Below are 121,896 nucleotides of genomic sequence, written 5' to 3' on the forward strand. Positions count from 1 at the left end.
GCGCACATGGTGCCCCCGGCGCATATGCGCACAAGACGCCCCATCGGCGCGCATGTGCGTCGGGAAGATCGCTTTTAAAAAAGAAAACAAAACAAAAAACGAGCAACAGGAGAGGGGGGTCTGGCCCGGCGGGGGCCCATGTGGGTCGGGGCCCACCGGGTTTTTTCCCGGTGTCCCGCCGGGCCAGTCCGACACTGATTGTGAGAGGGTCCCTAAGCTCAGTGACAGCAGCACAGAGCATGAGGAGCTATTGGGGCATCTTTGGAGACATAGATCTTTACTGCTAAAGGGTTGTGGTTGCCTTGGGCTGGTACAGAAACCTAAAACATAACGCACAACTAGGGTTGCCACCTGGCCGGTATTTTACCGGCCTGGCCAGTAAAAATGATGGTTGATCCCAATGTTATTAATAGGGAAAAAACACATAAATATAAAATATATAGGAAGGCCGGTATTTTTTTCCAGAAATGGTGGCAACCCTACATACAACATTTCTATGCTTATTTCTATGGTTAAGCTTTTGTTCTCCTTTAATGGTGTAGTATATGACAGAAAGCTGTTTTCTCTGATCCTGTGAAGAACTTTGGCTGTAATATAAATAATATATGCTTCCATGGAAACAGGACGTGGGTGACGTGGGTCAAGGGCCCTCTGTGGCAGCTGTTTGGGCAGGGCCTCTCCTGTTTCTACAAATTAATACCCCTGTTTACTTAGTCCAGTGTTGGCAGCTGTTATCAGTCCATGTAAAGCAGCTTAACTGCTGTATCTACTGATACAAAAGAAAATATTTCTTGTCTCGTTTGCCTTTTAGGATGTCCTACTGCATTCAACCTTCTGAGGGCACTAGAAGACCATCAATTAATCCATTTTGCACTAACTCTGCCAAACAAAAATAATCGTTTCACTACTAACTACTGCTTTATTACATACATTCCCATTTCAGGTATGACTCAAATACACATTTATGCAGGGGTAGGATATAAACTCCAGCAGCAGAATACAATACAGACTGAGGACCTAGTTACAGGGGCATCGATCACATTTGGATTGTTGTGGGAACTGGCAGATTTTGAGAAATAGAAATGATACAGTAGCTGCTGTGATACTACAGCTCTCACACTATAACTATAACGCCCATCTAGCAATCCCAGTCAGGCCTAATATAGAGCTTGCAATATGAAAAATTTGCCAATACCGTTGGATGCTGCAAACGGGGGTGATCCCAAATGTATTCTATGGTGCTATCATCACTGAGCAAGTGCTAATTCACACATTGTTTATACCTAGCTCCTTACTGGGTCCTGCCATTCTGAAGGTTTTACTTTTCTTGAGTTCAATCCTATGTTACAGGGACACCTCTTAACGTTCCCTTTCTTTTACTCCTTCCTTTACATGTCTTCAAACTAAGTTGATGTACTTGTGCAAAATGACAGCACATATGCTCACGCGGGTTTTCTTCTTTCAGTATTGCACAGCCATTTCCTACTGAATGAATTGCACATGCCCAAACTGCCCAGAACCCTCCATGGACCGTTACTGTTCATGTTTGTCAATGAATGGCGAGTCATCAAACATAGCCTTTACATTGATAGTTTAAATTCTTTTTAAAGGATAAGTAAATCTATAAAATAAGTGAATGTAAAATTGATGAGATCTGTAATTTGGGCCCTAGTTACCAGATTGCTTAAAATGCAAATTGAAGAGCTGCTGGATAAAAAGCTAAATAACTCAAAAACCTTCAATAATAAAAAATTATATATAATAATTGCAAATTATCTCAGAATATCACTCTCTACATCATACTAAAAGTTATTTCAAAGGTGAACAACCCCGTTAATATGAATGAATTTTGCTACAGCACCTCCTGCTGGTAATTTTGTGCCCATTTTGACCACCAAGTAGTCAAGAAGGTTGTTCTCCTGGTTAGGAAAAAAATTAGAAACCTTTCTCAAATCTTTCCTAACCAGAAGAAAATCAGAGCAGCCTCTTTCTTTCTCCTGACAACTTCCTTGACTACTTGGCGGTCAGAATATTTGGAAAATGACCAACAGGTGGTGCTGTTGTCACAAAATGCATTCATATTAACAGAACATGTGTCCTTTAATGTCTTGGAATTAAAAAATAAATAATGAATGTACATTGCAAAAGTGCTTGAAATAGCACCCTCATCAATTTTACAGTTATTTATTTTAAAGGTTTACTTATCCTTCAAATAAAATCTAGTTAAAACTTTTTTCTTCTATGGGGGGAAGCCATACCGCTAACATACATTATTCTAGCGTAGTCTGTCCCCTATATAAAAAAAAATTATATATATATATATATATATATATATATATATATATAAATAATCCTTAGGGGGTGCCCTAACATTTAGCACCCTACATGGATTGGACCTTTCCTTCTCCTTTTATACCTACAAAATCTTCATGCTAGGGATTTTTTTAACATTTTTCCAGCTGGCTGTTGGTTGCAATAAGACAGTTAAAGTTCAAACGAATGAATAAATAGCGATATTTATCATTGTTTAGCCTTCAGAATTCCTTATCCCAAAGCAGTAATTTGGCACATCTAACCCAAAAAAAGGCTATAGGCAATGTTCTTTTTCTGTGTATAGTGTTTGGCACAGGACATACTATTATTGCTGGCAAAGTCTTCCAAAGTTTTGCCATAAATAAAAAAGAAGCAAGTGTTAAATAGGCAAGGGACATGCCGATCAGATATTTCCAGTGATATTAATGTTTTTGCAATAAACAGAAAGCCCAAAGCATTGAGATGTTAACTTGGATCAGTAACATCTTATTCTTATTTCTTGCTTTCTGTGGCACTTGTGAAAGTCTGTATTTATCTGACTTTATTATTACTGTCTCCTGAACTATGGGGTATGACAAGAGATCTAGCTGAGGGTTGTGGGAGTTTTCTAGCTATTGCATACCTCCCAACATTTTGGAAGTAAAAAGAGGGACAAAACATTTTTTCCCGCACGTAGCACAGCAATTTTTTGACCACACCCCTTTCTGTGGCCACACCCCCTAATTACCATGTTTGTTTTACAAAATTTGGCAGGTCATGAAAGTTTGAAAATATTTCTCCTCATCTAAACTGTGTTTTTGTGTCTCAAAATTGTTACAAAGTATCTTATTTGCACCTGTTAGCTGTTCTGGGCTCTCTGCTAAAAGCCAATTAAGTGAGAAACTTTGTTTCTTTTTCTGGCTGTTCAGTGCATAGAAAATAGGGACTTTCCATTACAAATGAGGGACTGCGGGTTGAGCTGTCAAAAGAGGGACTGTCCCTCCGAAAAAGGGACAGTTGGGAGGTATGGCTATTGCCTTATGGTAGGAGCTGCTGTTCCCAGAGGCTGTAAGGTCACATGCACACTAGTGATTTTACAGTCTTATGATGTGTAGCACTAATATACACTAACATTTAAGGGGTTATTTACTAAACCTCGATTTTTTTCTGGTCGAGTTTTTTTAGGGCAAAAACTAACATTTTTAGAGGAAAAAAAACTTGAACTTTTTGAGATTTATTATAGCCCGAAGCCGCAAAAAGTCAGAATCTGCAAATCCGCCATCTCAAACCTGTCGAGGTTTAAGTCAGTGGGAGATGTCCCTTTTACAATTTGAAGATATCATGGTCTGTGCTGGGTTTCGTCCAATAATCCGAAACATTTAGGATTTTCGTGGCTATAATTGAGTGATTCGGGCATCAAATGCGAAAAATTTGTACAATTCTGGTTTTTGCTCAGTTTTATTGAGTTTTTTCCTGACCAGACTTTTTCAAGGTATTTTATTGTTAAATAAGATAAAATTGTGAATGGGAGTTTTGTCGAGCTTGGTTTAATAAAAAGATGAGATAAAGACAATATTTATTGAATGACCCCCTAAATGTTTTCTGTGAGCACTGGCCAGTCACAGCAAAGTTTTGTTTAATAAGATAATCATGTGATCCAACTAAGAACTGGTATGTAACTATAAGTCTGATCCCACTCACATATCTGTCAGGAACACTCTCTTAGGGGCAAATTTATCAAGGGTCGAAGTGAATTTGAGGGAACTTTCGAAGTAAAAAAAATTCGAAATTCGAAGTAATTTTTTGGATACTTCGACCATTGAATCGGATACCTATACTTCGAATTTACTTTGACTTCGATTCAAAGTAAAAATCGTTAGGCTATTCGACCATTCGATAATCGAAGTACTGTCTTTTTAAAAAAACTTCGAACTTCAATACTTCGCCAACTTAACGAAGAAAAAACGTTCGATAAAATTGTTTGAAACGTATGATTCAAAGTATGATCGGAGTACGATCGTACGATCATACGATGAATAAAATTCGAATGTCAGAGGATTCTATTCGATGGTCGAATTTAGAAGTATTTTCCACTTCGAAATTTGACCCTTGATAAATCTTTCCCTATATGTCATTAAAAAGAAACTCAGATTGTGCCTTTTGGAGCATTAGAACATTATCTTATCTTGTCCAGTCCTGGCACTAAAGGGCCAATGCCCAAACCTTTGTGCACTTTTGGGCTTGTGCCTGTATGTTATCAACCCATTTAGACTGTAAGCTCTGTTAGGCATCCTTCCTACTGTGTCTGGCAGGCCCAGACTGGCAATCTGTGGGTTCTATAAGCTGCTATAAGGTGCCATAGAAAGTCAGTATTTAGTGGGCTGGTGGGGGCTGTTTGGGCCTCTGTGTAACTGAAATGCCAGGGCCTATTTAAATTCTCAGCGCAGACCTAGGGGCAGATTCATTAAGGGTCGAATTTCGAAGTTAAAAATACTTCGAAATTCGACCCTCGAATTAAAATCCTTCGACTTCGAATATCGAAGTCGAAGGATTTAGCGCTAATCCTGCGATCGATCGATCGAAGGATTTTTCGTTCGATCGAACGATTAAATCCTTCGAATCGAACGATTCGAAGGATTTTAATCCAACGATCGAAGGAAAATCCTTCGATCAAAAAATCACAGGCAAGCCTATGGGGACCTTCCCCATAGGCTAACATTGACTTCGGTAGGTTTTACCTGCCGAAGTAGAGGGTCGAAGTTTTTTTTAAAGGGGAAGTACTTCGACTATCGAATGGTCGAATAGTCGAACGATTTTTCGTTCGATTCGTTCGATTTCGTTCGAATTCGAACGAATTTAACCAATTCGATGGTCGAAGTACCAAAAAAATACTTCGAAATTCGAATTTTTTTCATTCGAATCCTTCACTCGAGCTTCATGAATCGGCCCCCTAGTGTCTGGCCACATGAAACTGGGGGCCTATTTATTAAAGGTCGAATTTTAGTGGTATTAGAGCTTTTTTAAACCACAATTACACTTTATTTCTCTAAAACCAAGAATGAAAGTTGTTAAAAGATCAGTACAAATGGAAAAAAGTGCTGAACAATCTGGAAAAAAATTGAACATTTGGGACAATTACTGTACACGAATAAAAATATCAAAAAACCTCTAAAAGTTTCAATTGTTAAAAAAAAGGTCCAATAGGTCAAAAAGGTCAGTGCAGCTCCCACTGACTTCTATGGGACCTCGACTATTTTTACTTGGATACGTTTCTTGGTTTTACTTCATAAAATCAGATTTTTAGAGGTTTAGAGATATTTAAAAAAAATTACAATTGTAGAAAAAAAATTATAATTTCTTAAAAAAAAGGAAAGAGGCCCCTAAGGCCTCTTAGAGAATTTTTTCTCTAAAAGTTAATTTTATTTTTATACAATTTCTCTAAAACCACAAAAAAAATCTAATACAAAACTTTGGCAAGTAAAAGTAGTCCTGGTCCTATAGAAGCCGATGTTCTTTAGAGGTTTTCTGATTTTTTTTTTCCCCTAGTAATTGCCCGAAAACTCGTAATTTTAGAGGTGTTAGGGGTTTTCGTATCATTGGATCATTAGGCATTTTTTTAAATTCATTCATTCATTTTAAATTCATTTTAAATTCATTCTTGCTCTTTATATCCTGATCTTTTAATAAATGACATTGCATTTGTGATTTTAGAGAAAATGAGTTTATTTCTGGTTTCAAAAACCTCTAAAAAACTAAAATGATGATGTATGGGCCTCCCCATAACTTTGTTTATACTTATTTATTTTATTATGATAATTGTCAATATAATAAAATAAATAAGCTGGACTTTCATGCTCATAAGGTCAGGCAGTATGATGAAACTCATGCATGTTCATGTATGTGCCTGTATGTAGATACATGATGGAGCAGATGGGAGTGGATCAGCTGTTTCTGCACCTGCATATAAAAAGCCCCCAGGTGGCAGTTGCATAACTTCCCTTTTCTTAAAGTAATATTCTGGCCTATTACTTAATAAATCTGCCCCTTGGTATTGTGTTGTGTCAGTGCCAGTGCTATAAGCCTTGAACACATATGCAAACTCTGCCTATTGCAAAAGGCTCATTGGACCCTGTATAGATCTGCACAGTGGAGTATAGGCAGAAAATATAAAGCATATAGCTCAATTTATATCAGTTTCAACCAACCCATGGTCCTTCATTTATCAGAATTGTTGTCTTGTCTTTCCATTCCTTACAAAGCATTGCACTCTTTATAGCTAATCAGTATGCATGTCTTTCAGAGAAACATCTGACTTCTGACATTTGTACCATGTGACCAGCAGCTGACTGCATGTGTGCACCTTTTCAGCAGGGCCAGTCACATGATGAAAACATTCCACAGCATTTTAGTCTGATGTGCTTGGGCTGGAATTTCACTCATTAAAGATCCAGTAGCACCATGAAAGGGGTTTGTATTCATGTCAATAGATCATAATCATACTGTCAGGAGGTAAGGAGAGGTAAAGTTGCTGTACCGTGTTAGCCAGGAAAAATGTTACAGGGCAACCCTTTTGAAATAAAAAAATAACAATAGTGGTATAAAGGTGGCTAACTAATATAATCATAGCAAGCTTTCAGAACATTTTAGTAAGGAGATAAATAGGGGTCACGTGTATTTATATAAATATAAAATAGAATTATTGGTGTTACTGGTCACTTATGCCGGCAAACTGCTTTCCAATTAGGGAACACACTCAGATTCGGGGAGATTAGATTGCCCGGTGACAAATCTCCTCTTCTTCGGGGCGACTAATCTCCCCGAACTGCCTCCTGCCGCTAGAATGTAAATTGCTGGCGGGATGGCACTTGGATCGCTTTATTTTTCAAATTTGGCCGAAGTTTCCTCACGAGGCAACTTTGGAAAACAAAGCGCTCCGAGTGCCATCCCGCCAGCATCCCGATTTACATTCTAGCCGGCGGGAGGCAGTTCGGGGAGATTAGTCGCCCCGAACAGGGCCGGATTTACATATTGGGTGCCCCTAGGCCCACTGCCATTCGTCGCCCCTGTCCCCCCCTTTATTCATGCAAATTTTCATCATCAATGGGGATTGGCGCATGGGAAATTTAAAAAATGATTGTATCTCCAGCGCATCCCCAGTGTTTTTGAACCAATGTGGGTGTGGTTGGGCAGCATGCCCCCTAAAATCCTGCCACCCTAGGCCCGGGCCTAGGTGGCCTTTCCACAAATCCGGGCCTGGCCCCGAAGAAGAGATTTGATGCCAGGCAACTAATCTCCCCGAATCTGAGCGTGTGCCCTGACCATTAATGTAACAGCCCTTTACATTGACTTGGATATGAGGCTAGGGTACCAGGAAAGCTAGTTATTAAGGAGCAAAAATATAAAAAGGAACCAGAAGAGAAATCTGTGCAGTAAGAGGGGGAAAAAAACACTTGCGAGGGGACATGATTACACTTTACAAGTACATAAGACGGCATTGTACACAAATAGCAGGGATCTTTTTTCCCATAAAAAAGATCAACACACCCCTTTAGACTAGAGCAGGGATCACCTTTTTTACCCATAAGCCACAGGTAAAAAATAATTTTGTTATTGTTACATTTTATTGCATATCTTTTTATTTGGGCCCCCTCCTATTAAAGGACCGGTAACATAAAACATTTTTTAAAAAATTAGTTTGTACTTAACGGAAAAAAAAACACCAAGACACTTTTAACTTTAAATTCGCAAAAGAGAGCTCATCCCTTGGCTCCCATACACCTTAATAAGATTCTCCGGGAAGAGCAGGTGGAAGAACTTTTGGGCCTATGGGTAGGACTACACGGATGTTTTTGGCGCGATCCGATGCGCTGTGACAAAACGCCAGCGTCAAACCGCATGCAAGTTCAACGTCTGCATCCAACAGTCGGGTCGTGTCGGATCAACGCTGCGACTTCATTCGACAATGCATTCACTTACCTTATTTCCGTCGCATTCGATTTGACGTGTAGTCTGTGTAGTCCTACTCTAAAACACTCAGGGGCAGATTTATCAAGGGTCGAAAACTCATATTAATTCAAAATTCAACCAATCTAAATTTTTCAAACTCAGGTGCATTCAATCGACATGAAAACTCTAATCAAATTCGAAGGCTACGAACAACTCCAAATTGATCCCTGGACATCTCCCATTGACTTCAACAGCAATTCGCCAGGGTTTTAGGTTAAAGGGCCAGAGTATGATAAATCTCGAATTCAAATTTTTTGAAAAACACGAATCGAACTCCCTAGTCGAATTTGACAGTTTTGACCATAAAAAAAACGTAAAAATTTTTATATTTAATTCGACCCTTGATAAATCTGCCCCTCAATGATTAGTAAAACACCTGCCAAGGCCGGGGCCGGTATTACAAATTTAGTTGCCGGTAAATTTGTAATACCCTTTAAAAAAAAGCCCTTGGCCCTCCCCCAATTCACTCAGAACTTACCTTTCTTTCGGCCTTCTGACCATCTCGCGATATTGCTCCGCCCCTTTTTGCCAGAGTGTGTGGCTCCCATCGCGAACTTGGTAAAGCCTTTCAGAAAACGTGGCAACCCTACTCTGAACGTGGTGCCACTTGCATACACCCTTGCTACATACAGATGTGGGTGGCACATGGGCATCCCCCTAGCTTGAATATTATTTAGATGTGCCTGCACTTTGCACCTGTGCCAGATTCTTAATAAAGTGCAAAATGCCTACACAAACCATTGACTGAGGTGCAATAGCTTGATCCAAAAATAGAGGGTTTTTTAATATATAATATATCTCCTTTTTTTTGTCCGACTTTTCTCTTTTTGTCCGACTGTAGAACTGAAAACTGAATAGGTTAATATACAAAGGTTACGTGTTCCTAAGCTCCAGTCCCCAGTGCAAATGCAAGGTTCACTTGCAGAGATTTTCTTCCTTGAGCCAGATGTGCTTACAATCATTTCTCCACTCGAGACTGAACCACCTGCATTGCAACTGTGAGTTGCCTATGGTAAACAGTGTATGATATATCTTTCCTGAACCCCAGGTGAATAATATACAGAGTAACTTTCCTGCCAATGAGCTGTCTCCTGGTTGGCTCTAATCGCTTCTGAGCTTTCAGCGCAATGATTTGCTTTCCCCTTGTTACACTTCTTAAATCCAGTCATACTTTAAAGCTGTCTTTCCCTTATCTCATTATTTGATATTACACAAGTCTAAGCCAGTAGGAAATATTTGCTATCTACTAACTTAATTTATTATCCTGCAATTGACTCTGTAACATAGGTAACCAAGTCTAATTAAGCAATAACATTTTTGTTAATGCACTGAATAACAGCTAAAAGATTAGATTAGTTGAGACGCGCCTACGGGTTGGGGCAGACAGGCAGATTCGGGGAGATTTAGTCGCCTGGTGACGAATCGCCTCTTCTGCGGGGCAACAATCTCCTGGAACTGCCTTGCGCCTGCTCGAATGAAGAATCGCCCGCGCTAATGCACTCGCGGCACTTTGATTTCCGAAGTCACCCGAAGTTGCCTCACACTTCGGACGTCTTTGGAAATCGAAGCATTGCGAGTGCATTAGCGCAGGCGATTCTTCATTCAAGCAGGCGGAAGGCAGTTCGGGGAGATTGTCGCCCCGCAGAAGAGGCGATTAGTCGTCAGGAGACTAAATCTCCCCGAATCTGCCCTTCTGCCCAACCCTAAACTGTAGGCCTGGCCCACAAAGGGGCCAGATTTCTGTCCAGTTTTCTCAGTGTTTAAGGATAGAGACAACTTCGGAAAACGAAGCACTCCGAGTGCCATCCCACCGCCGATTTAAATTCTAGCTAGCGGGAAGGCAGTTCGGGGAGATTAGTCACCTGAAAAAGAGGCGATTTTTCGCCGGCCGACAAATCTCCCCGAATCTCCACGTGTGTCTCTGCCCTTAAACTGGACAGAACGTTTTGAACAGACAGCCCTTTAAAAAACTGAGATGTCCAGTTCAAAACCACATGGTTGGCAACCCAATCTCTATCTATATCCCGCCTGATGAATAATTCCAGGTATGAGATCTATTATACAGAAATCAGTTATCCAGAAAGCTCTGAAATACAGCAATGCTAATTTAGAAAAAACTATTTCTTATTTTTTGATTGATTTGCTTTTTTGGTTCTGTAATAATAAGATATGAACTGCACCTGATAATAACTAAGCCATGTTCCTGTAAGTATCTTAGTATTTCAATGTTTTTTTCATTTATTGGCCAGATTATTGTTCAGGTTTCATAAGGCTGAAACCCGAACAGAAAGTTGAGACCCAAACAGGCCTTAGAAAAACGGACCTGTTTGGGTCAAAACCGAACAGGTGTCAACCCTATGAGCAAACATTGGACTGCTAAGAGGGGCTTGAATTCATTACATAGGTAAGATACTTTCTATATACCAGCAACATTAATGCTTCCTGCTGCATCACTGGAAAACTCATTGGGGGTCATATATCAACGCTGGGCAAATTTGCCCATGGGCAGTAACTCATGGCAACCAGTGTAATAACTAGATATTACTGGGCCCCACAGCAAATAATTTTTCAGGCATCCAAAATGTTTAGAGGTTGACCTGTTTTACCAATATTTATTGAAACTGTAAATGAATTAGGTCCTCATGGGGCCCCTATACCTCCTGAGCCCCCAGCAGCCGCAGGGTCTGCTTCTTCTATAGTTACGCCCCTGATGGCAACCAATCAAATTGTTGCATTCAACTGCAGCTGGCTTTTAAAAGCCAATAACTGATTGGTTTGCCCAGTGTTGATAAATGAGCCCCACTGTCTGGAGTCTGGCTGGGCAGGAAGTGTTCTTCTGCAATAAAACCAGGTAAGCATTTCCATTGCTTGAACCTTATAATCTTGAATGTATGTTTGGGACAGAATAAAAAAAAGTATTATGGTTATTAATATAATGGTATATCCCTTTCACTTCTAGATACTCGCCAGTCAAGCTATCTATGCTATAATGCACCCCCGACAGCTTGCTGCTTTCCAGCTGTTAACTACACATTGATGGGCTCTGATCAGCAGGCAGCAGCCCCTGAAACGCGCCTGGCTATGCTTCTTCATGTGAGTAGGGCTTTGAAGTCTACTGCATAGCCTTGTATCCTCCTCATCTCAATAAGCTCTATTCAGTAGAGCAAACATCACATGCCACGCTATCTTCTTTTGTCATCTCAGTTTCTTGTTGAAATAAGCCTCCTTTATCTGCTGTCCATTGATCACATTTAAAGATGGGTGTGGGAAGCTTGCCAACAGCAATCCTATTTGTTTTATGTATACCAGCTTGCTCCAACAATGCTCCATTGTGGCATTAAAGTCAAGCACTGTCCTATTACAACCTTCATAAAGCACCAATTTATAGGGACAAGTTCAGATTCGGGGAGATTTAGCCACCCGGCGAACTGCCAGTTGGCACTCAGAGCGCTTTGTTTTCCGAAGTCACCCGAAATTTCCTCGTGAGGCAGCTTCAGGCAACTTCAAAAATGAACCGCACCGATTGCCATCCTGCTGGCGATTTACATAAAGAAGAGGAGATTTGTCAATGGGCGACTAATCTCCCCAAATCTGAGCGTGTGTCTCTGCCCTTAAACTGGCCATAGATGCAAAGATCCAATCGTTCGAGGATCAACGATCGGACTTCCCCATCTCCCGACCTGCCACTAACTGTGAGAACGCATGCTTGCGTCCTGTCCGGCGCGGACGCGCTAATGCGCATCGGCGTCTGACGCGGGACGCCGGCGACGGTCGCGGACGCGGAGGCGCCGGCAGAAACACAACCCGTCCATCAACTGGACTACCGGTGAAGTGAACTTTCTCTCAAATTTTTGTTCTTCCCAATGCATTTTCTCTTTCAATAGAGTCTGTTCGTTGTCTCCTGCTTCCGAATTTCACAATCTTCTTCCTCAAGCTTACTGGGAATTCACGGACGTTTTCAATAAGAAAGGGGCAGATAAGTTGCCTCCTCATCGTATTTATGATTGTCCTATTAACCTTCTTCCAGGGGCCCAGATTCCTTTTGGACGAGTTTATCCGTTGTCCGAGTCTGAACTATCGGAACTACGTTCTTACTTAGATGAAAATTTAGCCAAAGGCTTTATTCGTCAATCTTCTTCTCCAGCAGGGGCTGGGATCTTCTTTGTTGAAAAAAAAGATCATTCCTTAAGGCCGTGTATTGATTACCGGGATCTGAACAAGATTACTGTGAAGAATCGTTATCCACTTCCTCTTATTCCTGAACTTTTTCAACGTTTGGCGGAGGCTAAGATCTTTTCTAAACTGGATCTCCGTGGCGCATACAATCTCGTCAGAATAAGAGAAGGTGATGAGTGGAAGACGGCTTTTCGTACACGTTATGGGCATTTTGAATACCTAGTCATGCCCTTTGGCCTTTGCAACGCTCCTGCAACGTTTCAACATTTCGTCAATGATGTTTTCAGAGACTTCCTAGACATATTCGTTATCATATATTTGGATGATATCCTTGTTTTTTCTAATTCCTTGGAGGAACACAGATCACATTTAAAGAAGGTGCTGGCTCGTCTACGTATTCATCAGCTTTATGCCAAGATTGAGAAATGTGTCTTTGAACAAACATCTGTGGACTTTTTAGGTTTTCTCCTTTCTCCGCAGGGAATTCAGATGGACTCCAGAAAAATCTCCGCAATTCTTGATTGGCCAATTCCTTCTTCCAAGAAAGCTGTCCAACGTTTTATTGGTTTTGCCAATTTTTACAGGAAATTTATAAAGAATTTTTCCCAGGTTATTCTGCCAATCACGAGTTGACTCGTAACAATCAAAAGTTTTGTTGGTCACCACAAGCTCAGGCGGCCTTTGAGAAATTGAAGGCACTCTTCACTTCAGGCCCAATTCTTCATCATCCTGACGTTTCCCTTCCTTTCATCCTGGAAGTTGACGCTTCGGAGCTTGCGGTGGGTGCTGTGTTATCACAAAGAGCGGGGTTTCAGGAGGATCTGCATCCTGTTGCTTTTTTTTCCCATAAACTGGCCAAGAGCGAATGTAACTATGATGTTGCTGATCGTGAACTACTTGCCATCAAGTTAGCACTTGAAGAGTGGAGATATCTCCTTGAAGGATCTAAACATCCAATCCTCATCTTTACAGATCATAGGAATCTAGAGTACTTACGTTCGGCCAAGAGGTTGAGACCCAGACAAGCAAGGTGGGCTTTATTCTTCATGAGATTCAATTTTCATCTTACATATCGACCTGGGTCTAAGAATGTTAAAGCAGATGCCTTGTCCCGTATGTTTTCTTCTGAAGACGAACCGTCCTTGGTTCCAGAAACAATTTTAAACTCTAATAATTTTCTCCTGCTACAGTCTACCCTGGTTGATGGAATTAAAGACGCTTCCTCAAATCTCTCTGAACCATCGTTAGTTTCCAAGGAGGGTCTTCTTCTTCATCAAGGTAAAATTTTTGTTCCTGAACCTATGCGCTTAGAGGTCCTCAAGAATGTTCATGATTCTAAATTGGCAGGTCATCCAGGTATCAAGAAAACTATTATCCTGGCTAAGAGACTATTTTGGTGGCCTGGGTTGGCTAAGGACTGTTTTCAATTTGTTTCATCTTGTGAAGTCTGCTCCAGGTCCAAGGACTCTCATTCTCGGCCTATTGGTCTTCTTCAACCTCTGCCGGTGCCTTCTCGTCCTTGGGGTTCGGTTTCTTTGGATTTCATTTCTGATTTACCGTTGTCTTGTGATTGTTCCACGATTGTCGTTTTTGTGGATCGCTTAACGAAGATGGCTCATTTCAAGTCGTTACCCAGACTTCCTTCTGCTTCTGAGACTGCTGATACCTTCATTAAGGAAGTGGTAAGGCTCCATGGTCTTCCGGATGAGGTGGTGTCGGATCGAGGACCACAATTCACTTCTCAGTTTTGGAGATCGTTGTGTGGAGCACTCAAGATTTCGGTGTCCCTTTCCTCTGCCTTTCATCCCCAGTCCAATGGTCAGACCGAACGAACTAATCAGACCCTCGAGCAATATCTGAGATGCTATTCTTCATACCTCCAAGATGACTGGGTGAATCTTCTTCCCTTAGCCGAGTTCGCTTATAATAATTCCCATCATTCTTCAATCAATCAGTCCCCCTTCTTCGCAAACTATGGTTTTCATCCAGTAACTTTTCCCTCTGCCATTGCTTCTGACATTTTAGTTCCTGCTGTCAAAGACCGATTAACCTTCTTATCCGATAATCTTCAAAAGATCCAGGAAAACATGAAGCAAGCCCAACAAAATTTCAAGATGTATGCCGATCGGAGACGGAGAGGGGACCCAGAGTTCAAGGTGGGTGACCGTGTTTGGTTATCAACTGTTAACCTTAAGCTTTCTTGTCCCAGTAGGAAGTTGGGTCAGCGTTTCCTGGGTCCCTTCCCTATTATTCGCCAAGTCAATTCTGTGGCTTTTCAACTCAAACTTCCAGCTTCCTGGCACATCCATCCAGTGTTTCATGCTGCTCTTCTAAAACCAGCCTCAACATTCCGATTCCCTGGGCGTTCGACTCCTCCTCCGCTACCTGTGGTGGTCAACGGACAGGAAGAATTTGAGGTTGAGGAGATCCTGGATTCCAGACTAAGAGGCAAGCGGCTCCAGTACCTGGTGAGATGGATGGGTTACGGTCCGGAAGAAAATTCCTGGGAACCAACGTTAAATATCCACGCTCCTGAGTTGCTGGAGAAATTCCATAGAACTCATCCTGGTAAGCCTTCTGGTGGTCGCGTCCTGAGGCCGCTCCTTGATGGGGGGCAATGTGAGAACGCATGCTTGCGTCCTGTCCGGCGCAGGCGCGGACGCGCTAATGCGCGTCGGCGTCTGACGCGGGACGCCGGCGACGGACGCGGAGGCGCCGGTCGCGGGCGCAAGGACGTAGGCGGAAACGCCTGTGACGGACGTGCTGGCGTCAGCTCCGCGACGTCAGCGCAATGACGCCAGTTTGGCGCCAAAACTCCTGTATTTAAACCCAAACCAGATTAACATGCATTGCCTGGTTATTAGGTTATTTGACTGAAACCCTAGCGACTCTGAATTTTGGATTCCTGATTATTGACCCTTGCCTGAACCCGGACTTTGATTACTGCCGCCTGTCTCGACCTTCTTGCCTGTTTACCGATTACGAATATTGCTGCCTGCCTTTTGACCTCGGATCTCCTGACTACGCCTTTGCCTAATCCCTTGTACTTCGCTGAACGTCTCACTGGCTACTCTCCACAACCCTGCTCCCTGTTCCACTCCAGGTGGGTAGCGGTTGTGTGAGGCGCTTGTGGGTTCATTATCTTCTGCTCCAACCTCTTCTACGTCTGGATTATACTGGTAAGTCCTGACACTAACCATTTCAATCAAATAAAGTAGTAAAAGAACTGATGTAAATGATGTTCTGCCCCTGACAGCAATCATACGATAGTTATGTCTGACAAAGCTAGTGACAGTCTCCCTCTGAAAATCGTACGATCGGCAATGCAGAGATATTATCGGCAGCCAACAGAAATCTTTAACCTGTCCGATCGACCAAACGACTGATCTCCGCCGGACAAAAAATGTCGGGACTCTCCACACACGGTCCGAAAATCATCTGAATCCTCGCAGTTGCATCTGCAGTGATTGCATCACTTCCTATACACCGATATTACAACTAAAAAAAATACACCTGTTGGTTCAGGAATTAAATTTTATATGGTAGAGTGAATTATTTTCAGTGTAAACAGTTTAATTTAGAAATAATAACTACACCATAAAAATCATGAGAGAATCTCTTTTAATGATCTGTGTCCACTGTGTTCATTTTAGAAAACTAAAATATATTGTAAATGACACCTAGGGGGTTATTTATCAAAGGTCGAAGTTTAATTAAAGTAATGTGAATCTTTATTCACAGTTGATGGGATAGTCCCGACCCGAAAACTTGAATCGAATTTGAATCGCGTTTCCTCCAAAAGAAAACTCAAATTCTGTATGTATTTTTTTTCCATTTTTTTCCTCCCATTGGAGTTAATGGGCCTCATTTTTGAAGCGTAACTTGCCAAAAATTTGGCTCATCACTACTATTTACATCTTGAAATAGTTCAAGGGACCTCTGTCATTGACTTCTACATGAACTCGGCAGGTTTTAGTTGAATAGTTGAATAGAAGAGTTGAATTACAACTGTTTCCAGGGAAAAAAGTGCGATAAATCTCACGTTCGAATTCAAATTAGAGTTGGTGGGTTTAAATTAGAATGAGTTTTAGGGATGCACTAAATCCAGGAATCCTTCTGCCTGGCCGAACCGAATCCTAATTTGCATATGCATATACAAATTATGGACGGGGAGGGAAATCGTGTGACTTTTTATCACAAAACAAGTAAAAAAAATTTCCCTTCCCACCACTAATTTGCATATGTAAATTAGGATTTGAAATAGGTTCGGCCAAATCTTTCAGGAAGGATTCGGGGGTTCAGTTGAATCCAAAATAGTGGATTCAGAGCATCCCTAGTATAAAAAAATATTTTTTAGTATGGTATAGTTATAGTATGGCTAATTATAAACTACTTTTCAATTGGCCTTCATTTTTTCTTTTTTATAGTTTTTGAATTACTTTCCTTCTTCTTCTGACTGTTTTCAGCTTTCAGTTGGGTCACTGACCCCATCTCAAAATAAATGCTCTGCAAGGCTACAAATATATAGTTATTGCTACTTTTTATTTCCCATCTTTCTATTCAGGCATCTGCTATTCATATTCTAGTCTCAAATCAGTGCATGGTTGTTAGGGTAATTTAGCAACCCAATTGCAGAAATTGAAAACTGGAGAGCTGCTGAATAAAAACGAAATAACAAAAACCACAAATAATAAAAAATGTAAACCAGTTACCTTAGTCTTAGCATATCACTCTCTACATCATACTAAAAGATAATTTGAAGGTGAACAACTCCTTTAAGCTTGGATGTACAAGATGTTGGTAGCAGGTAGACCTAAAAGTAGAGCACAATAGGGGGCATATTTCGAATTGAAAAAAAAAACTTCAAAATTCGAATTGAAAAAGACCAACCGAAATTAAGTCGAAGTTTTTTTTGGTTGAATAGGTAAGTTTTCAGCCGAATACGAATTGAATGAATAGCGCATTTGATCGAATTTGATTCAAAGTTTTTCCCCGAAAAAAACTTTTTTTCAAAGTCCACCAATTGACTCCAAATTGGTTCTAGGAGGTCCCCCATAGGCTAAAACAGCAATTCGGTAGGTTTTAGATGGCGAAGTCTAATTTTTAAAGAGACAGTACATGATAAATTTCGATATTCAAATTTTTTTCAAATTCTAATCGAATTTGGACTATTTGAAGTACACAAAAATAGCTCGAAATTCAAATTTTTTCATTCGAAAGTTCACCTCGACCTTTGATAAATCTGCCCCTAGGGATATGAGTGGAGACAACGGGAATTTAGCATATGGCCACACTATATATTATACCTATATGTTATCTATATATATATATATATATATATATATATATATATATATATATATATATATATATATATATATATATATATACTGTATCTATACTATATGTTATATCTACACACTTGTGTAGATATAACGATTTCCAGAGATGAAAATCAGCTGACAAGCCAAAAATATAGGTGGTTTTGAGTTAGGTTTTCACAACCTAACTCAAGTTATTGCATAAGTGAGCAGAACAATTGGGCTTGTAACCCTTTAACTAAACATCTGTGCCATTAATAACACCTTGTACTTTGTAATCATTCTGCCTTTCAACTACAGGCAATAAATATGTAAATATATATATTATTTCCCATTAGTGAACCCGCTATCAGTCATTAGGATCCATTACTGTTACAGCGAGTTAACTAAAGTATAAGTACAATAATAATGTCCGGACTAATTTAAGGGTCTCAGACCTGGCTGGAATGTTACAATTTTGGAACCTTTTATTAGCGGTTATTCAAAGGGGGGGGGGGTTAAAGGGCCACTTGTGAAAAAATGTTTAAATTATTTATAAATATTTATTATGTAAGTATAATTATATAATGTCTGCATCATGCAAAAAGTTTATGTAAAGAGGAACTACCCCTCTGGATCAGTGGTTTTTGTCATACAACGCAGTTCCTACAGCTGCTCTGCTATAAAGTAATGTATTTATACAAATGTATTAGGGCTTCTCGAGCAGTCTTATGAAAACAGAAGTTACTCTCATGCCTCGTGCTACATACAAAGCACTGGTGTGAGGCTTCATCTCCCATTTAAGAAATCTGGACAGGCAAACCCTTTTTAACATAGTCTACATTTCATGTTTAAATGAACAGTATATGAATCTCTTTCGTGACATGATGTTACTGACCCCTTTAGTAATACAATTGTTCCATATAAATGTAAATTTAAGAGGACATTTGCCCTGTTGATGAGATTCACATTAGGGTTGTTTTTCTCTTTATAGAAACATATTGGCACAGCTTAGCTCTGCCCAAATATTTGCATTTCTTCACATTCATAAATGCTGTTCCTTGCCAGAGAAACCAGCAGATTGTTGACAGTATACTTGCATGTGCCTAAAAAGAATGTGATGGTTTTTGATTGGTAGCAAAGTTCTATGTGAAATGTCTGCTGAAATGTAACTCCGCTTTTTACACCACCTTTACAAATATGCCTCACTTAGGATTTCAATATCATACCTTCCAACTGTCCCGTTTTTCACAGGACAGTCACGATTTTGACAGCTAAACCAGCTAAAAATTCCCAACTTTCTCTTTGATCTCCTGCACTGAACAGCTTGAAAAAGATATACTGGGGCAAATTCACTAACCTGCAGAGTTGCGCTAGTGCAGGCTTCACCACACTTCGCCGCACTTCGCCAGGGCGCCGCTAATTCACTAAAATATTTTTATTTCTATTTCCAAAATGTTGGGAGGTATGGTGTATGGCGTCCCTTAGTTTTCCAAACTGGGCTGCTCCATCCAGGGAAATCTGAATTCTTTGCATTTGACAGATGCAAGTATGTGATTAAAATGTTCCAGGGCTTCAGCACTTGCTGTTTTTGGCCACAGAGGAAGAGTACAGGTACCTATACACAGGCAGATATTGGATACTGTGTTGACGCATTGATTGGACTATTCAGAAAGTTGTGTCGGTGGAGAACCAAGCTTCAAATGTTGTCTTCTGCCAGATGCCAACCTCTCCCATCAGGTCCCCACTAGTGATGTGTGGGTCGGGTTTTTCCCGACCCTATCCCACCCTCCCTCAGCCCGCTCGCATCCGACTTCTGGGTTCCTTTTATAGACCGGCGCTGCCCCAAAGATTACATCACAAAAGTGGCGTGGCGAGCAGGCGCGCGGCTATAAAGCCGGAGGTTGGAATTTGAAGGTGGTGGGCAGGAAGAGCAGGAGAAGAGCTCAACCCACACCCACCCGCCACCAGCAAAGAGGAGTGCGAGGTCGGCCCCAACCCACAGGTCCCGGGCCGGCCAGCAAATCACTAATTCCCACCTTCCTCACATGCTTTAATTGTCCAGTTGGAAAGGTGAATGGTACCAATAAATTTAGTCTTGTTGCCTTGCTGTCCTTGCTGGAATGGTGATGATAAGATGCGCCAATGTCAGTAATATTTTTGTGAGTCAAACCATGAAAAGGAAGTTTAAAAAGGATAGTTGATGAGTGACTTGGGCGTAAGTGGAATTAAAAACTGTATAATGTCCAAGAGCAATATTTCTGTTTTTTAAAATACATTCCACATAATTGAACCCTTTCACAATAGCCTCGTTGATATGCAAATGTACAATTCCTTTCCCAGATAGTAAATAGCTGCACATGCTGCTGAGCAAATGACCCCCTCACTGACATGTATGGAAATGGACTCACCAAACAAGGACACTATGTGGCAGATTTATTAAGGGCTGAAGTGAAAATTCATTTTTTTTTTTTTTTTTGGCAAAACTCTCAAATTTGAATTGTGAATTATCCAAACTCGATTTGAGTTTTAATTTGAATGAGAATTTGAGATTTATCATACTCTGGCACCTAAAACCTGCCAAATTACTGTATAAGTCAATGGGAGAGATCCAGGGATCAATTTGGTGAGGTTTGAAGTTGAATTTCGAATTTGTGGGAGTTTAAAAAAACTCACATGAATTTGATAAATGTGCCTTTACATGTGCCATAAGCCTTAAGGCCCCCATACAGACAAACCGAGTTGGCAGCTTATTGGCTCGTGTGTGGTGCCATCCGACGGGCTTTCCCAATCAATATCTGGCCAAAAGTCGGCCAGATCTCGGGCAGGTTAAAAAATCCCGTCTGATCACGGCTGCATCTGTCTGTTTATGTGGTCCTGCAATCCGACCTCCCATACTGGATGCATTATGATCCAATAATTGGACCCTAGGGCCCACGATCGGATCAGCCCGATATCGCCCACTTCAATGTGGGCATATCGGGGAGAGATCTGCTCGTTTGGCGATACGTCTATGGCCACCTTTAGGTGACAGAGCTGCACAGATAATGTCATATTATTTTAAAGGCTGCCATATTCCGGGACTGGTTCTTTTAGGTTGGGCAAGACCTGTGGGTTAGCCCAGTCACATATTAGTTGTCCACAGGTTACCCATAAAAAAGGGGGAATTTAGGGATAGGATTTGCAGATGCAGATAGGGAATGCGGAGTTGTGAGGCAGCGGATTTTTGAGGCAACGGGTTGCCAGTCTCAATATTTTACTTGTTTACTCCTGTTTTTATCACATTACCCATCTCCTGAAAATGTCACTTGTTTATGAGTACGTCAGTGCTCCCGACCTGATGATGAAAATTTGTGCACAAATGAAGGGGAGGGGATGGGGTGATGAACGGCAGTGGGTTTAGGTGCGCCCGCTATGTAAATCCAGCCCTGGTCACTTCCAGTATTATGCTGGGCAGCAGATAAAGGCTTGAGTTGTGGATAAGGCAGTTACAGGTTGAATTGGGTGGGGGGTTCAAGCAGGTAAAAATGCAAGTTGCAGGTCCAGCTTAGGTTTCCAAATTTTGACCTGTGCAAGACTTACATAATGATGGAGTGCTTGAACCTCATGGGAGAATCCCTTAGGATCAGGTGCTTGAGAAGTAATTAATCCAAACTGCCACGGGTCAGGAAAATCATATAAAAAGTCCAATCTACTGCAGCACACTGTTGAGTGAATAGCGTTTCAGCAAGGTGATCTTATTGGCTAAAAACATATGAGCAGACAAAGGGGCAAATTCCCTAAGCGGTGTAAATTCACCAGCGACGGCTTCGCAACCATCGCAACACTTCGTCAGACGTAAATTCAACTACGCCATTTCCCTAAAATGCAATGTTGCGTCCAGTGCGCCGAATGCTGGCGAGTTTTCGTTAGCGTTACTTTGGCAATCAAAGCAAAGATGCGCTACTGTTGCCTAATTTGCATACAGCGGTACTTGAAAGTTGAATGGAATGTATATGTTGCAGCAAATACATTACCAGGGAACCTTAAAAAAAAATAAAATAGAGTTGTTATATTGCCCTACACATGAGCCCAGTGTATAGTTTATGTGCCATATGTTAGGAAATGTAGGGGGAACCCGGTTACGGTCTTTTGCAGGCTATCACTCTGAAAAAAGGAAAAGACGCCAGTGTTTTTTGGGGAAGTCTGACTTTTTGTCACAAAACAAGTAAGTAAAAAATGTTTTCCCCTTTCCACTCCTAATTTGCATATGCAAATTGGGATTTGGTTCGGTATTCCTTTCGCAAAGGATTCCGGGGTTTGGCCGAATCCAAAATAGTGGATCCTTAATTATGTCACCAACTAATTTTTGATCCCAACTAATTTTAATACTATATAAAATTGGCAATTACCTGCAATTGCAGTTTCACTCACGTGCCAGGGGAATGAAGCACGAAAATGCTGTCTGATGGGTAGTCAAAATGCCAGCTCCTTGGGCCACCAACCACTATTACTTAACTTTGTAAGACTTCCAACATCTCCTCAGCCATTGCTGCTGCACTGGGAACTGGTCTCAATAGGGAATATTTTCTGCATCTAGCAGAGGCATGTGTCTTCATGTTACATGTATCTCAGTTATTCATTTTGGAACCCAGTAAGCATTCCCACTGCGCTTCAGGCTAACCAAACTGATGCATTTTAATTTGTATATACTATATTAAAGCTGCTGTTGTGTGGTGCACTTCCGTTATTATCCAGTCTACAGAATACAATGCTCATCCTTGTCATTGTGTGTATCTTTCTGAGGTTTGTATCCTTGGCCTGTACAGCAGAACGTGCTCCCATACTGTGGTTTGTGAATTGTTTTTTTATTTTGTTCTGCCTCTTTTTACTTGGATCATACCTATAATTATTGTCCCCATTGTATTCTTCAAATGGAGTTGAATTGTAAGCTGTATTGAGCAGGGCCCTATTTACCTCCTCTACCGATCAGGATTTGTATCCTCTGCACAATATGTAGGCACTTACTAAATTTGTGTTACAGGAGAACTGATTTTAACAAAAAAAAATTTCTTTTTGCAGTTAAGATATGTGTGCCAGACTATGGGTGTAACTACAGAGCAAGCTCACCCTGAAGTATCAAAGGGCCCCAGGCGTCTAATGGGCCCAGTGAGACCCTTATTAACGAGCAATTTTAATCCAGGATTCGGCTAAATCCTTTGGCCTGGCCGAACAAAATCCGAATTTGCGTATGCAAATTAGGGGCGGGGAGGGAAATCGCGTGACTTTTTGTCACAAAACAAGGAAGTAAAAAATGTTTTCCCCTTCCCACCCCTAATTTGCATATGCAAATTAGGATTCGGTTCGGCCGAATCTTTCGCAAAGGATTCGGGGGTTAGGCCGAATCCAAAATAGTGGATTCGGTGCATCCCCAATTTTTCTTAGTAGAATAGGCCAACTTAATATTTTGGGGCCCTAAATTAGCTGTGGGGCCCAGTAATATGTAGTTGCACCACTTTGCCAGACGGTGTCCCCAATAGCTCCCCATCTTGTTTCTGCTGATCAAACTGAATGTGTCAGCGACACTCAATAGGTGGCCTAACTAGATGGAGAGATATCCTTGACAGCTATGAAGACATGGATCATTACTGTTACAGGTATGGGATCCATTATCCAGAACACTCGGAATTACAGAAAGACTGTCTCCCATAAACCTCATTTCATTCAAATAATCCAAGTATTTCCTTTTTCTCTGTTATAATAAAACTGACATATAATTAATAGTTATTGGAAGTAAAACAAGTATTGGGTTAACTTAATTTTATTACATGATTTTCTAGTAGACTTCCTGTCATCCTGTTATCGGAAAACATGTGAACATCTGTTAATAGTGCTACTCCAGCAGAATTCTGCACTGAAGTCCATTCCTCAAAAGAGCAAACATGATTTTTTTATATTCAATTTTGAAATCTGACACAGGGCTAGACATTTTGTCAATTTCCCAGCTGCCCCTGGTCATGTGACTGGTGCCTGCACTTTAGGAGATAAATGCTTTCTGGCAGGCTGCTGTTTTTCCTTCTCAATGTAACTGAATGTGTCTCAGTGGGACATGGGTTTTTACTATTGAGTGTTGTCTTAGATCTACCAGGCAGCTGTTATCTTGTGTTAGGGAGCTGTTATGTGGTTACCTTCTCATTGTTCTTTTGTTTGGCTGCTGGGGGGAAAAGGGAGGGGGTGATATTACTCCAACTTGCAGTACAGCAGTAAAGAGTGATTGAAGTTTATCAGAGCACAAGTCACATGACTTGGGGCAGCTGGGAAAGGCCCCATGTCAGATTTCAAAATTATATATAAAAAATCTGTTTGCTCTTTTGAAAAACAGATTTCAGTGCAGAAGTCTGCTGGAGCAGTACTATTAGCTGAAAAAAAATGTTTCCCATGACAGTATCCATTTAAGGTATGAAGATCCAAATTACAGAAAGATCCATCATACAGAAAACCCCAAGTCCCGAGCATTTTGGATAACAATCCATACATATTTACAGTTGGTGAAGATACAGACTTGTATGGTAAGTATATAAAATACAGCATGTGTAGCCACATTCTATTTTAAGGGTTTAGTTCTCCTTCATTATTGTTAATAATAATAATAATATTCATCATAGCTTATATTTAAGTACAGGTTGAATGAAGACTAAACTACATTGCAGCAGGAGCATGGCCTGGTCACCAAGAGGCACAGGGGTTATTTGTTAAGGTTTGAGTTGTGTTTTCCACGAAAATTTGAGCTTTCAAGGTTATTTTTTGGTCAAAAATCACATTTTTAGTTAAAAAAAAAAAAACTAGAATTTTTTGAGATTTATTATACTCCGACCCTGGAAATAGCTCAAATACAAAAATACAGCATCTAAAACCTGTCGAGGTCTAGTAGGAGTCAATGGCAGAGGTCCCTTGAACCATCTGAAGTGGTTTTGCCCAAAAACTCGATCAATTTGAGTGATTTGAGGGGGGTTTTCGCCGAAAACTTGATTCATTTGAGTTTTCGGGTTCCACAACTCGAACTCGTTGAATTAAGTTTTTTTCCATTCGAGTTTTTACTCTACTGATTAGACAGTGTGTTTATCTTGGATAGCAGAACCCTTGCCTGGCTTTACTCCACAATACATTCTGAGCATCTCACAGACACAGCAGTTCTTCTGTTTTACTTTATTATTATGTTAATCCAATACTGTCAGTATAATTTACCCTTAAAGTGATGGATCTAGGCTTTAACTAGCTTACATAAATACTCAGTGAGCAGCCAATCTGAGCAGGACGCGGCTGACATCAGTTCTGATTCTGTGGAAAGTGAACCCATTTATATATTAAATATTCATCCAGTGGTGACTGCACGTTACATATTTTTCCCAGGTCTGGAGAAGGGCTACAAACACTGATATATTGCTTTTATTTCTCTAGAATTCTGTGACATGCACTTGGGTTACTACAGGCTTGGAGCAGAACCCTTATCTCACTCAGCAATTGGGAGAAAACCACCGCTTTTAAAGGGGTGGTTCACCTTTAAGTTAAACTTTTATATATTTTATAATGGCCAATTATAAGCAACTTTTCAATTGGTCTTATTTATTTTTTTATAGTTTTTGAATTATGTGCCTTCTTCTTCTGACTCTTTCCAGCTTTCAGTTTGGGGGGTCACTGATCACCCCACCCCATGTAATAAACAAATGCTCTGTAAGTCTACAAATGGATTGTTATTGCTACTTTATATTACCCATCTTTCTATTCAGACCCTCTCCTATGTATATTCCAGTCTTTTATTCCAATCAATGCATTTGGACCCTAGCAAACAGACTGCAAACTGGAGAGCTGCCGGATAAAAAGCTGAATAACTCAAAAAACACAAATGATAAAACATGAAAACCAATTGCAAATGGTCTCGGAAATATCACTCTCTACATCATACTAAGCTAAAAGTTAGCTCAAAGGTGAACAACCCCTTTAAAGGGCAGGAGAGGGAAAGAATTGTCAATATGTATATACAGTATACAGTAAAGAAAGTTCATTAGATTGTTCTTCTGTATTCAAGGCTATAGACATTTTCTTTCTAGCACGAACTTCAAGACTGAAACCAATTATCCAGAAAGCTCTGAATGGCCACCATTTTATAAATGATTTCCTTTTTCTCTGTAGTAATAAAACAGTACCTTGTACTTGATCCTTAGTAGGTTTAAATAATGTTTAAATGATATTTTAGGCGTTTCAAATTACAAAAAGATCCCTTTCTCGAACACCCCAGGTTCCGTGCATTCTTGATAACAGGTCCCACACCTGTACTAGTGTCAACTTGTAGAACTCCGTTGAGAGTTGTGAGATTTTAAGTGCATACCAGCATATTAAAGAGGACAGTATGGCAATACATATAATTTTATTAAACTAGCAATTGGTTGATTTCTGTTGTTTACTTTAATGCGTTACAATGTATAATTGTCCCGGTTTATATCTAAAGTTTCTTTGACTTTTCCAGAAGTTACATTACATTATGTTTTCCTTAGAGATGTACTAGGGCATGTCTCTTTCAGTAATTATTATTTATTTCATGATATTTATATATAGATAAGTTATAGATGATTCACTGCCCCATCGGAGCTTACAGTCTAAGGTCACAGTAGGGCTAATTTTAGAAGAAACCATTTAAGCTTTCTGTATGTTTTTGGCTTGTGGGAGGAAACTAGAACAAAACCACACAGACATGAGGAGAACATCCAAACAAAAGAGAGTACAGGCTAGAATCAAACACAGGGCCCTAGTGCTGTAAGACAGCTGGAAAGAGTCAGAAGAAAACGGCAAATAATTTAAAAAAATATATACATAAATTATAAATAATGAAGTCCAATTGTAAAATTGCTTAGAATTGGTCATTCTATAACATACTAAATGTAAAGTAAAAGGTGAACCACTCCTTTAATGACAAGTGACAAAGCAAGGAAGCTCATCCAAGACCACAAACCTCATTTATAAAGTGCAAGGCAGGGTACAAAGTGCAAAAAAAATGTGTAGAAACTGCTGTGGGTTCTGTACATCTGCACTGTCCCCCTAATAAAATTGCTCATTAATTAGGGCAGGAGTCCCCAACCTTTTTTTGGACCGGGGACCGGTTTAAAATTGTTTTTTCTTTTTTGCAAGGGCCGTGGGTTGGGGTCGTTTTTGTGCTCTGGGCTCGGCGGCCCAGTGCAGGAGTGTCCGCGACCTGGTGGTTGTGGACCCCTGAATTAGGGCATTGGTGGACCCTCTACAGGCCTCCCTGCAACCACAGGGTCTGCAGTTAAACCCTTGGTCTGCCCCATGAATACCCTCCTGTGTTCAGCACTTTTATACTATGGCACAGGCATATATATGTGGAACAAATAAGCAATTCCCTGGCACAGAGCGGTAGTGCTGGCAGGGCAAGGCCTTGCTTACTTATTGCATGGTACAATGTTTGCCAGTGAATTGCTTCTTTGTTCCACTTTGGTTGAGAGGTTGCCAATTTCTCATTAGCTGTGCACCGAGTAATCAATTTAATTGGAGTGCCAGGGTGTGCGAGTGGGACCATATACAGGAAGGGTGAAGGTATGTGGCAAATGCTGGGCTGGGCATGGGTCTTGCAACACTGATAAGCGTCATTAATTCAGGTATACACACTGACACCGTTGTGTAAAGCAACCCAGCAGCTCAACAATGTAATATGAGGTTATGTAATTTAAAGGGATTGACATTTTGGGGCACCATATATCAGGCCTGGACTGAGAGTCAAAATAGTCCCTGGCACTCCAAGTACACAGAGGTCCAAATAGTCTTCCACCTGCCCACTAAATAGTGGCTGTCTATGGGACCTTACAGCAGCCCCTCAGAACCCACAGATTTCCAGTCCCAGCCTGCCATATACGCTTGCCCAGCCAGCCACACTTGACTTGCAAAACCCCCACACTGTCACAGTAAATGCTGCCCCTTTCTCTGCACCTGTATTCCCCAATGGAGGCCCTTTTTATACCCCACCTCTCATGTTAGTATTATATAGGGCCCAAACTTTACTTATAAAAATTTGCAAAATGTTTAAATAAGAATGTCTAACTGCCCATACCCTATAAAACCGAAACCCTGTAAGCTGAGCTGGCATCTTAAGAGGGCCAATTCCAAAGCCTAAACTGACTACAAAAATGTAGTCGCTGAGTAGATGTGCAAACATCTGCTGGCCACCAAAATGTGTAGAGGTTGAGCTGTTTTGCCAATATTTATTTAAATTGTATATTTATTAGGGACTTATAGGGCCCCTATACCTTCTGTAGTTACAGCTTTTGGTGCCCGGTGAATATGTCCCATTTTTCTTCATGGGAAAATTTGTGAAAAATTTAAAAAAGGCGTATTTTCACATAAATTCATTTATTTTTTCGATTTTTTTTTGTTCACTGGACATATTGGCACTACTAGTTTTGTAGTAATTAGGAGAGCTCGAACATCATTAAAACCTATGTAGCTTTCAGGTGCTAAACTGGAAGACCCTTGCCTGCTTTTTGGGTCAAGTGATACATCCAAGGAAAGAAATCCAGTAGCACACTTGAATTGATGCAAATTCCGTAGTGATTTATTTAGCCAAGTGGTGACCAGAGGGCCAGATTTGGTGAGGTGGAAATGTGCGGGGGCCGACCATTCAGAATGCGCACAATATTTCGGGGTTAGTAACCCTTCCCGGGGTGAAAAAAGGAACAAGTTTCCAACATAATGGGTAATAAGCATGCTTTTATTATGCAGTTATATGGAACACTTGGCAATAATTATCTTTTAATTCCACCCATTATGTTGGAAACAGTCACTTGTACCTTTTTTCACGCCAGGAAGGGTTACTACCCCCCAAACATTGTGCGGTTTCCTTTTTCTACAATAGATGTGGCTATATAAGCCTTGCACCTTCCTTCTCTGGGTTGTCCCATTCTACTTTTGTTGATGCCAAAGTAGCATTCCCACTTCTACATGCTTGGTAGCCATGGTCACCTATCTCTTGTTTACAAAGAACAGGGTAAATCAAAACCGTTTGGGGTTAATAAGCAATAGCACAGTTTTACTAATGAAGGTGAATTGCTCTTTAAGCTGTGAGTCTAACTTCTCCCAACAGACAAAACTGTTACACATGTATCTTAAGTATCTATTCTGGGCTCTCTGCCAAGAGACAATTAAGTTAGAAACATGGTATCTTTTTTGGCTGTTCAGTGCAGAGAAATCGGGACTTTCAAGTACAAATGCAGGAGGGAATGTCCCGCTCAAATTGGGACAGTTGGGAGGTATGATTCAATCATTATAACAGTCAGTAAGTAGCAGAAACCTAATTATCGTTACCATATTATATTCTGTTGTAGTAGTCGGCCTAATCCAGTGACGTCATGCGAACATGCAATTATGTCAATGCGCACAGCAAGAAGATAAATGGCTCTGCTCAGCGGCTGACTCCTGGCTCAGCCTGGCCAATTGTGTGCCAATTTTTATCCGTGCCTGTCCTTGAATGGGCGAATATTTCACCCATTCATGTGACTTGTGCTCTGATAAACTTCAATCACTATTTAGTGCTGTATTGCAAGTTAGAGTGATATCATCCCCCTCCCTTTCCCCCCCCCCAGCAGCCAAACAAAAGAACAATGGGAAGGTAACCAGATAGCAGCTCCCTAACACAAGATAAAACATCAGCCTGCCAGGAAGCATTTCTCTCCTAAAGTGCAGGCACAAGTCACATGACTGGGGGCAGCTGGGAAATTGACAATATGTCTAGCCCCATGTCAGATTTCAAAATTGAATATAAAAAAAAATCTGTTTGCTCTTTTGAAAAATGGATTTCAGTGCAGAATTCTGCTGGGGCAGCATTATTAACCAATGTGTTTTGAAAAAAAAACATGTTTTCCCTTTAACAATGACTAGTTTTGGGCTGGTTTTGTAGCTGACTTTGGCTGGTTTTGAGAATTAGATCAGGCCCGGACTGGCAATCTGTGGGTTCTGGCAAATGCCAGAGGGGCTGCTATAAGATGCCATAGAAAGTCGGTATTTAGAGGGCTGTTAGGGGCTGATTGGGCCTCTGTGTATCTGAAATGCCAGGGCCTATTTTGACTCTTAGTCAACCCTGGCTGGCAGGCCCGGACTGGCAATCTGTGGGTTCTGGCAGATGCCAGAAGGGCTGCAGTAAGCTGCCACATACAGACACTATTTAATGGGCAGGTGGGGGTCTGTTTGGGCCTCTGTGTATGTTTAATGACAGGGCCTATTTTGATTCTCAGTCCAGACTTGGCAACCCAGGGAGGCAGGCGTTATACACAGCGCCGCTAAGCAGCCATTCCCACGTACCGAGCAGGGGGAGGGGGATCCGAGGGCACAGCTAGTACTATATCTATGGCTACATACATGGGATAGCCACAATCAGTGGACTAGTACCCTGGCACATCCTCAGTCCATAACCCTCACCTCCCCCATCCCAGCCCCCCGCACATACACAGACTCACACACTGTGCACACGCAGGCGCCTCCCCCCGCCCCTGGGATCCCGTAGCCCAGAGCCGCTCTCACACAGCTGCGCTAGCGGATACAGCTTCCATGGAATAAAGGCCACAGCTACACAAGTAAGTCGTGCGCGCTGCATAGAGAGAGAGAGAGAGACAAAGCGAGGCGCCCGCTACGTGCCCTGTGCCACTGCCAGTCTGCTATGCCCGTTCCAAAGTCGGTGGAAGTGCCCTGCTCTGTGCCCAGAGCCTCCCGCTGACTCGCCTAAGGTGTGGGGCTGCTGACTGGCTGGGCTTATTGCTTCACTGGCTACAGTTATTTCCTCTGTGCCGCTGTATTTAGTGGGGGAGGATCAGGCAGGGCCGACTAGTCTGCGACCCGCACACACTGTTAAGGGAGAGCGAGCTGTTACTTGTGCAGACAGGGGCTCAATACACATGAGGGGAGAGAGACTTTATACATCACTCCTGCCCTGAGACTAATCAGTTGGTATCAAACAACTCCCTGCACCCAAGGACTGCTTTTAAGTGCTGGGAGTAGTAGAATAACAGAATTATCTCATTCTCTGATGTTTCTGGCTGCCCTGCTATGATGTACTCTTATACATGTCTGCGAGTATGTTGCCCTTTAACAGCTGCTCAACTACAACTCCCAGTAGCAAATGCCTGAGAGCTCTAGCTGAGGGCCACAGCCTTAGAGCACTCCTTCGTTCCTGAAACGCATGGATGAGCCTCGGATCTAGTTGGAAAACTTGCTATCTGTGTCTGTAATGGGAGGCTAACCAAAATGGGGGGCAGGTGAAAATAAATTGGCACTGTGATATCATGGTACTTATTAACACTGGTTGCAAGGGGAAGAATGTTAACGACATGTTTATTGTTGTTGCCGGTAAAGTTAGCGTTCTAATGGATTTATTATACAGCCGTGACCTTGCCTTGTAGCTTGTGTCCGGTTTGTGCCAGGAGGAATGAATATGGAACGCTTGCTTGTTGTGGCCATTTATGTGACTAAAAGTGGTGCAGATTTACCTTCACATCGGACTAATGATCGTTCCGTGCCATCTCCCGACCTGCCACTAACCATTCACATCAAATAAAGTAGTAAAAGAACAGATCAGACTAAGTTCTGCCCCTGACAGCAATCGTACAAAAGTTATGTCCGACAAAAGTCTCCCTCTGATACATGCAGAGATATTATCGGTAGCCGACAGAAATGTTCTAACCTGTCCTTTCATCTGAACAACCAATCGGCATCTCAAAAAATATTGTGACGCTCCTCACACGGCCTTAAAATCGTACAAAACAGAGACTCGTAAGATCGGACCTTTGCGTCTATGTCCAGCTTAAGGAATACATACGAACTGTGCATGAGCTACAACTCCCATCATCCAGTCAAAGCCTTAACTGAAACATGCCTGACTTACCTGCTACGTGTTATTTATATTAAAGGGGTCGTTCACCTTTTAGTTAACTTTTAGTATGATGTAGACTAGAGGGTGATAATCTGAGACAATTTGCAATTGGTTTTCATTTTCTATTATTTGTGTTTTTTGAGTTATTTAAAAAACTTTTTATTCAGCAGCTCTCCAGTTTGCAGTTACAGTAATCTGGTTGCGAGGGTCCAAATTACCCTAGCAACCATGCACCGATTTAAACAAGAGACTGGAATATAGATAGGAGAGGCGTGAGTAGAAAGATGAGTAATAAAAAAAAAAATAGCAATAACAATAAATGTGTAGCCTTACAGAGCATTCGTTTTTTTTAGATGAGGCCAGTGACCCCTATTTGAAAACTGAAAAGAGTCAGAAGAAGACAATTCATTAAAAAATTTTATAATGAAGACAAATTGAAAAGTTGCTTAGAATTGGCCATTCTATAATATACTAAAAGTAAACCTAAAGGTGAACCACCCCTTTAGGGGTGTCCTTATGAATACAATGTAGGATTAATGTAAATGGGAGTTCCATGACTTGTATAAAAGTTTGTTGCCTTTGGCCTTGCACCTCTATATAGTCCCAATATACATCTATGGCTTCTATCCTCGCTGTGCTTTATATTAATTTGCATTGCTGCCCACGTCCCAGCTGCCTGGTGATTTGCAGGAGGATTATGATTTGCTTGTGGCAAAGGGGGCAATATAGTGGTCTGCAATGAGGCTTAGGTGCACTATTGTTAAATTCAACAATGGCTGTTATGTGGCCAAAACAAAAGGAGGCAGTATGAGCTAGGCACAATATTAGTGACACTTAAAATTTAGTGTGGTTATTTATTAAACTCGAATTTAAACAGCTTTTTATTAAACCAAGCTGAACCAAACTCCCATCCACAATTTTAAATTGTTTATTAATAAAATAAAATTGTTTGCGAGAAAAGACTCAAATCGAGCGAAAACTCAAATCGTACAAATTTTATGTATTTGATGCTAGAATCGCTAAACTCCAAAGTTTCGGATTATCGGATGAAAACCGGTGCAAATCACAATATCTTCAAATTGTAAAAGGGACATCTGCCATTGACTTCTACACGACTGTGGCGGATTTTCGGTTTCCAACTTTTAGTATCTTAAGTTTTTTTTGAGTTTTCACCCCCAAAAAACCCAGACGAGAAAAAAATGGAGGTTTGATAAATAACCCCTTAGTTTTCACTAATATTGTTCTCACTTCTAAGTATGATACAAGCAATGGTTTTCTTCTTCTATTTGCAAATCAATTTTCTGTGGGGCTTTTTGAACCTTTTGCTCTGCAGTTTGTAATGTTACCTGTGTTTAGAGTTGCCACCCGGCCGGTATTTTACCGGCCTAGCCGGTAAAACACCTGCCAAGGCCTGGCCGGTACTACAAATTTACCGGCAATGCAGTTGCCGGTAATTTGTAATACCCTTTCAAAAAAGCCCCTGGCCTGCCCCCAATTCGCACAGAACTTACCGTTTTTTCCAGCGCTGTGGAGATCTCTGCGATGTTGCTCCACCCCTTTTGTGGCACACCATGTAGCCCCGCCCCTGTTGCAACACAGACCGCCCCCTTTTGGTGCCCGCCCCCCACTGGCCCTTCCTGTGTTCCATTTAAAAAAATGGGGGGGAGAGGGGTCTCCTCAGAAAGATACATGATAAAATATATTAATATTGAAACTCTAGCATTTGGATTAAAGGGATGGTTCACCTTAAAGTTAACCATTAGTATGTTATAGAATGGCCAATTCTAAGCAACTTTTCCTTTGATCTTCATTATTTATTTATTTTTATTGTTTTTGAGTCGTTTTCTTCTGCTGACTCTTTCTAACATTCGAATGGTGGTCACTGACCCTATCTAAAAATCAAATGCTTTGTAAGGCTACAGATGTAGTGTTATTGCTATTTTTTTCTCTTTCTATTCAGACCATCTACTGTTTATGTTCCAGTCTATTACTCAAAACAATGCAAGGTTACAAGGGTTGGGCTCGCGGTTTGCTCGGAAACAGCTTTGAGGATGTCGGTGCTCAGAAGAATATACCCTTGCCAGTTTTTATTTTAAGAAGAGCTCTGGCCTGCGGTTTTTATTTTAAGAAGAGCTCTGGCCTGCGGTTTTTATTTTAAGAAGAGCTCTGGCCTGCGGTACCATGTTAACGATTTGAATCAGTGGGGATGCCTAACATATTGGACCCCCCCCCAGTGATTTTATGTTTACTTAATTTATCAATATTGCATTTTTTAATATGTCATTTAAGCCTGCACTGGTAAAATAGTGCCTTTGGGTTGTCCATTAGAGTAACAGACTAGAATATCACTGTTTTACTACATAGATGGGGATAAACAGGGGGTCAGGTGTCATCTACTGCCTTCTACACACCAAGGGGATCAGAGCTATTTTCAGATCAAATTTTGAAATGTTTTATTTACAGGTGCTGGACAAACATATAACATCAAAGTAGAATTATATAGCAAAAAGCATGGGTGGCGTTTCTGCAGATTAAGCTTGTCCTTGCTCTCTGCCAGATCTGTATGTTGATGGCCAAATTGCACAACATTTGTGTGTTTTTTCGTTTCCAGTCTGATTCGTGTAGGTCAGCCAGTATATGGCCACCCTAAGTGACCTCTCGTGAGAGAAGCATTTTAGCTGTTACAGGGGCTTTCTAAAAAGTACTAACGTTTAAATATGTAGGTTGGAAATGTTTATAGTTTGGTTGAAGACGTCACAGTGGTTTTACTAAATAACAGAAATGTTAATGGAGGCTGGATAGACTTCTATTCAAACCTTTTTCTAAGTGAATATGCCTTTGGGTTGCTGTCAGTCGCCGACCCTAGCAACCAGACAGAATAGCAGAATCGAAAGTCAGGGTTTCTTTCACAGCTTCAGCAGTGGCTCTCTAAATACTGTGAGAGTCTGGATTTGAGATTGTTAAATGCTGTCAATCTCAATTACCATAGACGTGTTACTTACTTGGAAGTTGAACGAGAAGACGCCATAGACTTCACACGTTATGTGGCAGTGAGTTTTCTGGCTTTTTGTGTAGGGAATAAAAAGGTTATAAATATATATATAAATATATATATATATATATATATATATATATATATATATATATATATATATATATATATATATATATATATATATATATATATATATATAAAAACAATAGAGCAATTAAATAGTCTGTCCTTATTCTTATCCATTCCCTCCCTCCCCAAGATGCCAGATCTGAAGTGTTTGTGCCTTTTGTTCTTTTTTGTATCCTTAGAGGGTTAATAAAACACAAACTCACCAGAGGCACCCTGAAACGCTGCCTTATAGGCAAACAGTGGGTGGTGTTTTCATCCATTTTAGTTATCCAAACTAGGCTTTTCATGCTGGAGGCCAAGAAACCTGAAGTGACATACATAAAGTCACAGCAGCCTTTTTCAGCAGAACTGAAGTCTCCCCAGCCTCAAGTAACATTTGTGACTACTGTGACAGGAGGGAGGGAATCCTCCTTCTCACTTGTTTGTTGCCAGGTCAACCTGTTGCTTTTTCCACAGGAAACAGAGGCCTCCATTTCCTGCTGGAAATACAACGGCTTCTTTTCAGTGCGCTTCAGAGTAACACGGGCAGCCGTGTAACGGGATGGAACTTGGAATGCGCCTCCCTCCATTTGTCTTGATATTTACACATTGTGTAAAGACAGGGCAGGTGTTCGGCCTATATGTATGACTACGTTTCTATAAAACAAATTTCTACTCTAGTATTCTAGGTGACTGTTATTACATTCTCCCTGTTTGTGCCTTAAAGGAGAAGGAAAGTCTAAAAACAACATTATCTCAAAAACCTAGCCTTAATATAGCCAGAAACATGTTTCCCTAACTCACCGTCCTGTTGCTTAGTTTGCCTATGAAATGGCAAAGTCATGTCACTGAATGCAGTACCTGTTCCAAGCCTGTGCAGCTTCCTTTTCTCCCTGAACAGAGATTTCCCCGGGCAAAGACATGCGCACTTCACAGCAGAGAGCTCCATTCTTCTCATTCTTCATTTGCATATTGAGCTTGAACGTGCAGAAATGCTTGACGCCGTTAGCCCCACCCACTTAATCCACGTTTGCATCGTAACTTTTTCCATTGAAGCTAACCTCCCCTCTATGTTTCAAGTGGTTTGCTGTGTAGTAAGCGCAGACATGTGGGAGTTATTTAATAGCAGGAGCCTAAAATGAAAGGTAGATTTACGATCTCCACACTGTTAGTGTATACACAATGCGCAGCAGCTTTGATGGTGTGTCAACCGAAGTGAAAAAAAAAAATGAACGCATGCGCAATGTGGAGGAGCTGCGGAGGGGAAGTGACATCACCGATTTGAAAATGGCACCGGCAATATCCTGCATAAAGAAGACACTTATAAGACGCGTAACTTCTAAATAGATCTGAATAGAGAAGCGCTAATACAGCGACTCAGGAGGCACATGTATGTTAAATCTTTTAGTGCCATTTTTGTTGAGAACCTTTCCTTCTCCTTTAAAGGAAAACTATACCCCCAAAATGAACACTTAAGCAACAGATAGTTCATATCATATTAAGTGGCATATTAAAGAATCTTACCAAACTGGAATATATATTTAAGTAAATATTGCCCTTTTACATCTCTTGCCTTGAGCCACCATTTTGTGATGGTCTGTGTGCTGTCTCAGAGATCACCTGACCAGAAATACTACAACTCGAATAACTGTAACAGGAAGAAGTGAGGAAGCAAAAGACACAACTCTGTCTGTTAATTGGCTCATGTGACCTAACATGTATGGTTTGTTGGTATGTTTGTGAGTACAGTGAATCCTACGATCCCAGTGGGCGGCCCTTATTTTTTAAAATGGCAATTTTCTATTTGATTACCCAATGGCACATACTACTAGAAAAGTATATTATTATGAAAATGGTTTATTTACATGAAGCAGGATTTTACATATGTGCTGTTTTATGCAATATCTTTTTATAGAGACCTACATTGTTTGGGGGGTATAGTTTTCCTTTAAATAGGCAGTTCCACCATGTTGATCTGAGAGTGAACAGTTTTATTATATCTCCGGGGTGAAATGTAGATCAGTTATTGCCCGGGTTTGTTTTAATCCCCTTGCTGAATTACATCAATATAGGTGTCTCACAGGCCTGCCACATGGGAGCATGCTGCCACTGAGCTTTTAGTTTGCTGGATGATATGTAATTATATACTCCCGTCAGGTATATTAACAGGCTGCTTTCTCTGCTTGGAGCTCTGGTGTATTAATCGGGTATAGGTACTGTAAGTTATCCTCATTGTACTAAATCAGTCCTCTTAGACTTATTATATGTATTACTCATACATCATATATGAGAGACAGAGTGTATAAAAAGTTGATGTCATAAAATAAGTTCATGGAGTCCTGGAGCAGACTAGGGGCCATAAAAACCCTTGGGAGGGCTACATCAGGCTGATGGGCCTTCTATTAGTCTGCCCAGTAATAAATTACTCGGTCTTCTCCATCAACATTTTTCTGCCATCAGAAAGGGCAAGGGCAGATGGAGCATAGAGATAGGGCATGGAATAGATCCACTTGTCTCTGCCTGCAAAAAATCTGTTCCATGCCCCATATCTATTAATTTCAATAAGATACTCTTGTGTGCAGTCACATGCAGTGGAACAATGCAGGAGTCAACCTGCCTCTGCTTTGTTAAAGCCTGGATTTGTGGCAAGGCCACAAAGGCCCGGCCTAGTGCGGCACAAGTTAAGGGGAGGCATGCTGCCCAGCCTCACTTTGCTGCATGTCCCGCCTCGAGGCAAATTGAAGGTTGCACATGTGCACGATGGGGTTGGGGGATAGTCATCGACGCAGGACGCTCTCTGGGCGCTGTAACCAAAAATCCGGCCCTGGCTGTAACCAGAAATCCGGCCCTGGCTTGTGTGACTGCACACAAGCTGATATTATTAAAACTCAATCTAGATGTGGCACAGAGCAGATCTGCCATTGCCCTAAAGCTGGCCATAGATGCAAAGATCTGATCGTACGAATCGAGGATTCGTACGATTTTCGGACCGTGTGTGGAGAGTCCCGACCTTTTTTCATCCGGCGGAGATTGGTCGATCGGACAGGTTAAAAGATTTCTGTCGGCCGCAGGTAATATCTCTGCATGTATTGCTGATCGTACGATTTTCAGAGGGAGACTGTCACTAGCTTTGGTCGGGCATAACTTTCGTACGATTGTTGTCAGGGGCAGAACATAAGCTGATCTGTTTTTTTCTACTTTATTTGATCGGAATGTTTAGTGGCAGGTCGGAAGATGGGGAAGTACAATCGTACGTTGATTCGGATCTTTACGTCTGTGGCCAGCTTTAGTTGTGTGGACATTTCATTTTTCTCACTAGGAGCAACTGTATGTTGACTCTCCGTCCCATTCGATTTGGAAGCACAGCCCCAAACAGATACAAGGCACCTCAACCGCCTGGTCCATATAACAGAGGAACTTGCTAATGCAAGTCATGGTTTCTCAACCATGCAAGGCCGGCTTTTAAAAAAAATCCCCATTCGACTTCTAATTGACATTTGGTCTCCCAAAACAGGTGAGCAAATACTGCTGGTGTCCTCATTTAATGTTAATGTTGTAGTTTGAGGTATTATTCACAGTCTGTGTTTTACATAGGTAAAGAAATGGTTAATTACCCAGCTGTTTTATAATGATCTGTAATTAGCAACTTGCGCATGTGAAGAGGTGCCTCTGGCCACGCAGCACATTTGTTGATTCCTTCATTACGCTGTTTTTTTTTAGGGTTTTTTTTTAAGCATATTTATCTTGCCTTTGCCTGCTCTGTGCAGTGCGATATCACACAGCTGTCATATGGCTGCCTTTTTGAAGGCCAGTTGAGGCTGCTGATTTCACAAAAGGCTTTTATGTGTTTAAGGTGGTGAGGAGGATTAGCCAAAGTGTCTAAGGCTCTTACACACAAGTGCTTGGTCTTGCTTTCCACTGCAATACATACGTTAACGCTACCCGTTTTTGCAATCTGTTATCCAGAATGCTCAGGACCAGTAGTTTTGCCAAAGAGAAGTCTTTCTGTAATTTAAAAGTCTACTTTTAAGTCTATTACCTTAAGTCTACCTAAAAATAATTGAAAAAGTTATTTGGTTAAAATGGAATCTATGGGAGATTGCCTGTAAATTTGATCTTTCTGCATAGTGAACCAAAGTGTCCCAAAAAGTACTGGGGAGGTAGGTTCTTGTGATATAATGTGTGTTGTGCAGCTAATGTGCAGATGGGTATATCTTTTTATTTAGAGAGGTTAACAAATGAATGTATTTTTGCTCTATTGAGGCTGCTTAAAGGAGAAGGAAAGGTTAAAAATAAGTAAGCCTTATCAGAAAGGTCCACCTAAATATACCAGTTAACCCTCAAAGTAGTGCTGCTCTGAGTCCCCTGTCAAAAGAAACACCACATTTCTTTCCTTCTATTGTGTACACATGGGCTTCTGTATCAGACTTCCTGTTTTCATCTTAAACCTCATTGCCCTGGGCAAGAGCATGCTCAGTTTGCTCCTCTTCCCCCCTCCTCTGCTGTAATCTGAGCCCAGAGCAGGGAGAGACTCAGGCAGGAAGTGATGTCACACCACATTAATACTGCAGCTCCTAAACAAACAGAGAGTTTCTACAGCTTTTTACTCAGGTATAGTAAAACATTCTACAGAATAAATATAGCATTCTAGCTTGCACTATTGCAGCTAATCTATTGGCAATAAAATGCCTCCGTAGCTTTCCTTCTCCTTTAAGTGGTGACAGAATTGGTCTAATTCAAGCACAAGATCTTTTTGGACAGGACCACACGGTCCATTGTAGGCAAAATAGTCCAGCCTTATTGTTTGATACGGTATTTGGCCGAGCCCTTATCAAATATAAATCAGGAAGCCATTTATTTGGCTCCATCCATGGTCAAATAAACTGCCAGCTCAATCTGGAGCTGCTAATTCGGCAACCAATGTTGACCTATGCATTTGCATATAAAGCCTTCATTTTAAAGGGGTTGTCTCCCTTTTTTTGTTAACTTTTAGTATGTTTTAGAATAGGTAATTCTGAGCAGCATTTTTGAAATGTTTACCTTTTTCTTTTTGACTCTTAATGAAATTGCAAACTGGAGAGGCGCTGAATAAAAAGCTAAATAATGCAGAAGCCACAAATAATATTAAATGAAAAGCATTGCTATTGTCTTTGAATATCACTCTCTACGTCATATTAAAAGTTATCTCAAAGGTGAACAATGCTTTTAAGGGCAATTAAAAGTACTAAATATACCTTTACATTGCTAATCTTGTCTGTGCTGATTTTAGGGATACTTCCCCCGTGGAGCTTACGGTCTTAATTCCATGCATCATACACAAAACAAACACACGTATCTGAATCCAACACTGAGGGAAGCATATGAGTTTTTATTAGCTCTGAATCACCAGGGTCTGAGGTTTTATGGTTTGGTAGATTTAGGGTTTGGTTTTGAGGGAGGGGGCTAGGCTGCTACATAAACGTTTAGAAAGGAAAATATTATTTATCAATAGGGAAGCACAGGACGTAAATTGTTTTCAAGGTCTCGGTCAACAATAGGAGAATATGCATCTGCATCACTCATCCCATCCCCTTTTGGACTTCCCCATTACCTAGGTAAAGGCATGTGTCAGGGTTCTCCCATAGCTGTCTCTAGAAGACGTTATCATGTTTATTGTGCAAATAAAAATGGATGCAATTTACTAAAGAGTAAAAGTAGGCGTTATACAGTATATTTACCCCCAACTCATTAAATATACAGGCTTCGGTACACACAGCATATCTTAAGGGATAGATAAACAGAGACTTTCCAACTCTTACAAGGTTCGGTACTTCCTAAGTAACCCAAAGTGACCAGCCACCAGGTAACATTTACTGGTTAGCTAATTTGAAAACAAAACATCTCATTGGTTACTATGGGTTGCGAAAAACTTTTTTAATATATTATTCTGTGAGGGTATTAAATAGATCTCACAACTGCTGAGATGCAACACAGAAAATGCTTCAGCGTTTTAAAGGACCAGAAACATCAATTTTTTTAATAAAAAATTTGTTAGTGTAGAACGAAAAAAAACCCCAAAGAAATATAAAACTTTTAAATCGCTAAGTCTTTATTAAGATATAACTTACAGAAACTCCGTTTGCGCGCGTCTTCAGAAAAGGTGATTCGTCTATCCATCGGCTGGGGAAGAGGAAGTGATATCGCTCAAACTTGCAGTACAGGAGTAAAGAGTCACTGAAGTTTATCAGAGCACAAGTCACATGACTGGGCTCTCCTGGGAAACTGACAATATGTCTAGCCCCATGCCATATTTCAAAATAAAATGTAAAAAATCAGTTTGCTCTTTTGAAAAATCGATGTAAGTGCAGAAGTCTGCTGGAGCAGCTCCATTAACCGATGCGTCTTGGAAAAAAAAAGTTTTCCCCTGATAGTATACCTTTAAAGTGATACTGACACTAAAAATGTTCTTTTCAAAATATTAATCTACATCAAAAGTTGTGTATGGGTCATGTTGATTTTTTGCTAATCGTTCTGATTTTGTAAGTAATTGCAACTTGAAGTTCCTAAACCTGACTGTTTTGCCAACCTGACTGTCTCTTCTCAGCCAGTCTGTTTGTTTCTAATGCTAACGGACTATTGCTGCACAAATATGGCAGGCCCCTCCTAGAGCTATACGGTGGCAAGAAAGTTAATGTAAAAGCATCACACAAATACTTTTATGGCAAAATTATAAATAGCATTCAAAAATAATTATGACAAATACAAAAACATTTTATTTTCTGGTGTCTCTTTAAATTATCTTTTGGGAACTGCTTAAGGAACAAACTGCTACAACGCTATGTCATGTGATGCATGGCTCGTGCTTTATTAACATCCAGTGCTTTGTTCGCTTCAGTCACATGTTTAATGAACATTGCCATCTAGGATCTAACAAATTTCTTTGACAAACATGCTTTATTTAGATTTTTTCTTGCTGCATGTCGTATAGACTTTGATATATGTTTCTTCAATGATTAATAGTAGGCAACATATGGGCTGAGATTTTGCTGCAATTATTATTAGCGTTCTCATGTAGACTTTGCCGCTATGTGGATGGTGTGTTCTTCAGTAATATCAAATGTTGCTTATATTTATGGTATGGTGCATACTTATGGAGTTGTATAACTGTGAGATTATAGAATTAGATTTAGACTTGCTCACTTTGGGTCCAAGCTGTATGCCATTCAGGTATATGTCGAAGCAATTCAGTGCTTTTCAATGTTAATCTGTTTTGAACAGCAAAAAGAACTGCACAAACCATGTAAAGCTTCTGGTAGCTAAGTATACTCTAATATTCTTATTTCTTGACATCCTGCTGCTGTTACAAAAAACTATACTCCAACAATATTATATATATTTAAAGATAGAGAAGATACAAATGTGGTTTGGCAGGAAAATGCTTTCTGCATTAAAGTGGACCTGTCACCTACATATAAAAAACTGCATAATGAAAGTCCTTTCCAAATTAAATATGGAACCCCAAAATTTTTTTCATTAAAACATCCATACCTGTTATAAAGGTGTTTAAATATCTAAACTGTCAATCAAATATTACCTGCCCCGCCTCTATGCCCGAGGCATAGAGGAGGGGTAGTCAATTACTTTCACTTTCCATTCAGCACTTCCTACATGTCACTGCTCTCCTCACATTCCCCCTTCCCTCCTCAGGCTCTGTAATTGTGTATGGCACTGCACATGGACATTAGGTCCCTCATTCTGGTGCATACACAAGATTTTGGGGTGATACACAATTTCCCTTAATAACCGTGTCCACAAAATGGCAGCTGCCTGCTTGCTGTGATTGTATAATTCCAAAACAGAAGGAAACACAATTTAAATAATAAATACAGTGTAAGTAATATTTATTTTGCTCAACTAACATGATAGAAAAGAATTTGAAATTATTTCTTAGGGTGACAGGTCCCCTTTAAAGGGATTCTGTCATGATTTTTATGATGTCGTTTTTATTTCTAAATTACACTATTTACACTTAATAATTCACTCTACAATATAAAATTTAATTCCTGCACCAGCAAGTGTATTTTTTTTAAATTCATAATATTGGTGTGTAGGCAGCCGTCTTGGGTCATTTTGCCTGGTCATTTGCTTTCAGAAAAAGCCAGCAGTTTAGGATGGAACTGCATACTGGCAGGCTGTTGTTTCTCCTACTCAATGTACCTGAATGTGTCGCAGTGGGAACTGGATTTTACTATTGAGTGCTGTTCTTAGATCTACCAGGCAGCTGTTATCTTGTGTTAAGCTGGCCCTAGATGCAAAGATCCGATCGTTCGAATCCTTGAACGATCGGACTTTCCCACCTCCCGACCTGCCACTGACTATTCCGATCAAATAAAGTAGTAAAAGAACAGATCAGACGATGTTCTGCCCCTGACAGCAATCGTACGAAAGTCATGTCTAATTCAGTCTCCCACTGAAAATCGTACGATCGGCAATACACGCAGAGATATTATCGCCAGCCAACAGAAATCTTTTAACCTGTCCGATCGACCAAACGACCGATCTCCGCCGAACGAAAAATGTTGGGACTCTCCACAGGGTCGGATCTTTGCGTCTATGGCCAGCTTTAGGGAGCGGTTATTTGGTTACATTCCCATTGTTCTGTTGTTTGGCTGCTGAGGGTAAAGGGAGGGGTGATATCACTTCCAAGTTGCAGTACAGCAGTAAAGAGTGACTGAAGTATCTGAGCACAAGTCACATGACTGGGGGCTCCTGGGAAACTGACAATATGTCAAGCCCCATGCCATATTTCAAAATAAAATGTAAAAAATCAGTTTGCTCTTTTGGAAAATGGATTTCAGTGCAGAAGTCTGCTGGAGCAGCTCCATTAACCGATGCGTCTTGGAAAAAAAAAAGTTTTCCCCTGACGGTATACCTTTAATGCAGTAGTGAGCCCTCGCACTGCATGTGAAGGTACAGAGGAAAAGCTATTTTGTGGCGGTTTCCCTCTGGCAACAAAGTGTCCCATCTGCCATCACTTGTAAAGGTTACATGCAGGCGGTGCGTCTGGGAGGAATTGATTGTGTCTTGCCAAATTTAGGTCAGTCTTTTGCAAGACTTATATGTATGTATAAAGCTGGCATAGTCTTCCTGCAGGATCTGAGTTGCCAAATGTTCCCCGATTAGTGGTTTAGAGGCAACATCTATTTAAAGTAACCCAACGCCTTTTTTTTTTTCTTTTGTATTTTTCTTTTACTAAAAGGGAAGTATACACCTATACACACCTTTATCTAAACTCAATCCTAATAAATGTACTCCACGAGCCCCCTATAAACATGATGAGTTGCATAAAGGTTGCTAACGAGCTTATTATAAACAAACCCTACACTGCAGTCAATCAATGGACTGGTAATTTGTTTCACCAAATTCTCCTGCAGCTACTCGGCAGATGTCTTAAAGTGAAAGTGGCTTCAATTCCTTGCTAAGTGCAATACATTACAAAAAAAATATTTACAGGTATGGGATGCTTTATCAGGAAACCCAATATTCGTATTACGGATACCCATAGACTCCATTTTATCTCAATAATACAAATTTTTAAATAAATTATCTCCTTTTCCTTTGTAAGAGTAGACCAATACCTTGTACTTGATCCAAACTAAAGCTGGCCTTAGACGCAAAGATCTGATCGTACGAATCGAGGATTCGTACGATTTCGAATTGTGTGTGGAGAGTCCCGACATTTTTCGTCCAACGGAGATCGGTCGTTTGGTCGATCGGACAGGTTAGAAAATTTCTGTCGGCTGCCGATAATATCTCTGCGTGTATTGTCGATCGTACGATTTTCAGTGGGAGACTGTCACTAGCTTTGGTTGGACATACCGTATATACTCGAGTATAAGCCGATCCGAGTATAAGCCGAGGTACCTAATTTTACCTACGAAAACTGGGAAAACTTATTGACTCTAGTATAAGCCTAGACACAACTACAGCCCTGTCTCCCAGCAGCGCACCTTCCACCAAAGAGACTCCCCCAGCGATCGACCGGACTTCTTTGCAAAGTTGATGGTGACAGAGAATTGTGCAGAGAGTGCTGTGTGTCATAAAACCATCACTGATCTTTCGTATAACCAACAGATGGCGCTGTGTGATATTGCCATCACTGTTAATCCTTTATTCAACCAACAGATGGCGCTGTGTGATATTGCAGTTACTGTTATTCTTTCATATAACCAACAGATGGCGCTGTGTGATATTGCAGTCACTGTTATTCTTTGATACAACCAACAGATGGCGCTGTGTGATATTGCAGTCACTGTTATTCTTTGATACAACCAACAGATGGCGCTGTGTGATATTGCAGTCACTGTTATTCTTTGATACAACCAACAGATGGCGCTGTGTGATATTGCAGTTACTGTTATTCTTTGATATAACCAACAGATGGCGCTGTGTGATATTGCAGTCACTGTTATTCTTTGATACAACCAACAGATGGCGCTGTGTGATATTGCAGTCACTGTTATTCTTTGATATAACCAACAGAGGGCGCACTGTTATTCTTTCATAAAACCAACAGAGGGCATTGTGGGATATTGCAGTCTCTCCCCAAGTGAAGTTGGTATAGGAATGATTAAAAGTGACTGCAATATCTGCAACTGCCCGCTGACCCGAGTATAAGCCGAGGTAGACTTTTTCAGCACATTTTGGATGCTGAAAAACTCGGCTTATACTCGAGTATATACGGTAGATATTGTACGATTGCTGTCAGGGGCAGAACATTGCTGATCTGTTCTTTAACTAATCTGACTGGTAAGACTTTGATCTGAATGGTTAGTGGCGGGTCGGGAGATGGGAAAGTCCGATCGTACAATGATTCGGATCTTTGCATCTATGGCCAGCTTAAGATATAATTAATCCTTATTGGAAGCAGAACTAGCCTATTGGCAAGGTATGAAGTTACAGAAAAGATCTATTATCCAGAAAGCCCCTGGTCCAGAGCATTCTGAATAAGAGGTCTCATACCACTATGTATGTATGTATGTGTGTGTGTATATATATATATAGATAGATAGATTTATTTTCTTCCCCTAATTAAAATTTTTCCCCCTAAATAAAAAGGTTTTTTTCCCCTGATTAAAAAAGGTGAACAAGTTGGAGGTCATTTGTAAACACTGCCCCATGGCAGTTATCAATGGCAACCAATCAGATGTTTGCTTTCATTTTTCTCCTTGCAGCAGGCTGAAACAATCCAATCACTGATTGGTTACTGTCCAGGTACAAATTTTCCCAGTTTTTCATTCATCTCATGTTGAAAAAGAGGCCATACTGCTCCAATAAGAGGTGAATGTAAAATAATTTGGACATTTGTTTTTTTTTTGTTTTGTTTTTTTTTATACCATAAACCCATTATATGAAATCTGGGTGACTCCTGGATAATGTGGGGGGATTCCCATCTCTGCAGGAGTTGGTCGCACTCATTTACCGTATTGACCTCTCCAAATGAATGGATCAGCTAATGTATGACCAGCTTCACTGTGTATTAAGCCAGCGGGAGTTTTTGCCAAACAGTTCGATTGGAGCCTTTCCAAGATGCCAGGCCATGGGAAACTCTAGCTAGGAGATACACTGTAACACTCTTTAACATCTGCACACAGAGGAAATCATGTTGTTTAATAGTTATCACTGCAGGCTTTCATGGAGCTAATTAGGGGGGTGTTAAAGGGCTTACGAACATAAAAGAAGACTTTTTAACAAGGCATATGCTGCTGGCTATGTCTGTTTATGAGCCGTAGTGTACGACAGTATGTAAATAGCATCACTTTAGGGGTTGCCTTCAACTTTTAGTATGATGCAGATAGTGATATTCTGAGACAATATATAATTGGTTTTCATTTTTTATTTGTGGTTTCTGAATTATTTAGCTTTTTATTCAGCAGCTCTCCAGCTTGCAATCTCAGCAATCGGGTCCAAATTTCCTTAGGGTAGGGGGGTAGGTTTTTTTTTTGTTTTTTTTTAGTTAAGGGTTGAATTCTCCTTTAAGATCCAAATTACGGATAGATGCGTTATCCAGAAAACCACAGATCCCGAGCTTTCTGGATAATATTCTCAGAATGCAGCTGGTACAGTTCTACCAGGGAGGCAGCTTATCTGCAAGGGTTGCTTTATTTGTTTGTGGTGGGGGCACCCCTAAAATAGCAACAAAAAGCTTTATTGCTTTATGGACCTGCCATAAAACACAAACTGGCTGCTTTTTGTTCACAGGAAGCAGAGTCATGTGCTTATCTGCGCTACCAGGAAACCTGACTATCCATGTTACAGCAATTTATACTGCCTTGCTCAAGGTTCTTAGTCACACCATTGGCTCCTAGTGTGTATATACAGGCCTTGGCTGTTGACTAGAAACAGCTCTGCTGATTCCCACTGGCAAACAACAAGACGAGGCATGAAGAGCTCTGAGACGAGGCCATAGGGCTGTTTGTATATCCTATTACATGCAGCAGTCCTGTGTCGTCAACAGAAGAAATGCATAAAAAGATATTTTATCCTTTTTACTTTTTTTTTTTTTAACATTTTTAGATCTTGAGGGATTCAGTGCCTTGCCTTCTGATCTCTGAGAGGCAGTATATTCAATATTGGTGCAGTCTGAGTCGGCCAGAGCTGCACAGAGGCCCATTGTCTTAGCGACTGATCAATGCAGTTTGGGAGCCTTTATTTTTAAACCTCATCAAAGCTCATCAGCCCATTGTTTATTGTAAAGTCAAGTGATAGCTGCAGCAGTCACAATACTTCCTGCTCGTTTGCATGAAATACAACAGGTTTGTTTTGTTAATATTCGGTGTCTCATTAGAGACTTTAGTAAACAATAGGAACTGGGTAAAGGAAAGGGAAATGAGCAATGCTAGAAAAACATCTTTCCAGCTCAGCAATAGAACAGCCTGTGTTCTGCATATTGGCTGAGAAGTTCAGCAGTTTTATATTCATAAGAAATAAATTTTTTATGTATTTTGTGTGTTTGTCAACGTTACACCTTTAGGCACGTGAACAGTTTGAGTGAGGCAGGCTGAATATGTAACCTTTCACTCATAGCTACACTTTTTCAGCAAAGCTATTGACTTCAAATTGCTGAGAACTAGCAATAATTGCCTTAATGGAACTGTAACTTCAAAGAATGTGTTTTAAAATAATAAAAATATAATGCAGTGTTGCCCTGCACTGGTAAAACTGCTGTGTTTGCTTCAGAAACACTACTATTGTTTATATAAATAAGATGCTGTGTAGCAATGGGGGCAGCCATTCAAAGGAGTAAAGGTTCAGGTTACACAGCAGATAACAGATAAGCTCTGTAGAACATAATAGTGTTATCTGTTATCCACTATTTAACCTGTGCCATATAGCCTTATTTCAATTTCCACCATTGCTACACATCAGCTTGTTAATATGAACTATAGTAGTGTTTCTGAAGCAAACTGATCCGTTTTACCAGTGCAAGGCAACAGTACATGATATTTTCATTAGTTGAAAACACTTTCATTTGTTGGTGTTACTATTCCTTTAAGGGTGATGGCAAATGGGGAGATTTGTTGCCCACAGTAAATGTGGGGTATATGCAAAGGGAGACAATTTCCTGCCAGCAAGTAATGGGTTTTATTTGTGGCGGTCCTAATGTTATGCTATGGATAGTCTTTTTTATCAGATTTGTCGTCCACAGTAGCGAAGATATAACCACAGGTGACATATCTCATGTGCCATGAACCTAAAGGTTATTGATAAAGAGATAAATTTTAAATGCATAGTCACTTACCTGGATCAAACAGGTAGATTGTAAGGCAGATAAGATTTATTAAAAGTTGGCTGTAAACATGCCAGTAAAAAAATGTGCTCAGAAATGGGCAGGTTGCTAAACCAGCACATCTTGCATTGATATTCCCACCTTGAGTAAGAGATATTGGACTGATCAAATTGTGGGCCCTATGGCCAAACAATCGGATCACAAGGTCAGGAATGCAGGTGTCAGGATCGAGGACCGCCTCAATGAACCAATGGGGTCCTCGATCCAACGGGATTATTAAACCTGCCCTATAGGCCAGATATCAATCCCAGAAGACTGTAGAAGTGCCCCAGCCACCTTAACCTACTTCTGAAGCTGCACCCATCTTAAGTGCTCTTTTACTTTATTACCAACACCTGAACAGACTCGTTGATGATTCATCAGCCACCCTATAGGAGGGTCAGCACTATTATACCACTAAAGGGGACCCTTCCTGAAATTTGACCCAACTCCCCCATAACCGATATTTGGGGCTGACCTACTGGCCTCCAAACCAATTCAGCCCCTCCAAGCAACTTATCAGTATATGGGAAAATGGCTGCCATTAAAAATCACGGGGCCCCGTACAACAAAATTTTCAGGGCCCCGCCCACCCCAGATCCCGCCCTCTCCACATTACAGTTAAAAGACCACATAGACGTCAGTGCTAAAAAAGGTAACCCCCCCACACACACACGTTATAAAAAGATACTGATGGTCAGGCCCCCTTATAAGTTAAAAAAACTGTGGTGCCAAGGCCCCCCATAAAAAATGTTTTAAAAAATTGGTGGTCAGGGCCCTCCTACAAGTTAACAAAAAAATAATTTGTGGTCAGGGCTCCCCTACAAGTTAAAAAAAATAATTGGTGATCAGAGCCCCCCCTATAAGTTAAAAAATAAACATTTGCGACTATGGCCCCCCCATAAAAGTTTTTTTTTTAAAAAAAAAAAATTGGAGATCAGGGGCCCGCAAGTAAAAAAGAAATTGATGACCTGCCCCCCCCCCACAAGTTATAAAAAGCCATTGGTGATCAGGGGCCTCCCTGCAAATAAAAAAAGAAATTGGCCAGATCCCACCAAATTTTTAAAAAATTGCTTGCCAGGGTTTAGTGTCTAAGAGGGGCCCGGCCATGCTTCACTTACTTGATTATCCGGGGCCCCCTGCTTTCAGCATGCTGCACAGCAGCTCTGTGCACGGAAGATTTTCTCCTATTAAGATTTCCTGTACCCTCATGGTCTTTTAGGAATAAGTCCCGGTAAAGCTGTACAGGGATTGGATAAGGGGATCCAATGAGGTTACAGCAAATCTTAATAGGAGAAAATCTTCTGTGGTTCGGTAAATGAAGCATGGCTGGGCCCCACCTTAGACACTATAAACCCTGCGGGCCCGGGACAACTGTCATCCCTGTGACCCCCTGATGGCGGCCCTGTATGGGGACCTTTAAAAGGTTCCGCCCCAATCAATATGTGGCTGCATCTGTACATTGAAGTAGTTCTCCCCAATAGATCACCATACGCCCCCAAAGAAGTCAACACTAGAGCTGTTGACTTCTGTGTTCAACTGTCTGTTATTGGCAAAAATATGTCCCATTATCGGGCACAGAAAAAGAAAAACACCTAGTTGCTAGGCTTTCCAACCCTAACAGCTACCGTATTTAGCAATTGGAGATGAAGAGAAGAAATTCTACAATTGTCTGCTAAGCGATGTTGTGGCACAGATAAAAGCGAGAGCTGGAAATGTAGATGTGGTAGATTCTATGATATGAAGTGCTAAATGTTTGTGTGTGGTAGACGTTTCTAGATAAAGCAACGTTTTGTGCAACTCACCCACGCTGTGTGCTCAGGAACCTTTATGTGGGCAAACTTTTTGACTTAATGGTTTTCCGTCTGTTTATTACATGTGAAATAAACACAAGCAAACTCTGCGTCTCTGTTCTAATGAGCAAATGCCCAACATGAAGTCCAAAAATTTCAGCATTTTACATCTCCCTCAGCATCTCATTAGGGCTGGAAAGAATCCTGCGACTAAAACGAAATAAATCTCCCCAGTACTTTATACCAATCAGTTACATTTACTACCACTAACATGCTATATTTAAAGTGTATATAGGTCCTCTACCCTGGATCTCATTTTATGGAGCCAAACACTCGATCAGCTTGATTTGGCCCACATCCTAGGCACACCCTTGCCAAAGAGTTACTCTTTTGGTTTATTGACATCCTAATGCCCATAAACAAATAGAAACAAGACGTTATGCCCAGAACAAATGCCAAACTGTGAATCTAAGCTTGTAAAAATTTAATATATGTGACAGTTGTACAAATATCCTGTGAAGGTGTATGAGAGGGATTACAGGTGCTGATAGTGTTTTTGTGCCGGTTCACATGAAGCTACTTGGGGAGATAAGTCGCCCAGCGACAAATCACTTCTTCTTCGGGCAACTAATCTCTCCAAACTGCCTCCCCGCCGGCGGGATGCCAGTCGGATCACTTCTTTTTCCGAAGTTGCCTCACAAGGAAACTTCGGAAAACAAATTGCTCCGAGTGCCATCCCGCTGGCTATTTAGAATCTAGTTGACTGGAAGGCTTTTTGGGGAGATTAGTCGCCCGAAGAAAAGGTGATTTGTCACCGGGCGACTAAATCTCCCCGAATCTTAGCATGTGCCCTTACCCTGAGGGGTGTATTTATTAAGGTTCGAATGGTAAATTTGAATATTTGAAAACATTTTTTGGGTCAAAACTCACAAATTAGAATTTTAAACCACCTAAAACCTGCCGAGTTCATGTACAAGTCAATGACAGGGGTCCATTGACCCATTTGAAGACATTAATAGCCTCCCTATTTCCTCCTATTTTTGGAGGAAAACTCGATTTGATTCGTATTCGATTTAAATTTTCTGATCTTTTCTAACCTACCATTCAAGTTGTGACTACATTCAAATTTATTAGAATAAAAAAAATTTGGAAATTCAACCTTTGATAAATCTGCCCCTAAGTGTGTAGATTGTGTGGTTGTAGGGGGTCTGTATGTATAATATTATTCAGGTATTGGACCTGTTTTTCAGAATGCTCGGTACCTGGTCTTTTCCTGATAAGGGGTCTTTCTGTAATTTAGATCTCCGTACCTGAAATCTGCTAAAAATTATTTAAACATTATTTAACCCAAGCTTTAATTCAGTGGGTTGAACACAAAGTTTGCATACAAATGTGAGGAACTAGAGCCTTTTTTTTTTTTACACACTAGTTACACACTAGAAAATCATGTAAACATTAAATAAACCCAATAGGCTGGTTTTGCTTCCAATAAGGATTAATTATATCTTAGTTGGGATCAAATACAAGATTTTATTATTACAGAGAAAAAGGCAATTGTTTTTTTTTAAATGTGAATTTGATGGTTGTTTGCACCAAGGATCCGCGTTCTAGTAGGTTCTTGGGTTATTTATTGTTCCCATGATTTGGTTTAATTTATTTGTTTGTTTCTGATTTGGGAGTGTAACTCTATTTTCTGCTTAAATTTTGCATTGTTTTTCCTTGGCCAAACTAAAAAGCATGTTTTATATGAGTTATCAAGAAAATGTATTCATACAGGCATTTCATAATTATCCGTGTATTCTCTTTGTTAGCTTTTTAAGGACCTGTAATCAACTATTTTCATTTGATATCTGTTAATTCACTGACTCATTTATATGTTTATTAGTTAATTAGTCTCCATTATGGGCACAGGCCTTGTTATATATGCTGGCATCACACCTCACCATCTAGACTATATTATGGTGCCTATGATTAAAGGATTGTATCCCGAAACGTGTAGGGCGTTGGATCCTTCTAGGAGCCTGCATTTGAGCCTGTTTCCTTGAATGGAGTGCCGTCCATTTGTTTGGTTTGGAATTGACATGGATTGGTGGGGACGCTGCGGACTGAGCACCTAACGGAAAGAGAGGAGCAGCCAATGGGATGGTGAGCTTGGAGCGGTTTATTCGGTTTGAATGAGTATATTATGGTGCTGTTGCACTGATCTCCACTGTTCAGATCTTAATGGATAGATGGGCTTTATTTGATGTGGCAAAGCAATCATTTTGGCACTAGACTTGACTTCTGTAATCTACGCAACACCATTTAGGCGGAGTGTTAGCGATAATATGTGATAAATGTGTGATATAATATGTAAACTGCAGATTAGTCACCCAGCTCTGGCATACTTTTCTTTGTTTGTTGTTATTTTATTGCACTTTATTAACTTGAGGACACTATTAAATGACTATTTGTGTGATAATTAGTGTGCTTTAACCTAACTTTTTTCTGTTCTGGCTACACTGCTATGGGTTCAGCCATTCACCAATAGTACTAGCTGGAAAATGTGTTGGGTGAGGAACACGACGGCAATGTATGTGATCTCTCATGAAGATTCTGTGTGGGATCTGCTTGGTTCAAGACCTCACCAAATGGGTGCAGCCAAATAATAATAATAATTGAATTTTAAACCTTCAAAATATTTGTGTTTTTTTTAGGGATGCGCCAAATCCACTATTTTGGATTCGGCCGAACCCCTGAATCCTTCGCAAAAGATTCGGCCGAATCCTATGCAAATTCTGGTTCGGCCGGACAGAAGGATTCGGCCAAATCCTGCTGAAAAATGCAGAATACCGAACAGATTCGGTGCATCCCTATTTTTTTTAATCAAACTCGATATGATGAATATGTAATATGTGTGTATTTGTGGACAGCTGTTATTATTATGTATTTAGGGTTGCACCAAATCCACTATCTTTGTGAAAGATTTGGCCAAATACCAACCTGAACCCTAATTTGCATATGTAAATTTTGCCTTTCTCTGGATCAACTGGCAGTTAAAAAATTGGCAGTAAAAAAGTCAAAAGGTTGAACTTGATGGACGTGTGTCTTTTTTTTCAACCTAACTTACTATGTTACTATGAAATAAGGGGGGAAATAGAACTGTGCATACAGCGCACGGCTAAAGCAATTTGACTTTCTTGTTTGTGCGATGAAAAGTCATGTGATTTTTTTTAGTTTCAGTTCAGCCAGGCACTTGAATACTGGATTCCGTGCATCCCTATTATTTATATTATATATATATAATGTATATATATAGCATCAAAATTAGCCATTAAACAGCAAGGTCTTAGAAAGTGAAAAAGTTATTTATTAAAAAGAAGTGACGTTTGGCTAGCACTCTTATCCACTTAGATAAAGACTTGCTGGAGTGCTAGCTAAAACGTCAGTTCTTTTTAATAAATAACTTTTTCACTTGCTAAGACCTGAGAGTGCGTACATTGCTGTTCGTGAAAGATATGTGTGTGTGTGTATATATATATATATATATAAATGTATCTGCTCCTGTTGGAAACAAGCACACACGATCATCTGTCCCACATGTGAAAGCATGCTCCTTTTAAAGAAGGGATACTTTTTTTGATTTTTCTGTCATATTCTACCAACACAACAATATATTCTTGTCCTGCTTGTCGTGTCCTGCACAGATTGGAAAGCACATTTCATTCTGACTGACCCTATACAGAGTAAGCTCCCTCCTGCCGGATGAAGCTCCAAATCAGCTATTGGAGTGGCCAATATTAATGGATTGTTATTAGGTATTAACCATAAAAAGCCTTTATACTGCAATGTATAAAGAGCTTCTCTTCCTTAAAAACAGTGCAGTGGTGCTTAATTAGGCATCAAGGTATTGCCTGTAGCAGTACAAATACTGGTAGTCATGAAATGCATTATAAACCCATCTTCCACACGACTGGCACTTTTCTCAGGAAATTCACAAATACTGCGTTCGTTAACGTGTATCAGCAGACATTTGGCTTCCCTGCGGAGCTGTTTATTAATTTTGCATATGATTTATGCAGCGTTTTTTTTTTGCCAGGTTGCCTCACAATCTTACCTATAGGGCTGTTCCACAATCAGCAATGGTATGCTCCGCATTCACATGTTCCTTGTAGGAGCAAACCACTGCAATAGCCCTGGATAATGGTAGGGGGGTACCATCACGGGGGGTGATACTGTCATGGGAAAACATGTTTTATTTCAGTTAATAGTGCTGCTCCAGCAGAATTCTGCACTGAAATCCATGTCTCAATGGAGCAAACAGATTTTTTTTTTATATTCAATTTTGAAATCTGACATGGGCCTATACATATTGTAAGTTTCCCAGCTGCCCCAGTCATGTGACTTGTGCCTGCACTTTAGAATGGAACTACTTTCTGGCAGGCTGTTATTTCTCCTACTTAATGTAACTGAATCAGTCTCAGTGGGACTTGGCTTTTACTATTGAGTGCTGTTCTTAGATCTACCAGGCAGCTGTTATCTTGTGTTATGGATCTGTTATCTGGTTTTGTTCCCATTGTTCTGTTGTTAGGCTGCTGGGGGGGAGGGGGTGATATCACTCCAACTTGCAGTACAGCAGTATAGTTACTGAAGTTTATCAGAGCACAAGTCTCATGACTGAGGACAGCTGGGAAATTGACAATATGTCTAGCTAGCCCCATCTCAGATTTCAAAATTGAATATAACAAAATCTGTTTGCTCTTTTGAAAAATGGATTGCAGTGCAGAATTCTGCTGGAGCAGCACTATTAACGGATGCGTTTTGAAAAAAAACATGTTTTCCCATGACAGTATCCCTTTAAGTGCAATGACACGGGGATATTTGTCACCCGCCTTAGAAATTCACCACTGTGGGTAACACATCTCCCTGAAAATGCCCTGCCCTTCGCTAACATTGTAAATTCTCGAAATGATTAATTTAAAAATTGAGTTGCAGAAGTGCTCGTGGTTATACAGATGCATTTCATTTTTTTCAAGGCCTTTAGCCCTGTAACTGTTGGGCATAATAACTTGTATTTATGTTCAGCTATTAACTTTAATGCTTATATTTTGGCAGAAAAATGAGTCTGAGTCATTTAATATACTTGTTTTACTCTGCCCATATGTGAACAGCTTGGAACAAACTCGTAGCCACTCTTTAGAGCTTTAGAACATTTACAGCATTTGGTTGGCCGTCCTGTTCAGCGCCGCAGCCCTCATTCACTCCAATAAGGTACATATTCATTGGAGGCCGAGTGAATTTTTTTTTGGGGCTTGTTTTGTGCAGATGGTGTTTATGCAAAGCTTTTAATAAGGAGCTTTTTGTTTCTGGTCTCATGAACAGTGAGTGACTGAGCAAAATAAGTGCAATGTGCGTTGAAGTGAATGACATAACCCAAAAAAAAGACACTGGTTATATTGTCAAATATATGACTTGACATGGGCATGTGATATTTTCTCCTTATTTATGTATATAAATAGCAGTACGTAAGGGGCTCTGTTGCGTTTATTTTCACTTTCTTATCTTAGGGTTATACTTTATACAGAATTTATACTATATATTTTTTTATGGATCTATAAAACATTAAACCAGCTAATTACACATTGTACAAGTATGTGATCCATTATCTGGAAAGCTCTGAATTGAGCAAAGGCTGTCTCCCAAAGACTCCATTTTATCCAAATAATCCAAATTTTTAATAATGATTTTCATTTTCTCTGTAATAACAAAACTGTACTTTGTTTCTAAGATATAATGAATCCATATTGGAAGCAAAACCAGCCTATTGGGTTTATTTAATGTTTATATGATTGTCTAGTAGACTTGAAGTATGAAGATGCAAATTGCAGAAAGATCTGTTATCCGGAAAACCCCAGGTCCCGAGCATTCTGGATAACAGGTCCCATACCTGTATTGCTTAGGAATAGATAATGCATAATGCCATTATGTTATGTTAACACCCTTGGAATGTGGCATTGCTGCAAAGGCTTTATTTAAAATTGCAGTCCCAGCATCACAATAGTCTAGAAATTGGGATCTGTTATCCAGAATGGTCAGAATTTGGAGAGTTTTGTTGCTATAGAGATGGAACATGAAAACCTCAATCATCCCGTTTGCCCTTCGAGTGGTTGTTCACATTTATATTAGGTTTTAGTATGATGTAGAAAGGGATATTTGCAATTGGTTTTCATTTTTATTATTTGTGGTTTTTAAATTATTAAGCTCTTTATTCAGCAACTCTCCACTTTGCAATTTCAGGAAGTGTGTTTACTAGGGTGCAAATTTCCCTAGCAACCTTGCATTGCTTTGAATAAGAGACTGGAATAGGAAAGGGACTGAATAAAAAGTCGAGTAATAAGTAGCAATAACTAAATATGTGTAGCATTGCAGAGCATTTTCTAGATGGGTCATTTGAAAGCTGGAAAGTGTCTAAAGAAGAAGGCAATTTAAAAGCTATAAAAAATAATGAAAACCAATCAAAAAGTTGCTTAAAATTGGCTATTCTATAACATACTAGTTAATCACTCCTTTGAGCTACCGCCCAGACCACGCTAAAAAACCTGTAAACCTTCCCCCACACACAAGTTATAAAAAGCCATTGGTGGTCAGGACCCCATTATAAGTTAAAAAAAAAACATTGGTGGCCATGCCCTCCCCCTTACAAGTTAAAAAAAAAATCATTGCCGGCCAACTCCCCCTATAACTTAAAAAAAAAAAAACATTGGCACCATAAAAGTTTTTTTTTTTTAAAAAAAAACCAAAAAACATTGGTGGCCATGCTTCCCCCTTACAAGTTAAAAAGAAACATTGGTGGTCAGGGGACCCATAGAATATTTTAATAAAATCATTGGTGGCCAGGGGCCTAAATAGTAAGTCAGTGGCTTCAGGTCTTTAACTTTGGGTCTTTTTGCGGCTTCGGCTCCATTTGGGTCTTCGGGTGTTTGAGACTTTGTAGTTTGCTGCTGTAAAGGGGGGCTCAGCTAATTCAAAGAGTGCAGCACACCCAGACCCCCCTTTAGGCCTCGGCCCGGTACAAATGTACCTCCTGGTGCCAGGTTGCCTCTCACAACTGAATGGTATTATTTGAGGGGTTTAACCTGCAGGCATGTGTTGAACAAGGCAAGTTACTATTCAGTTACGTATGTGCATTAATACATTGAGGAAATAAGCGCATATCAGCCATAAGGCAATTAGCATAATTGATGTTTATCCCGGACTCAGAGGTTGCTCGCATTTTTCCATATAATGTTTATCTTTGGTTTCACTAACAAAACTTAACAAACCTGCAACTCTGTAGCTCCTTTCAACCATAGCTTATCTGGGGGTGGGGCACCATCTTGTCATTAAGTAAGTAACCGCAATCAAAACTGGTAATTTCCCACTAACTCCATGGAAAGTACCAAGCTGGCCAGACATCTGCTCATTTTGACGTTGAGTTAAATTTTTGGATTATCATATCTATTAATAACATTTATAAAAGGCAAACATATCCTGTAGCGTTCTACAATAAATGGGTGTATACATTACATATGCAAAAACATCCAATAACCAAGAGGTAAAGAGGGCCCTTCCCAGTACAGTCCTGCAGCTGGTTGGGTACCCACGGGTTACCCGCAAAAAAAGCAGGCACCCTGCGGAATGAGGGGAGGATTTTCAGGTGCGGGTATACCCACAGGTCGATTTGCAGGTCTCATCTAAATTTCTTATCTTATGTAATATTGTTTATGGCAAAAACTGTAAAATTCGATCAGGGAAATTTTAAAATTCCATTCGAGTTGTTTTAAAAATTTGAATTCAGTTTTCGAGATTTATGATACTCTGGCCTTTAAGGAACTTGAATTAGACTATTCGCCACCTATAACCTGCCGAATTGCTGTTTTAGTCCTGGGATCAATTCGGAGTTGTTTGCAGCCTTCCTGACATTCGAGTTTTTTTCAGAGAAAAAACTTGAATCGATTTCTTAAAACTTGAATTGAATTTGATCCGAGCCTCCGGGTCGATTAAATTCACCCAAGTTTAAGAAGTTTGATTTTTTACAATAAATTTCGATTGGTCGAATTTCGAGTTCATGTGTGTTTATGGGAGTCTTTAAAAACTCGCATGAATTCGAAATTCGACCCTTGATAAATCTGCCCCTATAAGTGTTGTTTAGAGTAGTGATATCCACTCCCTCTCATTACACTGTCAGTATCTTTTCTTTATTATAGATATTGTACATTTTTGTTTAAATCACGTCCAGACAGAGCTTCATAATAGGCCCAGTCATTGCAAGTACACAGAGGCCCAAGCCGTCCTCCTCCAGCTTAATAAATATTCACTTTGGCATCTTAAAGTAGCCTCTCTGGCATTTCAGAATCCACAGATGCATTTATGGGCCTGGTCTTGTGGCTAACATTTGATAAGGCCATAGCCTGGGGCATAGGGAGCTTTGCGTATATACCAGCTACATCTTGTCCAATTTGTTGCAAGTTTTAGAATGTGCTTTTAAAAAGTTGCTTCTGGTTACTTAATTGAAAATTTCTGCAAGAACCCTACTAGTCCCGCCCATCTGTTCCACTTCCTGCCTCCTTTCCCGGGCTGTGCAGGGGAGCCGGAAGCATATTTTTGAAGACCATATTAATTTTTGTTTTGAAGACCATATTAATTTTGGGCCAGAAGTAAAACCACCACCCTATTGTATACATCAGTGCTGTCCAAGTTCTGTGGTACCGAGGGCCAAAATTTTACTGCCCTATGTGGAGGAGGGCCGATAATGGAAGTCAGTGTTGGCCACTCCCCCTTTAAACCACACCCACTGTAAGCCACACCCATATTACCACAAGAACTTTTAAGATCGTATCCACATTAACGGTGGTAGCATATCAAAAAACCAAATGGTTGGTGCTCACTGCAGGGAAATCCCTCATCACTCATTTGTGAAAAAGTTGTCATGTTAAAAACATACCCTTAAATCCATATGCCTCATCCTCCCCTGTGGTTAATACAACAACCCCCAACACATGATTAAACACCTTAGGGACCCTTAACAACAATTTCCAAATGCTAACAAACCCCTAACAGGCTTACATCCCACAGGTAGAGTAGAGCAAGCAGCACTGGGCAAGCAGAGAATGGCACACACAGGGAGGCAGAGATGAGCCAAGGTATTTTTGCAACCTTGACAAAGGCTTCAATCAGTGCCCCCCACCCAGTCCTGCATTACCATTTCCCACCTTACCAGTCATATAGCCCCCTGTACCTGTGCCAGCACCTATCATATTGCCTCCATTTGTACCTATACCAATGGCAGTCAATCCCTCAGATTGCCCCCAGGCCCCAATCTGTACCTGTGCCAGCATAAGCCAAAACATCCATCATATTTTTACCCCCAATCTGTACCTATACCAGCAGCAACCAAAAGAATCCATCATATTGCCCCAATTTGCATCTTTTCGAGCAGTAGCCAAAAATCCATCATATTGCCCTCAAACATCTGTGTACCTGTGCCAGCAGCCACCATGCCCCATGTACCTGAGCCAGCAGCAGCCAATCCCTTATTGCCCCCAATCTGTACCTGTGCCAGCATCAGCCAAAAAATCCACACTATTGCCTCCATATATGTACTAGTGCCAGCAGCAGCCAAATATCCATCATATCATCTGTTTACTTGTGTAAGTAGCAGCCAAGATATTGCCCACAAATATGTACCTGTGCCAGCAGCTGCCAAAAGGGAGCTGGGAGTGATTCTGTCTGGAACAGGGGGTTTATAAAGTTGAAAAAATTTTAAAGGCCAAGCAAACCAGGGTTTAAAAAAGAAAGAAAGGAAATTCCCCTTAAAAGTGTGCCCCCCTCATGATTGCGTCCTAGGTGGGCGCCTACTCTGTCTGCCCCTAGTTCCAGCCCTGCAGGGAGGGAAGGCAGAACAGAGCAGGAGACAAGTAAAGCTCTAATATGTGCTACATACAGTGACAGTGCTGGTGCCCCATTAGCATTTTGAATAAGGTGTGAACAGGTGAACAATGTGGACAGTTTCAGTCTGGGTCTCCGGTGTGAACAGTACAGACCTTTAGGATATAAACAATAGAGGTGTCACAAGTGTGAACAATACAGGGGGATCACAGGTGTGATACAGGGGATTAGAGTCTGAATTTGAGGTTTAAACAATGCAGGGTGCAGTTTATCTCTACAGTGATACCTTTTAAATCTTACATATGGTAAACCGACACAGCATCTGGGGGGCCAAAGAAGGGGGGGGGTCAGTTGGACAGCCCTGGTATACATTATTGCCTACAAATTTAGGGGGGTGTATCTATCCTATATTTCCTTTTTAAAAGCCAAAGAAACTACTGCACAGAAGATCAGAATTGCTTCAGTCGCTTCCTTACTCACTGGGTTGCCAATGCTTTAAAATGCTATTTAAAAGTTCATGGTCCATGGGGCATATTCTCTGCTGGCGTCTTTCAGCTATCAGAAAAGCCCCTGACCTACTGGCCTGTCATTAGTTTTAAAGGAAACAACCGCTGTATGTCGAATTATTTCTGGTATACCATATCAACTTCCTTTTAGGTTCTAGCTGTCTCTGTGACAGAAAATGAAACCTGATCGGCAGTCTTATGTACATTACAAGCCATATTTTTCAGGCCATTATTTTTTTTAAGCAAAAAGACTGTATGTCTTGTAATCTGAATGTGTTGCTGTGACAGCAAAAGTCCCTTTTTGTTTTCTGCATTACACTTAAGGCACATTTGCTGTCTTGAAGGAGAAGGAAAGCTAACAAGGCAGTTTATTGCCAATAGATTAACCACAATAGTGCAAGCTAAAATGCTATATTTAGTCTGTAGAAGGCTTTACCATACCCGAGTAAACAGCTCTAGAAATTCTCTCTGTTTGTAGGATAGCAACTGCCATATAAGCTTGGTGTGACATCACTTCCTGCCTGAGTCTCTCCTTGCTCACTCATAGCTCTGGGCTCAGATTAAAGCAGGGAGGAGGAGGAGGGAAAAGGCAGGGGGAGAGAAGCAAACTGAGCATGCTCACGCCCCGGAAGTTTAAGATGAAAACAGGAAGTCTGATACAGAAGCCTATGTGTACACAATAAAAGGAAAGAAATGTGGTTTCTTTTAACAGAGGAGTCAGAGCAGCATTACTGGTGTATTTATATAGACCTATCTAATAAAGCTTACTTAGTTTTCTCCTTTAAGTGCTGGCATATTAAAAGCAGCTGATATTTACCCTATATTCCAGTATCCCCAGTTCAAGATGAGGTTCGAGACACCTGACACTTTACCCAGTCCCACGTGGCTAAGGATAAGACTTTAATTAGCACTAATAATTTACACAAACATCTTTATCTTCACATAAGAACAGCCATATGTTATTTGATTGATATCAAGGGTAACTACATCTGTGGTTTTAGCTCAGAGTTCTGTACTAAAATGCCATATTTGACCCTGTCTGTTAATGATTATTTAAAGATGGCTAGGCTCCTACCCTGCCCCATCCTGTCTGGAAACCTAAATGATATCACATGTCAACACTCTTATCAGTAACCAGTGCAAATTTATGACATAGGAAAAACCTATGTATAGTTTTTTATAGTGGGAACAGTCTGCTTTTCTAATTAGTATTAAGCTGGCCATAGATGTAAAGATTTTTAAAAGATCTTTTCGTTATCGTGAGCCCAAGCTTATCTTGAAACGATCGTTTAAATGTACGATTTGTCCATCAACTAAAAAGACCATTTCAAGCAATGTTGTCTAGTTGGAGCCAGGAAAACTGAGGGGAGCTGCCTGCTTGGCCCTGCAAACATAGTTAGATTTCACTGTGACTGATGAAAATTTTTTAACCGGCCGATCAATTTTCTGACAGATGGACGAAAAATTGTAAGTTGTACGATCGTTCGATTCCCACTAACTACACCATAATTTGAAGGATTGGTTGGATTGCTCTAAAATCTGTCGTTAACCAAAGAAAAATCTTTGCGGTTATGGGGACCTTTAGTCACCTATGTAGCAGCATATGCCGCAGTGAATTAATAATATAGAAAGCACAGTTTTAAATGGGAATATAAATTCCTACTTTTTTTTTTTTTTTTTTTTTTAACCAATGAGCCCTTCTTCACATGGTTGAAAAGCTGATCAGAGCAGATATCAGCCACCGTGGATATGAACACACGTTTGTTCATATCCACGGTGTGCTGCTGATATCTGCTCTGATTGGATAATTTGGCCCTGTAACAGGCGTGGGTCCTTCAGTACAGCACCTGGTACCGCAAAGGTATGTGTTCAAGGTCTTAAGCTCTCCACCTCAGTTTCTGCATATGGTTGAGAAGCTGGTGACAGGATCTTATTGCCACCTCAATATTGGTGGTTCATGGTTTCTTGAATTCCAAAAGCATGGTAGGTCTGTTGTTCTTAGAGCAGGGGTCCCCAACCTTTTATACCCATGAGCCTCATTCAAATGTAAAAAACAAGTTGGAGAGCAACATAAGCGCACAAAAAGTTCCTGGGGATGCCAAATAAGAACTGTGATGTACTATTGGTAGCCCCTATGTGGAATGGCAGCCTACTGGAGGCTCTTGGCAGTACACCTGTTTTTTATGATACCAAAACTTGCCTCCAAGTCAAGAATCCAAAAACAAGCAACTGCTTTGAGGCCACTGGAAGCAACATCCAAAGGGGTTGTAGTGCAACATGTTGCTCTTGAGCTACTGGTTGGGGATCACAGACTTAGAACATTGGTGATTGTTTTGGCTACGGTCAGGACACAGGCCTGCATTGTTGGTAGTTGAATTGTGGGAATTCTAGGTCTTTAGTATCTCAACAAGTAAAGGTTGAGTTGTCCTTCCCCATATGTCCAGTGCAGTACAACCAGGCTGTACAGGTATAGGATCCCTTATCCGGAAACCCGATATCTAGAAAGCTCCAAATTACGGAATGGCTGTCTCCCGTAGACTCCATTTTATCCAAATAATCCAAATTTTTAAAAATGATTTCCTTTTTCTCTGTAATAATAAAACAATAGCTTGTACTTGATCCCAACTAAGATATAATTAATCCTTATTGGAAGCAAAACCAGCCTATTAAGTTTATTTAATGTTTAAATGAATTTCTAGTAGACCTAAGGCATGAAGACCCAAATTACGGAAAGATTCTTCATCCGGAAAACCCCAGGTCCCAAGCATTCTGGATAACAGGTCCCATACCTGTACAGAACTGGCTCTCAGAAAGTCACGACCCTTGGGTAGGGAGTATAGGCACTCATTGTACAGAATGGTAGCTCTCAGAGCAGTGGTGTATTTAAGCCCCCTATTCTGTGAGGAGGAAATACATTCTGAGAGGGTTAAAGAGATACTGACATAAGAAAATAACCTTTTTATTATCTATCATAACATTGTCTTTGAATGCTATTTATAATTTTGCCATAAAAGTATTAGCCTGATGCTTTTACATTACCTTTCTTACAAACCTGTTCCTCTATGAGGGGTCTGCCATGTTTGTGCAGCAGGAGTCTGTTGGCATTAGAAACTCTGACAGGTTAAGAAGGAACAGTCAGGTTGGCACAACAGTCAGGTTTAGGAACTTCAAGTAACAATTACTTACAAAGCAGAACTATCAGAGATAATCGATCAACATGACCTATAGGTAACTTTTAGTGTACATTAATATTTTGAAGAAAATTTTTTGGTGTCAGTATTACTTTAAGTTAATTAAATGGATGATTAGGTATCTAGGTGAAGGATTCTCTTTTTTACCCGTGAGCAACACGTGAGCAACATTCAAATATAAAAGATATGTGGAGCTACGCAATATGTTGGCGCTATATAAATACAGGTTAATAATAATAATAATAAAAACACAAGCATGAAGCATGTTCCCAGAGGTGCAAAATAGGGCTGGTATTGGCTACTTGGTATCCCTTATGTGAACTGGCAGCCAACTCTGTTTGGCAGTACACCCGGTTTTTATCCAACCAAAACTTGCCTCCAAGCCTTTAAATGAAAAATAAGCACCTGCCCCATTGTCAACATTTTTGTGGTCTTAAAGGAAAACTTTTCCTCCAAAATGAATATTTAAGCAACAGATAGTTTATGGCATATTAAAGAATCTTACCAAACTGGAATATATATTTAAGTTAATATTGTCCTTTTACATCTATTGCCTTCAACCACCATTTTGTGATGGTCTGTGTGCTCCCTCAGAGATCACCTGACCAGAAATACTGCAGCTCTAACTGTAACAGGAAGAAGTGTGGAAGCAAGACAGAACTCTGTCTGTTAATTGGCACATGTGACCTAACAAGTATGATTTGTTTGGTTTGTTTGTGTGCACCGTGAATCCTACGATCCCAGGGGCCGGCCCCTATTTTTTTAAAATGTAAATTTTCTATTTAGGATTAACCAATGGCACATATCACTAAAAAATTATATTATTATAAGAATTATAAGGGTTTTACACATGATCTGCTTTATGCAATATCTTTTTATAGAGGGGTCTAGTTTTCCTTTAAGTATTTTGTACTTTTCATTTGAAGCTTCAGTTCAGAGCTGGTACATCCGTACTTGTAATACTTCACATTATTATTTGCTTTTCCCTTTTAGATTCTGTTAGAGAAAAAGTACCATAGCCCATCCTTTCTGTTGTGACCACTATCTTACTGATCATTAATTACATAACAGTTGTGTCCAGTAATACCTAGAGGGAAAGTGAAAGGAACGTGAAGCCATTATGTACAGGCAGAAAGACAAACAGACCATTTTTTCGTTGTCTTTGGAAGGGCTACAACAAGGCCCTATTGTGCTTATTCAATGCAATGGTTCCATTAGTGCTGTTGGGTAAGCTGTTCCCCCAGAGGGTTCCTTTGGGAAGAGAAGTATAAAGCACCATTATTGCATTTGTCTAGTATAAGGTGACTCCAAACTGGCAGCTCAGATAGTTCATGAAAGGCTGTATTGAGAAGTATAATGGTTCTGTGCTTTATTTGCTGTCATCTTTATATTGCTGAACACCAACCCTTATGTAATTAAAGGGGTTGTTCGCCTTTGCGTTAACTTTTAGTATGAGGTAGAGGAGAGTGATATTCTGAGACAATTTACAGTTGGTTTTCATTTTTTTATTATTTAAGGTTTTTGAGTTATTTAGCATTAGATAGGATTCGGATTCGGTTCAGCCAAGCAGAAGGATTCGTCAGAATCCGAATCCTATTGAAAAAGGCCGTAATTTAGGATACATATAGTGGCAGTTCTTGATTCCCAGTACATTAGAATACATATAGTGGAAGCTCATGAAGCCCTAGTACATATAGTAGGCACTCTTGGCTCCTTCTACTTTGGAATACATGTAAAGAAAATCCTTGATCTCTGATATTGCAGGATACAATTGTAGATCTCTGGTACTTTGGAATACAGATAGCAGACATTCTAGATGCCTTGGCAAACCTATAGCTGGAAATCATTCTGCTACTTGAAACAACATAACAGCAGTTAGTTCTCCTCCTGGTCTGTAAATCAGCTGGCTTTTACTACATTGTTTAGGAGTCAGAACCAGAGTGTAGAGAATATAAACTGCCACAGCTTTAGGGAGCTAGCACACAGGCAGATTCTGGGAGATTTGGTCGCCTGGCGAATAATCGCCTCTTCTGCAGGGCGTCAATCTCCCTGAACTGGTTTCCCCCTGCCTTTCGCCTGCTATAATCAGGCGACTTCGGAAATTTGAAGCCCTGCGAGTGCATTGACGCTGGCGTTTTCTCATTATAGCAGGCGGAAGGCAGTTCGCGGAGATTGTCGCCCTGCAGAAGAGGTGATTAGTCGCCAGGTGACTAAATCTCCCCGAATCTGCCCGTGTGCTAGCTCCGTTAATAGCATTTACATTTATCAAAGTTGCATTTCTCTTTTTATTATGCAAGCTACTAGTGATGTGAGGATCGGCCCGAAACCCATAGATCTATAAATAGAGGGGGAGGAGCGGGTTAGGGTTGGCAGAGTGGGGGGCCAACTACATAAAAGCTACATTAAAAGCTTATTTTCTTTGGGCGGGACAGATTGGGTCTTTTGGGCCTATGATCACATTATAGTAAGGCCCATTGTAGACCTGTCCTCAATATATGGCACTTGCATCAGGGGATCAGTCAGCCAGGCCATCATTTTGCCTTGCATGTGACCAGCTTTAACATTCTGTTTGTTCATCTGTTCTAGGATAGCTTAGTATCAGCATTTCACGTTTTTGGAAAATCGTAAAGGGAAATGTTCCCGACCTATTGTATCCAGTCCTGTGTGCAATGCAGGATGCCAGGTGTCCGGGAGGGCTTGTTCATGGGAAATGTTTTCATGCGTGCAGGTGTTAGAGAACAAATGTACACTGGCAAAGTAAAGAAGTCATTGTATTGGCATGCCAAGGTCACCCATCAAATAATATCCTGGCACTGATTGGTATCATGCAAACTATGCCATTGGATGTGGGAGTATGCCTCAGTTATGGATTAGAATTATTTTTGCAAATGTTGTACAACCTCCAATTTCATGTTGTAAACATATGCATCCTATGCGAGGTGCAGCTCCTTTGCACACCCAGCTGTTTGATCCTTAGTGTTCTCTGCAAGAATGATTAGAACAAGAGAAAGACGACCGGTGCTTTGCAGGACATTCCTGGTACGCATAAGGGAATGCAGTTCTGGGCCAGACGTGATGTGTAGGTAGTCATTTTGGGTCCGTACGTGGGCAAACAGGCTTGTCATTTTGCTCAAAAGTGACCGTGCCATGACCAGTTTCAGCAATAAATAAAAACAAAACATGGAGTGAAACAAAGGGAATTAACTGTCTGATTCTACTTCCTTCTGCGAGACCTAGAGAAGAGAAAGGGAGAAAGTATAAAGATTTGTGTGCGTGTTCCACTTTGTAAGAGATAAAAACGGAAAAGCAAAGCCTGTTGCCTCTAGTTTCCTGTTTTTCACAACCTCTTTGGCTTCTGATGTGCGTTACGTATTTCTGATAACTCCGTTGTGAAATAGAAGTATGATTTCAAAGACCTTTTCCTTGTGAGTCAAGCTTCAGCAGTCAAGGATTTCCGAATCGAGTACTAATGAGTGTAATAAATTCGCCAAGGGGTGAAGTGGACTGTAAAGTGAAACTCCTTATCAACTGCGCCGAAACTCTAATCCCTAGCACATTGCTTTGAGTCATTTCATTTAGTTCAACACGTACTCGTATGCATACCTCCCAACTGTCCCTTTTTTTCGGAGGGACAATCCCCCTTTTGACAGCTCAACCCACAGTCCCTCATTTGTACTGGAAAGTCCCTCTTTTCTCTGCACTGAAAAAGAAACAAAGTTTCTCACTTAATTGGCTTTTAGCAGAGAGCCCAGAACAGCTAACAGGTGCAAATAAGATACTTTGTAACAATTTTGAGACACAAAAACACAGTTTAGATAAGGAGAAATATTTTCAAACTTTCATAACCTGCCAAATTTTATAAAACAAACATGGCAATTAGGGGGTGTGGCCACAGAAAGGGGTGTGGTCAAAAAAATTGCTGCGCTACGTGCGGAAAAAAATTTTTGTCCCTCTTTTTACTTCCAAAATGTTGGGAGGTATGCGTATGGATCAGAGTACACTGATTCGGCCATCTTTGTTGTGACAACCCTATTCTGGTCTTGCTATGTTTCTAGCTGTATGTTGGTTTAACATGGTGTTTATGATTTGTGTTTTTCAGATCCCTTTGCGACTCGATGTGGGCTTTTCTAGCTTTCAAAGGCAGCCAACTAATAGTGCTATGCTTGTTTGACTGACTTGGATTCAGTGCTCGGTGCTGGTACTGGAGCTGTGTGCCATGTATCAAGGTAAGTCTAAGAATGTTGCTTCGTGTGACCCTAGGTAGGAAATTTTGTAGAGATGGACAGCCATTTTCTGCTAGGCTGTAGCATCCAGAGTATTCACCCAATCTTCATTTTGGAAAATGGACATAAATTAGGCCAGGGTATATTTTTTAGCCGGTAATTGAGGTTCTGGGAGACTGTTGCCATGTTCCTTTGCATTCAAGTGAAAGCAATCCAATGCATTTCGACTGGTAAACCATTCAAAGCTGGAAAAGGAGAAACCGCACAGGATACACGGCAGATAACAGATAAGCGCTGTAGTATACAATGGGATTATTCAGAACTTATCTGTTATCTACTGTCTCCTGTGCTTGAATGGCTGCTCCCATGGCTACACAGCAGCTTGTTTATATAAACTATAGTTGTGTTTTTGAAGCAAACACACAAGATTTACCAGTGCAGGGCAACACTACATTATATTGTGATTCATTTTGAACATTTTCATTTTTTGGTATTACTGTTCCTTTAAAGGAGAATTCAACCGTTTTCCCAAAAAAAAACCCTACCCCCCACCCCACGTAGACCCCCCTCCATTCTTCCCCCAGCCTAGCTGCCCCCCGGGGAAATGCCCCTAACTTTATACTTACCCCTCGGCATAGATTCAGGCATCGGAGTTCACTGCAGCCATCTTCTGGGTCTTTGGTAAGCTTGGTGGGAGGTGACAACTGCACATGTGCCAAAATGGACGGAAATTGCCAAATCGCCAGAAGAAGACCCAGAAGATGGCTGCAGTGCCTGAATCTGCACTGAGGGGGTAAGCTTAAAGTTAGGGGCATTTCCCTGGGGGCAGCTAGGCTGGGGGGGAGGATGAAGGGGGTCTACGTGGGGTGGGGGGTAGGGTAGGTTTTTTTTGGAAAATGGTTGAATTCTCCTTTAAAGGAACAGTAACACCAAAAAATGAATGTTCAAAATTAATCACAATATAATGTACTGTTGCCCTGCACAGGTAAATCTGGTGTGTTTGCTTCAGAAACACAACTATAGTTTATAGGGTTTTTTTTTTTGGTAAACGGTTAAATTCTCCTTTGAGTTCCAGTGCCTTCTGTTGTGTTAGAAGCCATCTTTTGTAGTCCCACGTTTAGTCAGGCTCATTATAACTATTAGCAAGTTATAACAGTCAACCTACAGCGCAACAGACAAGCTCCTTTTGTCATCTTAATTGGCATTTGCGTTTGGCCCCCCTCTCACGATGCCAGCCCCACATTATGGTACCTACTACTTTAAATTCCTAATGTAGATGAATGAAAGACACTTGCGCTCTATTCAATCAGTTATTTTTACAGCATGTGCACCAGTGCCCTTTACACTTCTTTATCTTATTTCTCCTTTGGACTCTTGCTAATCTGCATCTCTTTTTTTTTTTTTTATTTCACCACTACCATTTAATTTATCCCTTGTATTGCGCAGTCCACTTATTTTACCCCAGCACCTTAAGGGCAGAGACACACGGGGGCTGATATCACTGCAGTACAGCAGTAAAGAATGACTGAAGTTTATCAGAGCACAAGTCATATAGGTCAGCTGGAAAACTGACAATATGTCGAGCCCCATGTCAGATTTCAAAATTAAATATAACAAAATCTGTCTTGTTTTTTTGAGAAACTGATTTCAGTTCAGAATTCTGCTGGAGCAGTACTATTAACTGATGCATTTTGAAAAAAACATTTAATCCCATGACTGTATCCCTTTAATCAGTAAAGTAAGCAATCCTTCTAATAGATTCCATCTACACAAGTAATATGACTGAGGGGAATGCAGTGTGCCAGCTATAATAAGGTGTTAAGCTCTGTTGAAATCCAAAGTTAGACTCCCTCCATGGAAACCAATACTCATGCCAAATAACACCTACCCTTGTAGTTAAAACCCATTAAGGTGTTGGACAAACAGGGTTGCAGCTGTAGGACTTGTTTGGATCAAGCACCCTTTAGTTCATAACAAGGCTACAGATTATACACACACAAGAGCCATGCATATCCTGTAGATTATATCCGTATCAACGGTGCTTACGGGTGTCGTTGGTTATAATCAGTGCTTAGTGCCTTCGAGTTCAAAACATATATGAAAGTACTCCGCCTTTCCTTTTATCCTTATATTTTACAATAGGGGGTACGTTATTTACTATATAATACACAAAAGCCAGGAATATCTTGTAAATTATATCCTTATAAATGGTGAGTTCTGATGTCACCAGTTATAAATGGTGAGTTCTGATGTCATTTCTGTCACATGACTCACTGAAACTTGTGTATTATAATAAATAAAGTACCTCCAGTTGCAAAATATGAGGATATTAGAAGCTACCTCGGAGTTCCATGACCTGTATAAAACAACTCGCCTTCGGCCTCGTGTTTTTATAAAGTCATAAAACTTATAAAATCCTTATAATTTACAAGAGGGGGTACTTTATTCACTATATAAATAGTGACTAGTGATGCCATCATTACAAATTTGTAATACAGGTATGGGGATCCAGAAGCTTGTTATCCAGAAAGCTCCCCATTTTAATCAAATATTTCTCTGTAATAATAAAACAGTAACTTGTCTTTGATCTTTGATATAATTCATTTTTATTGGAGGAAAACATTGCTATAGAGTTAAATTCATGTTTAAATGATTTTATAGTAGACTTATGATGGGGAGATCCAATTTAAAGAAAGACCCCTTATCCAGAAAACCTTGGGTCATGATCATTCTGGATAAAAGGTCCTATAGCTGTACTCTTAAAATGAGCCCTTGGCCTGCCCACAATCAACTCCTAATTTAGGCCGCCCATGGGATGTCACTGTCCCGCCCACAATGTCATTGGCCCGTCCCCCGCCCAGAACTCACATAGGGGTAAGTTGGCAACCCTACTACACCTATACATTTTATATATTGTAAAGGCAGAAAGAATTCTGACGTGGCAGGTCGTGACGTAGGGGGAGGGGCTATGACGAGCGATCAGCCAATCCTGGGTCAATCATGGGGAATCCTGCCCGGTTTTCCTTATTTGGAAAACCAGGCAGGAAGTTTTGACCCGGGCAGACCCTCAAAATACCGTGCTGTCCAGGTCAAAACCAGACAGGTGGCAACCCTAAGGTGTAGTATATCATTTACCATATGTTTTGGCTTTGCAATTGAAAGTATTTTTGTTTCTAGTACAGTCCAGGTATGGAAACCAGTTATCCAGAAAGCTCCGAATTGTGGAAAGGCCATCTCCCATAGACTCCCATGTTACCAAATAATCCAGATCTTTAAAAACAATTTCCCTTTTCTCTGTAATAACAGTACAAGTATGGGATACATTATCTGGAAACCTATTATCCAGAAAGCTCGAAAATACAGGAAGGCCATCTCCCATATACCGAGTCTATTTTATCCTCATTATTCAGTATTGTAAAAATGATTTCCTTTTTCTCTGTAATAATAAAACAGTAGCTTGTACTTGATCCAAACTGAGATATTATTAATCCTCATTGGAAGCAAAACCAGCTTATTGGGTTTAATTCATGTTTACATGATTTTTTAGTAGCCTAAGGTATGTAGATCCTAATAACGGAATGTCCATCTCCTATAATCTCAATTGGATCCAAATGTATTTAACGTTTACATGATTTACACTTTTTCTTCTGTTGCTGTACAGGAACCTCTATAAAACTATAAATATTTGATGTTGCTGGTGGTAGGTGGCTAGGAATGCTGCATTTTAAGCTTAAAGAAACTGGAAAAATAAACACTGGGTAAAGAGATAGGAAGATCATCTGGCACTTAAAGTGTTAAAGGTGTGTGTTGATTGTGGGGCATACCTTCATTGTTCTTTGACCACTAAGTTAAATAGGTAATTACGTTTTTAGTGAACTGTGTAAAGATAAGAGGATAATTTTCTAAGCACACTACACTCCCAGGTCATTCCATGAGTCTTAGACGCACAGCCAACAGCTTGAACCCCCGATTACGGCTTAGAAAGAATAAGGTATGTAACTGTATGAGCTGGGCATGGTTTTACCATGATGCTGAAGAATTGGGGTTCAGTATGGATAACCTTAGGCAGAATAGAACCGTATGCAAGCCATGTTGTGTATACTACAATACAGAAATTTGGTGCAATCTACTGTATGTCAGCTGTCCAATCTTCATAGATGGCTCAAATTTTCTTTTTGAACAGAAGTTACTTAACTAAAGGTCGGGACCCAAAATTGGGTCACCATGCTGTCTGTGGTGGGTCTCCATTAGTGAATTTATCTGCTACAGTAGCCCATAATAATTTAATAAGATGCACAATTAACCCTAAACCAATTATTTTGGTTTGTGAAGCCCAAACTTGTGAGTCCCAAACTTAAATTTATCTTCCCTTAAATTGTAAACCCTGTTTTAAAACTGAAGCCTTTAGGCAGAGACATAAGCTGCTATATCGGGAGATTAGTCTCCCAGCAAAATCGCTTCTTCTTCGGGCACTCTGTTCGATTTGGCTTTCCGAAGTTTCCTTGTGAGGTAACTTCAGAAAACTAAGCTTTCCGAGCGATTTACATTCTTGCCAGTGGGAAGGCAGTTCGGGGAGAGTAGTCGCCCGAAGAAGAAGTGATTTGTCACTGGGCGTCTAATCTCCCGAAATAGCTGCGTGTGTCTCTGCTCGTAAGATGTCCCTCAAACAGGCAGGTCTTTCAATAGACGTAGGGACCAAATAGATGGTTTGCCAGTTTTGTGATGGGTTTGGAATGTTATCTTTAAACTTTTTTATTGTATTTTCAAAGCATAATTTAAAGTACAGAAACCGTATATTGTTTTGCATGCTCGTTATGACAAAATGGGTATACAAATATCATTATTCTATGAGTTTGTTAATCAACATCAATCACTTTTAACAAGGTTTCTTTATATCTGTATAACACAATAAAATTTGAAAATAGACAGTTGGGGTAGGAGACAGAATAGAAAGACGCATGGGAAGGGGAAAGAGTAAGAAACATTGGAGAAGGGGAAAGGAGGGGGGAGAGAGAGCTTCTTTATCATATCATTTGTGACAGTTAGGAGGTAGCTTCCATTGACGTAGATATATGTGTTGGGGAGAGAGAAGGAGGAGGGGGCGAGTCTCTTTTTTGCCATCTTGCTCTTGAGGTGCTACCTAAGTTCTCCTCTAAGAGAGTTTTCTGCCCACCATTTAGTACATTTGAAGGGGGCTAGTAATTTTTGTTGCTTTTGTCCTTCCAATGTGTCTAGGTATTTGCTCCAAATATCAAAGAAAAGTGAGCCTTTGAGTTCCTTGTCTTGTAACGCCAAGACCCATTGGAGTTGCATCGTGTACAGTAATTTGCGTTCCCATAGTTGTTTTGGAGGTGGTTGCGCGTTAGTCCAATATTCCAAAATGGCCTTAACTGTGGTTAGTACCATTATATCTGCGAGTCTGATGTTACCTTTGATGGTGTTGTCAGTGGGTGTGGGATATAATCCCAATAGTATTTGTGGATTTGTCCGAGTTATTGTGATTTCGCACCAACTTGCGATATGTGATAGAACTGTACTCCATAGAGCATTCAATTTAGTACATGACCACAGTGAATGTTCTTGGGTTTGGAATGTTAATGTTGTCCTGTCGAGAAGTTTAAGAATGGGCAGAGCATAGAATGGTTAGATGTATTCATCGGGTGACTGCCTACAAGCATTCATAATGTTGCTGGTTTGACCGATTAACGTTTTCTTGTTTCAGCACCAAACATCAGACCAGTTTGGATAAAAAGGGAAACATTTGCTCATATGATCTGCCTGTTTATGGGAGCTTGAATATATGCAGGGAAACTACCATTTAGCAGTACTTTATTCACATTGTATCCTGCCAGTTTGATGGGTCTTAACCCAAAAAAGCCATGAAATTATCTTTTGATGTAGAGAGTGGTGTTCCGAGACAATTTGCAACTGGTTTTAATTTTTTTATTTGTGGTTTTTGAGTTATTTAGCTTTTTATTCAGCAGTTTATTTCAGCAGTGTGGTTGCTAGTTTCCAAATTCTCCCAGCAACCATGCACTGATTTGAATAAGACACTGGCATATGAATAGGAGAGGGACTTAATAGAACAGGAGTAATAAAAAGTAGCAGTAACAATAAATGTGTAGCCTTACAGAACTTTTTTCAGATGAAAGCTGGAAAGAGTCAGAACAGGAAGACAAATAATAACATAAATATATAAAAAAACAAAACAGTGAAGACCAATTGAGAAGTTGCTTAGAATTAGCAATTCTAACTTAAAGGTGAACCACCCCTTTAAGAATTATATCAAAAGAACTGAGATGAGTGTAAATTAAATGAGACTTCACAGAGATGAAAGTGAATGAAATGATGGGATCATTTGTGGTATATGGTGACTTTCCAACTGCAGTTGTCTGGCTGAGTCTTCAGTTACTGTGATTGCCTTGTTGTCAAATCAGGTTGCTGTTAATGAGACCTTCGTTGGAGTTGGCAAATGTAATTTACTTTTCTTTTGAAAGCAAAATTGCAGCAAGTGTTTGCTCTGCGGGGTTTATTCCCTGCCATTTCTTAGTTTGACTTTCTTTCAAGCGGCATTATATGTGTTGTAGCAACATTATCAATGTTTAAAAGCCTCACTCTTTTCTGTTTAGTAGACAGGGACAGCTTGTTCTTTGTCTCAAGGACCATGGATGGACAGGGTTTATAAGAGTAGGGCTAGAATCAGCTTGAGATCCGCAGGCCGATTTTAGCTCAGACACCGGCTGATTTGTGTCCTTGCTTAAAGGGATTCTGTCATGATTTTTATGGTGTAGTTTTTATTTCTAAATTACACAGTTTACACTGCAAATAATTCACTCTACAATATAAAATGTCATTCTGAACCAGCACGTGTATTTTTTATTAGTTGTAACAATAATTGGTGTGTAGGTGCATCTCAGGTCATTTTGCCTGGTCATGTGCTTTCAGAAAGAGCCAGCACTTTAGGATGGAACTGCTTTCTGACAGGCTAATTTTTCTCCTACTCAATGTTACTGATGAAGTCTCAGTGGAACATGGAAATTTACTATTGATTGTTGTTCTTATATCTACCAGGAACGCTGTTATCTGGTTACCTTCCCATTGTTCTGCTGGTGGGCTGGGTGGTATCACTCCAACTTGCAGTGCAGCAGTAAAGAGTGACTGAAGTTTATCAGAGTACAAGTCACATGACTGAGGGCAGCTGGGAAACTGACAATATGTCTAGCCCCATGTCAGATTTCAAAGTTAGATATAAAAAAAAATCTTCTTACCTGTCCGAGCTACGAAACAACCGAAAAACAATCCGAAAATGTCGGAACAATCCACACACAGTCCGAAAAATCGTACAAGCGAAGATTCATACGACTATATCTTTGCGTCCGTGGCCAGCTTTACACACAGGAAAATATGCATGGCCCAACATTGTTTAGATTCTGGGATAAAACAAGCAGATTTGAAATCAGGAGAAACTGGCTGTGATGGGATGGGGATTCGGTTGGAATATGGACATGATTGGTTAATTCTGGACAAAAACACAACATGTTGTTTGGAGGGAGAACTGGAAGTAAAACTATGGAAAGGGGAAATAAAGTAGAAAAATTACTTGAACAGAAGACGGTTGGGTGAGACATGGACAATAGAGGAAGAGGAGAACAGAGGAAAAAGGGCAAGTTGGTAGAGAGAAGAAGCACAAATGAAACAGAGAAAGGGGGGAATAGGCCTTTCTGTTCTGCTTCAAGGAATAGGCCTGTATAGCTAGTTGCAATGAAAACAACAACAAGATATTATGTTCTGAATTAACCAATTTCAGTTAGACTGGCAATGACCCAGAAAAATCCTCAAATATTTCCAAAAGACTAATAAATCAGATCAGACCATCTGTCCTAAAAAAAAATAAAAAAAAACGTAGTCTCTGTATTTTGTCTGTTCACGTGTGTTTATTGGTTTCTTACAACACATAAACTGAGATGTTGGTGGACAATATCGAAAGGCTCCCAATTATGGAAAGGTCATGGATTCCATTTCATGCAAACAATTATAATTTTATGTCCTTTGATTTTTATTAGACATAAGATATGGTGATCCAAATTGCACAAAAATCTCTTATCCGGAAAATCACAGGTTCCAAGCATTCCGAATAATAGATCCCATACCTTTTATAGCTGTATCCTATACCCCAATCCAGGGATATAGATCAAGTTATGACTGAGAATAACATAGTTGTATAAAAACACAGTGGAACCCTAGCAGCAACTGCACAGAGGTTAATCCAGGGCCTTCAGCATTATCAGCCTCCCTGGAGAGGACTTTGTTCTGATTTTTCCCTGTAATCTATCTCACATTGTACATTTTTGTACATTGTACATATTTCGCTTAACAGACCTGAAAATGTGCTCCTATGTCAAACCAGTCATTGATTGGTCTGTTAGCTATTGTAGGTCGGTGTATGCAAATAAGCAGCAGAAGAATTAAAGTGATACTCTTTAGCCTTCACTTGCCCCAAATACATGCAAAGGATATTAGTTGCAGTACTACTTCTCACCAGAGTTTTTTAAAACTCCCATTAATTCGAAATTGGACCAATCGAAATTTATTATAAAAATCGATTTTTTTTTTAAACTTGGGTGAAAAGGATCGACCCGAAAACTCGAATCAAATTTGATTCTAATTTTAAAAACTCCGAAAAAAACCCTCAAATGTCAGGAACGCTGCAAACAACTCCAAATTGATCTCAGGACATCTCTCATTGACTTAAACAGCAATCGGGAACCGGAGCGCAGGATCTGTTGAGCGATGTCCGTTATCTTGGGGCACGTGTGCTTAAAGGGGATGTAAAGGCAAACAAATAAAATTCCATTTTTACTTTAATGAAAAAGAAACCTATCTTCAATATACTTTAATTGAAAAATGTCTACCATTTTTATAATAAACCTGATTGTATGCAGTGAAGTTCCCCCTTCATTTACTTGCTCTGACTGCTGTGGATAGGAAACGGTCCCCAACTGCTCTGCAGGGAAACGATCATACTTTCAAACGGCAGGGGGGAGCCCCTCCCAAACTTATTTCCCAGAACTCGAGCAGCTTTGTTTGTTTCCCTATAAAGCAGCCAGCCACTGTGTAGAGATTTGTATCCGCAGACAAAGTGCAGTCTGCATATTCTGTTTATTAATCAGTCTTGCTGTATAAGCTTCTATGGCAGATATTATTTGACTGCTGTTTTGATCATTTATGATGACCCCTAAGCTTAACTTCCCAACTGAAGCCCAGACCGCACTGAGCATGTGCATTGTCTTGGTCTTGCAAAGATGTTTAACATAGTTACAAGATGATGACCCCCTGCGGCCAACTTTGAAAACATAAATCATTTGTTTAATTAGGCTTCTGGTGCGGTAAGTTCATGTTTGTGTTTAATATACAAAATACAGCATTTCTACCATTATTCTATTTTAGACATTAGTTCCCCTTTAAAAGACCTTTTTGCCCCTCAAATCTGTGTAATAATATCTGAGACTCTGCTGGAGGAGGAATACCTTTCATTTTATTCTCCAGGTATATAACTTTGGAGACCTTTTGGATATTAATTGGTTTGGAGAACTATAACTCGCACATTAAGATTCTGTTTGGATAAATTCTGGATTGGAGAGTGGGCGGTTCATATAGAGACAATTCAGAAAAATCGATTAGGTTTTGACTACTATTGTTTGCTATAAGCGACTATTTTTATGAATTTGTATTGATTGATTGGGGTCCTGGCCGTCCAGCTTTTTACTTTGAGAATTGTTTAAGGGTCAATTATTACATATCAACTTGGTTTTTAATTACACCTTTTAAATTCTTTATTCTCTTTATTGATACACCCGACAGGGTCTATTACAGTAATGTACTGTAGTTTGCTTGGCCTTTATTAGCATTTAGCTTTAATAAACCACCGGCCCCAATCCCCTCTGGTGTGTGTTGTCTACTGCAGAGCACAGAAAGGTCAAAATTAAGTACTATTTTAAGACAAACATATGTCTTGTTGCATTTAATAAGTAAATGTATATATTTCAACTTACATACGTGAACCTGCAGACCAGATCTCATACGTAACCCAGGGACTGCCTGTATTTACAAAGATGAACACAATGTATATGTAGATATGTTACTTCTGTGTGTATTAATACATCACTCCCAGCATGGGAAAGCAGTTGCAGCTATGGCACACACTAGGTTAAAGGCTCTCCGCACAACATTCACATGAGTCTGGAATGCTGGCAGGTTTCCTCTTGTCAAGTCTTTTCTTTGCTTCACTTTGAACAGTTTAAAATAAAACCTTTATCCTTTGCAGAACAAATTCCCATGTAGAGTCACTGGGAACTACTGTATATGTGGTCATACTCATGAGCTTTTTTTGGCACAAAAACATCTATTTAGCTTGAATTTCCTATGTATAAAACCAACAGTCACCAAAAAAGTAACCTATTTTACATTCATGTTTTCCTCTTTTCACGGTTTCCCTTTAAAGGAGAAGGAAACCCCCTGGGGGCAAAACCCCTCCCCTGTGTTGCCCCCCCCTCCCTCGCCTACCTGTCCCCCTGGGCAAATGCCCCTAACTTGTTACTCACCCCTCTGCGCAGGTCCTGTCCACGGAGTTCACAGGCGCCATCTTCACCCACGCGGTCTTCTTCCTGCTTTGACCGGCGTCTTCTGGCGCATGCGCAGTAGGAACATTTACAGGTACCGATCTACTGCGCATGCGCCGAATGTCACGAAAACTTTGCGATCCGTACCAGTAAATGTTCCTACTGCGCATGCGCCAGAAGACGCCAGTCAGCTGGAAGAAGACCGCGTGGGAGAAGATGGCGCCTGTGAACTCCGTGGACAGGACCTGCGCAGAGGGGTGAGTAACAAGTTTAGGGCATTTGCCCAGGGGGAAAGTTAGGCGAGGGAGGGGGGGCAACACAGGGGTGGGGAGGGGTTTTGCGCCCAGGGCGTTTCCTTCCCATTTAAGATCTTTACAGCTCATTTGGTTGTGTTATAGTTGTGAGTTAACAAATGACTAGGGATTGATGGCTCTTAATGCAAAACTTGAATAAGATTGAGATGCTTCTGTGCCATTCGTGGGAGTACATGTTTCCGTCCTTAATTAAAAGAAAACTTGTTGAAGTCAGAGGCTACTCCCTTCTAGTTATATCATCTAAAGTGATATTTAAGAAAATAGACCTTTTTGATGATCAGCAAAAATTAATATAAACTCAGTTTGCAATTGCAACACTGTGTTACACTCTTTAGGGGACAGTTCAACTTTTTTTTTTTTTTAGCTTTTTATTTAGCAATTATTGGAATTTCTGTAGTTATATGCCTTCTAGGGTCTTGTTTATCCTAGCAACCAGGCAGTAGTTTGAACGAGAGACTGGATTATGAATAGGAGAAGGAAAGAAGAGATAGGAGAAGAAAATCAGGAATAATAAGAAAGAATAACAAAATTCTAACCTGTCACGGACACTCACCCCAAATGTGAAAACTGGAAAAAGGCAGAAGAGAGAGGCAAATAATTCAAAAACTAAATAAGGAAGACCAACTGCAAAATTTCCAAGGATAGAGGAATAGGCCATTCTATAACATACTAAAAAGTGACTTAAAGGCAAGCCATCACTTTTTTTCCTGTGCTGGTTCTGTTTTGGGGGGGGGGCAGACCAAGGGAAAAAAAGAAACTCGCTACCTTACATACCTATATAAAGTATCACTCTTCAGATGTAAAGGAGAAGGAAAGGTCTTTTTAGTTGGGGTGCCAAAAGTTAGGCACCCCCAAGTTATCACATTTACTTACCTGAAACCCTGGGCAGGTGCTCCTATCAGAAGAAAACTGCACCCTCCCAGGATTCTTCCAGCAAGCACCACCGGGTGCTTATTTTCCTGCTTCTTCAAATTTTCTGGGGCAGACACATGTGCAGTAGAATGAAATATTCTGCTTTTTCGTTAAAGTTCGGCTTTTCGCTCTACTGCACATGTGCATCCGGAAGTTGAATGTAGAAGCCCGAAGACAATCGCTCCGTGCTGCTCACTAGAAGAATCCCAGGCTGGTGCAGATTTCTTCTGATAGGAGCACTGGCAAATCACATGACTGGGGGCACCTGGGAAAAATGCAGATCTTTCCCTGATATGGTAACTTTGAGGTGGGTGATATCAAGCTGATCCAAATTACCATATCTTGACAACAGTAATTGCAGGCCGTTGGAGGGGGAGGACCTCATCAATGATGTTTTTTTTAAACCTGCTAGATAAATATCTGGCCAATATTTGGGCAGATATTGGTTGGGCAAGCTGTTGAAGGGCCCCATACAGGGCTCAATATGCTGCTGTCTGGGCAGCTTTTATTGGCCTGTGTATGACCTTTACTCTACTGCGCTTACGTAAGTGTAAACTATTTGTACTTTGCCTTGTTACACATGTATGAGTCTTCCCTAGAGATGCCAAGGAAAGCACCAGCACTTTGATTCACTGGGAAGGTGTCTTAATATTTTGACACCCAGTGAATCAGGGTTTTCTTGTCCTTTAGTTTAGTTACAGTTTTCAGTATGCTTTACCTTTGATCATATGCTGAACATTAAAATGTAATTGTAAGCAACTTTCCAGTGTAGCCTCATTCGTAACACGCTAATGTACTTTTAAAATTAAGAAATATGAACTTTTAATGTGAATGGAATCAGATAAGAGGTCACAACAAAAGTATTTAAAGTTGGCCACTAACGACCTTTCCTGGAAAAGATGTTTCCAAAAAAGATTGTTCGTTTCAATACGCAATAGAAGTCTACCTGTATCTGACTATTCAGCACTAACAATATCCGATGTTTGAGTCCCTTGAGAGGTGCCGATCAAAATTTTCCACCTGGGCAGATCGAGGAGCCAACCGATATCGTTCAGCTAGTCTCCCACCATACACGTACCGAATATTGTACCACCTTAAAGGGGATCCGTCACCCAAAAAAATTATTCCAAATTCTATTTTATCATGTTAGTCAAGCAAAATTTACTTTAATTACACTGTATAAATTATTTGAATCTTGTTTCCATCAGTTTGGGAATTCATAATTATAACAAGCAGGCAGGAGCCATTTTGTGGTCACTGTTATTAAGACAAGCCTTGCATCATCTCAGAATCTTGTTTGTGCACCAGAATGGGGGAACTGATGTCCATCCCCATGCACTGGCTACACAATTAAATGGTTAAGGGTAATTGCTTTTCCCGCCTCTATGCCTAAGACTTAGAGGAGGGGCAGACAATATTTGATTGACAGCTGAGATTTTTAAATGAGTTTACAACAGCTATGAATGCTTTAATAAAAATAAAAATGTGGATTTCATGTTTAATTTGAAAAGAACTTTTATTATACAGCTTTTTATGTCTGGGTGACAGGTCCCCTTTAACTGGTAGGTTGGGTATCATTGTGATTTCCCAGAATACTATCATTAATAGTCTAAATTCTTTGTTCATTATCTTCATACTTGTGAAATTCCCCTATGGTGAAAGAGGAGCTTATATTTCAGCTGTAGGTTTTGAGGTTGAAACTCTGGGTTAAAATGAGCAATTATAACATGATGGCAATGAATCTGATCTAATCCAGCAGGAAATTGGTTTGGGAGACACCATTCCTTCTTTGTCTCCCATCAGTCTGATGCATGCATAAGCGATGGACAGAAAGGACGCACAAAGACAGGAGGAGATCCTCATCGCTTCCGGCTTCTGGTATTTTGGTGTCTTTTGAGTTCATTGCCGCGTTCCTTCAGGTGCGTCACAGCACGGAGTATTGCATGCATTCTGCCACTCTCTCAGAGCTCTTGTTAGGCATAAATGTGCTTAACATGCTGGAATGCAAGGAATTAAAGTTTAGAAACAACTGGAGAGCTCAGAATTCGAACACCCTTAAAGAGAGAGAGGTCACCTTTAAATAAACGGTTTGTACGATGTAGACTGCAATACCCTCAGATCATTTGCAATTTTTTTTTTTTTTTTTTTTCAATGATGTAGCTTCATGTTCAGCATTTCTCCAGTTTGGCATTTCAGCAGCTATCTTGTTGCTAGGGTGCTTTTTACTCAAACAACCAGGCAGTAATTTGAATTGGGGAACTTACGTATGAATAGGAAAGGCCTGCAAAGAGAGAGCGAGACAGGCCCAAGTTAAAGCATCTTGGTTTATACTCTCTTTAGGGTAGGGCCAGCTGATTGCAGAACCTGCTGCTCCACTTGTCTTCCGAAAGCAGGGCAGATTTTGGAGCAAAATACGAAATGTTGCGTTTTGGCACCTAAATCCACAACGCCTGCCTACACCTGAGCGGAGACAATGCTTCCAGGGTGCAGGCAGAACGGGACTGGAGGAGCAGCAGGTTCGTGGATTTGTAGCCTGTAGAAAAATGCTGGCCAAGATCTGCAATCGTCTGGCCCTAGCCTTATAAAGGTATAATTATGCTGGGTGCAGTGTTAGCCTAATAAATATAGGATAATTTTGTTGCTTCTCTTCCCCTCTATCAGGGTGCAGGCAGACGCTGTGGATTTCTGCACGAAATGCAAAATCTCACGTTTAGATTCCAAAATATGCCGTATCTCTGTACCCAAGCGAGACAATGTATTCAGCTGCAGGCACATCGAACAGTTTACTTATCTTTCCTAAAATTGCTGACCTTTTTTAGAGGGAGCCACTCAATCACTCCCACTGTGAGGGAGTGTGGGGGGGGGGAACAACAAAGATGTGTAAAGCTGGTCAGGCAGGAGCTGATTATAATTACATGGGGGAGGCTGGTAAATTTATTAAAGTGGACCTGTCATCCAGACATAAAAAGCTGTATAACAAAAGTCCTTTTCAAATGAAACATGAAATCCAAATTCTTTTTTTTTTATTGAAGTGTTCATAGCTGTTGTTAACTCATTTAAAAATCTCAGCTGTCAATCAAATATTGCCTGCCCCTCCTCAATGCCTTAGGCATAGAGGTGGGGCAAACCATTACTTTCACTTTCTATTCAGCAGTTCCTAGATGTCATTGCTCTCCCCACTCTCCCCCAGTTCTTTTAACTATTTAATTGTGTAACCAGGGCATGGGAATGGACATCAGATCCCCCATTCTGGTGCAAAAACAAGATTCTGAGATGATGCAAGGCTTGCCTTAATAACAGTGTCCACAAAATGGCTCCTGTCTACTTGCTATAATTATGAATTCTCATACTGAAGGAGACAAGATTCAAATAATTTATACAGTGTAATTAAAGTTCATTTTTCTTGTATAACATGATAAAATAGGATTTGGAATAATTTTTTTGGGTGACTTTAAAGGTCAAATTTCCAAATTCAACTGGGGGTTATTTATAAAAAAAAATTGAATTACTAAAATTCTGACTAATTTTACAGACTCGAAAACTCAGATCGAATTCGGCTAAACTTGATTCATGTTTTTTCTCTGAATAAAACTTGAAAGTCAGAAAGGCTACTAACGTGTCCAAATTGGTACCTGGACCTCTCCCATTGACTTATACATGAACTCTGCAAGTTTAGGTGGCGAATAATCGAGTTCGAGTTCATAAAGGGCCAGAGTATGATAAATCTCGAAATTCGAATTAAAACTCGAATCGAGTTTGGATAATTCACAATTCAATTTTAAGAGTTTTGACCATAAAAATAAATTCAAATTTTCAATTCGACCCTTAATGAATCTGCCTCTTAATTTGACCTTTATCGTAGATGACTTGAATGTGCTGATCAGAGCAACTGCTCACATGCAAAATCCGATCTGACTGCAAATACCTGGAAGTGAAAATTCCATCCGCTGACTCCTGTTTGATCACACCACAATGTTCTGATGCTGCCATTGTGGTCTGGGCAAGTTGGGACACACTCGGGGTTTAGTACAAGTCCACAGATGTCATAAATAATTACAGGCTTGTACCTGTCACTTCTGATTTCTCATGTGAGCTGTCACTGTAATATTTTCCCATTTCCCTATTAGGACAGGGCTTGGAATGTATGTAAATGGATATATCAGCAACATTTGTTTTAAATGATGATTATAAATTGTACCTTTTGTGTAAGTTATTAGCCAACATTTCCAGGGGTACATTTGCTGTTGAGATGGTGCATCACATGAGACTGGGGGGATACTGCTTCCCACCCCCCATTCATAGCCAAAGGATTTGTATTAGACACCCTTTTACTCCAAACTGATTTATGGTCAGCAGACCATTCTGATACTGTTTGGAACAGTAAATTATATTCATTCTGGGAATGAGGCACCCCTTTAATCCATGGCCTAAACAAAAGTAGCCGTTTTGTTTAATTTTTTTGCACTGTGCATGTTACAATTACTAATTTCTGTAGCTGAGACATTGGAGCAAATTCACTAAAGGGCGAATTGTCCCCAATAAACGCTTCGACACACTTCGTGCAATCCTCACAGGGTGAAATTTTTTTACCACTACGCTAATTTGCTATAATGCAAAGTTACCTCCTTGATGCCGAATGCTGGCGACTAGTGTTCCTTTAGCAGTGCGAGCGTTTCAAAGTGAAATTACGCTAGCGATCACTTCTGCCTAACAAAACTTCGTTAGTCCTCTTACGCTTAGGTCAATTTGAATAGGGCGAGTACATGGACGTCTTTATTAGAGATGTTGGCGCAAATGCTTGAAGTGGCTACTTTTTATTAGAAATGTTCAATGAACCCGAATAGTCCTGAAAAAAAAGAGATCCTCTAATTCCCTAGACATGAGCCCACCCTAAAACAAATGTTCCATGCCCCTCAAATGTCTTGTTAAAAATTAACACAAAAAATGTCGGACTTTTGCAGGCAATCCCGTTTAAAAAAAAAGGACAAGTCGCCAGCCTTTTTTTTTTTACAACTTTAATGCATTTCCGGCATTCAGGATATGATGTCACTGACATAAGATTGAGGGTGCAGCTTCATTTTATCGGTTCACCGGGTCTGAAGTGGTGAAGGAAACTCTGATGAAAGAGTTAATGTTACATAAAATTTGCAACTTGCAGAGTTACGCCCGTTCGCTAGAGTGAAAAAATCACCTGCCGATAGTATGCAAACGAACACTCGCTAGCAAATTGTCACCTACACCTGTTAGTGAATTGGCAATGTCGCTGCGCAAGGGATCAACCACTTCGCCCTTTAGTGAATCTGCCCCATTGAAAGAAGATTAAACTATTTGCTTCCTCTACAAATGACACTGAAGGACCAAACAAGGTCCATTCGTTTCTTGGCACTGGGTCAGGGAATAGGCAGGTGCTGTTACAAGGCTACTAGTAAATGTGAAAAAAGAACGTACGTAAGATTGTCATGGCATCCATCGAGAGACAATGAGGTTGTTGAGCCGAAGGCATTCAAGCCAGTCTGAACTCATTAGGTGCATTTAACCTTCTTGCTGCAGGCTGACATTCCTACATATTCTGCACCTTCTAGTAATCCGTCATGACTATTTTTTATACTTCAGGTTTTTTTAATCTAGCATGCCCAATATATCTGCACTTGCAGCTATTGTAGGATGTATAAACATATGCAACGGTTCACAGTGGAATATAATTGTTAAGCTGCTCATACACTAGCAGATTTAAAGGGGAACGATCGCGAAAATGAACATTTAATATTAGCTTCATCACACTGCAATAAGAAACTTTCTAAATACAATCGGTTAAAAATTCTGTACAGTTTCTGAAATAATCAAGGGTATCTTCACTATTCCTCTGTCAGCATCTGTTTCCCTTCATTCTGTCTTCATGCAGGATATGGTTGTCAGATGAATGATTCAATATATCTTATAAGGGGGCTCCTTTTGCCTAGAATATGTATTAGAGCTCACTCTATCAAAATCACTAGAAATCCTGTCTCTCTACATGCAGAATTTGTGCAAAAGGCAGTAATTTTGTTAGATTTTATTTGTACTGGAATCAGTTATTTGAGTGAACTCTAATACATCTGCTAGGAAAGGGAGCCCCTCTATAAGATAAATTGGATTATTCATCTGACACCCAACTGCTGCATGAAGACAGAATGAAGAGAAACAGATGCACCGAATCATCGTGGAAGATTCGTCTGAATACAGAACCGAATCCTAATTCCGAAGGGGAAAACATTTTTACTTCGTTGTTTTGTGACAAAAAGTCATGAAATTTCCCTCCCTGCCCCTAATTTGCATAAGCAAATAAGGATTAGGTTTCGGCCGGACAGAAGAATTTGGCTGAATCTGAATCCTGCTGTAAAAGGCAGAATCCTGGATTCGGTGCATCCCTACTAAGAGCAACTACCACTGAACAGAGCAGGTCCATGCAAAGGCATAGTGCCAACCGTTGGAAGTGCTGCCAAAGTGCATACGTTTGCATAATAATTGCACTGCTTTTGCATGTATGTAGCCCCTGAATGCAGCCCTTGCAATATCAGCTCTATAAAGGTGGCACAGGCAGATTTAAGACGCCGATTCGGGTCCATAAACCGATTTGGCAGCTTATCTACCCATGTATGGGGTGTTCCGATGGGCCTCCCCAAACAATATCTGGCCAAAAATTGTCCAGATATCAATCGGGCAGGTTTGCTTTACCTTTGTGATCGAGGACTGCATTGGCTAGTTGATGTGGTCTGCATCGTTGTAATCCAATTGTTTGGCCCTAGGGCCGAACAATTGGATTAGCCCGATATCACCCTGCCTTTGGTGGGCATCCAAACGAGTGGATCTTATAGTGTATGGCCACCTTAACATGTAGGCTGTTAATTCACATTCTCTTCTAAATTTTGTTTTTTAGAGGGCCTTTGTATAATAAGATTTTCCTGGGGTTTAGTACAGTGGAATACTAGATACTATACAATACCAGAATAGTTCATGGTATTCTTCTGTGTGGGATTGTAAGGGATCAGTTCTGTTGCATTAGCGGCTTTTGTTGCAAGCCAATCCTCCGATCATGGCAAATCCTGCCTGCTGGCTTGTTGAATCATGATTCTTCCTTCTCTCTGTGTCTTTTCAGGTCTACTAGTCATGCGAAAGTTCCTGTTTGTGGGAATAACTTTTGCTGCCTTGCTTCATTTCATGCTTCACATATTTGTGCAGAAGAAAACCATATCCACGTGAGTACTGAAATGCATACCGAAAGAGCCATTGATTCTGCCATTTAAATCCAACTCAAGAAAGCAAATTAGCTGGGCATCCAACTTTTTCTTATAATAAGACTACATTTCTGTTTTGTTTAAAAAATAAAGATTTGTTTAAGCCAGCAGTTTAATTATCACTTAATAGAAACGTGGATCTCTTTTGTAATATACCAATGCAATAGAACCTCCATTTTACGTTTTTCGGGGGACCAGGAAAGAATGATGTAAAATCCAGGAAAATATAAAATCAGGGAAATGTCTTAAGTAACTTTTTCTTCAAGTACTGCAAGGATATAAGCACAACAGTCCAATTTACTTTGAGATACAATATTTACTGTGTTAGTAACAAGTGTGCAGCATTAATGTTACACTATTGGGGGCATGTGCAAGTCTCTCTGTCAGTCACATAACCTAAAGCAATAAGTGATTGGTGCAGGACTGTATAAGGAGCAGACTAATTGGAATTGACCATTAACGGGCAGAACCATGGCAAATATACACCTGGTTTGTATTTTAAACCTCTTTATTTTACAAATAATAACATTCATAGATGGAAAAAAAAACTGTTTTTGGGAACATCAGGACAAAATTTTGATATAAAATCCAGGAACACATTAATTAAAATCATGGAAATGCACCCATTGAAATGCATTATAAATTGGTGCGACCACAAATAAAAAATGTAAAATGTGGGAATACTTAAAATCAGGGTATTAAAATCGAGATTTCACTGAATCTCTCTTTTCTATGGTTGTTTAATGAGATTTAAGCTGGCTGAATGTAATACCCTTAGTGACTGCAGGTTCCTTCTTAATTGCTGGGAGCCAATAAAAACAGAATTCAAGGTTGGCCTCTGTGGCTATCATCAATATATAGGGTGCTTAGACACATGGGTATGTTTGTACAGCAATTGATATTTGCTATATGGCCTAGAGAGCAATGCTACTACAGATACAGGTACAGGTATGGAATCCAATATCCGGAAAACAGTAATCCAGAAAGCTTTGAATTTTGTGAAGGCCATCTTCGATAGACTTCATTTTAAACAATTCAAACTTTTAAAAATAATTTCCCTTTTCCCTTTAATAATAAAACAGTACCTTGCCCTTGATCCTAACCAAGGTATAATTAATCCTTATTGGGGGCAAAACAATCCTGTTGGGTTTGTTTAATGTTTAAATGATTTTTAGCAGACATAAGGTATGGAGATCCGAATTACAGAAAGACCCCTTATCTCGAAAACCCCAGATCCCCAGCATTCTGAATAACAAGTCCCATACCTGTTACTCGGGTTCCACACATGTATAACAAGTAATCTCAACAGATTTTGGTCATTGGCTATCCTTAATGATGACCATCCCCTTCCAAATGTACTAATCAAAGCAAATGATATGCAGCATAGTCATCAACCAATATAAACGTAGTGCATCACACCATGAGTCATGGGACAATATGCAAGTTCACAAACAATTTTTCATTATAAATGTATCATTGAACAGATAAAGAGGTAAGAGTAATGCAAGATTAGATAAGGGATTAGAGGGAAAAAGGGAGACTGCAGAAAAGCAAAGAAAAAGATAACAAAAATCATCTGTGTCCGGGCCCCTCAGCACGCATAGCTTGTTAATCGGTAGCCAGATGGATAGGATCTTGCTAGATCTTCTAGTTTCATACCATGACATGGTTTAAAAACAATTGTGGAACTGAGTTTTATGATCTAATGGCAAGGAATCCATATAGCTTTCCCAAGTAATAAAAGCCTGTGTTCTTGGCATTATACTTTTATTTATCACTGGAGTAGAGAGGACTTATGGTAGTGGGAGTACAAACCAATAGAACCTTACTTGGGGGTTCCTACTTGTTAGGATCCAGATTAGGTTGCCTCTCACCCATACAGGTGCATATGTTAGAGGCAGTGTACAGTTGTATATGTTAGAGGCAGTGTACAGGTGTATATGTTAGAGGCAGTGTACAGGTGTATATGTTAGAGGCAGTGTACAGATGTATATGTTAGAGGCAGTGTACAGATGTATATGTTAGAAGCAGTGTACAGGTGTATATGTTAGAGGCAGTGTACAGGTGTATATGTTAGAGGCAGTGTACAGATGTATATGTTAGAGGCAGTGTACAGATGTATATGTTAGAGGCAGTGTACAGATGTATATGTTAGAGGCAGTGTACAGATGTATATGTTAGAGGCAGTGTACAGATGTATATGTTAGAGGCAGTGTACAGGTGTATATGTTTGAGGCAGTGCACAGGTGTATATGTTAGAGGCAGTGTACAGGTGTATATGTTAGAGGCAGTGTACAGGTGTATATGTTAGAGGCAGTGTACAGATGTATATGTTAGAGGCAGTGTACAGGTGTATATGTTAAAGCAGGGATCCCCAACCTTTTGAACCTGTATGCAACATTCAGAAGTAAAAGGGGTTGGGGAGCAACACTGCCATGAAAAATGTTCTTTGGGTGCCAACTAAGTGCTGTGATTGGCCATTTAGTTGCCCCTATGTGGATTGTCAACCTACATTTAGTCTCTATTTGGCAGTGCACCTAGTTTTTTACAACCAAAACAAGCCTGGAATTCAAAAATAATCTCCTGCTTTGAGGCCACTGGGAGTAACATCCAATGGGTTGGAGAGCAACATGTTGCTCACGAGCTACTGGTTGGGGACCACTGTGTTAGAGGCAGTGTAGAGGTGCATATGTTAGAGGCAGAGTACAGGTGTATATGTTAGAGGAAGTGTACAGATGCATATGTTAGAGGCAGTGTATAAAAGTATAGTGCCAAGAACACACTTTCTTTTTTTTAACTTGGAAAACCTATATGGATTCCTTGCCATTAGATCATAAAACTCTGTTCCACAATTGCTTTCCAACCGCGTCATGGTATGAAACTAGAACCGTGCTGCAAGATCCACCTGTGCACTGCCTCTAACTTAGGCACCCGAACGCTGCCTCTATATATATATATATATATATATATATATATATATATATATATATATATATATATATATATATATATATATATATATATATATATATATATATATGACCATTTTAAAGGCAGGCAGAGTAAGGCAACTTTACACTATAAAAGAATTACACTATAATAACCCAGAAGTTGTGTGACCTTGAGCTGAATCAGAGGTTTTTCCCATCAGCACATTTCCTACTTTGATACATGCGTGGGCTTATACTCGTTTCCCCTTTTCAGCATATGCACTTCTGTATAATAGCTGCTTTCTTGGCCCTGAATATAACAGTAAAGTCTTGCAAATAAAGCCATGTAAAATTAAAGTTTTGTAATGAAAGTTTTGTAAGCATGCTGGACATTGGCCAGGGACTTTACACATTAACAAGAAATTCCAGGGGCAACATTAAATTCTTGATCTGTTAAACAAGAACTCATACTCCTAAAGAGATTCTGTCGTGATTTTTATTGTTTAGTTTTTAATCCTAAATTACACTGTTTACACTGCAAATAATTTACTCTACTATATAAAATCTCATTCCTAATCCAACAAGTGTATTTTTTTAGTTGTAATATTGGTGTGTAGGCAGCCATCTCAGGTCATTTTACCTGTTCATGTGCTTTCAGAAAGAGCCAGTGCTGCACTATGGAACTGCTTTCTGACATACTATTCTTTCTCCTACTCAATGTAACTGAAGTAGTCGCAGTGGGACATGGATTTTTACTATTATGTGCTGTTCTTATATCTACTAGGGAGCTGTTATCTAGTTACATTCCCATTATTCTGCCGATGGGCTGCTGGGGGGGAAGGGAGGTGGTTAATATCATTCCAACTTTCAGTACAGCAGTAAAGTGTGACCGAAGTTTATCAGAGCACAAGTCACATGACTGGGGGCTCCTGGGCAACTGACAAAATGTCTAGCCCCATGTCAGATTTCAAAATTAAATATAAAAAAATCTGTTTGCTCTTTTGAGAAACGGATTGCAGTGCAGAATTATGCTGGAGCAGCACTATTAACTGATGTGTTTTGAAAAAAACATGTTTTCCCATGAAAGTATCCCTTTAATCTGTGCCTAAACGGGTGGCGGGAACTGGTAGTGATCCGAGGGAACTAGATTATATCCTGATCACCGCCATAAAAAAAAGATGCTGCCCCTTTGCTACAATAATTTCAACTTACTATTCTACCCCGTCGGCTTCCCTGAAACTCCCTACTTCTTCCTACCAAACTATAGAGATACAAAAAGGTACCAGACAGGGGTGCCCACTGTCCCCAGCCCTTTTTGCCAGTGCAATGGAGCCATTAGCCACGGCAATTAGAAATAATCAAAATATTAAGGGCTACATCATTGTAAATTCAGAACATAAGGTATCTCTTATGACAATTTGCTACTTACTGTCACACAACCCTTAACCACATTACCTAACTTCCTTCAGGTTGACAAAGGTTTCAGGATTGAAGCTAAACCAAGATAAGAGCGAATTTATGCTCTGTGGAATACCCAAGAATACCATTAAACTCATTGAACTTAACTTTGAATTTCAGATAAAGGAAAGATACTTGTCATATTTAGGTATATGCCTTACGCCCACACTAGAAACAATGTATAAATGTAATTACCCCCAACTGTATAAGGGACTGGCACAGGAACTCCAGGAGTGGCGATTGAAAAGATATCTTGGATAGGGAGAATAAACTGTTAAAATGATGACTTTACCTACGTTGTTGTACTATTTCAGAACTCTGCCCATTGTTATTCTAAGAAAGGACCATTGTTATTCTAAGAAACAAACACTTATGACTTTTGTGTGGGGCAATCAGAGACCAAGGATCAATAAAAAAAATGTTTCTCCATAAGACAAGAGGTGGAATGGGAGTACCAAACCTACACCACTACTACAGAGCAACAAGATGTGCCCAAATTCCCCCGATACATGGAGGAGATCAAGCACCCCTGTGGATGAGCATGGAAGCAAGCCTAGTAAAACCAACTTAACTAGAAAGCCTACTGTGGAACCCAGTATCGAATATAAAAACCTACAGAATTGCTTCTCCATTAACACCACTCGTTGAAATTCAAATATGGGCTGGCATCAAAACCGTCTGGATTGATACCAATGCATGGAAATACCCTTTATCCCCCAAGCAGATCTGGTCAAACCTTTAACTGGTGGAAAAACAAAGGCTATATATATACCCACCAGCATACTGATGGTTCTAAGCCGCTAAACACAGCTGAAATTTTACGTTAATATGAGGTCCCAACTACTGAAAGTTACTGGGCAATGCAACTAACAAACTTCGCCCTGCACTTATTGAATAAAAACACCATCTCGAGAACATTCTTGGAAACTATATTCATGGTCTCCCCGTTGGTAGACATGCTGTATCAGCTATATATAACCATTTAAACCACACTAATGTGTCAGAGAAACTCCAACATATGCTGGACTGGGAAAAGGACATGGGAACAACGTTCCCCCAGGAAACGTGGCTCAAAAAAGCTACCAAAGAATCTTCAAAGGGAGCTATAATGTGACTGTAGTGGAAACCTCACTTACACTTTTCCACAGAGCTTACTATGTTCCAGAACAACTCCACCGCATATACCCAACCACCTCACCTCAATGCTTTAGGAAATGTCCAAATAGAGGAACAGTATGGCACACGTTATGGACTGTCCAATTGCTTAAAACCTTTGGAACAAGGTATCCAAGGTTCTATCGAAACATTTTTGCACTCCTATTGAGCCATGCCAGGAAGCGTTGCTCCTGGGACACAAACTTAAAGGAATGAATAATCTGGCACAACATCTAACACAACATATTTGTATGGCAGCGAGGATTCATATAGCAACACAATGGAAGTCAACTTGCCTTTCCATCACTACGGTCCTGGATAAGATAGAGTACATACACTCTAACGAACTACTGAAATACCAAATAGACAATCAGATGGAGAAATACTAGGGATGCACCAAATCTACTATTTGGGATTGGGCCGAATCCCCGAATCCTTGGTGAAAGATTCGGCCGAATACCGAACCGCATCCTAATTTACATATGCAAATTAGGGTCAGGAAAGGAAAAAGTGGAAAAAATTCTTCTTTTGTGACGAAAAGGCTCGTGATTTCCCTACCCGCCCCTAATTTACATATGCAAATTAGGATTTGGTTCTGCCAGGCACAAGGATTTGGCCGAATACGAATCCTGCTGAATCCCGAACCGAATCCTGGATTTGGTGCATCCCTAAGAAATACACAGAGATATTGGACACGTGGATTTTAAATAGAGATGCCCTCGCATCTGTGTGAATAAGGGTATGGCAATGGGCAGAGTTTAGCCCCTCGGAGTGTAAGTGGGAGGAGGTCCCATGAACTTAGTATTAATACATAGTGAAATGGTACAAGCAACATGTAAACATTGCAATTCAAGTGCACAGTACAACAATTTATTTTGTTCTGTTCTTTTTTGTTCATTTTGATTTTCTTTTCTTTTATTTCTTTTCTTTTTCTCACGGAAATAATGATATGTAACAACTATGCATGTAATATACACTGCGATGTAACTAGCAACAAATAAAAGAAAAAGAGAATAAATGCCTAAATAAAAATAAAAGTTGAAAAAAAAAAAAAAGCTGCTGCATGTGTCTTTACATATGGAGACCAATAGTCTCAAGATATCTGACAAGACCAATAAATTAAGACTTAAGATGAAAGTCCATTATATCAAACCTCCCGAAGTTAAAATGACCATGCCCTCCTCATAGAGAGAACTAACTCAGACCTAGTGCAATGACCGAGGTGCTGCTACCACTACAGTGATCCTTGTCAGTTCTTGCTGCAAGTAAACAGTTGGTTTTACACATTCCTTGGGATCTTCTGTCTCCCATTTTTAAACGGCTAAAATTGTGCCTCTGCTTTTGTCTTTCCAGGTTACCGACAGACGCTGTAAAAGAATTTAAAACCTGCTACAATGAAAAGTTTCGGTTAATTCTAAAGTAGGTGACCCGTGTGAACGATGTGTTAAGATGTGTTTGTCCTTTGTGGTTATGGACTGTAATATAAAACTGATGTTTCTCACTCTGCTGGTGAATGATGGAATTACACCTGAGAAAGTTTGTTACCCAGTTTGAAGCATATGGTATTGTTTCCTATTGTTTTCATTGTCCTAGGAAATTTAATTCTATGTCTTACATCTAACTGAGTCACAGTCTTATCAGTACAATAAAGGGAAATTTATAATTCTTGGGTATTTTGTTAATGTGCCCAGGAGAAGTTTTTATATATATGTATATATATATCATAATTTCAAGCACCGTTGCAATATACATCATTTAAAAAATATGCACACTTTTCATGATTTTTATTGGTTTCTGACAGTTCCCTAAGCCTAGCCCCCTGCTCTCCTGCTGAACTCTCTGACTACTTTGCTGAGCTGATGACTGTTACTTTGTATCAACAGCCATCTGTCTCCTCAACTTGCATCCTCCAAACCCCACAATTCCCTGCACATGTGATTTCAAAGGAACATGACATCACAGTGCAATGCATTGTGGGTTATGTAGTTCCTGCATGCTGTCTGTAAGCTGTGGAGAAGTTGTTACAATTTGTAACATCAGTGTTTAGTCCCTCCTTCCCTGTCAGGATTTCAAATGATGCAGAAAGAGAAGAACTGTTAAACAGCTGGATTTCAGCATAGAAAATGGCATTTATTCATACTTTTTGAAGAAACAGGTAACTGTGATGGGTATATTAGGGGTTTGTGTGTTATGTTGGCCTCTTTATCAAATTTTGGTTTGGAACCCGGAGTTCCCCTTTAAAGAAGAATGTAAGCACTTTAGTCAATCGTATTTCCTGTTTTCAGGAGATGTACTGCATTTAAAGAAAGAGGCAGACTAGCAAAGAAATAAATCAAATAGACTTGAAGACCTCACCCCTTCGTTGGTCACAGAGCTGAAATGGCTCAAGGCCACGTCTCTTGCCATGGTGTGAGTCTGTGCTGCAGTGGTGTCCTGTCCAGATAGTACAGCTAACGTCTGACTCTTTAGCTATTTCCTAAATTGCAGCTACGGGGTTGTAATTGGCATCTCTAATAGCTCCTGTAGTGCCCTACACTGACAGAGTAGTATTTCAATGGCACCAACATATTCTGCAGTGCCGTATAAGCAGCAGTGTGCATTTTTACAGTACATTCATAGAAACATTATACAGGTATGGGACCTGTTATCCAGAATGCTCAGGACCTGGGGTTTTCCGGATAACAGATCTTTCTGTAATTTGGATCTTTATACCTAAAACCTATTTGAAAATCATATAAGCATTAAAATAAACCCAACAGGCTGGTTTTGCTTCAAATAAGAATTAATTATATTTTAGTTTGGATCAAGTACAAGCTACTGTTTTATTATTACAGGAAAAAGAAAATCGCTTTTAAAAATTTGGATTATTTCATTATAATGGAGTCTATGGGAGACAGCCTTTCTGTAAATCAGAGCTTTCTGGATAACAGGTTTCCGGATAACGGGTCCCATACCTGTACTAACAAATGAGAGAGATATATTGTTACAAAAAGTATACCATGTGTTAACTGACTGAAAGACAGACCCTGTCTCTAAAGCGCACAGTCTAAGTGGTCTAGTAATGTACATATACTACATACTAGGAGTTTAATAAGGCTGGCTTTCCTAATGCTTGAGGCATGGCCAATATATGCTAATATGTAATCAAATTCTTTCTTATTGCTGCAAGAGTTTGGATTTAAGTTTCATTTGAAGAGGTTGTAGAAGAAAGTGCTCCTTCCTGGAAAATTCAGGGATACAAGTTCATGGGTTCAGAGCAGCAAGAGAGCGAGAGGAAAAGGTTTAGGGTCAGGGCACATGCTCAGACTCGGAGAGATTAGTCGCCCAATGACAAATCTCTTCTTCGGGGCGACTAATCTCCCCAAACTGCCTTCCCACTGGCTAGAATGTAAATCAACGGCGGGATGGCACGCGGAGCGATTCGTTTTCCGGAGTTGCCTGAAGTTGCCTCACGAGCAAGCCGAGTGCCACCCCGCCGGCAATTTTCATTCTACCCGGCAGGAGGCAGTTTGGGGAGATTAGTCGCCCCGAAGAAGAGGAGATTTGTCACCGGGCAACTAATCTCCCTGAATCTGCCTGTGTGTCTCTGACCTTAGAAGGAATAAGGATAAGGCCAGACGAGGAGATTCGGGGAGATTTTGTCGCCTGGCGACTTATCGCCACGTCTCAGTGAGGCAACTCCCCGAACTGCCTTAGTGAGGCAACTTTGGGCGACTATTGAAAACGCATCGCAGCGTGTGCATCAGCGCAGGCGACTTTTCATTCTAGCCTATGGGGAAAAAACACTGAGGCAGTTCGGAGAGATAGTCGCGCAAAAGACGTGGCGATAAGTCGCCAGGCGACAAAATCTCCCCGAATCTCCTCGTCTGGCCTTACCCTAACTGTTTTTCCATAGATTAAATCACGAGGCTTCTAGTAGCAGAGTTTGACACAGACCGAAGGGGGACATGTTAGTCTGAGAAACTGGTATTAATAGGTTGTAGTAGCTAGTTGGGATAGGATAAGGGCCTTCATTGTTTTCATAGGGGCTTAAGAGAGAAACAGATGGATCTTGGCAATATTGTAAGGCAATTACCATTCTTAGAGAAGGAAAGGGAAGTCAACGATTGCCCTTGGGCAGTGTGCTAAATCAACAGGGTTAATGAGCGTGTTTTAATGAGTAATCATAAGAAAAGTAATGAAAAAATATACTCCCCTTACTAAATAAATAATCTCCTGTTTACTCCTTCACAACTGCTGCCATTTTCCATTGCAAAAAAGCAAAAGTCGCAATCTAGTGACCACAAAGTAGTCCTTCTCCTTTCAAGTTTATAAAGCTCATTCCATCACATTAGTTGGATTTACCCTGCCACATAACCCGGCGGATGTTACTATTGGCAAATAACAATGAGAAAGATCTTCCGACTTCCCGAGCTGGAAAACTTTGGGCATCATTCCCAGTTCATATAACCTGTATATTCAATGTCATTATTCGTGGTTGAACTCTTTGGAGTATTCCTTGCAGAATCCAAGGCTGGGCCCCTGTGATCAGATTAGACAGTTAAGATATGAGTGATCAGTTTGTATGGGGCAGATTTCAGACAAGACATTAAAGCTGGCCATAGACGCAAAGATCCGATCGTACGAATCAACGTACGATCGGACTTTCCCATCTCCCGACCCTCCACTAACCATTCAGATCAAAGTCTTTACCATTCCGATCAAATAAGAACAGATCACCCAATGTTCTGCCCCTGACAGCAATCGTACGATACTTATGTCTCACAACACTAGTGACAATCTCCCACTGAAAATCGTACGATCGGCAATACACGCAGAGATATTATCGGCAGGCGACAGAAATTTTCTAACCTGTCCGATCGACCAAACGACCAATCTCCGACGGACGAAAAATGTCGGGACTCTCCACACATGGTCCGAAAATCGTACGAATCCACAATTCATACGATTGGATCTTTGCGTCTATGGCCAGCTTAAGAGTAAGATTTGGGGAGATTTAGTCGCCTGGCGACTAATCGCCTCGTCTTTGCGGCGACCAATCTCCCCATATGCCTTACCTCTGTCTTGCGCCGGCTAAAATGAAAAATCGCCTGCGGCATTGCACACGCATCTCTTCGTATACCAAAGTCGCCCAAAGTTTCCTCGCAAGGCAATTTATCTCCATTTTATCCAACTAATCCAAACTTTAAACAATAATTTCCTTTTTCTCTTTTATGATAAAACAGTAGCTTGTACTTGATCTAAACTAGGAAATAATGAATCCTTATTGGAAGCAAAACCAGCCTGTTGGGTTTATTTAACATTTACATGATTTTCTAGGAGACGGTATGAAGAATTAAATGACAGAAAGATCCGTTATCGGGAAAACTCCAGGTCCTAAAGGGATACTGTCATGGGGAAAAAAAAATTTTTCAAAATGAATCAGTTAATAGTGCTGCTCCAGCAGAATTCTGCACTGAAATCTATATCTCAAAAGAGCAAACAGATTTTTTTTATATTTCATTTTGAAATCTGACATGGGGCTGGACATATTGTCAATTTCCCAGCTGCCCCAAGTCATGTGACTTGTGCTCTGATAAACTTCAATCACTCTTTACTGCTGTACTGCAAGTTGGAGTGATATCACCCCCCTCCCTTCCCCCCCCCCAGCAGCCAAACAAAAGAACAATGGGAAGGTAAACAAATAACAGCTCCCTAACACAAGATAACAGCTGCCTGGTAGATCTAAGAACAACACTCAATAGTAAAAAACCATGTCTCACTGAGACACATTCAGTTACATTGAGAAGGAAAAACAGCAGCCTGCCAGAAAGCATTTCTCTCCTAAAGTGCAGGCACAAGTCACATGACCAGGGGCAGCTGGGAAATTGACAAAATGTCTAGCCCCATGTCATATTTCAAAATTGAATATAAAAAAATCTGTTTGCTCTTTTGAGAAATGGATTGCAGTGCAGAATTCTGCTGGAGTAGCACTATTAACTGATGCGTTTTGAAAAAAACTTGTTTTCGGATGACAGGATCCCTTAAGCATTCTGGATAAAGTAGGCTATTAATCTCCTTGACCAGGGTCTGTCCAGTGTTAAGTAAATGTCCAACATAGGAGCCAAACAAGAAAAATAAAATAGGAAGAAAATATAATGTACAGTTGTTATACTTGGAATATCAACACCGTTGTGAAGAAAATAATAAAATTTAGAATATATATGTGATGCAACAAATGCACTGTTTTGGCATTCAACTGAATCAAAACCTTACTTTACATGTACAAATTAGGTCAAGGAACGGGTAAAATAAATAAATAACCCCGCTTGGAAATTTTTTTTAGCAGTTTCTTTTTTTGTGTTAGGAAAATACGAAAATCCTAAATTTTAAGGATTCAGATTTGTTTCAGCCATGCATTTGGATTCACCGGAAATACATTGGAGCAGGCACTCAAAATGAAGGCAATCTTCCACCAGGCAGTTAAAGCAAAGTAAAAAAGTTTATTGTGTCCTCAGCCTTACGTGTTACCTGAGACAGACACTTAGTTATAGGCCTATGACTGTGTAACACGAAACGCATAAGGCTGACAACACAATAAACCTTTTTACTTTGCTTCAACTGCCTGGTGGAAGATTGCCTTCATTTTGAGTGCCTGCTCCAATGTATTTTCAGTTTATCCACTCCCTGTGCTGAAGGCTCAGGGCAGTGCACCTTGGCCTCTTCCTTTATGTGGTGAGTAACATTTCTACTAATTGGAAACCCTCATCCAGACTCTCTTATGCAGTTGGATTCGTCCAAATCTGAATACCTCTAAAAAAGGCCAGTCCTGGATTTGGTGCATCCCTAGTGTAAAGCACCTACTTACCTAGTTTAAAGCATTAACTAGGATATAGATAGACTCAACAGACCACAGTAAAGGAAGTGCTTTTCAATAAAGTATTATAGGAACAGTTACACCAAAAAAAGTGTTTTAAAATAATGACAATATCATGTACTGTTGCCCTTCACTGGTAAAACTGATGTGTTTGCTTCAGAAACACTACTATAGTTCATATAAACAAGCTGCTCTGTAGCAATGGTGAAAATTGAAAAAAAGCTATATGGCACAGGATTAGGGTTGCCACCCAGCCGGTATTTTATCGGCCTAGCCCATAAAACACCTGCTGGGGCTGGTATGGTGTAGGCCGGGGCAGTGTGGTTGCCAGTAATTTATAATACCCTTTAAAAAAAAAAAAAAAAAGCCCTTGGCCTGCCCCCAATTCGCTTAGAACTTTACTTTTTTCAGGCTTGTGGCCATTGTGAGTGTTGCTTCGCCCCTTTTGCATCACTGTGCGTGTGTGTCCGCCCCCTTTTGCAAACTGGAAGTGACCTCGTCAAAAGACAGGGACAGAAAAAAGTTTTGGAAAATTTTAAAAGCAGTAAAAATAGACAATATAAAATAAGATAAGAAATTTAGATGAGACCCGCTACCCGACCGGCATCTATACCCGCACCCAAAAATCCTATCCTCACCCCGCAGGGTACCTGCCTTTTTTGCGGGTAAACCGTGGGTACTAGACCCGCTTGCAGGACTCTAGACCCTGTTGCTGACATAGTCGGCCATTAGTCCCGATGTTCATAAGTGATGTCACGACGAAGTCCTCGTGATAATACAGGCTTGTTTGTATCATGTAGATATACATTGATTCATACAATGCATTTTAATTATACTTTTATTAACCTAGAACCCCTATTAATTATTTTTATTTTTTTTCTCCTAGCATGTCTGAAATTGACCCCTTTCTTTGTCAAGACATCAGGAAGCAGTCGGTGAATCTGGGGAGCAGCAAGCTCGACCTGCCATATGGCACACGTAGAGCAGGTATGTACTCACATATTTACACAGCGCTGCGAAATAGGCTGGCGATATATAAACGAATGTTAATAATAATAAAGAACTTAGGGATATATACATATGGCAAGAAGAAGGATTGGTTCTGATAATAAACCTATGGATTCAAATACAAACACGAATCACCCCTTGATTTTTATCCTTCTAATTCCGGTGGAGGTCTGACTACAGTCAGTATTCAAAAATTTCACAATATCCAAAGAATAGAAAAGAACCCCCACTAGAACAGACTAAACTCAGGCAGTCACAAAGTATTATTGACACACTTATTTATAGTTAGTTGAATAGACACTTGAATATGCCACTTATTAAATTGTTATAAAGTGCTGTGCAATAATTTATAAAGTGCAGTGCAAGGATTATTAGTGAGGAGCTTGAAAGACCAAATTTCTTCTTTCCCACAATATTATTGGACAATTAATAGAGTGATACCAAATTGATCACCAATTTCTAAATTACTAGTAGTGCTAAAAAAAATTTTTAATAATTATAATTGATTGACTAAAATGAGAATATTGAATATATTAGATTATAAAGTGCTACAGTGCTAAATGAATTTAGTAGTCCTTCCTAATTAGTAAGGTTCAATTCGTTAAATAACTAGACTGCCATTAGATAGGATAAAAAATTAATTAAATCATTGCTCAAATTCATGAGAAAAGGAGGAAAATGAAAAAAGAGAGGGTGGAGTTGTCCCAAAACTACTACCTAATTTGTTCTATCCCTAGGACACCACAAAGGTGGAGAAGGCAGAGTAACCGGGACTGTGGTCTCGTGATTAACTAAGCCCTAAGCTGATTTGAGAGACTACGATATCCTATAAAACCACAATTCCACGGTCTCCTGGGAGTTTAGTATTGCAGAGAAAGAGAAGGAGTTGAACCGAGCAAAGATTCTTTCCACCACCCTCCAAAAATTGTTTGACCCCAAGTTGAGTATATAGTTTTAAAAGATAACCAGATCTGGAAATGAAACGCCGACGCGCGTTTCGCTATGTTAGCTTTGTCAATTGTTATTACGCCTTGACAAAGCTAACATAGCGAAACGCGCGTCGGCGTTTCATTTCCAGATCTGGTTATCTTTTAAAACTATATACTCAACTTGGGGTCAAACAATTTTTGGAGGGTGGTGGAAAGAATCTTTGCTCGGTTCAACTCCTTCTCTTTCTCTGCAATACTAAACTCCCAGGAGACCGGTTTTATAGGATATCGTAGTCTCTCAAATCAGCTTAGGGCTTAGTTAATCACGAGACCACAGTCCCGGTTACTCTGCCTTCTCCACCTTTGTGGTGTCCTAGGGATAGAACAAATTAGGTAGTAGTTTTGGGACAACTCCACCCTCTCTTTTTTCATTTTCCTCCTTTTCTCATGAATTTGAGCAATGATTTAATTAATTTTTTATCCTATCTAATGGCAGTCTAGTTATTTAACGAATTGAACCTTACTAATTAGGAAGGACTACTAAATTCATTTAGCACTGTAGCACTTTATAATCTAATATATTCAATATTCTCATTTTAGTCAATCAATTATAATTATTAAAAAATTTTTTTAGCACTACTAGTAATTTAGAAATTGGTGATCAATTTGGTATCACTCTATTAATTGTCCAATAATATTGTGGGAAAGAAGAAATTTGGTCTTTCAAGCTCCTCACTAATAATCCTTGCACTGCACTTTATAAATTATTGCACAGCACTTTATAACAATTTAATAAGTGGCATATTCAAGTGTCTATTCAACTAACTATAAATAAGTGTGTCAATAATACTTTGTGACTGCCTGAGTTTAGTCTGTTCTAGTGGGGGTTCTTTTCTATTCTTTGGATATTGTGAAACCTATGGATTCAGGAACAGAAACAGGAATGGAATTCTGTGTCACTTCCTTGTTCCCCCCCGGATTTGGGCAGTTGTTTAGAACTGAGACTATACATTCACCCCCCTTTAAGAGGAATTAAGATTTCCCTGGAGATATGTGTTCCCGTGTATTAGGAGCCTTACAGAAGATTAAAATACTTCAGTAGGTCAGCAGTGGGAGATTAATTGCTTAGAGACTGATCTGCTGAAATTAATCTGCACTCTCAGCTTTTTGTTGGCAGACTTGTACTAGGGAACAAAGGACTGATTCAGGTTACCATCTTGTTATAGTACGTTGACCTGGTAGAGCATATGGACTATATGTTTGCATTTTCTCCCAGGCACTTATAAGTGCAATCACCAAGAAACAACTGCACCTTGCTTGTGAAGCTAATCCTTTTTTCTTTTTTGGAGAAGAAACATTGTATTTGTGCATTAGATATATTTGGCTCATGTTTCACGGGTATAGGATCTGTTATCCAGAAACCCGTTTTCCAGAAAGCTCCAAATTACGGGATGGCTGTCTCCCATAGACTTCATTTCATCCAAATATTCTGAATTTTATAAAATTATGTCCTTTTTAGCTTTAATAATAAAACAGTAGGTTGTACTTGATCCCAACTGAGAAATAGTTAATCTTTAATGGAAGCAAAACCAGCCTATTGGGTTTATTTAATGTTTTCTAGTAGACTTAAGGTATGATGAAATCATTTGAATTTTAATCCCCCAATTCTAATGTAAATTCAAATGTGAGATTTATCACAACTTGACCATGGAAACAGTTCTAATTCGATTATTCGCCACCTAAAACCTGACTATTTAATTTACAAATCAATTGCAGAGGTCCATTTCAAGATGTTGTCTTCCTGACAGTTGAGGTTTTTTGGAGGGAAAACTCGCTTCAAATTTGTTTCGAAGTCTCGCGTCTGCACTATTTGATTGAATATTATATATTAAATTTTTTTTTTTAAAGGGATACTGTCAAGGGAAAACGTTTTTTTTTCAAAATGCATCAGTTAATAGTGCTACACATATTGTCAGTTTCCCAGGAGCCCCCAGTCATGTGACTTGTGCTCTGATATATACTCTTTACTGCTGTACTGCAAATTAGAGTGATATCAACCCCCCCCCAGCAGTCTAACAACAGAACAATGGGAAGGTAACCAGATAACAGCTCCCTAACACAAGATAACAGCTGCCTGGTAGATGTAAGAACAACACTCAATAGTAAAATCCAGGTCACACTGCGACACATTCAGTTACATTGAGTAGGAGAAACAACAGCCTGCCAGAAAGCAGTTCCATCCTAAAGTGCTGGCTCTTTCTGAAAGCACATGACCAGGAAAAATGACCTGAGATGGCGCCTACACACCTATATTACAACGAAAATAAAATACAGTACATATATATGGTAGAGTGAATTATTTGCAGTGTAAACAATGTAATTTAGAAATTAAAACAAACACCATAAAAATCAGGACTGATACTTTCACTGTTCTATACTGGAAAAGATATTTACGTTATCCTCTGTCAATGTATCTATTTTTGAAAAATAAAAGAGATTATAAAAAAAAAAATCAGGACTGAATCCCTTTAAATAACCTCCCATTTGAGTTGTGAGTATATTCGAATTTATTAGAGTAAAAAAAATTCACATAAATTCGAAAATTCGACCTTTGGTAAATTAGCCCATTAGATGATTTGCACATGTTCCAACCCCAGAAGGCAGATTAAGCACAGGGACAGAGATCTGAGTACCTGCTCAGACACTCCAGGATAATGTAAGTGTCAGAAAGTCTGTGTGTCCCTTTTATATTTTATTGTCACTCCATGCCAAATGTGCTTATTATTTACATTCCACTGAACGTTGGAATACAACTTTTGTTGTTCTTATTACTGACATTGATCAGTGCCTCTCCATATAAACACTAATTAATTCAAGGCAAATTTACTCAAGGAAGTTGCAAAACCTAAATGAAACGTCTTCATTATCTAACAAAGGTTTCGATAAACGTTCAGCTCCTCTCCTTTATCCAAACATACTTCCTCACTACACCTATGTTTATGTCTGATAGTTGCTAAAGTAACATGAAAGAGTCTAGCAGTCTAAGGGTAAGGGCACACGGGCAGGTTCAGGGAGATTAGTCGCCTGGCAAAAAATCTCCTCTTCTTCGGATCAACAATCTACCTGAACTGCCTTCACGCCGGCTAAAATAAAAAATTGCCAGCGGGATAGCAGTCGTGGCGATTTTTTATTGTAGCCGACGGGAAGGCAATTTGGGGTGGAGGGGCGCCAGGCACGTACTTACTTTTACCCCTAGTAAGATACAGATACTTACCCTTTGCATGTTGCTATGTAGCTGGATGGCTGTTAATTACATAGTAACATACATACTAAGTTTTTTATATCTGCCTATCTGCCAGTTGATCCAGAGGAAGGCAAAAAACCCATCTGAAGCCTCTCCAATTTGCCTCAGAGGGGGAAAAAATTCTTCCCAACTCCAAAATGGCAATCGGACTAGTCCCTGGATCAACTTGTACTACGAGTTATCTCCCATAACCCTGTATTCCCTCACTTGCTAAAAAGCCATCTAACCCCTTCTAATGTATCAGCCTGTACAACTGATTCAGGTAGAGAATTCCACATCTTCACAGCTCTCACTCACTCAATTATTAATTTGTAAGAAGCCAGTTGCAATGAACTGTTGTGTCCTCAATTATTTTAGGTAAGATTGCAATTAAATGGGGCTTGAGTTAAAAAAAATATTCTGCATTTTAATTTAAAAAAAATCTTTATTTTTCTAATAATTTGTTTTGTTACTACACTTGTTAAATACAAATAGTAAACTCTTTACATAGCTGCAGTATGTCTGAGGCCAGCAGATAAGGCTGAGGCCAGCAGATAAGGCGTTTATCTGTGGTCTGGTAATTTAATCAACTGCCAGCTGCCAATCGAACAAGGAAGTTGCAAAAAAGAAAAGCATTTTAGTTATTCTGTTTAATGCAAAAAATAAATATATAAGAAACAGATATTCCTTACGTTTAGGAATAAGCAAGAAGTCATTAAAACACTATTCATCAAAGCCATGACAAGGTACAGGTATGGGACCTGTTATCCAGAATGCTCGGGACCTGTCACTTTCCAGATGACGATTCTGTAATTTGGATCGTCATACCTTAAGTCTAACTAGAAAATCATGTAAACATGATATAAACCCAATTAGGTACTGTTTTATTATTACAGAGAAAAAGGAAATCATTTCTAAAACTGTGGATTATTTGGATAAAATAGAGTCTATGGGAGACGGCCTTTCCATAATTCAGAGCTTTCTGGATAATGGCTTTTCGGATAATGGATCCTATACCTGTACTGTGACTGCAGAAATAGGGGGCCCTAAAGATTGGTGATTCCAGTTCAAGATCACCCACAACCCTCCTTGCATCCTGCAGTCTCAAGTTACCCAACTGCTGTCACTTTCATGTGCAAAACACAGACTGGCCTATTATTTGGCAATTAGTAGGCCTGGAGTGTATCTCTGTCTTTGAATAGAGTTTATGATCACAGAGGCATTGCTGTAGTGTATTGTAAATGTTAATTAGGGTAGAGTGCTTTTCACATAATACTAATGTGCCATCTGTTTCTCTTTTCTTCAACAGAGAGGTTTTTTGACATGGCTCTTAAGAACCTCCCGCAATGTAACCTCCCGGAAGAAATAAAGAAGTAAGTGCAGGGTGCTCCAAAGAAGCCACATCTACTTTGGGATAGCAATGGTTCCTTCCAGTTGTATCACCCTCCTCTTCATTTAAAAAGAAAAAGCCTGGCCAGATTACAAGATATCCCAGTAGTCATCTCATGGGCCAGATAGATCGCTCAGAAGCAGTGCAAGTCAGTGCATACTGGGGGCCCATTTACTTAGCTCAAGTGAAGGAATAGAGGAAAAAAACTTTTTTTTTTTTGGCTACTTTGACCATCGAATTGGCTTCTTCGACTTCGAATGGAACAATTCAAACTAAAAATCGTCCGACCATTCGATAGTCGATGTACTGTCTCTTTAAAAAAAACTTCCACCCCCTACTTCGCCACCTAAAACCTATCGAGGTGCCATGTTAGCCTATGGGGAAGGTCCCCATAGGCTTTCTATCAATTTTTAGGTCGAAGAAAAATCGTTCGATCGATGGATTAAAATCCTTCGGATCGAACGATTTGCGCTAAATCCTTCGACTTTGATATTCGAAGTCGAAGGATTTACATTACATAATTAACCCTCGATATTCGACCCTATGTAAATATGCCCCCTAGTGTAGGCTATAAAACAATGAGCATTCTAATACTCCCTCTCCTGTTTTGTTTTTGACCAGTCAACTTTGATTCAATACTGTGGCAGTGAACATGCTAATGACCCACAATCACAGTTAGTCAGATAGAGGACCATATAAACACTCTAGGTACCACACATTCTTCCTCGTCCCAATATTCTAGCACAAACACTTAAAGGAAAACTATACCCCCAAAATGAACACTTAAGCAACAGATAGTTTATATCAAAGTAAGTGACATATTAAAGAATCTTACCCAACTGGTCTATATATTTAAGTAAATGTTGCCCTTTTACATCTCTTGCCTTGAACCACTAGAGATCACCTGACCAGAAATCCTAACTGTAACAGGAAGAAGTGTGGAAGCAAAAGACACAACTCTGTCTGTTAATTGGCTCATGTGACCTAACATGTATGGTTTGTTTGTGTGCACCGTGAATCCTACGATCTCAAGGGGCGGCCCTTATATTTTAAAATGGCAATTTTCTATTTAGGATTACCCAATGGCACATACTACTTAAAAATATTATTATGAAAATGGTTTATTTACATGAAGCAGGGGTTTACATATGAGCTGTTTTATGCAATATCTTTTTATAGAGACCTACATTGTTTGGGGGGTATAGTTTTCCTTTAATAATGATTGCCATCACTGTATATACCTGTAGGCTTTCACACTGGCTGCACAGGTTTCAGAGTCAGACATACTACCTCTGTCTTGATGGTTTTCCCATGAAGTCTATTTTACCCTTTCTCTGACTCTCATGTTAAAAAAAAAAAAAAAAAAAGCCTTTGCCCAATGTCTCACCCTTTTACCCAGTTTTCTGATAAATTTTACCCCACTGTCTGGAACACCTTCCTGAATATCCATTTCAAAGAGAAAGCAATTACTCTTCCTAATTCTCAGCATCTCAGTCATTCCTTCTTTCTATTTTTTGGCCTCCCACACATTACTCCTGCCAAACCCAACCGGCCATTAACTCCTACACTAGGAGAAACTTCGGGCGACTTCGGAAATCTAAGCGCTGTGAGTGCATTGCCGCAGGCGTTTTTTCATTGAAGCAGGCAGAAGAAATGGGGAAGCAGTTCAGGGAGATTAGTCGCCCCAAAGAAGAAGCGATTAGTCGCCGGGCGACTAAATCTCCCCAAATCTCCAGGTGTGCCCCTCCCCTTATGGGTGCTGCTGACTGATCATTTACAAAGTCCTTAAAGGAACAGTAACATCAAAAAAATTAAAGTGTTTTAAAGTAATACAAATATAATGCAGTGTTGCCCTGCATTGGTAAAACTACTGTGTTTGCTTCAGAAACACTACTATTGTTTATATAAATAAGATGCTGTTTAGCAACGGGGACAGCCATTCAAAGGAGAAAAGGCTCAGGTTACACAGCAGATAAGCTCTGTAGAACATGATTGTGTTATCTGTTATCCACTATTTAACCTGTGCCTTATAGATTTTTTTCAGTTTCTGCCATTGCTACACAGCAGCTTGTTTATATAAACAATAGTATTGTTTCTGAAGCAGCTACATCAGTTTTACCAGTGCAGGGCAACACTACATTATATTTTTATTACTTTAAAACACTTGGTGTTACTGTTCCTTTAAAGGGGTGGTTCACCTTTAAGTTAACTTTTAGTATGTTATAGAATGAAAGTCCAAGCAACTTTTCAATTGGCATTCATTATTTATATATATATATATATATATATATATATATATATATATATAGTTTTTAAATTATTTTTTCTTCTGATCCTTTTCAACTTTCAAATAGGGGTCACTAAAACAAAATATATATTCCCTGTAATGTCTAAAAAACCAAATGATCTGTAAAGCTACCAATTTATCGGTATTCCTACTTTTTATTACTCATCTTTCTATTCAGTCCTCTCCTATTCATATTCCAGTCTCTTATTCAAATCAATGCATGGTTGCTTGGGTAATTTGGACCCTAGCAACCAGATTGCTGAAACTGCAGACTGGAGAGCTGCCTCATAAAAAGCTAAATAACTCAAAAACCACAAATAATAAAAAATGAAAACCAATTGCGCATAGTCTCAGAATATCTCTCTCTACATCTTACTAAAAGTTAATTGAAAAGTAAACAACCCCTTTAATATTGTAGCTGTCTGGATCTGCTACTTGTTCCATTCTGCTAAAAGCTGTGCAGGCCGTGTGCAGCCTGTGGAAGTGTCTGGCTCAGAGAATCACTGTAATGTATTGAGAACCAGCAGATGGTATTGCCTGCTCTCCAGCTGCTCTCAATTACAGCTCCCAGGGAATTATGGTGATGTTCTGGAAAGAAAAATAAAAGTGTAACAAATACGTGTAATTCTATCCAAATGTCCAAACCGTGTATACGCTGATGCACATTTTTATTAATCTCCCTGCTGTTTGTCTCTTCTTCCCAGTATTTCCTGCAAGAAATGCGTTGTGGTGGGGAACGGAGGAGTGCTGCGCAACAGCTCATTGGGCAAAAAAATTGACAGCTATGACATCATAATAAGGTATTTACTCCCTCTGCCCTCAAGCAGAACATTTTATTTGTATTGAGAACAATGCAATGCTGAGTGAGTGGGAAATGGACGTGTTCTGCTTCTTTATTTTGCACTGTTCCTGTTGATCAACAGCTGCTGTCTCGTTTGCCTCTGCACATATTCTACTTCTTATATTACCAATCCTCTCTGAAAGATAAAGTCAATTTTGCACTCATTAACTTTTATGCACATCTCCGAGTCGCACCTTAGGCCAGAGGTTTTCAGGTATTTTGGTCTCTTACTGTTTCTTTTTGGCCTTTTTGACTCCTACATAAACATATCGTATAGAAAATTTGAGCAGGCACTTCTAAGGACCAATCTTCCAGGCAGACTTTATCAATTAAAAAGTATTTTATTTATTCCAGTGTACTAGGATACCCGGTGGAATAAATAAAATACTTTTTAAATTGAAAAAGTGGAAGATTGGTCCTTAGAAGTGCCTGCTCAATTTTTTCTATACGGTTATCAGCTCCCTCAGCTGAAGGTTCAGGGCGGTGCACCTGTACCTCTTCTCTAAACTGGTGAGTTTTTCACTTTTGAGACCTGAAAGATTTACTGCATTTACCTACTAGTGTTCATGATCCTAATTTGATACATAAAACATATAGCTAATAATACAGGTATGGGACCTGTTATGCAGAAGGCTCGGGATATGGGGCTTTCCGGATAACGTATCTTTCCGTAATTTAGATGTTCATGCCTCAAGTCTACTAGAAAGTCACTTAAACATTCAATAAACTCAATAGGCCGGTTTTGCCTCCAATAAGGATTAATTATATCTTAGTTTGGGTCAAGTACAAGCTACTGTTTTATTGGGTTGTTTTAAAAAGGTTTTTATTTAAGTTTTCAAGGGAGGGGAAGAAAAAAAAGGGGGGGGCAGAAAACAAGTAATAACACACAAAACATTGTTCATATCCAAAGTACATAGTATACATAGGTTTCGCAATTGTACTTGTGAGAGTACATTAAATACAGTTTATTCATGGCAGGTTACATCATTCATATCACAACCGGGTGAGGCACAGGTTATGCCTTGTTAGCCTATGGCAGGGGTCCCCAACCTTTTTTACTTGTGAGCCACATTTAAATGTAAAAAAGAGTTGGATAGCAAGACAAACATGAAAAAGTCCATGGGGATGCCAAATAAGGGCTGTGATTGGCTATTTGGTCGCCCCTAGGTGTACTGGCGGCCTGAAGGAGGGTCCGTTTGGCAGTACAACTGGTTTTTATGCAACCAAAACTTGCCTCCAAGCCAAAAATTCAAAAATAAGCACCTGCTTTGAGGCCACTGGGAGCAACATCCAAGGGGTTGCGAGCTACTGTTTGGGGACCGCTGGCCTATGGCATTAGCTCGGCATCTCTACCTGGTTGGCATCTAGCCAGGGGTTTTCAAACTTGGTCAGACATCCCGAGCTATGTAGGTGAGTTTAAGGGATGGCAAGGTTTTGTTAATTAAATTGATCAAAGCTGTAATTGTTGGGGTACTATTTCCCATCCAACCCATCACAACCAATTTCTTAGCCTAATCCAATGTTACTCTCATGAGTATTCTCGTCCTATTCAATGGGAGACAATACTCTACAGACCCCCAACAAACAGACCTCTGGGGAGCATACATGTGGTAAGTCAAGGTGTTCTGCTAAGTTCCATGAAACCTGCTTCCAAAATTTCTGTATTGAAGGGCACTGCCATGTGAGGTGCAGGAATGATGCCATAGGCTCTTGGCAACTTGGACATTGGTCGCCACCCTATCTGCGCACTGTTTTATTATTACAGAGAAAAATAATTGCATTATTTGAATAAAATGGAGTCTATGGGAGAGGGCCTTTCCGTAATTCGGAACTTTCTAGTTAATGGGTTTCCAGATAATTGATCCCATACCTGTATAAAGATACATTTTTTTTAAATAAATTACAACAGCCGTCATATTGCAAACTTTAAACTTCATCGGACATCAGGATAGGCTAGCCCTACTCTTTAGAGGCCTCTATCCAATGTCCTTTACATTTCTGGTCCATATTTTAAGTATAGAGCTGTGTTATAATTATTTGTTATGTCTGTATTAAGCATATTCTAAATGTAATACATGATTCACCCCAAGCCTTTCACAGCTACACCCGTTTGCGGGCCATGTATTTCAGTGACATATTCCAGTACATTTTGGATCTCAATGTCAGAATATGTTTTCAGGGAGAAGAGCACCCCCATATACTCCACCCATTCCTGTGTTTGGGTTGGCCTGTGAGCCTGTGATGTGATTGGACAATATCAGTTTTTAGTCTCAATTATCAAGTTACCCTATAAGTCTCTGCCCAGCCAATGGAAAACGTGGGAATTATGTGTATGATTAGCTTCTTGTATGCACAGAACATATATTTTTGACAAGTTTAGATTGCTGTTATTGCTGCTGATAAATATAGAAGTACAGTCATATGAAAACGTTTGGGAACCCCTCCAGCCTGCGTAATAATTTACTCCACTTTCAACAAAAAAAGATAACAGTGTTATGTCTTTGATTTCACAGGAACATCTGAGTACTGGGCTGTTTTCTGAACAAAGATTTTAGTGAACCAGTATTCAGCTGTATGAAATGAAATCAAATGTAAAAAAACTGGCTGTGCAAAAATGTGGGTACCCTTGCTAATTTGAATACATGTAACTGCTGAATACTGATTACTGGCAACACCAAATTGTTTGGATTAGCTCATTAAGCCTTGAACTTCATTGGCATACCGCCATCCAGAATCCAGACACTCCTCAAAGGCTATAAGAGGTGTCTAGAGAGACTATTTGCAAAAGGAGGCTTGACTAAGTATTGATGTAATATCTCTGTTGGGGTGCCCAAATTTATGCACCTGTCTAATTTTGTTATGATACATATTGCATATTTTCTGTTAATCCAATAAACTGTGTCACTGCTGAAATACTACTGGCATGTTTAAAGGAAGTTGCTACTTTGAAACTCGGCCAATGAAAAACAAAACTCCAAAGAATTAAGAGGGGGTTCCCAAACTTTTTCATATGACTGTATATTCTCCCTGTAATGTCACAATACTTGTCTGTCTAAAAATCTACTTGTTCCCACAGAATGAACGACGGTCCTGTGCTGGGTTATGAAGATGACGTGGGACAGAAGACAACGTTCCGACTCTGCTATCCTGAGTCCATCTTCTCACACAGTTTGCACTATGATCCTAACACTACTGTTGTCCTATTGATGTTTAAGCCTCATGATGTCAAGTGGTTATCAGAGCTGCTCATGCACAAACGAGTGGTAAGTGGGAATGCTGCTTTGCATCGATACACAGACTGAAACAATAAAAAGGAATGTTCAGAGCTAACAGTAGCCAGTATACTTACAAGCAGGTCAATTCATCTGACGTCCCATGTCTCTTTGCCCTGTACATGAAATGGAAGGCGTTTCCAAAGATTTATTTGTAAGCCACATGGATGGCGCGCGTCTTTTCTAATTTGCTTAACCCCTGTATGAGAAATATAAACTGAAACAAGCACGTGCGTTAAACGGTTCTGCAAAACAATGGTGGGTTGGACCTGGAAATCATGCAGTTCTCTGTGATCGTCCAGTTGACTGTCACCAGCTTACTTCCGACTGTTGAACAAAAACTGTTGAGTTCAAAATTTTCTTTTCAGCATATCCCCATTGCTAGTGAGTCAAATAATCAGACATGGAGAATCCATTCCTGGCACAAGGAATGAAGCGAATGATAACACATATATATTGGAGACAAATAAGATGTACACTCAAACATGTTTATTTGTGTATCACCTGTGACCCCTCTGTATACTCCTTAGTTTTCACCACAAATCTTACTGAATTGACCACTAGCTAGGATTTCAGTTGTATCTAATTCTGCCCAAATCTAATTCTGCCCAAATTTTACCCTAACTGGCCTGCAGGCCAAGCCTCCTTGTCACTGCTCTAACTCACTCAGGGTGGTCAACCCAGGGCCGTATTTCATGTGTGGGCGCCCAGAGGTTGGCATCACCCCCTTTTAGCCTACACAATTAATATAGCTGCACCGGTTTCTGGATTAGGCCAAAGATTCAGCCTTTTTCAGCAGGATTCAGATTCAGCCAAATCTAAGTGCCTGGCTGAACTGAATCCGAAAACAAAAATTCACGTGACTTTTCTTCACACAAACGAGAAAGTCAAAAAATTTCAAGCCAGGCGGTTCTCTTTCCCCCCTAATTTACATATGCAAATAAGGGCTAGGGTTTGGTTTGGGATTTGCCGATTCTTTAACAAAGGATTTGGGTCCTGTGCTGGGTTTCATAAGGGGTTCGGGATTTAGGTGAATCGTAAAATAGTGGATTTGGTGCATCCCTAACAAATAACAGACCCTTCAACCTGGTTTTCATGTACAGGAAATTGAACAAAATAAAAATTGAATTAAAATTCAATAATGTTCTTAATTTGGTCTCCTTTGTTATTTAAATTACATGTTCCCCTATGTGTGGAATTGTGTCTAAATTTTGACTACTCCCAAGACCTTTAGGTTCAAGTCTTTTCTGGTAAATGTTGGGGAACTAAAACAAGCACAAGCAACTTCCAATTCCCTAAAGGGACTGATATCGGCAGAAGATTTTGGATATTGTTCGACTAGTTGATTGGGCTGGCTGGAAAATTTTGATCGGATGCCTTTGAAGGCACCCAAACATCGGCCATTTATTAGTATTGAATCATCAAATACAGGTAGAATTCTATTGTTTCTATATTGTATATCGGACGATTCAGCTCTACACGTGTACAAAAAGATCGGAATTGTAACGTCTATAGCCACCTTAAGTGAGTGAGTTCCAGTATATGCTGTGCCAGGATCATGTCACCTCTAATTGTTTGATGCCTGTCTGATAGAGCACATATGGATTCTGGAGGAAACCAGCCATGAATCTGATCTACAAGCCCCACCAGCTGAGAGTGCTGAATCCTTTCATTCTTCGCCAAGTATCTCAGAACCTACTGAATTTTCCAATCAGCTTTCCAAAGACCGAGGTGAGTTCACAATTTCTCATTCACTTACTGAATGTTCTACAGAATATCTGTGTCCTAGTTATGTGATGAGCTTGCAAGCCTCAAAGCATCCCTTCTCTATTACCTGAGTGTTGTACCACTTCAGAGTCTCCAAAAAACCCACTGATCCATTCATGATTGGCTGATTGTACGATTTTGTATTGCTTTGGCTTACATTGGTTTGTTCAAGTACACTAACATGATAAAACATCCAAATATATTGTCCACACTTCTGTAGAATTTATTTCTGGAATTATTTATTGAATATTATATTCTAATATGCATCGAGGAGAATTGGCTTAGGGCAGGGGCACACGGGCAGATTCGGGGAGATTTAATCGCCTGGCGACTCATCACCTCTTCTGCAGGGCGACAATCTCCCCGAACTGCCTTCCCCCTGCTATAATGAGAAAACGCCTGCGCCAATGCGCTTGCAGCGATTCGATCTCCGAAGTTGCCTCACGAGGAAACTTCGGGCGACTTCGGAAATCGAAGCGCCGCGAGTGCATTGGCGCAGGTGTTTTCTCATTATAGCAGGGGGAAGGCAGTTCGGGCGACTAAATCTCCCCGAATCTGCCCGTGTGCCCCTGCCCTTAGGGTACAGAGTAAAAAAAAAAAAAACGTTAAAAAAATTGATGTAGTGTAGTAGTTATTTTATATCTTTTAATACACCCTTTTGTGATAACACACTTTACAAGGGTAAAGGTGCTCTTTTCCACAGCCAGCGAGGTTAATAAGTTACCCTTCAAACCAACACTAGTTACCATTGGATACTCACAAACGTTTTGTATATCAGCAGGCCTTGAACAACTTCAGCTTCCCAATTGTTACTAACATTAATTCTAAAAAAAAAAAAAAAAATAAATACGCTTGCGATAGTGTAAAACCTTTTAATAAATATCTATTTTGATAAAAACACACTCACAAAAAAAACGATTACAGGGGTTGTTCACCTTTCAGTTAACTTTTAGTATGATGTAGAGTGTGATGTTTTGAGACGATTTGCAATTAGTTTCCATTTTTTATTATTTGGGGTTTTTGAGTTATTTAGATTTTTATTCAGCAGCTCTCCAGTTGGCAGTTTCAGCAATCTGGTTGCTAGGGTCCAAATTACCATAGCAACCATGTACTGATTTGAATAAGAGACTGGAATATGAAAAGGGGAGGGCCTGAATAAAAAGATGAGAAATAAAAATAAATGTGTAGCCTTACAGAGCATTTTTTTTTTTTAAATGGGGTAATTGACCCCCATTTGAAAGTTGGAAAGAAGCAGAAGGGTTAGGGTACAGCGTAGCTAGGTCAATATAATTCTGTATTATAGAAACTATAGAAGTATAATAAACGCTCTTTAAACTTTTATCTTTTTTTTTTTGTTTTAAGTCAATACAAAAAGTTTGCAATTCTAATATCAGACTTTTGGGTAAATAAATAATAATACAGTCTCTTCCTCATAAAAAAAAAGGTGTGTAAATAGGAAGTATATTTATCTCTCTCTCATGAAAGAAGATTAAAAAAGCAGAAAGTTATTTTAATTGTTCATAGTCTGCCAAGGCCAGTTGCTATACAAATACTATAACTATAAACTGTCATCTTTGGATTTGTTTCTGTAAATAATGTATAACGGATAAAGTGTTTTTATAGAGCACTTCTACTTGATAATCATGGCAGCCATTGTTATCACCATATTTACACCCAGGCACAAGTTAAGAAACTTGGCACAGGGCAATGAACCTGAGGATCAAGGTTGAAATGTTGTGCCAGAGGCTAAGGTCTTAAAGGAGAACTAAACCCTAAAAATTAATATGGCTAAAAATGCCATGTTTTATATACTAAATTTATTGCACCAGCCTAAAGTTTCAGCTTGTCAATAGCAGCAATGATCCAGGACTTCAAACTTGTCACAGGGGGTCACCATCTTGGAAAGTGTCTGTGACACTCACATGCTCAGTGGGCTCTGAGCAGCTGTTGAGAAGCTAAACTTAGGGGTCGTCACTAATTATCCGGCAGAAAATGAGCTTCCCCTGTAATATAAGCTGACGCTACAGGTTTGCTGATTATTAAATTCTGATGCTAATTGCACTGATTTCTGTGCTGCCATGTAATAAATATCAGTATTAATTACTAATCCTTCCTATATTGTGACATTTCTATTCTATGTGTACTGTATATTGTGAGTGGGTCCCTAAGCTCAGTAAGTGACAGCAGCACAGAGCATGTGCAGCGAATCAGCAGAAAAGAAGATGGGGAGCTACTGGGGCATCTTTGGAGACACAGATCTTTACTGCTAAAGGGCTGTGGTTGCCTTGGGCTGGTACAGAAGCCCAAAACATAATGTACAAAATTTCTAGCTACTTCTTTAGTTCAGCTTTAGTTCTCCTAATGGTTTACTACTGTCATATACTGTTCTGATTAGTGCTGGGTATTTTTCTGTCAACATCTCACTGTGTTATAAAACATGGGTCTCAGGATCTGGAAAAGCAATGAAAGGTTTGTTGATGGACACTGATGATGATCTCAATACGGTTTGTCCACTTTTGTGACCACTTTGACTGCCAAGCTCTCCCCTATCAATATCCAACCAAGTGTCTTCTTTTCTTTCTTTAGAAACCAAAGCATCCGACAACTGGGATTATCGCCATCACCCTGGCATTCCATATATGCAACGAAGTACATATAGCAGGATTCAAATACAACCTGACATCTTTAAACAGTACACTACATTACTATGGAAACGAGACCATGTCTGTCATGGCTCAGGTAAGTCGTTTCCCAGCAACAGACATGATTCTGTGCACAACTATGAATGTAGACCTCTATATATGGCACTATAGGAAAAAGGCATATAATAAGCGGTGTGTGGTTACCCTGTATCTTTTTTTTTTTTTACAGAACAAAATACTCAGTTTAAGCGAATAAGACACCTATACATCAATATCTGATTACATACATGATCACTTTATTGCTATGGGATGATGAAAGAGTTAAAGGACTAAAAATAAGTGAGAGGAGACCCTTAATCAAATAATTCAAATTTTAAAATGAATAAGGGATGCACCAAATCCAGTATTTTGGATTCGGCCGAATACCAAACCGACTCATAATTTGTGTACGTAAATTAGCGATGGGAAGTGGAAAACATTTTTTACTTCCTTGTTTTGTGACAAAAAGTCACGTGATTTCCATCCCCGCCCCCAATTTGCATACACCCAATGTCCTTCAACTGACTTCTAGTTTAAGGGAATTTTTTCAGTATAAAGATAAAAACTGGGTAAATAGATAGGCTGTGCAAAATAAAACATGTTTCTAATATAGTTAGTTAGCCAAAAATGTAATGTATAAGGACTGGAGTGACTGGATGTCTAACATAACAGAACACTACTTCCTGCTTTTCAGCTCTCTTGGTTTCCACTGATTGGTTACCAGGCAGAGACTTGAGGGGAGGGGGCCACATGGGATATAAATGTTGCTTTTGAATCAAAGCTCAGTGCTGAGGATCAGTTGCAAACTCACAGCCTATCTATTTACCAAGTTTTTATTTTTACACTGAACTGTTCCTTTAAGAGAATTCCCACTTATTATCCCTCTGGCAGTTTTTGGGTAGGGGGAGCTTTTCAGTGTTTTTAAACTGTCAGTTACCCGATAATGTTGTGAAATTTTAATTGTGCCCTTTCTCTGCTTTCCAGAACGAATACCACAACATTTCAGCTGAGCAGATGTTTATAAGGGACCTCGTTGAACAGAAAACAATTAAGAACTTGACGTGATACATATTACTAAGGACATCTGACAAATCAAAGACACTTTTCCTATTTTTATACATTTCTTCTTTTTTTTTAACCGTTAAAGTATTTTTGGGGGGAAAAAATCAAGACGGAAAAATGAAAAAAAAAACTTTAATACCCCATGCGTTCCGTGTAATGGATATGGGATATTGGAATCCCTCTTGTCCATGTGTAGGGAGAAGAGCCGGCAGAATTTCTGCCGAGTGTTTGGCTGGATAGAGTGTTAGTTCTGGTGGCCTAGCTCTTTAACACTCTACAGAATTAGATGTTTCCTCAGATTTGTCTAATCGCCCGGATCCTCCCATTGGAGCGCTCAAGCCAGGAGCAAAGATGTAATATGTACATTTGTATAGAATTGTTTTGAGAAATTATCAGTATTTTGCCCAAAAAAAAATGTTATATAGGAGTTATGTAGTAAAATGGACAACATTAGGCCCTGTCCCTAAACCTGGTTTACTGGATTAGACTGCAAACTTTGTTCGTGTTACTCCATAACCTCCAGTGTGTTCTCCTGTTTCATTTCAAAATGTTTGTATCTTTTAGGGATGCACTGAATCCACTATTTTGGATTCGGCCGAACCCCCGAATCCTTCACAAAAGATTCGGCCGAGAACCGAATCCTACATTGCATATGCAAATTAGGAGTGGGAAGGGGAAAACATTTTTTACTTCCTTGATTTACCTCCCCGTCCCTAATTTGCATATGCAAATTCGGATTTGGTTTAGCTGGGCAGAACGATTCGTCCGAATCTGAATCCTGCTGAAAAAGGCCGAACCCCGAACCGATTCCTGGATTGGATGCATCCCTAATATCTTTAGGGTTGTTTCTGTATCAAGGAATGCCGTCAGTTCATGAACGGGATCACTTCCTTCAGTGATGAGGCTGTGATATCCTGCGGTTGGTCTGAGTTGCATTATTTGGGAGAAATACACTAATCACATTGACCCCTTAACCCCATTCAAACAAGGGGCGCATTCTCTTGTTCAACAATGTTCACTGCAGAGTGTCGGTCCATTTGGGTTAAGGGGCATCTAGACTCTCACAAAAAAAGAATGTGAACTAACTCGGGGTAGTAGTTGACATTTCTTTTCTATTTTCAGTGGTTTTTGTAATATTGGCAGTTTTAGACCGCTAATACACGATGTTCGTCTTATCCAAAGCGATCCAAAACTGACAGCATAACCACTAAAAACTGAAAATGAATGTTGATTCTGACTTGAGTACTGATTACGTTTACATAATTTTTTTGGGGGGTGGAGTTTGCAGAAAGGTATTGCAGATACCCCCAGGGTAATAGATTGTATCAGGCACTGGGATTTAAATAGTGAATATCTCCTAAGTGTAACGGCACACGTATCATATCTGCTGCGAGTGGAGTTGCCAAAACACTAACCATTGTTAAAGGGGCAGCATACACCTACAGCTTGTGCTAGAAATGTATTCTGCCTATTCCTTTCATTTTAGTTTTAAATGGAGAGAATGAGCTCAGTATAAACAACCTCCGCCCCCCTTGTTGCCCCTCAGTTTGGCATACAGAGAAGTCCAGGGGGTATATATATACACATGTACACTGGGTACTTTGATCAACTATCTTCTCCCAAGGCTTCTCACAAAAACCTGGAAGTTGAAACTCACTGGGGCTCATTTATAGATACGCCCAAAAGAAGCGACACAAGGGGAGAACCAGCCGCTGTATATTGTGCTTGGGGAATATATATCATCTCAGGCTCATTTACCAACACCTGGGCAACCAATCAGTGATCAGCTTTATTCAAACCGCCGCAAATAGACCAGCAAAGAAAATATTACATTGGATCCTTCCCGTGTGCAAAGTGCCGAGTGTTAGCGCTGATGTTCTTTTGCTCACAGCCCTTTGGATGGAGATCACTTTAGGTTTTTTGGGGGTTTTTTGTGCAATGATGTAAAAAAAAAAAAAAAATGCTGACTAGAAACCTATATCAACCAGTGACGATTGCGTATACGTGTGTAGTTTTTTTTTTGTATTATAATTTAATCTCTGCTGTTCTTCTCTGGAATTTAGGCTAGAGGATAGAGGCATTCGTTGTAAGCAGATAGCAAGGTAACTTTTTGGTAGCGTCGGATTGAGAACACGCAGGAGAGCAGCATCGTTTGTACATATCTCTGTGAATGTATGGTGATACCAATAAAGGTACTTCTGAATGCTCTTGTTTCTGATTAAATCCAAAGCAACCATGGTATATGGATATCTGTCTGCCTGCCATACACATACAGCTATAGGATCCGGAAACCCATTATCCAGAAAGCTCGGAATTATGGAAAGGCCATATTCCTTAGACTAGAATTGGGTACCTGCAAAGTGGTCGGATTTCGGGCAAAAAGTGCCAGATTCTGTTCAGGCAGTCTGTGGGTAACTCGGCTGGGTACCCAACAAAGATGCGGCTTCATCCCTCCCACCCTCCCTTGTGTTTTTTTTGGTTTTTTTTTTGCGCCAGAGTGACATCACTTCCAGTCAAATGTTACATCACTTCTGGTTCTGCGTGTCTCCCGGGTCGGAAGGTTAGTTGGCCTATTGCAGGAACATACGGGTCAAATTGTGTTGGTACGGGTTTCAAAACATAATGGACCCATGCAGGACTCTACCTTCGACTCCATTTTAACCATATAACTAAATGCTTAAAATGTTTCCTTTTTCTCTGTAATAATAAAACAGTAGCTTGTACTTGATCCCAACTAATATATCCTTAATCCTTATTGGAAGCAAAACCAGCCTATTGGGTTTATTTAATGTTTAAGTAGACTTCAGGGTAAGGGCACACCTGGAGATTCGAGGAGATAAACTTCAAGCGACTTCGGAAAATCGAAGCGCCACAAGTGCATTGGTGCAGGTGTTTTTTCATTGAAGCAGACGGAAGACACGGAGAAGCAGTTCGGGGAGATTAGTCGCCCCAAAGAACATTTGATTAGTCGCCGGGCGACTAAATCTCCCCATATCTCCAGGTGTGCCCTTACCCTAAGGCAGGGGTCCCCAACCTTTTTCCACCCGTGAGCAACATTCAGATGTAACCAGAGTTGGGGAGCAACGCAAGGATGAAAAAAGTTCCTGGCTAGTGCCAAGTAATGGTTGTGATTGACTATTGGTAGCCCCTATGTGGACTGGCAGCCTGCAGGAGCCTCTGTTTGGTAGGACACCTGGTTTTTATGCAACCAAAACTTTCCTCCAAGCCTGGAATTCAAAAATAAGCACCTGCTCTGAGGCCACTGAGAGCAACATCCAAGGGGTTGGAGAGCAACATGTTGCTCACGAGCTACTGGTTGGGGACCACTGCCCTAAGGTATGGAGATCCAGAATAAAGGGAAAACCCCTTATCCAGAAAACGCCAGGTCCCGAGTATTCTGGATAACAAGTTTCGTATGATATTATTGGTATATGTACAGCCGCTTTAGGGCTCCGGATTTGCTGCTGTGCATAAAATATTTTTAGCATGATGGTCACCCAAGTTCCAACACAAAATATGTAATGGATTTGGGCCAAAAATAGACACGTATTTCTGCCTCTGTATCTAAACATCTCCTGTGGAAGAGCACATGTCTTAGGTGGCATATATCATGGGAAAAGAATCACATAAAATCTAAAGGTGAGCGAGC

At 40.0% G+C, this 121,896-nt stretch overlaps 1 protein-coding gene across 2 annotated transcripts; it reads left to right on the forward strand.

Annotated features, from left to right (window-relative positions):
- Positions 1–30,178: 30,178 nt before the first annotated feature.
- Positions 30,179–120,450, forward strand: st3gal6.L (ST3 beta-galactoside alpha-2,3-sialyltransferase 6 L homeolog). Of its 2 annotated transcripts, NM_001089629.1 has the most exon segments (12): positions 68,086–68,212; positions 87,190–87,289; positions 94,225–94,290; positions 100,614–100,714; positions 106,257–106,320; positions 109,329–109,357; positions 109,360–109,398; positions 109,400–109,424; positions 112,542–112,728; positions 114,331–114,468; positions 117,091–117,243; positions 118,170–118,483. In NM_001089629.1, coding segments are annotated over 12 exon segments (993 nt in total). In that variant the 5' UTR covers positions 68,086–68,202; the 3' UTR covers positions 118,251–118,483.
- Positions 120,451–121,896: the final 1,446 nt, after the last annotated feature.

This window comes from Xenopus laevis, chromosome 2L, assembly GCF_017654675.1.
Source record: "Xenopus laevis strain J_2021 chromosome 2L, Xenopus_laevis_v10.1, whole genome shotgun sequence".
In the NCBI taxonomy this organism is placed as follows: Eukaryota; Metazoa; Chordata; class Amphibia; order Anura; family Pipidae; genus Xenopus; species Xenopus laevis.

Coding starts and splice junctions, on each gene's coding strand:
- st3gal6.L (XM_041580912.1), top strand. Junction 100,715..106,256: donor ATATGGCACACGTAGAGCAG/GTATGTACTCAC, acceptor TTTCTTCAACAG/AGAGGTTTTTTGACATGGCT. Junction 109,425..112,541: donor AGCTATGACATCATAATAAG/GTATTTACTCCC, acceptor TTGTTCCCACAG/AATGAACGACGGTCCTGTGC.